The sequence below is a fragment of the Lithobates pipiens genome, unplaced genomic scaffold (assembly GCF_037356315.1).
Source record: "Lithobates pipiens isolate NorthernLeopardFrog02 unplaced genomic scaffold, aLitPip1_a1.2 Scaffold_41, whole genome shotgun sequence".
NCBI classification, from domain to species: Eukaryota; Metazoa; Chordata; class Amphibia; order Anura; family Ranidae; genus Lithobates; species Lithobates pipiens.
Genome location: NW_027507861.1, coordinates 4170042 through 4314220, shown reverse-complemented (window position 1 = coordinate 4314220; position 144179 = coordinate 4170042). Strand labels below are relative to the sequence as shown.

Sequence of the window (144179 nt, the reverse complement as noted above, 5' to 3'; positions counted from 1 at the left end):
AATTAAGTCCTTAGTGATCTGTTAATCGTGACATCACACCAGAAACACCCAAGAACAGTGATGAGTTCCAAAGAAAAGATCCTCCACCTCTAATCACTCTGCCGCTTACCAGATTCTGAGAACTCTTTTTAAGGAGATCTACAACAGCCTGCAATTTTTTTTCCCAGCCAGGGTGGTTCCCTTCTGAAACTCAAGAGGGTAATCCCCACTGCAAAATCCCAGGTGGTGGCGAAAGCTCAGGATATCCTAGGTAGTGTTCCTCCCCCATGTAAAAAAAAAAAATAGAAGAGCCTCCATAGTGTAACTCTCACACAAATAATTTATTTAAATAATTAAATTCCGCACTTACAGACTGTCAGTCAAAAAGGGCGCTTCTTTAAAATCAACAAGCCGGCCGGCTTCCAGGGACACAGACGTCATCTGTTACGAAACAAGTGTAGGGAGGAGCGACGTGCTGACGTCACCGCATACCTCGCTGGACCCGGAAGACACGGGCAGCGTTTAGGAGCCGGCCGGCTTGTTGATTTTATTTATGTTGTTGATATTATTTATGTACCAAGTTTAATTATTAATTCACTTAATTATTGGATTATGTCATTTTATTATATGCTTTGATGTATTCATTTATTAGATTTATTGGTATTTAGAGATGATTTTTTTTCAGCGCAGCTAATAGTTTTTTGGAATTGTTTTGGTGTGGGTATCTTACACATTTTTTTGGTTGCAGCAGTTTATTATCGCTTATGTAAATGCTTTTGAGGACAGCGCAGTATTACCCCTTTCTTTTTTAGGCTTTCCAAATATAACAACCGATGTGGCTAAAAGCCGCTCAGTGTTATACCGGAGGAGCAGGAGGGGACCTCACCCCCTCCCGCCGCTCTTACCGGGGCTCCCGTTCCATCCAGAGCCACCTTTCAACAAACCGCCACTTCTGGCGGCTACGGACAGACTGGATTGAAGCCGTAAGTGGCTTTGTTCCAGCCTCCTAATTTTAAACACGGAAGAGACGTCATGACTTCACTTCCCATATATTCGGCCGCCAATGGCGTCGGCCTAAAAAAAAAAAAAAAAATTAATATACAGTATTCAGAACTACCGAAAAGGGCAATCTGAATACTTTGAAGTGCAAATCAGGAATCAGGGGTATTTTAGACCCCCGATCCCTCCATAAAGAGGATCTGTCACCAAATATTACTGTCACAAGGGATGTTTACATTCCTTGTGAAAGCAATAAAAGTGATAAAAAAAATAAAAAAAATGTATTAATTAAAAAAATAAACGAGAATTTTTTTTTAATTTAAAGTGCCCCTGTCGCCACGAGCTCGCGCAGCAAAGAAAACACATAAGGAAGTCGCGTCCGCATATGTAAACAGTGTTCATATCATACATGTGAGGTATCGCCGCGATCGTTAGAGCGAGAGCAATAATTCTTGCACTAGAACTCCTCTGTAACTCTAACCTGGTAACCGGAAAAAAAAAATGACCAGTTACACTTACCGGTAACGGCTTTTCTAGGAAATCTTCCAGGACGGCACACCTGAGAGATGACTGGTCCACCTGACAGGAAACACAATCAACAACAAGTTTAAAAGTCCCCACCCCTCCCTCAGACCCTCAGTTATGGTAAAGAAAAGCCCACACCGGTGTCAGAGGGAACATTCTGTGAGGAATCAATATACCACACCAATAAAACAAGGGTAGGGAAGTAGGCCTGCCGTCCTGGAAGATTTCCTAGAAAAGCCGTTACCGGTAAGTGTAACTGGTCATTTTCTCCAGTCATCTTCCAGGACGGCACACCTGAGAGGATGAGCAAGAAGTTCAGGCCTACCTTTAGGGCGGGACAACCGCTTGTAGGACCTCCCTGCCAAATCCTGTGGGGACAACAGCTCCACTCTGTAGTGCCTCAGAAATGTCCTATGGCTCGTCCATGTTGCTGCTCTGCAGATCTGGTCGATTGAGGCGCCTGCCCTTTCTGCCCAGGAGGTCGCCAGGGATCTGGTTGAATGCGCCTTAAGGCGGGTTGGTACTGGTTTACCTGCCTGCCTATAAGCAATAGATATGGTTTGTCTAACCCATCTAGCCATCGTTGGTTTAGAGGCTTGTAGACCCTTTCTCTTCCCCGAGAAGGTGATCAATAAGTGACTGGATCTCCTAAAGTCTTTCACTCTTTCCAAATAGACTAGGAGACAACGCCTGACATCTAAGAAATTGAACCTTTCCTCTTCCTTATTCTTGGGATTCTGGCAAAAAGACTGGAGAATAATCTCCTGTGTTCTGTGAAATAGTGAAGCCACTTTTGGCAAATAAAGAGGATCCTGAGTGAGGATTACCCTATCCTCTAGGATGCGCAAAAACGGCTCTTTAATCGAAAGAGCCTGTATATCACCCACCCTTCTGGCCGTAGTGATAGCCAGAAGGAAGGCCAACTTAAATGATAAAAGTTTAACAGAAATTTGAGCCACCGGCTCAAAAGGCCCCTTTGTTAGGGCATCTAATACCAGGGACAGGTCCCATGGAGGGCAACTGACCGACCTAACTGGAACTACCCTTTCCCTGGCCAACAAAAATCTTTTTATTAGTGGTTCTTGTCCTAGCTTCCTGTCAAAAAATACGGACAGGGCTGCCACTTGGACTTTGAGGGTGCTGACTGCCAAACCCTGGTCCACCCCCTCTTGAAGAAAGTCTAGGATGGTAGGTATCATCTGGAGAATCCCCTCCTTAGACTGCAGCCAATAGGAGAAAACTTTCCAGACCTTTGCATAAATTTTTTTGGTGACACCTTTCCTAGTGAGGAGGAGAGTGTCTATCACTCTCTCCGAACAGCCCTTGTCTCGGAGTATTTCCCTCTCAATAGCCATGCTGTCAGAGAGAGACGTCCCGGGTCGGGGTGGAAGACTGGACCCTGAGAAAGCAGGTCTCGTTGCACCGGCAGATGCAGCGGGGGGAGCTACCGAGAGACTCTGAACGGTGGGAAACCAAACCCTCTTGGGCCACCAGGGTGCTATCAGTATCAGATCTGTCCCTGAGTAAGTTAACTTCTGTAGGACTCTGGGAAGGAGTAACAACGGGGGAAAGGCATAAGCCAGCCTGAAATCCCACCCCTGAACAATCCCACCCCCTATCCCTTCTGCTTCTTGATCCTTATAAAGGGAGAAAAATCTGCTGACCTTTGCATTCCTCCGGGAAGCAAATAAATCCATTTCTGGCTTGCCGAAATGTCTGCAAACCAGGAAGAAGATTTTTGCTCAATCCCCATTCCCCCTGAAGGATGGGCTGTCTGCTTAAGAAATCTGCCTGTAGATTGAGTGAGCCTTTTATATGAACCTCTGACAGTGAAAGGACCTTCCTTTCTGCTTCCCCAAGGATTTGCTGTGCTAACTTCCTCAGTTTGCCAGACCTTGTCCCTCCTTGGTGATTTAAGTATGCCACCGTGACCCGGTTGTCCGAGAGGACCTGAACCTCTCTGTCCTGCAGCTGCTGTTGGAAATAGTTTAGGGCTTTGCCTACTGCCAGGAGCTCCCTGAAATTGGAGGATTCCCTGGCTTGGCTGCGGTTCCAAGACCCTTGGGTATACTGGTCTACCAGATGAGCCCCCCAGCCCCAAGCGCTGGCGTCCGTGGTCAAGACTAATGGGTTTACCTGGGCCCAGGGGCGACCTTTCACCAAATTGTGTGGGTCGAGCCACCACTGCAGAGAGAGAGAGACTTCCTCTGTGATGGACACTCTCCTCTCTAATGTTTCCTTTTTCCCTCCCCATGAGGCAAGTAGGAAAGACTGAAGTCGTCGAGAATGAAGTTGTGCCCAGGTTACTGCCGGTATGCAGGCCGTCATGAGGCCCAGCAGTCTCATTATATATCTCAGAGAGGCTTCTCTTCTTTCGAGAAGGGTGACAACCGCATTCTGGACCTTCACTACCTTTTCCGCTGTTAAGAATACCTTCTGTGCCTGTGAATCTAACAGGTAGCCTAGGTATAGTTTGGACTGAGATGGTGTCAGTGAGGACTTCTCCCGGCTGACCATCCAGCCCAAGGTTTCCAGAACCTCTAACACGATGTCTCTGTCTATCACTGCTTGCTTCTGATCCACGCTGTAGATCAGCAAGTCGTCTAGGTAGGGTATTAACCTTATGCCCTGTAGGTGTAGATATGCTACGACCTCGGCCATCACTTTTGTGAATACCCTTGGGCTTGCCGCCAGCCCAAAGGGAAGAGCTCTGAACTGCCAGTGTTCTACTCTCTGCTGTATGTGGACTGCAAAACGTAGGTATCTCTGATGCTCGGGAGCAATGGGTACATGTAAATATGCGTCCTTCAGGTCCAGAGTGACCATAAAAACTCCTGCCTGAAGATGTTTTCTTACTGAGTAAATACTTTCCATCCTGAACCTCTTCTGAAGTAACAGTTTAGTGCTCTCAGATTTATTATTAAACGAAATCTGCCTGAGGGTTTTGGAACCACAAATACGTGTGAGTAAAAACCCTGGGCTAATTGGCTGGCTGGTACTGGAGCAATGACTCCTTGCTCTGCCAGCTCCTTTAAATTTTCCAGTAAACCCGCTGCCCTGGCTGGGTCCCTGGGAGGAAAGGTAATTAGAAATTTCTGTGGGGGAAGACTTTGGAATTCCAGTCTGTACCCTACTTCTAAGAGATTTAAAATATATGGACTCTGCGTAATCCTTTTCCAATGGGAAAGAAAGTTGCTGAGTCTTGCGCCCACTCTTATGGTGGCGTCATTTACCCTCTGAGAGGTTCCGGAACTGGAAAAAATAATTGTACTCTTATCCTTTCCTTTTCCAAGATTCCACCTCTTCCTTTGTTCAACTTTCCCCTTATGAGGAGTCTTTGAGTGGGGGCCTTGAAAAAATTTCTTACCCCTTTCCCTCTTGGGTTTTACCGGGAACTTCTTTCCCTTTTCAGTAGATCGGGACAAAACCTGATCCAAGCCTGACCCAAACAACAGGCAACCCTCAAAGGGAATGCCACACAAGCGGGATTTGGAAGTGAAATCTCCATCCCAGGTCTTTACCCATAGGGCCCTCCTGGCCGAGTTTAAGAGTGCTGCTGCCTTAGCTGTGGTCCTAAGTCTCCACCGCTGCATCTGCCACATACGCTACCGCTCGACTGATTACCTCCAGTGAGTCTAAAATATCTTTAGTCTCCTCACCCCGGGAGACGTGATCTATTAATTTGCCAAGCCAGGTGTCTGTATTTCTGGCTACACAGGCAGAAGCTAGGGCCGGCGCCATTGCTGCCGCATTCGCCTCCCAGGCCCTTTTTAGTAAGGTCTCAGATTTTCTATCCATCTGATCTTGGATATTTCCAGAATCTTCAAAGGATAAATCAGACCTCTTGGACACCTGTGCCAGGGCTGCATCCAAACGAGGAGTTTTAAAAAATCTTTCCTCCTCCTCACACTTAAAGGGACACCTTCTTTTCCAAGCTTTCAATTTGAGAAGCTTACGTTCAGGTTCCTTCCACTCTCTGAGGACTATCTCCTTCAGAGACTGGTGGATGGGAAAGGTTCTGGCCTGCAACCTTCCTAGGCCCCTATACACCCTGTCCTGTGCTGAAATTTGGGCAGAGGGGACCTGGATATCCTCCGAGGTGTAAATGGCCTTTAAAAAGACCCTCCATGTCCTCCCTTGAGAACAAAAAACCCCCAGGTTTTGCCTCCCCCTGGCTATCCTGGTCCGAATCCTCCCCAGAAGTAACTTCTGGGACCTGACCTTCCTCCACCTCAGACAATAGGGAGGCCTGGCCCTGGGAACTCTCCGTATAGGATGTGGAAAAATTGTGGGTGAGGAATCTCTCTCTCAGAAGGACTCTCATCCTGGCTCTTCACTAGAGTAGTTTGAAAAGATTGAAGGGTGGCTAACATTTCAGACTGTAAAGCCCGACATTCTTTCACGACCGGAGTGGTCTCCCTGCCTGCGAGTTTAAAGATACATCTATCGCAGAAAGGTTTGCTGTGGTCCTGTGCTAATTTAGCATTACAATAACCACAGCGTTTGGACTTTGAAGTAGCCTTTCCTTTAGACCTACAGGCTGACCCCTGGGCAGAGCCTTCAGTCCCTGGAAAATAGGAAATTTAACAATTAGCTACTCAAGTCTAAAAAGGCCAAGGGGAGTCTACCTCAGAGTACCCTGCCCCTCAAAACACAGCTGGATCACCCAACCACTGTGGTGACCTCAATGGCTGTCTGCTCAGACGGACCTTCCAGTTCCATGGCGATTTTAGCTGCCCTGCAGAATCGCTGGGTTAAGGTACAGTCCTGAGCATTCCCCTGTTTGCCTTTGAAAGTGCTGCAAGGTAAACTGCGTTTTCACAAACAGTAGCCGGGGTGCTTCACTGCAGCCTCTGCTGTTTGAATATTCCCGCCGGTCGGCGCCATCTTTAGGAGGTCCGTCGGCTGGAAGTGACGTAAGGCCTCTTCCGGACCTGCGCCGTGCAGTTGGAACGCACGCCAATGCGTCCAGACCTCCCAGCCTCCATCCGGAAATCCGATGGCCGGAAGTGATGCATCCGGACTTCCGGACCTGCGCCATAGAGCGTTCAGCACTGGAGGAATGCAGCTTACCACCAACGAACAGTAGCTCAAGGTAGGCACAACACAAATGGGGAGCAGCACGTTTAGGACAACTCCCCTGTCCCACGTAGCTGCAAACAGGGCTCCTAAAGGAGACCTTAAGCGAGGACTATCTCCCCCAGGTGTCTCTGGGGGTTGCAAGGGAGAAAGGCAGACCCTCCTCGCTGAGCCCCACAAAAAAAAGATCATCCTCTCTAGGAAAAAGCGAGGTCCCAGACCTCTCCATAAAAAAATAAAAGGAGAAACTTTGGTTTCGCTATCATCTGTGGGAAACACAATCAAGAACTGAGGGTCTGAGGGAGGGGTGGGGACTTTTAAACTTGTTGTTGATTGTGTTTCCTGTCAGGTGGACCAGTCATCTCTCAGGTGTGCCGTCCTGGAAGATGACTGGAGAAAAAAAATAAAAGCATCACCTATGGAGATTTTTTTTTTAGGTACCATAGTTTGTCATCATTCCACGAGTACGTGCAATTATAAAGCGTGACATGTTTGGTATCTATTTACTTACTCGGCGTAACATCTTTCACATTATACAAAAAAATGGTTTAATTTTTTAAAATTCCCTTTTCCCAAAAAGTTGCATTTAAAACACCGCTGCTCAAATACCATGCGACAAAATATTGTAACAATTGCCATTTTATTCTCTAGAGTCTCTGCTAAATATAATGTAATATGTATGAGAATAAATAAATATATATATATATATATATATATATATATATATATTTTTTTTTTTTTTTTTTATTGTTGTTTGGGGGTTCCAAGTAATTTTCTAGCAAAAAATACGGATTTTAACTTGTAAACACCAAATGCCAAAAATAGGCTTAGTCATGAAAGGGTTAACCTACACAGTTAAGGAGATATTTTACAAAGAAAGGGCACCGCTGTCTATGGCGCATGCGCGCCGGAGACAACGGTGCAGGCGCACTGGGCGCGCTGCAAGTGAAGGCAAACATGCCGTCACTTACGGCTCCCACAGGCATGCACGGGAGTGACGTCATCGCGGCTCCGGCCAGTAACAGCACCAGAGCCGCAATACACGGAAAAGAAGATGGATGCTCCGTGGAAGAGGGAACATTGCTGGCTCCTATGTCAGGTAAGTGACACATAAGGGGCTACCATGTGATGCATTGTAGTCCATTATGCTTTGCCTTTGCAGGGAAACAAAGTGGAAGTAAACCCATCAGGGTTTACTACCTCTTTAACAAATGGTTTCCCTTCCCACTAGCCTGGAAGGGCAGAATAACTGCATTCAAAATAACGATTCTCCCCAAAATAGTATATTAAGTTCTACCCATCACATGCCTCCACTTACTACAGAAACAAATATCTTCCTATAGCCCAGTGATGGCGAACCTTGGCACTCCAGATGTTTTGGAACTACATTTCCCATGATGCTCCATTACACTGCAGAGTGCATGAGCATCATGGGAAATGTAGTTCCAAAACATCTGGGGTGCCAAGGTTCGCCATCACTGCTATAGCCCATACCTCCACTTACTACAGAAACAAATATCTTCCTATATCTGGCACACCATTAAAACTCAAAATTCCGCGCTCTACCCTACACCTACCAAAGATCAGAGGTGGCTTAGGCCTTCCGCATCTCACAAAATATTACTATGCTGCTCAAATAGCTCAATTGCCCAAGTATCACTCCACCACCAAAATACCTCTTTGGGTGGCTCTGGAATCGGCTCGAATATGACCCCCTTTTTGTTGCCAACCTCCTCTGGCTTCATCCCTCTGACCGCCGCACAATACACAGCCCAGTTACGTGCCACTCACCCTCATTTTGGCATTGTCTTAAATCCAAACATTCTCTCCAATCTCACCATAACCCCATGCTCTCATCACTATGCAATCCCTCATTCTACTCTGCCTAGACATCACCGTTCTCGTTCCAAAAATGGTTCTCCACTAACCTCATGAGAACCTATAAATTCATAACACCCAATGACAAAGCCCTTCCTGGCCCTCAGGGAGTCTAATGATATTCCATCCTCTGAAGGTACCGAAAGATTTCAGATCAAACATTTTTTTTTTTACATACTTAATTCCCAAAGACTCTTCCACCCACTCCATGTACTTCATAGGAGAGGCCTAATCTCAACACTCTATACCCAACTGCTTAACACAGGATCCCCTCCCGCCCCTCCTACACCTCTAAATGGGAAAAAGACTAAATGGCGCGTACACATGACCGGACTTTTGGAGGGACTAGGTCCGACAGAGTTCTGACGGACTTTCTGAATGAACGGACTTGGCCACACACAATCACACCAAAGTCCGATGGATTCGAACGTGATGACGTACGACCGGACTAGAATAAGGAAGTTCATAGCCAGTAGCCAATAGCTGCCCTCACGTCGGTTTTTGTCCATCGGACTAGCATACACACGAGCGGATTTCTCGGTAGGAACTGGGTCCGGCAGAAAAATTTGAAACATGTTCCATTTCTAAAGTCTGTCAGATTTTTGCAAATCAAAAGTCCGCTGCAGCCCACACATGATCGAATGGTCCACCGGAATCGTTCCGTCGGACCTTTGATGTCGAAAAGTCCGCTCGTGTGTACGGGGCATTAGAAATTACATTAAACGGTGCAGATTGGAATCACGTTTGGACGGCCACAAAATCCTCCTCTTAAAATATTGTGGCACTAAAAAAGTCCTGACCCGTTGGTACTTGGTCTGAGCTAGGATTGCCAAATATGTCCATCAATACCCCTCCACTTGCCTGCTGTCCCGCTCAAGGGAACTTTCACCATATTTGGTGGTCATGCCTTATTGTGCAAACTTTCTAGTCCAACCTGTTCAACATGCTCTCCACCCTCTTCGATACAGCTATACAACCTGATCTATAGCTCTCTTAAAAATCTCAAACCACCAAACTTATCTCAGCGCCAATTTAAACGTCGCTTGCAGGTCACAACAGTGGCTGAACAAATCATCGCTAAATCGTGGAAAACTCCCAGTCTCTGTGTCTTTGCAGTCAAAAACAAGGGCATACAAGCAATGATCCATGCAAAAATTGTGGCTGTCATTTCCGACAGAGTTGTAAAATATGAAGCTCTATGATCTCTTTGGGTAAACCATTTCCTCCCACCCAATTTTGATGAATCTCTCTTGCTCCCATGAGAGGCATCCACTCTAACATATCTAATGACCATCATAACTAATACAATCTAGAAAACACCTGGGGTTCCACATCGCTCCTTACCCTCTCCCTTCTTCCCCATCCTACTCCCCACCACTATTTCCCTCCCCCCTCTTTGTCCTATTCTCTTTTCTGTACACCCTATCTTCCCTTTCTTTTGGGTAGTTAATACTCTACTAATCATTTCTATATGTAGAACCCTGATATTTAGGCAGGGTTGCTATTAAATTTAGTTACCAAGCGGTAGTTGCCTTGGCCGATTGTTAAAGGATCAATTGATTTTGCCACAATTATGGAATTGCTGCACTTCTCTCCTCTGCCGCTAGGTGCCCGGGTAATTGGTGGCACTAGATAAGACAAGAGCATTGTAAAGGACAGATTAGGAATGAATGGGATGTCTCAGCCAATGGGCAGGGATCTTCTTGGGTCCCTTGGCCTGCTGGGAGAGCCTTTTTATTTGGGTGGAGTCAGGTGATTGCTGTTCTGTGCCACCTGGACGGCTGTCTGGGTGGATGTGTGTTGTGCTGCCCCGGGCTGCTAGGCCAGAGCCTGAAGCCTATCCCAGGGACATCTGGCTCCTAGGTGGTCTGAGGGCTTATCTAGAAGCAAGAGAGCAGTGTAGGGTTGGGACTGCGGCTTGCAGTCCAACCAGAAGTGACGATTCTGCCGGATGGAGAACCTGTCATAGTTAGAGGTAGAGGGGATGGTGAAGAATTGGGAAACTTCAGCATTTGCCAAGCCAGGGACCCAGCCCGTGGAGGTGATGCTTGCGGAGTAGTGTTGGGTGCCAAGCCAGGGACCGAGCCAGCCAGCAGGGTGAGGCTTGAGGAGTATCTGAGTGCCAAGCTAGGAACCCAGCAGAGAAGCGGGGAGACCCTTCAGGAAGATACTGTGAGAGAAGTTTGGAAGAGCTCAGGGGTCCCAGTGGCAGTGATTCAGCAAGTCTAGTGAGAGAAATTGGGAGCTCAGTGGAGTGAAGATCTACAAAAGGAGATTGTAGAGGAAGTAAAGAAGTTTGTTACAACTTGTGTTAGAAACTGTTACAAGACCGTTGCCATAGAGACAGTCATCCTACACATACAGATGTGGTTTCTTGCTGGATGCCTTTCCCTGCATGGCCGTCTACCTATAGAAGTCTCAGAGTCTGCCAATTTACATTGCAACTGCTAAAGGGTGTTCTGGCCCCAACCCTCTCTCCCACAGTTCTGTTTAAGAGACCATAAATCTCTTTGCATTCAAGAATGGTCTGGTGCCAATCAATCTACCTTGCATTACATCCACCATGCCTCATAACCCACTCTACACGGAAGGATGTTGTCTGTCCCTAACTCTGGAGGTTCTCATTAGACCAAAGGGGGCCCGGGACTTCGCTACGTTTGGCGCCCAATGTGGGGCAAATGCGTTGTTCCTGCAGCAGTCACCCATAGAAACCAGCAACAGCTCCATCAGGATTTTGTCTGACTCCATGGGAAAGTGGCAAGTAACATCTCTTCTTCTTATAGACTGTGTTATTATGCATTCTGGCAACGTGGGGAAGAACCAACAAGTCTCATTGCTCATAGGAGAGTACCAGCCTGGTCTTTTGACACTTCCCACCAGTGCTGTGAGGGTTAAACCAGACTCCATTAGAGATTTGGCATGTTGCAGGAAGAGAAAGGCGGGCACTAAAGTTTCCAGAAAGTATCTGCACCAATCCATTGTCAGGGGGAGGAGACCCTGCTCTGCAGGGGAGGAGAAGGAAGTGATGCCATGTGTGCCTAGTTGCGGGTTGGAGAAAATTACACAATTTGAAAGTGCAATGAGGGATTGGGAGATGTATGCTCTGGGTGTTGGATTTGGTATGAGCGAGTCAAAAAGTGGTCTGACAGCGGCGTGCAGTATACACCTAAGGATAGTCTTGCCCTGTACACGACTGGAGGCTGAGAGGCCTTGGGACTGATTTACAGGAAGTGTTCCGGTCTGGTCACACATCTGAGGCCTTGGATTGTCTGCAGACATTGCAGGGGGGAACACCTGTTTTAAAGTAGTGTCACCAGCCCAACCTTCATGGATACTGCAAGCAGATTGGGATAAGAATCTCGCTATCCTGGCTGGGAGTGATATTAAGAGTCCGCCTTCCATCACCCGAGTTGTGCGAGAAGCTGCTCCTCCTGTCTCAGTGGCTGCTCCAGGACCCAGTACTCCAGTTGCCCCTCAAGGCCGTGGTCAGGCCCACCTACTCTCTCTGATGTCTGAGCCAGCGGAGAAGAAGATGCCGGAGTTGGGTAAGCCTGCAAGGGGTGAAAGCGGTGTACCAGTAGGGGAGGCGATACGGGGGAATAACCTGGTTGTGCCAATTTAAGCCAGCTCCACGCACAACTATCTCCTGGCTGAAGAGTGCTCCACCATAATCGATTCAGACATCCCTTCTGATCGGTTATCTGAACTGTTTTCAGATACTTTGTCTTGGACTGGAAGGTGGAGTAGAGTGAGGAGGAACAGTTGTGTGACTTGGAAGAGGATGAGATCCCTTCAGGGCCCAGTGCAAGTATAAAGATTGAATGGTCCACAAACACTGCATCAACCGTGCGTGTCAATAAGTCTTTTGAGGAGGACTGCTGGGAACGCTGGGTCCCTAAAGTCACTCCTGCCAAATCAACAGATATGACCAAGCCTGATTGTAAACCTGATGTTATAGCAGGATACCCGATTCAGCATGCTCCAGACGAACGGGTCCTATCTGGGTATGGAGGTCCAAAAACTCTGCTCAGGCTGTCTAAGGTACAGTGCATAATTATCAAAAAAGTAGATGAGGAATATGGATACCTGTATCCCTACTCCCTACTTACTCGCTCACCTAGAAGAGATCTTAGATAAGGAAATGCAATGGATAGATGAGGCTGTGCAAAGTTTCCTTCGGATCCCTTTGCAGGTGGACTTTTCAAAATTGTTGCCCAAGATAGCCGAAAAGGTATGCCTCAGTGCTGCACACATGGGGTTATGGCTGTAAAATCAACCTGGACAGTGCGATCATCCGCAGACCTAACAAGAAGGTTATTCAACGCTACATCACCACCGTAAATACCAGGAGAAGATTTGACATTGCCAGTTCCCAGATAATACCGGTAAATGCTATGGAACTATATCTGTTCACCAAATCTTGTGGATGCTGTGCTGGAAGCCACTTGCCTCTTGCACAGAAGTTGTTGTTAGGGCAGAACATTCCTGCTGGCTGTACTGCTGAGTTTGTGCTGGACTGAATTCTGCCGGCAGATACAGGGAGTGCCCACTTGAGTCGCGCTGGCCGGTACTGTGGAATTGCCAGTGTGGTTCCCTCTGAAAAGTGACCTGTGATGTTCTGCAGGTTGTTTCTTCAACTGATGAGGAGCTTTCCCTCAGTCATATGGACAGACTGAGACTACCATTGCAAGGGCACCTGTGTTCAGAAGTGCGGTCCCTTGCACCATGGCCTGGCTGCTCATTGCCTAAATCGCAGCTGTGACACCTGTCCCTGGAGTTATCCCTAAGAACAAGGGAAACTGCTTGGAAATGTCTTTCACCCAAGTGATAATATTGATGGATTCTGAAGATTCAAAAGACACGGTGTTAGCTAGCCAGATAGAATAGGCTATGGTAAGAAGGGGTTCTTATCGTGTACTACGAATAATGGACTATCCAGTGTTGGGTATTGACCACTAGGTGGTGTAAGAAGTGCCAGCCTGAGTGAGCTTTCATTTACACCAGGGGTGCCCAACCTTTTGAAGAGTGAGGGCCACTTAAGCAACTTGGTAACTGGTCGCGGGCCACAATACGTGGAGCGGACGGATCCGTGTCCACTCTGTAAATGCCAGAGCGGACACGGACACAGTCCACTCTACTCTGTGGGCCCTCACATCTGATCCAACCAGATGGAAGGGGACAGCTGGAGGTAGGTGGGTGCAAATAGACACAAGTCAGTTTATATCTGCCGCTCCATAGGAGGTGAATGGAGTGTCTGTGTGGGTTGAACTGATCATGCGAAAGGGGCCTAAGGCTGCTTTCACACTGATGTGAGGCAGTTTACCTGCACTGCGGGTACAGCACAGTGGACCTGTGGTTAGCTGCACTTATACTGCAGGTGTGGCGCACTTTCTGAAAGTACACCAAACCCCGCAGGTAATAACAGAGGTCTATGACTCCAACCCAAAGGTGCACCTGCGGATCAGTTTGAAAGCAGCCCAGTAACCACTGCAGAACAGATATGCCCATATATACACTTTTTAGTAATAAACGTAGCTTTAATAACAGTCTTCTATTCAGGTATCACCGGCTGTTGCTGTCCCAGGCACAGTGCATTTGGTATCACTTTGCTTGTAACAGGAGCTGGCGCTATACAGGAAGCATTGGCATAATGCGGCTCTGCTCCCTCCGCAACCACTTGCTTCGTTTACCGCTTCAGAACACTGATGCTCTGGGATGGCGGATCAACAACCCGCAATCTGGGCTTGAAAACCTACTATCCCAAAGCAGGAGGTTGCGGGCCACATCAGAGGGCTCCGCGGGCCACATGTGGCCCCCGAGCCACTGGTTGGGCACCTCCGATTTACACTGTGTTCATTTATAGGAAATGCTAAGAAAGTTTGTAGGATAATTGCGGAAGGGGTGGCATTCTCAGATGAGAATGGAGCCCACTTTCATTCATATGTTATGTCTTAGACATATTATAGGGTTTAATTACACTGCTATGTTCTTGGATGAGAACAATTAACAATTACTTAATCGCTCATGTATATATCGAGCCGGGCCCTCCTGTACCTTTTGTATTGTACTGTAATTGTGTTGTCCCCCCTATACATTGTAAAGCGCTGCGTAAACTGTTGGCGCTATATAAATCATTAATAATAATATTGCACTGTGTATCGTAGGGATAGGATGTATTTCTCTGCTGGTTGAGTTCTTGTTTAGGTGTTCTTGGCACCTATTGAGTCTTCCTTGGAAAAGGAGAGACAGTGAACTCAACGTGAACAGAAATACTAACCTTTTGTTTTGTGTATAGATACCGTGTTTCCCCGAAAGTAAGACAGTGTCTTACTTTCTTTTTATCCCCAAAAGCCCCACTATGTCTTACTTTCGGGGTATGTCTTATATTGGAAAAAAATTGTCGAATTTTTTGTTTTAACCATAAAATTAACATTTATTAACAACCTGAACAGTATTGTATTCACCACAAAAACAGTTTTATAAAAGGAAGTGCCAAGAATGTCTTGTTACAACATTGCATAACATGTAAAACAATGAAAAATGGTAAGAACGAACAGTGGAATACTGGAAGATAAAACAGATTTATGTGTGATACAGTACCACCTGCTGTATTTAATCCAGTGTGACACCTGCTGATACCCACTGGGTTACATACAGCAGATGATACCCCAGTATGCTAGTGTGTATGTTTTACTGATGTATGATTAATACTGTGTGCATTACCGTATGTTAAGCAGGAGGCGGCAGTGACAAGTGCAGGGGACGGCGCGGTGACGTATGGAGAGGGGGACGGCTCAGGCGTGGGTAGGAGGCGGCGCTCATTAAGATCAGAGGGAAATGGCAGACGCAGCGACGTATGGAGAGGGGGACGGTGCGGACGTGGGCAGGAGGCGGCGCGCAGCTAGATAAGAGGGAGGCGGCAATACCCCCGTGTTTCCCCGAAAGTAAGACATATGTCTTACTTTCGGGGTACGGCTTATATTAGCCGACCCCTCTGAAACTCCCGATACGTCTTACAATCGGGGGTGTCTTACTATCGGGGAAACAGGGTAGTTAGGATTTAGGCTACTGTTTGCACAAGTTTCCCTTACCTATCTTGGTGGTATGCTACACGTAAAATTGTATATAATGTTATGTTATGTTATTTATTTGCCCTTGTATGAACTACCACTGATTCATGTATACGTCATGCATGTTTATTATATGTGGCACGTCACATATATTGTTGTTTTTATCATTTCTTTGTTTCCCCACCCATCCCAGTTTTTTTCCAGGATATTGACTCTCAGGCTTGAGGGCTCAAATTATTTTTCTGCAAACTCCGAGACATAGTTTTCCTAGACAGGGGGAGGATATAGCACCCTGATGTTTAGGCTGGGTTGCTATTAAAGTTATTTGCCAGATGGTAATTGCCTTGGCCGATTGTTAGAGGATCAATTGATTTCACCCTAATTCTGGAATTGCTGCACCGCTCTCTTCTGCCACTAGGTGGCCGGGTACCTGATGGCACTAGATAAGACAAGGGAATTGCAAGGACAGATTAGGAATGAATGGGGCGTCTCAGCCAATGGGCAGGGATCTTCTTGAGTCTCTTGGCCTGCTGGAAAAGCCCATTTATTTGGGTAAGGTCAGGTGATTACTATTCTGTGCCACCTGGATGGCTGTCTAGGTGGACACGTTTTATGCTGCCCTGGGCTGCTAGGCCAGAGCCCGAAGCCTATCCCAGGGATATCTGGCTGCTAGGCTGTCTGAGCGCCTATCCAGAAAGAAGAGAGAAGTGTAGGGTTGAAACTGCAGCTTGAAGTCCAACCAAAATTGACGGTTCTGCCGGCCGGAGAACCTGACGTGGTCGGAGGTAGAGGGGAAGCTGTCACCACTAAGGGACCATGGACCTTATTACCAGGGACCACTGTGAGTAGCTGCAGCAAGTACCAGAGCAGCATTCTCACCAACCGGGGACAGTGAAGAATTGGGAAACTTCAGCAGGTGTCAAGCCAGGGACCCAACCAGTGGAGGTGATGCTTGCAGAGAAGCCTTGTGTGTCAAGTCAGGGACCGAGCCAGCCAGCGAGGTGACACTTGAGGAGTATCTGTGAGTGCCAAGCTAGGGACCCAGCAGGGAGGCAGGGGTGACTCTTCAGGAAGATACTGAGCGAGAAGGTTGGAAGAGCTCAGGGGATCCAGTGGCAGTGAATCAACAGTCTAGTGAGAGAGACTGGGAGTCCAGTTGAGGGAAGATCTACAGGAGGAGATTGTGGAGGAAGTAAAGACGTTTGTTACAATTTGTGTTAGAAAATGTTACAAGATTCTTGCCATAGGAGACAGCGATCCATGTGGTGTCTAGCTTGGTGCCTTTCCCTGCATGGCTGTCTACCTATAGAAGTCTCAGAGTCTGCCAATAAACATTGCAACTACTGAAAGGTGTCCTGGCCCTAACCCTCTCTCCCCCAGTTCTGTTTAAGAGACAATAAATCTCTTTGCATTCAAGAAGTGTCTGGCGCCCATCAATCTACCTTGCGTTACACCCACCATGTCCTGTGACCCACTCTACACAGAAGGATATCAGCTGTCCCCAACTCTGGAGGTTCTCATTAGACCGAAGTGGGCCTGGGACTCCGCTACATATATTTAAACCTGTTGCTGAGTCTAAGAAGAATGATCTGCAGATCTGACCTCGGGACCATGGAAGGAACAGTAATTGGAGGTGTACTGTAGATCTGCTTCATTGTCGGGTTCAACTCCATTACCAGCACCAAGTGATCTTCCATATACCAGCAAATACAAGTGTGACCCCCAAATCTCATCCAGTCACCTTACATGAGAACATGTCCCCCCATCCCCCATCCTGTGTCAGGGTGCAGGAGGAGGATCCAGTCTGCCGGTCTGTAGTAAGTATGGTGGAGAGGAGGGGGAGGGGTATTAGGAATGTCATGTATATCAGCTGTGCTGGATCATTAGTGGCCCTAGACCTGCAATCCGGACAGTCCAGTATACAGACCGAGGGGGGGGGGGATTTACTAAAGGGAAATAGGCCGTTCAAAGAAATTCCCCCCAGAGATTAGTGAATGTGGTGAAATGTCACTTTGTAATGAATATCCAATCACGTGCAAAGAAATAAACACATGGAATTTTACGTACACGTGATTGGATGATGGAAGTCAGCAGAGCCCCGCCTCCTTCACTGACCCCTTGTCTACCAATGTACATTCTTTAAACACTTCCCGACCGGCTCACGTATGTATACTATGGCAGCCCTGTGTGAATCGCAGTATAGGTACGTCGGCTCCTTTAAGAGCCTTAGCAGGCCCCCAGGGGACCCGACGGGAGGAGAGACAGACCTGCTGTTCCTAGTAATTAGTTGCTTTTTTTGTTTATAGTGCAAAAAAATAAAAACCGCAGGAGGGGATCAAATACCACCAAAAGATGTTACAATTTTGTGTACAGCGTCGCACGACCGCGCAATTGTCAGTTAAAGTGACGCAGTGCCATATCACAAAACATGGCCTGGTCATTAAGGCGGTAAAATCTTCCAGGGTTGAAGTGGTTAAAATTCTGGTATTCAAGAGGTTAATAGAGAAATTTGCTTTGTATTATCCTCAGCCAGTGATTGGCCGTCATGTAGAAATGATCGGGGCAGCTGGAGAACCGACCAATCACAATACAGGGAATGTGTATATCCACAGAAATCACCCAGCACGCTGGCAGATTTCAGGAGAACCACAAGTCCCCAGCCCAGACAGGAGTATCAGCTGTATAACAGCACACACACACTATTCTCCCACCACTGCCACACACATGACAAGGATGGAAGCCACGGGAACTAGAAAACCAGGAGAGGACCTTGTATGGTGGGGGAGGGAAGGAGAGGGAGATCATTGTGATAGACTTGGCACAGCCTGCAACACCTCTGACCACCACTAGAGGGAGACTCCACCAATATCTAGCTGGCTGACCACACACAGGCAGATACAAATCTTACATACAATCTGGTGCACTATGGGGGTTGGGGATCAGTCTAGTAATCAGCACACACTTCTGGGGTTCCTCAGACTCCCCTACAAGCTAGAATCCTTGTGTTACTCCCTCTTCCCACTATCCACGTACATCCCCACACCAGACACACACAACATGGGGGGGGGGGTGAACAGGGAAGTAGACAGGAAGTGGGAGAAGGGTGATGCCTGCGGTTATAAAAATGTTCACGGGGGTGTTGGGCATTAGCAATTAGTAGGAAAAATGGGGCAAGAACAGGGGGGGGGCTGACGTTCTCAATACAGAGACAGGAGGCACTGATGCTCATTGGTTGGACGGGGGCAGTTAAATGGGGAACTAAAAGTGTGAAAAGGGGTCAATAAAGGGCATTTAGGTGGGAAGGGAGCCAATAAGGGGGAAAGGGTGGACAGGAGAAAGTGAGGGACATGGTTGAATAAGGGGGCAGAGGGTAAACAAGGAGCTGGATAGGAAGGTAATAGTGTTCAGTGGGAGATGAATACCTGGCTCATGGTGTCCTGGTCTGGAGGTTGATGTAAAGCTCCTCTGATGAGTCTTCTATAGTTAGGGTCCTCTCGGATGGTCCCTCTTGGCTCCTCTGATGAGTCTTCTATGGTTGGGGTCCTCTCGGATGGTCCCTCTTGGCTCCTCTGATGAGTCTTCTATGGTTGGGGTCCTCTCGGATGGTCCCTCTTGGCTCCTCTGATGAGTCTTCTATGGTTGGGGTCCTCTCGGATGGTCCCTCTTGGCTCCTCTGATGAGTCTTCTATGGTTGGGGTCCTCTCGGATGGTCCCTCTTGGCTCCTCTGATGAGTCTTCTATGGTTGGGGTCCTCTCGGATGGTCCCTCTTGGCTCCTCTGATGAGTCTTCTGACTCTTTCCAGCACGGTGACTGGATATGAAGGGGGAAATCTCTCCCAACTCTTGGCTTCTCTTCCTCCTGCTCACAAGTGTCCACAATCAGGGGAAAGTTCTCCTTAACCACTTCAGCCCTGGAAGATTTGGCTGCTGAATAACCAGAGCACTTTTTGCAATTCGGCACTGCGTCACTTTAACAATTGCGCAGTTGTGAGACATTGTACCCAAAAAAATTGACGTCCTTTTTTTCCCCACAGAGATTTCTTTTGGTGGTATTTGATCACCTCTGCTTTTTTTTTTTTTTTGCGCTATAAAAAAAAAGAGCGACAATTGGTTTGCACAAAAGTTATAGCGTCTACAAAATAGGGGATAGATTTATGGCATTTGTATTTTTTTTTAGTAGTAATGGAGGCGATCTTCGATTTTTATCATGACTGTGACATTATGGCGGACACATCGGACACTTTTGACACATTTTTGGGACCATTGTCATTTATACAGCAATCAGTGCTATACAAATGCATTGATTACTGTAAAAGTGTCGCTGGCAGGGAAGGGGTTAACACTAGGGGGCGATCAAGGGGTTAACTGTGTTTCGTAGTGTGTATTCTAACTGAAGGGGGGAGGGGACTGTGTAGGGGAGATGACAGATGGCTGTCCATACTTGGTATGAACAGACAATCTGTCTCTTCTCCCCTCAGAGAACCGTAAACTGTATGTTTACACACACAGATCCCGGTTCTCGTTGTTTCACGAGTGATCGCGGGAGCCTGGCAGTCATCGTGCCCGGGGGCAAGCAGCGGGCCCCTAGTGGCCAAAACATGATGGCATTCATGCACCAGTACAACTGCAGAGGCTGGTCGGCAAATGGTTAAAGTGTCTTTCCACCTTGTGGGGGTCCTAGGCCTGCAATGTGCAGACTGTAGACATGAAGCTGATTCTGCTCTGACCTGTGTGAGGATCTTCTCTGTCTCTCCTCCGTGTCCCCGATGGAAGATGGGGGCTTCTTGTCCTGGCTGAGAGGTGTGAGGGACGTTCTTTGTCTGCACTACAGATCTGGGAAGACTCCAATCACATTGTGAGCCAGCTTCCTCACAGGGAGCCCCTCCCCCACAGACGCCCTGGGGCCATGCTGACTACAATCACAGTGCGGGGGAGGGGGTTTCACAAAGAGGACCCCTCCCTCCATTCTCTGGGATGACACTATAGAATCTCATTCCAGATTGGTCATATGAAGAAGGTTTGTTGGATGTTCTTCTGGTTAGTGGAGGGAAATCAATGTTGATTATTGAGTGCAGTGAGGAGAAGATTGGGAGGAGCAGGATGGGGAATTTTTCTATCATATTGCACACACCGGGGGATCACCTCATACACTTCAACTTCTACATGTGCTGGACGCCATGACACTCATTTCTTGGGGAAAACGTTCTCCCGGAGATCTTGGAGGAGATGAAAGGAATGTTGTACGACGCATGTGTGAGACGAGGCACATGACATCACACGCTCCATCTTCTGCATGCGCGGTATAACATACATTTTCATAATGGCCGTGTGGGGGAGGGACACAGGCTGCACAGAGGTGCAGAAATAGCTAATTTATATTTGCATCTGGGGAACAGTAACCCCCAAACACTGCCAGCAAAGACAGCAACCAAGTGTGTACATAGGATGCAGCTGAGATAAACCAGATGCTCTGGATGGTCAGTTGGAAACATGGTTCTATATTTAGGATGTATCCGGTCTATAAACCAGAGGCTCTGGATGGACAGTTGGATAAATGGTTCTATATTTAGGATGTATCTGGTCTATAAACCAGAGGCTCTGGATGGTCAGTTGGAAACATGGTTCTATATTTAGGACAGGAAGGATGGATCACTACTGCACATGGAAGACACCAAAGATGGATAGCTATGCCACATGGAAGACAGGAAGGATAGGTCACTACTGCACATTGAAGAGAGGAAGGATCGGGGGGCATGCGCAGATCTCCCGAAGATGGCTGCATAGTCACGGAGCTCCATCATGCTCCGGCCCTTCAGCGCTCCTAACAACCGGCGGCATTGCTCGATTCCTCTCAGTACAAGCACCAGAAGGTGGGAACAACCAGGGGGATCATCCCATGTCAGGGGGGGGGGGGGGGCAAATGGGACATGAAGCCTCAATTTAGCATGATCTCGGCGCCTGACCAGTTAATCCTTAACTCGGATTCTTAACTCATTTATACTCCCCAAGCTCAAGGATCACCACAGGGACAGATTAGAAGCACCGATATCTGCAGAAGAAATCGTACAGGTCATTAAAGATTTGAAAAGTCACTCGGCTTCTGGACCAGGTGGCTTTTTGACTCCCTATTATAAACACTTTGCCCCTACTTGGCCCACTTTTTTATTGAGCTTTGTAAAGGATCTCAATTGGATAAGACCTTAAACTCAGTCTTCATCTCGGTGATCCCCAAGCTGGGTAAAGTTCCTAAATCAGTTGCCAACTACTGCCCCATATCATTATTAAATATTGATTAGGGTTGAGCAAACACCTGGATGTTCGGGTTCAACAGGTTTGGAAAAAAGTTTGGGTTCCAGACCGAACTTGACCCGAACTTGACCCCGAACCCAAACCCCATTGAAGTCAATGGGGACCCGAACTTTTGAGGACTAAAATGGCTCTAAAAAAGTAATGGAAAGGGCTAGAGGGCTGCAAATGGCAACAAAATGTTGTTAAGAGCATGGCAAGTGCTCTGCAAACAAATGTGGATAGGGAAATAACTTAAAATAACATAAAAAAAAAAAAAAAAAAATATATATATATATATATATATACTGTATGCTGGAGGCCCCCTTCTCAGAAGAAGAGGTACAGGAAGTGATTAAGAACCTCAGAAACTCAACGGCACAATGCCACACATATGGTGGGAATGCCCCAGAATATGCCCTTTCTGGAAAAAAAATTATTCAATTTAATGGATAAGCTAGTGGGAAAATAAAATACTTTGAAATTAAAAAAAATATAAAATTATAATCTTGACCTAGAAGGACGAGGTCCATATGGAGTAGGAGGTTGAGGTGGCGGTGGATGTTGCGGTGTAGGTGGAAGCGGCAGTGGAGGAGAACGAGGTAGCCAACACTGGTTCAAAAATACAACAATGGCTGGGTAAGGCTGGTGATGTGTCAAATTCTGTCCCCCCGTCGGATAGTGTCCGCCCTGTACTGCGTTTGCCCAGTATGTAGGACAAGGGGATTTTGAAAATCTCCGAAGACGAACGGCACTGCGCTGTGAGTCCAGGTTCAAGCCACACCATCCAAGGTTCAAGCCGAGCGAAGCGAGGACGTGACCTACGTGTGGTGAGCAAAGCGAGCCTGTGAGGGGCCCTGTTACTATGTGCTACCGTATGTCCACTTGGATGGTGGGGCTTGAACCTGCACTCACGGGCCAGGTGCCGTTCATCTTCTGAGATTTTCGGAATCTCCTTGTCCTCAGGCCGGGTGTTTTTGCTATAGCAGAATACACCCAGAGTATGTAAACGTGTATCTTAGAGCTGCAGAAATGGTGAAAATGCTATGCAAAAAAAATGTTTTTGTCCTAAAATTTTTTTTTTAGAATAGCACAATAGAAGAAAAATATTTAAATTGTGCAACACACACCTCCACATATGCAGAAAACACTGTAAAGTTGTTGTGTTTTTTTGCACTAAATGGGTGTTTTTGCAATAGCAGAATACACCCAGAGTATGTACAGGGTGTATCTCCCAGTAACATATGCAGTGCTGGTGCATTGAGCTTGTAGATAAAAGTTCGATTTTCTCTGGCACTGGGCTCATGGCAGTGTAAAAAGATTGTGCACTGCAACCCAACCAGGTAAATCTGTATAGATCGCTGAGTTATTAGAATAGATTTCTGAATCTGGACTCCTAGATAATTGTCTCTCCCTCAAAGCACCAACAGGAACCTTGCCCTACACTGTCTATCTTTTCTCTCAGTGCCGTGTAAAATCGCTGACTAATTAGAATAGGTTTCAGAATCAGGACTCCTATCATGTAATTCTCTCCCTAACAGCAGCCGGGAACCTTTCCCTACACTGTCTAAAGCAGAGTGACGTTCTGTGCTGTGTTGTGTGCCTCTGGCTTAAATAGAGGCTGGGTCACATGCTGCACTGGCCAATCACAGCCATGCCATTAGTAGGCATGGCTGTGATGGCTTCTAAGGGCACACCAGTTAAACAAATGTTGATTGGCTGCTGCAAGGCTTTTTAAAATGCGCCATTACATTTCCGAACACCGGACCCGAACTCGAACATACAGTCAATTGTTTGGGTTCGGGACTCAAAAACCCAAAAGTTTGGTACCAACCCGAACTTTACAATTCGGGTTCGCTCAACACTAATAATGATCTTAAAATCTTAGCCAACATCCTAGCAGACCCTATCTCCTCTTTTATTAACCTTTATGTCCATCAAGACAAGGTCGGCTTTATTCCACGGAGACAAGGCCCAGATCAAATCAGAAGAGCAACTCACATAATGTCCGGTTGGAATGGCAACCCCCCCAAAACAGGCTTGCTACTCTCCCTGGACCTCCAGACGGCATTGGATTCTGTCTCCTGGTCCTTCTTGGTCACAATCCTACACCAATGGGGCTTTGGCCACTCCTTTATGAATGTGATAGGGGCCTTCTACTCCAGCCCTGAAGCTAAAATAAGACTACAGGGATACCACTCAGACTCATTTCCGATCTTCAAGGGGGCTAGGCAGAGATGCGCTTCATCTCCACAAATTTTTGCTATTTTCATCCAAACACTTGCTATAGCCATTAGGGATCACCTAGCTATACATGGGGTCAGGTGTGGGCCATAAACCCACAAATGCGCACTCTTTACAGATGACATTCTGTTCTTTATAACTTCACCACTAACCTCGCTCCCCAACATTTGCAAATTATTGGACAACTTTGGCGTGATCACAGGCCTTAAAGTGAACTATGGAAAATCAAAGGCGTTGAATATAAATCTTCCTGACCATTTGGTATCACGATTGCAGGACAAATTCCAATTCATATGGAGTGATACGGTCATTCCCTATTTGGGGGCCAATCTGGCAGCCTCAGTGGAGCGACTATATGCGGCCAACTTTCTCCCAATATACTGTAAATTGGAGGAAGACCTCACAAATTGTGACAAATTTGATATCTCCTGGTTGGGCAGGGTTACTTCGGTGAGCATTACTCTTTTACTGCACATCCTCTACCTCTTCCAGTCACTTCTCATTCCAATATTGAAAGATCACTTATGAAAATTTCAGTCGAAAATTGTTAAATAAATTTGGGGCACAAAAGGTCATAGAGTTGCCAGGAGAATCTTTATCAACCTAGGGACAAAAGGGGGACGAAGACTCCCAAAACTTCTTTGGTACTACCAAGCAGCACAACTGACCCAACTCTCTAGCATTTACTCTAAGTCGGCACACCCAGACTGGGTTCACATAGAAAGACAAGTGATCCCTCACCACACTCTAGACTACCTGATCTGGTGCCCTCCTAAAGTCAGACTTGCCGTTATGACATCCCACATGGGATTCCCTTAAGAATAACCCACACCTGATCTTTACTTGGCACCCACTATCTCATCTTTTCTGCAATCCTCTATCCCCCCCCCCCCCTCGGGTATGGACATAAGGGCCTTTAACTGGTGGCTCAAGAAGAGAATGTATAGGATCGGGCACTTTGTCAACTCTACTGGCCCTCTCACCTTCACTCACTGTGCTAGCAAACTTGAGGTGCCCACTTCAGAAAGGTACCGACTTCACCAAATCCTCAATTTTATTAGTAAACTATGGACCTCAAAACCCAACCCACGTTCTATTACAGATTATGAGCATTGGTGTGGACAGACCATGGAGCAGCGAGGGGGAATCTCAGTGATATATCAGTCATTGGCTAAAGTGGATTCTAAGCCCCTCTATATGCAGGGATGGGAGAGGGACCTGGACCAATCCTGGAGCTTAGTGGAATGGCACAGGGCCGCTAGCTCCTCATTTCCACTAGTGCCAAATTCAAGATCCTCAAGGGATCTTGAATATGGCACTAGTGGAAGTGAACCTGAAAGTTCTCATGCAATGGTATCTTGTCCCATTAAAACTATCTAAAATATATCCGACATCCTCCCCACTGTGTTTCTGAAATTGTGGACATATTGGTTCGATGATGCATGTATGGAGGGACTGTCCAAAACTAAGAGGTCTCTGGAACAAAATCTTCCACATGATTCAGAAAATTACAGGCCTGTCCATTCAGAAATCCCCCCATGTATCGCTACAGAATTTTCCGAATCTGGGAGCCCCCAAACTGCTGCAAAGCCTTATTATGTTTATATTTCTCAGGACCAAATTGACAATTGCTAGGGCCTGGAATCAACCTCACATTTCCTACACTTTGGTTAAAAGGAACATCTCCTGGATCATGACCCAGGAGAAAATGGTCAGTACCTTACTTGACACCACTTAAAAATATGAAGCCACCTGGGAACCATGGACTCAATATGTTCGACTGAAGCTCAGACCCTGCACCCATCCAAGCTCCTAATGAGGGGGCGAGACTCACTCTGTCACTTTGCTTTCCCTGCTTCTCTCTTCTTCCTTCTACCTTTCCACTTTATCCCTTTTTCACTAGGCCCCCCACTATGACATAGGGTTATTCTTATAAAGACTCATTGGTTGTTTTCCAGGTAATTTTTAATTTTATAGGGCACCTATATGCTCCGGTCAGCCCGGAGCCTTGTTAAGGGGCTTCTAAAGCTTAGCCACGATTTATCACTGTGGTAGATGTTTCCTCCCAGGGGACTATTCCTAATCCTAAAGGACGTGGCTCTTGTTTTTGACCCCTTTCCCGCCCTACAAATTTTGGGGTGCCATCCATCTATGCATAGTTCTAGTTTTACCTTATGCTACAGTTCCACTTTCTATCTCAGGGAATTAGTTGCATGGACTCTTCTGAGACAGTTTATATTTCTACCACCCGATACAATGCCTACTACAGGCCTTAGGGCCTTTGCTGGTTTGTCATGTTATACAGTTTTTCCATAAACCATTCGTTTGCACATAATAACCAGGGGTCTGGGTGGGACGCTCATCCACCCTCCGACACAGTTAGAACCCATTTGGGGTGTCGGGTGAGGGAGGTCATCTTCCCCCTCTAAACTCCTGGTCTTATTTCTGATTATTTCTGTCCGACATTAAATATGTGATGTCTAGTAAAGACTCTTCACTTCTCTATTGTACTTATATACATTATCTCACAAAAGTAAGTACACCCCTCACATTTTTTTTTCTATATTTTCATGTGACAACACTGAAGAAATTACACTTTGCTACAATGTAAAGTAGTGAGTGTACAGCTTGTATAACAGTGTAAATTTGTTGTCCCCTCAAAATAAATCAACACACAGCTATTAATGTTTAAACCGCTGGCAACAAAAGTCATTAGCCATTTTCCCTCCCCGGTGTCATGTGACTCATTAGTGTTACAAGGTCTCAGGTGTGAATGGGGAGCAGGTGTGTTAAATTTGGTGTTATCGCTCTCACTCTCTCATACTGGTCACTGGAAGTGCAGCATGGGACCTCATGGCAAAGAACTCTCAGGCCGCGTACACACGGGCGGACTGTCCGCCCAACTAGTTTCGTCAAACAGTTTGACAAACAGTCCGTTCAAAATTAGCATGAACGGACTTGACCACACACGACGAACGAACAGTCCGCTGAAAACTTGCGCGATGACGTGAACGGCACGTACGACGGGACGAGAAATTCGAAGTCCAATACACTGCAATGCAACCTTCGCCGTGTAAATTCTTTCTGAGCATGCGCGAGACTTAGTTTGTCGAACAAGCCTACACACGAGCGGACTGTCTGCTCAAACCAAGTTTCAGCGGACAGTCTTACGGAAATTCCGAAAAACTTTGTTCGTCAGACTGTCCGCTGAAACTGTCCGCTGAAGCCCACACACGAGCGGACTGTCCGCTGAAACACTGTTCAGCGGACAAAGTTGGGCGAACAGTCCGCCCGCGTGTACGCGGCCTCAGAGGATCTGAAAAAAAAAATGTTGCTCTATATAAAGATGGCCTAGGCTATAAGAAGATTGCCAAGACCCTGAAACGGAGCTGCAACATGGTGGGTCAAGACCATACAGCAGTTTAACAGGACAGGTTCCACTCAGAACAGGTCTCGCCATGGTCTACCAAAGAAGTTGAGGTCACGTGCTCAGCGTCATATCCAGAGGTTGTCTTTGGGAAATAGACGTATGAGTGCTGCCAACCTTGTGCAGAGGTTGTAGGGGTGGGGGGTCAGCCTGTCAGTGCTCAGACCATACGACGCACACTGCATCAAATTGGTCTGCATGGCTGTCACCCCAGAAGGAAGCCTCTTCTAAAGATGATGCACAGGAAAGCCCACAAACAGTTTGCTGAAGACAAGCAGACTAAGGAGATGGATTACTGGAACCATGTCCTGTGGTCTGATGAGACCAAGATAAACGTATTTGGTGTCAGATGGTGACAAGCGTGTGTGGGGGCAACCAGGTGAGGAGGACAAAGACAAGTGTGTCTTGTCTACAGTCAGGCATGGTGGTGGGGGTGTCATGGTCTGGGGCTGCATGAGTGCTGCCAGTACTGAGGGGCTACAGATCATTGAGGGGATCATGAATGCCAACATGTACTGTGACATACTGAAGTAGAGCATGAGCCCCTCCCTTCAGAGACTGGGCCGCAGGGCAGTATTCCAACATAACAACCCCAAACACACCTCCAAGATGACCACTGCCTTGCTAAAGAAGCTGAGGATAAAGGTGATGGACTGGCCAAGCATGTCTCCAGACCTAAACCCTATTGAGCATCTGTGGGGCATCCTCAAACAGAAGGTGGAGAAGCGCAAGGTCTCCAAAATCCACCAGCTCCGTGATGTCATCATGGGGGAGGGTAAGAGGACTCCAGTGGTGACCTGTGAAGCTCTGGTGACCTCCATGCCCAAGAGGGTTAAGGCAGTGCTGGAAAATAATGGTGGCCACACAAAATATTAACATTTTGCGCCCAATTTGGACATTTTCACTTAGGGGTGCACTGACTTTTGCTGCCAGCGGTTTAGACATTAATGGCTGTGTGTTGAGTTATTTTGAGGGGACAGGAAATTTACACTGTTATACAAGCTGTACACTCACTACTTTACATTGTAGACAAGTGTCATTTCTTCAGTGTTGTCACATGAAAAGAGAGAAGAAAATATTTACAAAAATGTGAGGGGTGTACTTACTTTTGTCAGATACTGTACATACCTCCGCTATGTAATAACTGTTATGCTGTAAGTCATAATGCAACGTTGTCGCTATCTTCTTTTTTTTGTATACTCAAATAAAATTTATTGAAACAGGAAGACAGGAGGGATGTATCACTACGGCACATGGAAGACGGGGAGGACAGATCTCTGATGCACATGGAAGACGGGGAGGACAGATCTCTGATGCACATGGAAGACGGGGAGGACAGATCTCTGATGCACATGGAAGACAGGAAGGATGGATCGCTGATGCACATGGAAGACAGGAAGGATGGATCGCTGATGCACATGGAAGACAGGAGGGATGTATCACTATGGCACATGGAAGACGGGGAGGACAGATCTCTGATGCACATGGAAGACAGGAAGGTTGTATAACTACTGGACATGGAAGGAAAAGAGAATTGGGAGAGTTCACTCACCTCAGACTCAGGCAGGCATTGTGTATACTGGATGCTCAGTACCCGCCTACACAACCCCTTCACAGCACAGCATTGGCTGCACGCTAGAGGTTGAGGGTGGGCACAGGTGGACATGGGGAGGAGGTGGAGGAGAACTAGCCTACCTCCTCCTCCCACCTTGTACTGGATGTAGAGCCGGTGGGGCGGGTGATGGAGCATTATCCTGGCCAGATGCAGCATGGAGCAGCGTGCACCGGACAGGGAGATTTGTGGAGTCAAGTACCGGAACATGTTCCGGTACTTGGCTCCACTACGGCACTCAGCCCGGATTCGCAGGACACCGGGATTTACTTGAAATTCCGGGACGGTCCCAGAGAATATGGGAAGGTTGGGAGGCATTTGTTTCATCTCACTAGTGAATGGGTGCTTCCAGCCTTCCCAGCCGAATCAGATCCTGATCTGCATGAGCTGGACATACCAAAAGTCCTCAGGTCTTATCTCCAGGCTACCTCTGAAATCAGACATTCCAACAGTTTTTTCATCCTACCTTCTGGAAGATTTAAGGGGAAGGAAGCCTCAGCCAGAACCATCTCAGCTTGGATAGTAAAGACTGTTCAGTGAGCATAAAGAGCGGCTGGGTCCCTCCCTTCTCTGGAGGTGGTGAGATCTCACTCTACCAGGGCAATGTCTTCCTCCTGGGCAGCATGTGCGGGAGTATCTAATGAGGCCATCTGCAGAGCGGATCACACATTCCTAAGACACTACAGGGTGGATCCAGCAGTTCTTACTACAGTAGAGTCTGGGAGAAAAACTACCCAAGCTTCTATGTCTATTGTTATATAAAGTCTAAGGCCGCGTACACACGTGGCGGACTGTCTGGCCAACTTAGTCCGTCAGACAATCCGATGGACAGTCCGTCAGACAATCCGATGGACAGTCCGTCATACTTTCGAATGAACGGGCTTGCCCACACACGGCACTTTTTGAGCGGACTAATACGGTGGACTAAGTCCGCCATACTATCCGCCCTACTTTTGAAATGAACGGACTCGCCCACACACGCGGAGGAAAGTCCGCTCATTTCGAGCGCGTCTCCAGGTAGGCGGGGGAGACGTCGCTGACCCCGCCGCCTGGTATGGACTTAAAGGGGAACTCCAACGCCGAAAAAAATCAGCGTGGGGGTTCCCCCCAAGTCCACAACAGACCCTTGTCCCAGCACGCTACCCGGCCGGCCAGGAAAGGGGGGCGAGCGCGCCCCCCTCCTGAGCCGTACCAGGCCGCGTGCCCTCAACATAGGGGGTGCCTTGGGGAAGGGGGGCCCGCACGGCCCCCCCCACCCCAAAGCACCTTGTCCCCATGTTGATGAGGACAAGGGCCTCTTCCCGACAACCCTGGCCGTTGGTTGTCGGGGTCTGCGGGCGGGGGGCTTATCGGAATCCGGGAGCCCCCTTTAATAAGGGGGCCCCCGGATACCGGCCCCCCACCCTATGTGAATGAGTATGGGGTACAATGTACCCCTACCCATTCACCTGTGAAAAAAAGTACAAAAAAAACACAACACAGGGTTAAAATATTTTATTGCACAGCTCCGGGGGTCTTCCGTCTTCGGGGGTCTTCCGTCTTCGGGGGTCTTCTCGCCGGACTCCTCCGCTATCTTCTTGTAGTTCTTTTGCTAGCGGAGGAGTCCGGCTTTCTTCCTCGCCGCCGGCCTCTTCTCCCGACTTCGGGGGTCTTGTCCCCCTCTTCGGTTCTTCTGCCGGGCCACCGCGCCTTCTTATACCTCTTTTACAGGCGGTGGCCCAGTCTTCTGTCGCCGCCGCCTTCCCTTCTTCTTCTTCTTCTTCTTCTTCTCCAGGAGATGTTGCCTCGACGCTCTCTCCGGCCGGAATGCCAGGGACGCGCTCCGCTGCCACTTATATAGGGACAATGGGGCGGTGTCACATGGCTTTATGTCAAATGGGTTGGTCACATGGATTGATGTCACATGGGGACTATGATATCGTAAGGGGGCGGGGTCACCATGTGACCAACCCATGTGACATAAAGCCATGTGACACCACCCCATTGTCCCTATATAAGTGGCAGCGGAGCGCTTCCCTGGCATTCTGGCCGGAGAGATCGTCGAGGCAACATCTCCTGGAGAAGAAGAAGAAGAAGAAGAAGAAGAACGGAAGGCGCCGACGGCGACAGCGGCGACAGAAGACCGGGCCACCGCCTCTAAAAGAGCTATAAGAAGGCGCGGTGGCCCGGCAGAAGAACCGAAGAGGGGGACAAGACCCCCGAAGTTGGGAGAAGAGGCCGGCCGCGAGGAAGAAAGCTGGACTCCTCCGCTAGCAAAAGAGCTACAAGAAGATAGCGGAGGAGTCCGGCGAGAAGACCCCCGAAGACGGAAGACCCCCGAAGACGGAAGACCCCCGGAGCTGTGCAATAAAATATTTTAACCCTGTGTTGTGTTTTTTTTTTACTTTTTTTCACAGGTGAATGGGTAGGGGTACATTGTACCCCATACTCATTCACATAGGGTGGGGGGCCGGTATCCGGGGGCCCCCTTATTAAAGGGGGCTCCCGGATTCCGATAAGCCCCCCGCCCGCAGACCCCGACAACCAACGGCCAGGGTTGTCGGGAAGAGGCCCTTGTCCTCATCAACATGGGGACAAGGTGCTTTGGGGTGGGGGGGGCCGCGCGGCCCCCCCTTCCGCAAGGCACCCCCCATGTTGAGGGCACGCGGCCTGGTACGGCTCAGGAGGGGGGGGGGGCGCTCGCTTGCCCCCCCTTTCCTGGCCGGCCGGGTAGCGTGCTCGGACAAGGGTCTGTTGTGGACTTGGGGGGGACCCCACGCCGATTTTTTTCGGCGTTGGGTTCCCCTTTAAGTCCATACCAGGCGGCGGGGCCAGCGACGTCTCCTTTGCGGGCCCCGCCTACCTGGATACCCGCTCGAAATGAGCGGACTTTTCTCCGGGCGGGAAAAGTCCGCTCATTTCAAAAGTACGGCGGACTGGCACACACACGGGCGGATTGTCCGCCGAAATGCGAGTACAGCGGACAGTATTTCCAACATTCCGAAATACTTAGTCCGCCAGACTGCATGCTGAAAAAGTCCGCTGAAGCCCACACACGAGCGGACTGTCCGCTGAAATGTGTTTAGGCGGACTAAGTAGGCCAGACAGTCCGCCCGTGTGTACGCGGCTTTAGTTTGCAGCATTAATCCCTCCCTCTCAGGCTCATTATTTATAACATGTGTGCTGCCATGTTGGTGTCAGGAAAATTGAATTAAATACTTCCCATCATTTTCCTTTCCTGCCTCCAATACATGGCAGCATAGGAACCCTCCTCTGATCTTTGTGCTTTGTACGGAGAACAAGCTCTTTTACTAGCGGAGGAGCCCGGCTTTCTTCTTCGTCACCACCCAGGGGTCTTCTTCCGACTTTGGGGCTCTTGTCCCCCTCTTCGGGGGTCTTGTCCCCCTCTTCGGTTCTTTTTGCTGGGCCTCCGCTTTCTTCCTTTAGCTCTTTTACTAGCGATGGCCCGGTCTTCTGTCGCCGTCGCATCTTCCTCCAACTTCGGGGGTCTTGTCCCCCTCTTCGGTTCTTCTTGCCGTGCCTCCGCTCCTTCTTCCAGCTCTTTTACTAGCAGTGACCCGGTCTTCTTTCACCACCATCACCGATGCCGCCACTGCCGCCTTCTCTTCTTCTTCCTTGAGATGTTGACTCAATGTTTTCTCTGGCCTCAATGACAGGGACGTGTTGTGCGGCGACTTATATAAGGACAATGGGCGGGGTCATCAGGTGATGTCCCCACCCCTTATGTTGTTACAGTCCCAGAGGATGCTGGGACTGTGACATCATAATGGGCGGGGACATCACCTGGTGACCCCAACTATTGTCCCTATATAAGTCGCCACGCAACACGTCCCTGTCATTGCGACCAGAGCATTGAGTCAACATCTCAAGGAATAAGAAGAGAAGAGAAGGCGGCAGAGATGGCAGCGACAGAAGACTGGGCCACCGCTAGTAAAAGAGCTGGAAGAAGGAGCGGAGGCCCGGTAAGAAGAACCGAAGAGGGGGACAATACCCCCGAAGAGGGGGACAAGACCCCCAAAGTCAGAAGAAGACCCCTGGGCGGTGACGAAGAAGAAAGCCGGGCTCCTCCGCTAGTAAAAGAGCTAGCAGAAGATAGCGGAGGAGTCCGGCGAGAAGACCCCCCAAAGACGGAAGAAGACCCCCGGAGCTGTGCAATAAATTATTTTAAACCCTTGTGTGGTGTTTTTTTTTTTTACATTTTTTTTCACCAGGTGAATGGGTAGGGGTACATTGTACCCCATACTCATTCACATAGGGTGTTGGGCCAGTATCTAGGGGCCCCCTTATTAAAGGGGGCTCCCAGATTCCGATAAGCCCCCCGTCCACAGACCCCCTACAACCAACGGCCAGGGTTGTCGGGAAGAGGCCCTTGTCCTCCTCAATATGGGGACAAGGAGCTTTGGGGCAGGGCCCCCCTTCCCCATAGCACCCCCTATGTTGAGGGCACGTGGCCTGGTACGGCTCAGGAGGGGGGGCGCTCGCTTGTCCCCACCCCCTTTCCTGACCGGCTGGGTTGCATGCTCGGATAAGGGTCTTATATGGACATTGGGGGGGACCCCCACGCCCTTTTTTCAGCGTAGGCATTCCCCTTTAAGTCCATACCAGGTTACGGGCCAGCGGCGTGTCAATTCGCGCCGCCAAAGGTGTCGACATTGACTTCCTTCGCTAGTCATAGCTACCTGGAGCCGCGTTCAAAATGAATGGACTTTCCTCCATGTGTGGGCAAGTCCGTTAATTTCAAAAGTATGGCGGACACCCGCCATAGTCCGCTGGAAAAGTCCGGTTGTGTGTGGGCAGGTCTGCTCATTCGGAAAGTCCGGCGGACGTCCGCTTCAAAGTCCGGCTGTTTGTCCGCCGGGCTAAGTCCGCCGGACAGTCTGATCGTTTGTACGTGGCATCAGTCAGACTTTTATCAATTAAAGCAGGTCCTGTGGGTGGATATCGGGGCGGAGCTATATCACATGTTTGTTGCCATGTATTGGCATCAGGAAAGGAAAATTACAGGAGGTATTTGATACAATTTTCCATTTTCCCTTCTCTCTCCTGTGGCTGTGAGCCGCTCATGTCATCCTCCATCTTCAATCCAGTCCTCGTCTATCTTCAGAGCGATCATTAACCCCTCAGGTGCTGAACATCTATGCAGATAATCCCCGCAGAGAAGGGTTTGGGTGTCGGCACTTCTGCAGAGGTATAAATGAAAATATTGTGCAGAATAAGAGCCAAGAACACTGTCATTGTCAACTAAAGTGTGTGTAGGTGGGGTCAGGTGCACAGTAATTGTCAATGGAAAGTTATGTAGGTGGGAGCCAGGTGCACTGTCATTGCCGATGGAAAGTTATGTAGATGAGAGCCAGGTGCACTGTCATTGCCGATGGAAAGTTATGTAGATGAGAGCCAGGTGCACTCTCATTGCCGATGCAAAGTCATGTAGGTGGGAGCCAGGTGCACTGTGATTGGAAAGTTGAGTCACTTGCTTTTTTAAAAGTTATTAAAGCCCCCCCAAATTTTTTTTTGGACAATTCCCCTCCCCAACCAATTCTATTCAGCCCATTACCCCCCCTCCTTACATTGTGACTCCGGCTATACTCCCCTTAGTCCCCAATACAGGTCCCTCACCTCCGGGTCCTGGTGGGGGAAGGCTGCTCATCCAGCTCTATGATTCCCTCTCCCCCTAAGATCACTGCTCCCCTGCTGCCCCCCTGTGATGACATCATCCTCTCCGGAGAGGACCCCCCTGCAGTCCATCCAATAGGAAGCATCCATGTCAGGCAGGCAGTGATGTGGACACCTGAAGAAAGACCCAAACCAGGAAGTACACAGAAGAGAAGACTTGGGGTTGGATGGTCACGTGATCACAGATACAGGGAAGTATGAAGGACTTTTATATTAGAGGAATATTGTTTTCACTAATATAATAGACAGAGTGGGAGGAGTTTATCCTGGGGGAGGGGATTTAAAAGTTTACTTTACTGGGAAGATTTTATTTTAAATAGTTAAAGAAGAAATTAATAATTCTAAAAAAATGTTTTACATTTCTCCAGGTGCGGCCGGACCAGAGTCTTGTAGAGGGGAGAATTGTCGTTTTATCTTTGGAGTTGATCCCTTTTTAATGCCAATATTCTGTTTGCTTTGTCAGCAGTAGCTTGGTATTGCTGAGCCCATCATCTACTAGGACCCCCAGGTCTTTTTGCATCCTAGATCCCCCCCAGAGGTTTTTCCCCCAGTCTATAGATTGCATTCAGATTTTTGCCACCCAAATGCATTATTTTACATTTTTCTACATTTACACTGATCAGATACAACAGTCTCACAACTGACATTCATTATCACATTATATTGACATCTGGAAGTGGGTGGGATATATTAGACATGTGAACATGTTGTCCATGAAGTTGATGTGTTGAATGCAGAAAAAATGTTTATCGCAGTTTTCTGTGTATGGGGGATGTGTAGTCTCAGGCCGGTCAGGGTGACCCATGCTTACTTGTGTCCACAGCCAAAAGTACCCAAAATGGGCTTGTGACGATCAGAACTGGACCACGGAGTAATGGAAGAAGGTTGTCATGTGGCCATCAGAATAGGACCACGGAGTAATGGAAGAAGGCTGTTTTGTGGTCATCAGAACTGGACCATGAAGTAATGGAAGAAGGTTGTCATGTGACCATCAGAACTGGACCATGGAGTAATAGAAGAAGGTTGTCATGTGACCATCAGAACTGGACCACGGAGTAATGGAAGAAGGTTGTCATGTGGCCATCAGAACTGGACCACGGAGTAATGGAAGAAGGTTGTCATGTGGCCATCAGAACTGGACCATGGAGTAATGGAAGAAGGTTGTTATGTGACCATCAGAACTGGACCATGGAGTAATGGAAGAAGGCTGTTTTGTGGTCATCAGAACTGGACCATGGAGAAATTGAAGAAGGTTGTCATGTGGCCATCAGAACTGGACCATGGAGTAATGGAAGAAGGTTGTCATGTGGCCATCAGAACGGTTTGAAGAACACAATGAGTTTAAGGTGTCTCCAAGATCTCAATCCAATTGAGCCTCTGTGGGATGTGCTGGAAAAACATGTCTGATCACGGAGGCCCCACCTCCTAACTTACAGGACTTAAAGTGGAACTTTAGTCAGAATATTAAGTCGTGCTAGATGGCCTTAGGCCGGTCCCTTCAGCAGGTATAGAGATGTAACACATTATAAATAAGTGTCTATACTGTGTACCATCCAGTAATATGTGGCCTCACCCCGCTCTGCACATGCTCAGATGCTCTCTAATTTTAGGCACTGATGAGTTTGCAGAGGCTGATCTGCTGACAAGGAAGCTGCTTGTTTGATCTGCAACTGCCATGGTGCTGCACATGTGATCAGTTATGACTCCAGTCATTTGATGGTTTGACAGTTTGGTTGAGGACACAAACAAATGTGACAGTTACCCATCTCAGCAATCCGGGACTGTAACTGTTTTCTGAAACCGTTAAATGGATGGGGGCTCTGGGCTTCAGTAAAATGTCTGTCTCTGGGAAGAAGAAACAGGAGCAATGCTGGAGGCAATGTACAGCACTCACTAATGTTGGAAGCGGAATTATTAATGTGTAATGTATGTTCTTTTCCAAAGGACTTTTTTTTTTATCAAGTTATTATGGGTAACGTTCCACTTTAAATGATCTGCTACTAACAGCTCGGTACCAGATACCACAGCACACCTTCAGAGGTCTACTGGAGTCCATGTCTCAATGGGTCAGGGCTGTTCTGGCAGCAAAAGGGAGACCTACTGAATATTAGGTGGGTAGATATAAAGTTATGGAGGAAGGTTATAATGTTAAGTTATGACTAATCACTTCCAAACCAGTGACAGTGTTATCAGACCAGTACAGCCAGTAACATTGTCACTGACCACCGCCACACCAGTAGAGTGTCACCAGAGATATTGCAGCCAGTAATAGTGATTCTGATTACCACCACACCAGCCCCAGTGTCACCAGACCAGTGCAGAAACCAGAAGTGTTCCTGATCACCACCACACAAGTCTCAGGCCGCGTACACACGCGGGGACTGTTCGCCCAACTTTGTCCGCTGAACAGTGTTTCGGCGGACAGTCCGCTCCTGTGTGGGCTTCAGCGGACAGTTTCAGCGAACAGTCTGCTGAACAAAGTTTTTCGGAATTTCCGAAAAACTGTCCGCTGAAACTTGGTTTCAGCGGACAGTCCCCTCGTGTGTAGGCTTGTTCGTCAAACTAAATTGCGCGCATGCTCAGAAAGGATTTCCACGCCGAAGGTTGCATTGCAGTGTATAGGACGTCGTATTTTACGTCCCGTCATATGTGCCGTTCACGTCATCGCGCAAGTTTCAGGGAACTGTTCGTTCGTCGTGTGTGGGCAAGTTCCTTCATGCTAAGTTTGAGCGGACTGTCCGCTGAAACTGTTTGACGAACAAAGTTGAGCGGACAGTCCCCGCGTGTGTACGTGGCCTCAGTATCACAAGACCAGTAAAAACCAGCAGCCATATTCCCAATGTTTGCCACACCAGTCCCAGTGTCACCAGACCAGTGCAGGGTTCCGATTGTCACCAGACCAGGGCAGGGTTCCAATTATCACCAGACCAGTGCAGGGTTCCTGATTGTCACCAGACCAGGGCAGGGTTCCCGATTGTCACCAGACCAGTGCAGCTGGCAACAATGTTCCAGATTGATTCTACACCGGGCCAGTGTCACCAGTCCAGCATAAGCCAGTGATTGTGTTCCTGATTGCTTCCACACAAGTGCCGGTGTCACCGGAGACAACTGGGTTTATTTACCAAAGGCAAATCCACTGTGCACTACACGTCGCTGTAGATCTGAGGGGGACATGCAAGGAAAATAATAAAACAGCATTTTTGCTTGCACGTGATTGGATGATAGAAATCAGCAGAGCTTCCCCTCATTTCAGATCTTCCCCTCAGATCTACGGAGACTTGTAGCGCACAGTGGATTTGCCTTTAGTAAAATCAACCCCAATGTATCTGTACTGAGCCTGGTCTGTTTATTTCCACCTATTCTGACCCATCTGCACATATTATGTTTCTGCTCAAAACCAGTCCCACCTCTTCCCGTGGCCACAAGTCCTCATGTCACAAGACTAATGCAGCAACCAACAGTGTTCCTGATCACCACCACACAAGTCCCAGTGTCACCAGACCAGTGTAACCCAGCAACAGGGTTCCTGATCACCACCACACCAGTCCCAGTGTCACCAGACCAGTGTAACCCAGCAACAGGGTTCCTGATCACCACCACACCAGTCCCAGTGTCACCAGACCAGTGTAACCCAGCAACAGGGTTCCTGATCACCACCACACCAGTCCCAGTGTCACCAGACCAGTGTAACCCAGCAACAGGGCTCCTGATCACCACCACACCAGTCCCAGTGTCACCAGACCAGTGTAACCCAGCAACAGGGCTCCTGATCACCACCACACCAGTCCCAGTGTCACCAGACCAGTGTAACCCAGCAACAGGGCTCCTGATCACCACCACACCAGTCCCAGTGTCACCAGACCAGTGTACACTAACAGCCATGTTCCTGATCTCTGGCAATACAATATCACCAGACCAGTGTAAGCCAGCAACAATGTTCCTGATCACTGATACACCAGTCCCAGTATCATTAGACCAATGTAAGCCAGCAACAATGTTCCTGATCACTGACACACCAGTTAAAAGTATTTTGTGGGAATTCCTCCTGTCCTGACCCTCCCCCAGACATGTGATAGGTAGTCAGGAAATTGGATGTGTAATTTATGCCCCTGGCAAGCCTGAAGGTGCTCTTTGGATTTTGGGACCAGACTGCAAAAAAATAAAAATGATAGAATATGTGGTATCCCCCATACTCAGGAAGAGCATCAGAGAATGTTTTAGAGTGCAAGTCTATGCATGACTATACTGAGTATGAGAAATATATTATTATTATTAAAATGTGTTAAACTAATATATCCCAAATTACATGACTATTATTATAGTATTCACCTCCTGTTAATATACTGAGAAGCCTCGTTTCACACTTTTATACATTCTACTTAACTATAAATCTATTGTATGACTCTTTTTATTGCATTATATTCAATAAAATATTTGAAAAGAGAAATATATTATTGAAAAAAAAGGAAGGAAACACGCTGGCAACCAATATATAAAGAAGCCGCTAGCAAAAAACAGTAAGACACACCGTGCAATCAAAATTATACAACACGTTTTGCAGCCCTATTGGAGATCGATTAAACAATAACAACTGTCCAAATATCGTCCAGACATAAATCCTGGTCATCTTAGGACTCCCAAATCAAATGCCACCATGTGTGAGAGAATAATAGTAATGAATTTTCAGATTCCAACTCGTGATCCACCACCATTCAAAATGGACTCTTACCAGAACCAATGGACCCTATTACAGAGTCACTAGCGCCTGATCCAGAAATTCCATCTGGAAGTGTAGGACCATTGAGAAATCTTTAAACCGTCCAAGGATGTCTCAGGTGGATAACGTATTGTAGGGTACGCCTTGCCGCAGTGCTTCTCTACCCAGATTCATTTCACATGTGTGGTCTGGCTGTTCTCACCTATGAGGTTTATTAGGTATTAGGTGAGCACATCCAGACCACACATGTGAAAAGAATCGGGGGAGAGAAGCACTGCGGCAAGGAGTACCCTACAATATGTTATCTACCTGAGACAGTTTAAAGATTTCTCAATGGTCCTACACTTCCAGATGGAATTCCTGGATCAGGTGCTAGTGACTCTGTTAAAAATCAGTAGCACCTGTTTTTATTCTACAGGTCATGTGCTATCAGAAAATATATGCTTTGGGGGGTCTTTTACAAATTCTGAAAGCTGTAAGAGAAAAAGAAAAACCTCCAGGATTTTTGAGAAATTTGGATATTTACAATTTTGAAAGATTTGCTATTTTTATGAGTATTTTTAGCAAAAATATTGTTTGATAAACATTTGTGAAAATATTGCAGGGTCTTAAAAATCAGTAGTACCTTTTTTTATTCTATAGTACATGTGCTTTCAGAAAATATATGGTTTGGGGGGTCTTTTACAAATTCTGAAAGCTGTAAGAGAAAAAGGAAAACCTCTGGATTTTTAGAGAAATTTGGATATTTACAGTTTTGCATACGTTTATTTTTCACCATTTTGCAAAAAGGGCAAAATTTAAAATTTACAAATATTTGTCATTTATTAACTCAACACAGGTTAAGCTTTTATATTTAGTAAGAATTTAGCAGGAATTTTGTAAAATGTGCTGTGTTTTTATGTGCTAATAATGATTTTAGTGTATTTTTAGCAAAAATATTGTTTGATAAACATTTGTGCAAATATTGCAGGGCCTTAAAAATCAGTAGCAACTTTTTTTTTTTAATTCTACAGGTCATGTGCTTTCAGAAAATATATGCTTTGGGGGGGTCTTTTACAAATTCTGAAAGCTGTAAGAGAAAAAAGAAAAACCTCCAGGATTTTTGAGAAATTTGGATATTTACAATTTTGTAAAATTTGCTATGTTTTTATGAGTATTTTTAGAAAAAATATTGTTTGATAAACATTTGTGAAAATATTGCAGGGTCTTAAAAATTAGTAGTACTTTTTTTTTGTTTGTTTGTTTCAAGATTTTTATTATCAATAAACAGAGTGATTACACAGTACGATGTAGTCATAAGATAGACAAATCATTTGTTAAACAATATGAGAACAGTAGTACTGGGACATAGTCCTTAAACAGTAAAGTCAAGTACAAAACAAGATCGCAAGGATCCGATCTTGGAGGAGAGTAATTGCCTGTTTAAACAGTCAGGAACCGAAGAGCCTGGAGTCCCCAGGGATGGAGAAATAGGATACTCTCAGGATTAAGGTCTGTGATTTACATGTGAGTACAGGTACTGCGAGGGCAGTGTTTTTCGGTTATAGAGAAATAAAATAGAAATAGCAGCTAGATTAGAGACTAGGAGTAGAGCAGAGGGGGAAAACAAGAGGAGAAAGAAATAAGGAAGAGAAGGGGGGAGTTGGTTGGCCGGTCCGTACGGACCCAGGCAGTCGCATTGTGGAAGGATCCCATCTGGAAGGGTGGTTCAGGGCTCTAATAAACTAGGATCTAAGTCAGGGGGTAAGAAGTATTTTATCCAGGGTTGCCATATTCTGTGAAACCGGGGCATGTGATCCAGAATAGTACTTTTTTTTTATTCTACAGGTCATGTGCTTTCAGAAAATATATGGTTTGGGGGGTCTTTTACAAATTCTGAAAGCTGTAAGAGAAAAAGGAAAACCTCCAGATTTTTAGAGAAATTTGGATATTTACAGTTTTGCATACGTTTATTTTTCATCATTTTGCAAAAAGGGCACAATTTAAAATTTACAAATATTTGTCATTTATTAACTCAACACAGGTTAAGCTTTTATATTTAGTAAGAATTTAGCAGCAATTTTGTAAAATGTGCTGTGTTTTTATGTGCTAATAATAATTTTAGTATATTTTTAGCAAAAATATTGTTTGATAAACATTTGTGCAAATATTGCAGGGCCTTAAAAATCAGTAGCAACTTTTTTTTTTTTTTATTCTACAGGTCATGTGCTTTCAGAAAATATATGGTTTGGGGGGTCTTTTACAAATTCTGAAAGCTGTAAGAGAAAAAAGAAAAACCTCCAGGATTTTTGTGAAATTTGAATATTTACAATTTTGTAAAATGTGCTATGTTTTTATCTGTATTTTTAGCAAATATAATGTTTAATAAACATTTGTGCAGATATTGCAGGGCCTTAAAAATCAGTATCAACTTTCTTTTTTATTCTACAGGTCATGTGCTTTCAGAAAATATATGGTTTGGGGGGTCTTTTACAAATTCTGAAAGCTGTAAGAGAAAAAAGAAAAACCTCCAGGATTTACAATTTTGTAAAATTTGCTATGTTTTTTCATGTGTATTTTTAGTGAAAATATTGTTTGATAAACATTTGTGCAAGTATTGCAGGGTCTTAAAAATCAGTAGCACCTTTTTTTTATTCTACAGTACATGTGCTTTCAGAAAATATATGGTTTGGGGGGGTCTTGGACCAATTCTGAAAGCTGTAATGCCCTGTACACACAACCGGACTTTACGGAAGACTAGGTCCGACGGTTTTCCCGATGGGCTTTTGGCAGACTTTCCAAATGAATGGACTTGGCCACACACAATCACGCCAAAGTCCGATGGATTCGGCCATGATGACGTACAACCGGGCTAGAATAAGGAAGTTCATAGCCAGTAGCTGATAGCTGCCCTAGTGTCGGTTTTCGTCCGTCGGACCAGCATACAGACAAACTGATTTTTCGACCGGACTCGAGTCCGTCGGAAAGATTTGAAACATGTTCTAAATCTAAAGTCCATCTGATTTTTTGACAGCAAACGTCCAATGAAGCCCCCACACACGATCGAATTGTCCGACGGATTCGTTCCGTCGGACGTTTGCTGTTGAAAAGTCCGGCCGTGTGTACACAGCATAAGAGAAAAAGAAAACCTCAAGATTTTAAGAGAAATTTGGATATTGACGTTTTTTCATACGTTTATTTTTCACCATTTTGCAAAAGGGCACAAATTAAAATTTACAAATATTTGTTTTTTACTGTTTTTATTTGTTATTAACTCAGTGCAAGTTAAGCTTTTATATTTATCAGGGATTTTGTAAAATTTGCTGTGCTTTTATCTGCTAATACTGATTAATTATGCTGCGTACACATGACCGGACTTTGACAGCAAAGGTCTGACGGAATGAATCCATCGGACAATTCATTTCACGTGTGTGGGCTCCAACAGACCTTTTCTGTCCAAAAATCCGACAGACTTTAGAAATAGAAAATGTTTAAAAATTTTCTGCCAGAGCTCCGCCGGACCCAGTTCCTATGGAGAAATCGGGTCGTCTATATGCTAGTCCGACAGACGAAAACCAACGCTAGGGCAGCTATTGACTACTGGCTACGAGCTTCCTTATTCTATATATATAAAATGTATCAAATATATAGTGTTTTTATTTTGTTTGGTTTTATGAAAAATTGCACACTTTCATTCCCAGCCAGGCTCTTAATGGGTTTTGCTGTACATTCTAATGCTGCAGCTGGTAGGTGGGCAGGCTATATAGTTGTCAGACTAATCATAAGTATATGAGTAAGGCCCTTGCGGGCTGAAACCTGTCAGTGTTGGCTCTATTTTGGAAAGGGTGTACTCCTTTGGATTGAATAAAGATTGATTTTATTAAAGTGGAGTTCCGCCAATAATTTTTTTTTTTTTTAAAGTCAGCAACTACAAATACTGCAGCTGCTGACTTTTAAAATATGGACACTTACCAATCCAGGGCACCCGCGATGGCGGCACCCGAAGCCAATCTGATGCTCGGGTCTTGGTTTGAGGCGCTGCCATCTTCGGTAAGGAAATCGGGAAGTGAACCCTTGAGGCATCAAAGCCTGTTTCCCTACTGTGCATGCGCGAGTCATGTTGCGTGATCCCACTGGTCCCTGCTGTCTTCTGGGACCTGTGTGTCTCCCAGAAGACAGTGGGGGGGAGGGGGCGGAGAAGGTGCTGGACATGGCATAGATATCCAGGATACTGCGGCTATCTATGTCCGGAAGTGAGAGCAAATACCTGGATTATACAGTTATCTGCTCTCCCCTCCCCCTGAAAGGTGCCAAATGTGACAACAGAGGGGGGGAGGATTCCGAAAAGTGTAACTTCCATTTTTGGGTGGAACTCTGCTTTAATACTCACCTGGTTGCCCATTTCATCTTACATTGGATGAAATATTCCTAGCCTCCGTGTGATTGGCTCTCCCATTGTTAGTGAGACTCCCCTTGTCATTGTCATTACTGGAATTTTAACCACTCCCGGACCGCCACACGCCAATGTACATCCCTACTTTGAGAACGGATATCGTTGTTACGGCAGCAGCTAGCTGCCATAACCCCCGGTATCCCTGTGTTCGGTACAAGATAAAAGTTCGCTGGCGGTCCGGTACAAGATAAAAGTAGTCTCTTGACTCGCTGCAAGATCGCTTTTATTGGCGTTTGGAGAGGGCCCCTACTCCCAAAGTGACCCGGTGCCCTTCGCCGCTTACCACAGCCACCGGCAGCGGTGGAGGCGATCGGATACTTCCCGTGGCTGTGCATGGAGACAAGTGAGGGGAAGATGACCCCCACCCGTCTCCATGACACTGCAGAGCAGAAGCAACGTCAAAACGTCACTTCTGCCCACAGCTCTTAAAGGGCCATTTTTTTTTATTATTTTTTTTTAAATGGCAATTTTTTTTTAATTGCATTTTAGTGTAAATATGAGATGTGAGGTCTTTTTGACCCCCAGAGCTCATATTTAAGAGGACATGTCATGCTTTTTTATATTACAAGGGATGTTTACACTCCTTGTAATAGGAATAAAAGTGACACAATATATATATATATTTTTTTTTAAACAGAGTAAAAATAAAAAGGTAAAATAAATAATATGTCCCCGCCGAGCTTGTGTGCAGAAGCGAACGCATACGTGAGTAGCGCCCGCATATGAAAATGGTTTTCAAACCACACATGTGAGGTATTGCCACGCTCGGTAGAGCGAGAGCAATAATTCTAGTCCCAGACCTCCTCTGTAACGCAAACCATGCAACCGGTAGGATTTTTTTAAATGTCGCCTATGGAGATTTTTAAGGGTAAAAGTTTGTCGCCATTCCACGAGCGGGCGCTATTTTGAAGTATGACATGATGGGTATCAATTTACTTGGTGTAACATTATCTTTCACAGTATAAAAAAAAAAATTGGGCTAACATTACTGTTGTCTTATTTTTTAATTAAAAAAAAGTGTCTTTTTTTTTTTTTTAAAGTGCGCTTGTAAGACCGCTGCGCACATACTGTGTGACAGAAAATATTGCAATGACCACCATTTTATTCTCTAGGCTGTTGAAAAAAATGTATAACGTTTGGGGGTTCTAAGTAATTTTCTAGCAAAAAAAATGTTTTTAACTTGTAAACAACACATCTAAAAAAAGAGGCCCAGTCTTAAAGTGGTTAAAGAAAACAAATTAAAAACAAATTAAATTTGTAACTCTGACTCCTCCCATTACCTGTCACTCCTGTCAGTAGATTTGGTACCCCCCGAAGTCGGAAGAAGACCCCCGAAGTCGGAAGAAGACCCCCAGACGGTGGTGGCGATGAAGTTGAAAGCCGGGCTCCTCCGATAGTAAAAGAGCTTGTAAAAGAGCAGAAGATAGTGGAGGAGCCTGGCGAGAAGACCCCCGAAGACAGAAGAAGACCCTCGGAGCTGACTAATAAAGTACTTTAAAAACCTGTGTTGTGTGTTTTTTATTTACACTTTTTTCTCCCAGGTGAATGGGTATTGTGTACATCGTACCCCATACTCATTCACATAGGGTGGGGGGCTGACTTATTAAAGGAGGCTCCCATATTCTGATAAGCCCCCCGCCCGCAGACCCTGACAACCAACGGCCAGGTTTGCTGGGAAGAGGCCCTTGTCCTCATCAACATGGGGACAAGGTGCTTAGGGGTGGGGACCGCAGGGCCCCCTTCCCCAAAGCACCCCCCCATGTTGAGGGCACACGGCCTGGTACGGCTCAGGTGGGGGGGGCACTCACTCATCCCCACCCTCTTTCCTGACCGGCCAGGTTGCGTGCTCGGATAAGGGTCTGGTATGGACTTTGGGGGGCCCCTACTCCGTTTTTTCTGACATAGGGGTTCCCCTTTAAATCCATACCAGGCGACGGAGGCAGCGGGGTGTCAATCTCGCCAATGGAGGTGGCGACATTGACTTCCTTCACTAGTTCCATCTACCTGGAGTCACGTTCAAAATTAACTGACTTTTCTCCGTGTGTGGGCAACTCCGTTCATTTCAAAAGTCCGGCGGACTAGCACACAGATGGACAGATTGTCTGCCTGACTGCCGAGTCCGACAGACAATTTTGAGTCAAGGCTTCTTTCTAAGTCCTCTGGACTTTTGGGAAGAAAAAGTCCGCCGGAGCCCACACACAGATGAATTGTCCGCCAGACCAAGTCCGCCGGATAGTGCGATTGTGTGTACACGGCATAAGACTTTCAGGGCTTGTTCACACCATACATGTATAAAAACTGATGGAAGATCCAAGCAGATTTCACTTGCACAGATACAAGTTGACATCAGTTTTCATGCGTGTTTCTGTGAATTTTTATGCATGTTGACATCCATTTTCATGAGCGTCTTTATATGTGCCCTGTTCACACCACAATGTTGATGTTGCGTCAGTTTTTCTTCCACGCAGAAAACTGCGTACATGTTGCAGATTCCTGCACTGAAAAGATCTGCACATTGTGGTGTGAAGAGGGCACATGGAGAACCATTGTTTTCTTTGAGACCTTGCAGAACGCGTTCAGAAAGACTGACAACTCTGCCCCACGGGGTGAGCGAGGCCCAAAGCAATTACAGCAACAGTTTTGTTTTTCTTTTAGAAAAAAAAATGGTTTAAACCATGTTACAAGTTTTTGAGTTAATTAATATTTTAAGTGATAAAAGTTTCTGAAAATATATGTAAGTTATATGTACGGTAATAAGTGATGGTCTCTGAAGGTCACAGAACAACAGAGAGTACAGAGAGGAGTGGTTTTGCTGAGTAGGTACTAGAGCTGCAACTAACGATTAATTTGTCTGTCGACTAATCTATCGATTATTTTTTCAATTAGTCAACAACTATCCGATTATTTTATTTTTTTTATTGTTTTTTTATGAATTTAGTGTTTTTTGTTTTTTTTTGATTAGCTAATTAATCCTTTGGATAACCTTGAGAGTATTGTATTGCAGAGTATTGTATTGTATTGGCTGGCAGAGTATTGTATTGTATTGTATTGTATTGTATTGCAGAGTATTGTATTGCAGAGTATTGTCTGGCAGAGTATTGTATTGCAGAGTATTGGCTGGCAGAGTATTGTATTGTCTGGCAGAGTATTGTATTGCAGAGTATTGGCTGGCAGAGTATTGTATTGGCTGGCAGAGTATTGTATTGCAGAGTATTGGCTGGCAGAGTATTGTATTGCAGAGTATTGTATTGCAGAGTATTGTATTGCAGAGTATGGGCTGGCAGAGTATTGGCTGGGTATGGAGGGGTGGCTGCTTCCATCCGACCTCTCCCCTCCACTGCACAGATCAGTACAGAGAGGGGAGAGAGAAACCAGCGTCATGTCATGACGCCGGTTTGTTTACAAGTGATCACTCCATCGGAGCGATCACATTGTAAATGCCTGGGTGTAGAAAGATGGCCGCCGCTTTGGAGCTAGGCTGAAGCCGCGGTCTCTCCTAAGGCTGAGACCGCGGAGCGCTCGGCAGATTGCGGCATGTGCCGATCCGAGCGGGGTGACCCGTTCGGATCACGGAACGGTGACGATCCGTTGCACCCCTAGGGATGGCGGCACGTAGGGGGAGAAGAGAGGGGGACGGCAGCACGGAGGGGGAGAAGAGAGGGGGACAGCAGCACGGAGGGGGAGAAGAGAGGGGGATGGCAGCACGGAGGACAGCGGGAGATACGGAGCACTGTGACGCATCGACGCCCTGCATGCACGTCAACATATTTTTGTAGTCGACGTAATCGATTACGTCGACTCGTCGTGGCAGCTCTAGTAGGTACTTCTATTTTTGAGTTACTATGTCAGGACAATGGGTGGAGTTATGTTACTTATCTTTAGACTGAACCATATTAGGTATATATGCAAATATGGGTGTTATTAGGATATGCTGACATAACATCAGGAAACAGTATAAGAATGGAGTAGGATTATGAGAGAGAGGGTAGATCGTGGGAAGAGAAGGAACTCTACACTTTGGAAAAAGTAACACCAGAAGTTCCACCTTAGAAGCCATCACCATGCCATATGTTACCAGATGTCAATCTTGTCTTTGCTTATCTTCCTGAACAATAAAACATCTATTGTTCAAGTATTGAACGAACAAAGGATTCTTCAATTTCTACTCCTGAAACTACGTTGCAAATGCGGCCTTGGATGAAGACATACATATCTCCGCTACACACCCTTTAGGAGAAGGGATACTGATTCACATATTACACAAAGACTTTGCTATTCATTAAGAAACGCCCCTGTGAGTATAGTAGAATACTAGAGTAGTATGTATTTTACTGGGAAGTGTAGTGTATGTAGAGTTTCTACTACCTACTCACTTTCTTTCAAACCATATGTATAAAAAGTGACAGTTTTCAGCAGTGTTATATGCTATGTCCCAACCCCTCCAACTACCAGTTTTGCTGAACAGCTTGCCTTAGATACAGTATATATATATTTATGTGGGAAAATAAGGGATCTACTGGAAAGTCATGCTATTTTCCAGGGGCAAGGTGTACTCTTTTCAGGAAAAGAGATCTGTCCACTCATTAAAAATAACCACAATACAGCCTCATACACACGATCAGACTTCAAACAAACTTTTCCATGGATTTCTTTCCAAAGGGCGTTGGCCGTGAACTTGTATTGCATACACACAGCAGGACTTTTTCAGTCAACTTGCACCAAATCACATGGTTAACGCTGTAAAGGTAGGTCCTTGCTCTGTTAGGTGCTCGATTTCCCTCTTCCTATCTTTCCTAGGCCGTGGTCTGGATGTACTTGGGAGTCCCATTCACCGGTGAGATAACCAAAACTCATACACGAGATGTATGTGAATAATGATTACAATTTAATGTTTTGAATACAACAGGTTATATGCTGAAACAGTTGGGGTGGCGCCCTGTGGAGTAGCCAATCAGGGATGCGCTCGTAGCTATACACCAAGCTTTTCCTAGTAACAGGTTTATTGACAGAACAAGCAAAATAAGCAGAAATTGTCTTCACGGCAAAGCACGTCATTAACCTTCACGAGATAAGAATAAGTCTACGATATTCAACAATATTCAACAATATTGTGCTAATAGTCTGTGGTCCAGACGTTCTAGGTCAGAGACAATATAAGATAGTTGCATATCTTGGCTTTCTCTGTACAAACTCTCGCGGCCAAGGGCATTCAAGGAAAACAGCATGTTTTCCAAATAGCAAGCATTTATGTCAAAAGTAGTTAGAATTCTAGCTTGGTCATACAAAGTTTTAAAATGGATGACAGTATAACAAAATGGAGACTTGTTAATCCTTATAATCCCTCCTGTGATCATAACTTTGGCACAAAGTTATCGATCATCCTCTATACCAGACATTCTTGGAAAAAGCCATAAGTGCTTTCTCTTCGTCATTGGGCTTGGTTGCTATTGTTAGATGGGAAACCTTGGAGGCTGCTATGCAGCAGCATTTGGCGATCACATAGAACATTACTATCAACAACACTATCATCACTAATACGAGAAATATTTTCTTAAAAAATCCCAGTATTGTTGGGGCTAAAGAAAACGTTTTATTGTCCTGGGGGGGTAGTTCGTTCCGTGCTACCATTACTCCTAAACCTTTGTTATTATTATTATTATTATTACTGGGCCTTGGAACTAATGCTCTTCTGTCTAGTGATCGGTTCTCAGTACCTTTTGGGCTTCTTGTAAACCCACATGACCCTGTCATGATACATGTCATCATGACTATAGAAAAAACCACAAAAGTCAATACTATCGACCAGAGCAAAATGGTGTGTGGTACATACTGATCTTCTAAGCCCCTGTCTCTTTCTTTTTGCAAAGACTTCAGTCCGAGCTGGTGGGAGGAGGAGGAAAGTCCAGGGAGATTCTGACAAACTGTTCCTGGAGGGTCTGTAGGTTCGTCTCTGGGGTCCCTTTGGTGGTGGCGTCCTCCTGTTGGTCTTGGGCAAGTGTCCTCTGGGGGTGTTCTGGAGTCGGTGGAGGTTCGGGGCATTTTTTTAGTCTGCTGGCATGGATCCACTGAGGGGTGTAGTCTGTGAGGACAGCAGTCCTGGAGACCTTCTCCACGTTCCATGGACCGGAGTAGATGGGCCCCACATGCTTCCGTTGGGCAAGCTGCTTGATCAACACTTTATCCCCCGGGATGAATGGGTGAGTAGGTTCTGTTGGAAGAGGAGAAAAGGTGACAGCAACTTGTTCATTATGTTCTTCTATTGTACTTACCAGATGTTTCACGTACTCTTCCTGTAAAGAATATATGTTAATGTCAGTCTGTGCATCTAATGCTTTTAGTTGTGTTTGTGCTGGGACACCCATTAGGATTTCAAATGGTGACAAACGTGTCCTAGAGTGGGGGGTGGTTCGGATTTGGAACAATATTCCTGGAAGGAAATCTATCCAGTTTTTTAACGTTCCTCCTGTGGCCTTTTTTAGTTTGTCCTTTATATTCCTGTTCATTCTTTCTACCACTCCTGCACTTTGGGGATGATAGGGAATGTGAAGTTTCCACTGTATTCCCAGGCACCTTGCCAGTTCTCGTGTCATATCTGAAGTAAAAGCCGGGCCCTGGTCTGACCAAATGGTGGCTGGTATGCCAAACCTACATACCCAATGATTAAGGAGAGCCCTTGCCGCTATTTTAGCTGTTTCCCCAGTGCAGGGGACCGCCTCCACCCATCCTGACCATTTGTCAACGATAACGCACAGGCATGTGATGCTTCCCTTTTGTTTGGGCATGTGGGTGAAGTCTATTTGTAGGTCCTGTAGTGGGCCTAGGGGTGGAGGCAACTGGCCGTGTATACCATGTCGCTTACCCTGCGTGTTGTTTTGAGCGCATGTGAGGCATGACTTTGTTAGGGTGTTTGCATGGTTCTTTAGATTAACTGTGCAGAAAGTTTTTTCATACAGCTGTTGCAAGGGTTGGGACCCTATATGTCCGGGACCATGCAGGTAGGAAAGGATGAGGGCCGAGCTGGCTTCAGGGATCCCAATGACCCCTCCATTTGTCCAAAGGCCTCTTTGGTCTTTGGACAATCCTTGCTGGACCCAGAAAAGGACATCAGCGTCTGTGGCCATGGATTGGATTTGGGCTGCAACTGAGGGGAAATCTGGCGCTGAAAAATCTTGTTGGAAAAATATCGTGGTAGGGGCGGGTGGATGTGTGGAGGAATTTGCCGCCGCTCGAGCGCATCTATCCGCAAGGGCGTTGCCTCGGGCAATGTAGCTACCAGTGGTGGTGTGAGCCTTGACTTTAATAATCGCCAAATGTTTGGGCAGTAATATAGCCTGGAGAAGGGCCAGGATATGCTCCTTGTTGGCTATAATTTTGTTGTCAGCCGTTCTAAACCCCCTGTTAGCCCAGATCACCCCGAAATCGTGAACCACGCCGAAGGCGTATCGACTATCAGTGTAAATATTGACATCCCTATTTGTGAACAGGATGCATGCTCTGGTGAGGGCTACCAGTTCCGCGACCTGTGCCGAGGAAGGCGGAAGTGGCTTAGCCTCCAGAACCAGATCTGGGAGTTGTACTACCGCGTATCCTGTCAGAAAAGTGGAATCCGAAGGGCGCGAGCAACTGCCGTCCACAAAAACTTCCTCTGCACCGGCCAGAGGTACGTCTGTTAAGTCCTTTCGTGGGGAGGTGACTTGGTCCAACACTTTTGTGCAGTCATGCATTTTGGATGGTTCACCATAATTCATGAGTTTGAGCAGAGAATGTAATAGCCTGAGGATGGGGGAGGTGTCAGAGGTGTGTTTGATGGTCAGATTGGAGGTGTTTAGAAGAATGATTTCATACCCGCTGGCTCTTTGGGTGGTCATATGTTGTGTATTGAGGTTTTGGATAAGGTGGGTGACTGAGTGGGTAGTGTATACAGTTAGGGGGTGTCCCAGAACTAACTTGTTGGCTTCTTGAATGGCCATGGCACATGCGGCCATGTTCTGGAGGCAAGCAGGCATGCCCTGGACCTGGAGTGGGAGTTTCTTTGAAAGGAAAGCCACCGGTCGGTAAGAATTACCGTGCTCTTGGGCAAGAACTGCTGCAAAGGCAGATCCATTAACTACACAATATAGATAAAAAGTTTTCCTGTAGTCCACTAGTCCTAAGGCCGGGGCGGAGGCAAGGGAGGAGAGGAGGGTGTTAAATGAGTGTAACATTTCCTCTGTCCATTCCACCACTTTTGGCGCAGTGGAGAGCGTGGCCCTCCTCAGAATGGAGTCATGAAATGAGCAGTCAGGGATCCATTGCCGGCAATAGACGATTGCTCCCAGGAAAGACAAGAGGGCGGCCTTGTCCCTGGGTGGCTGCAGAGCGTTAAGGGCTGCGGCACGGTGGGGGGAAACACTTCTCTCTCCCTTGTTGAGGATGCACCCCAAGTACTCTACAGTAGGAGTCACCCACTGTATCTTTTTCCGTGAGGCCAAGTGACCTGCCTTGGCTAGGTGATCCAGCAAGTTCTTTGAGTCTTCTTCACAAGCTTCTGGGGTGGGGCTGCAGAGAAGGAGGTCATCCACATATTGGATGAGTACCGACCCGGCGCTCGATTGCCAGGATTTGACTGTCTCATTCAATACCATAGAGAAGGCTGCCGGGCTGTCCACATAGCCCTGCGGTAGGCGGGTCCAGGTCAGTTGCCCCCTCCCCGCCCCCCCCCAAGAAAAAGCAAACATGGGCTGGGCCAGTGGATCCACAGGGATGCTAAAAAAAGCATTAGCTAAGTCAATTACTGTGTAGGCCACAGAGTTTGCCGGTATGCAAGAAAAAATAAAGGCAATGTCTGAGACCAGAGGGGGGAGAGGAACCACCATTTTGTTGACTGCCCTGAGGTCCTGTACCAAGCGCCATTCCCCGCTTGCCTTTCTCACTGGGTATATGGGGGTGTTCCATGAGCTGATGACGGGTGTCAGGATGCCCATGGCTACATACCTATTGATGAGGGGTGTAATCCCCTCAATTTTGTCAGAATGTAGTGCATATTGTTTTTGAAAAACAGGTACTGAGTCTGGGCGCATTTGGGGGGTGTAAGGGGTACATGGGATGAAACCTACACTCGCGTTATTCTCTGCCCAAATAGCATGGGTTTCCAGGGAGGCAGGTAAGAGTACAAAATACCCTTTTTTGGATTGTCTCTTTGGGCCTTGTAAGTCGCAGAGTGCGGAGCTGGCAGTTACTGCTCCCTGTGGATCAAATTTGATCACCACTCCCAGTTTGGACATTAAGTCCCTTCCCATCAGGGAGACTGGGCATTGGGGCAGGATGGCAAACCGTTGTTGGCAAAGTAGCACCCCCTCCGGGGTGGTTACTGATAAGGGTGGGGTGATAGGGTGGGTAACAGGAGTCCCATTAATACCTATGGAGCTTCCCTCAGAACATTGTGGCGTGTCAAAGGTCACATCATTGATGGAGCTAGAGGTGGCACCAGTGTCAATGAGAAAACAAATGCGTTTTCCATCTACACCCAGGATCACCTGGGGTAGGCTCCTCCAGGACACATTGTAACATACCAGGCTGAGGGAAGGGACATACTCCAGGCAGCCCTATGTCCTGCTTGAGGGTTGGGTGGCAGGCCATTGCATGGGAATAGGGGCTGGTGGGGGTGGTGGAACACGAAGGGCGGCATTGTTAGGTGGAGGGGGTCCTTGGGGTCCTTGATAGGGCTGGTGATATCTGGGGCCTGACACTGGTCCTTGGTAAGTGGGGGTACGTTGATGTTGTGGAGTTGAAGGAAAGGCGTTAGGGTAACGCCTTCGTCCATTTCCCTTCCCCCAAGGTCCCGTTTGGCCCCTACAGTAGGGACAATTGGACTTCCAATGTCCCATTTGACCACAGTTGAAACAACCCTGGTCTGGTGGTTGGCGGGCATATTCTGGTCTTCGAGTGGGGGCATATGGTTGGAGTGCCATTAAAGGGGTTGGGGGTTCAAATGTGTTATAAAATAACCCCCCTTTTTGTTCAAAAACCCCGGAAGTTTCCCTGGAGCGGGTGTCTGACATGAAATCCTCTGGGGGTTGGGTAGCCCATTTGGGGTTAATTAATTTTAGCAACTGTACTACTTTTGGCTCCCCTCCGGCCATTACAGTAGTGGTAAAAAGGGACCCATCCGCCCCATCTACCGCTTTCCAGAGGTTGTATACTCGGGTACAAAAATCATAGAATTTTTCCTTCGGGTAGTGGTTTCTCAGTAGCCAACTTGATTTTGACCTTACTCCTGGTGACCACCCCCATCTTAGAGAGTTTTTCCATGGCCCGATTGTCTTCGGGACTCAGGACTACAGCCTCTCCCTCAGTGGGATCACTGCTTTGGGAGGTTCCCGGGCTCTGGTCCGGGTCTCCCTCTGTTTCTCGTTTTGTTTGTTCTAGGGCGGCTCGGGCTTCCCTCAAAATTCTATGTCCCCGTTCTATTTTAGCTCTGGCTGCCTCTACTTCAAGGGCAAACCGTTCCTTCTCTTCCCTAAAGTCTTTTTGCTCAGGGGTCTCCCTCGCCCTCTCGTCAGCTTCCACTTGGTCCTGGTACTCCTGACCCTCCCTGTCTCTTTTGGCTTGGGATTCCCTGTCCCAGAGTTGTCTTTGGTGCGGGGTGGAGGCGTTGTACAGTGCAGCGGATATGGCAGCCATGTCTACCCCAAGGCTGGGGTAGATGGCCAAGGCCTGGGCAACCTCGCCCTCGTCAGTTTTGACAAGGACATAAGGAGGGGGTATTTCTGGGGCATTCAGGGGTGTAGTTATAGGGGCCGAGGGTATTGGTTTTCCTTCTGTGAGGGCATGATTTTTGGCATGCTTTTTTTTATAAATTTTTAGAGGGGCTTCCCATATCTTGCAAGATTTTTTCATGTAATCTACATCCCACTTCCCGGGGGGGTATGAGTGCTTATGTAACTGACAAATCTTTTTTACTACATGCCAATCTTCTGTGTTGCAGGGGCCCGCGGGACCTATATCATGGATCCCTAATTGCTGGCACCTTTCCCTAACCTGACTCCAAAATGGTTCTACATAGGGACCGGGCACTATAGTCTGCACATACTCATAGGGAGTAGGTTGTTCATAAGGGGTCCCGTCTTTGCCTACAATATTCCCCATTATGGGGGGGTGTTATGAGATGCTTGGTAAGGGGGCAGAGGTGATAGCAGCCAGTGGCACGAATCACCTGTTGTTGAACTTCTTCCAGGGAATGTAAAGCAAGGAGGTGGGATTCACTGACTGGGCTATGCAGGTTTATTCTGACTAGCGTGACAACGGGAGATGTTTCGTCCTGGGGGTACACGGGGCGTTCTCCTAGTCTAGTGGAATATCCCCCTGGGCGAGTGGCTATCAATATCAGGATATCAATTTGTTTAAGAAACAATAAACCAACAGTACAGTGAGGGCAAGGGTTAACAATTTCACAGCAATCTGGATCACAAGGTAAAGACATTGAAAGAACAGCAAAATACAAAAAAAACTATTGAAAGGCAAGTTTGAAATACTTACGTAACCTGGAAAGAAAAACATGAACAACTAAATCACATACAATCGTTTTACATGACCAGATAAAATGAAAAATATGAACAACTAAATCACATGCAATCGTTTTACATGACTAGATAAAATGTGCACTGTGTTTGATTTGATCAAATTACCCTTCGGGCGTCCCTTGAACATCCAACCTTATTTGGGGAGGGCGCAATCTATTGCTTCCCTTCCCTGTAATGTTCCTCTTTAATCTATTTTACTTAATAGTTTTAAGTCAGGCCAACCTAGCCGGACTCTCTTTTAATCTATTTTACTTAATAGTTTTAAGTCAGGCCAACCTAGCCGGACTCTCTTTTTTTAGGTACGAGCCCTCTACTTCTCCCGATGGGCCAGCCTAGCCCACCGCGGAGGCACAGCAGCAATACAGGTCCCGCACGTGACGGTCACCGCGGCAGTATGAGTGACACCAAAAGATCCTCACCAATAAGGTAAATAAATCAGTAGTCACTCACCTGCCAAATCGATGACCCCACTTCCTGGTACCAGCTGTAAAGGTAGGTCCTTGCTCTGTTAGGTGCTCGATTTCCCTCTTCCTATCTTTCCTAGGCCGTGGTCTGGATGTACTTGGGAGTCCCATTCACCGGTGAGATAACCAAAACTCATACAGGAGATGTATGTGAATAATGATTACAATTTAATGTTTTGAATACAACAGGTTATATGCTGAAACAGTTGGGGTGGCGCCCTGTGGAGTAGCCAATCAGGGATGCGCTCGTAGCTATACACCAAGCTTTTCCTAGTAACAGGTTTATTGACAGAACAAGCAAAATAAGCAGAAATTGTCTTCACGGCAAAGCACGTCATTAACCTTCACGAGATAAGAATAAGTCTACGATATTCAACAATATTCAACAATATTGTGCTAATAGTCTGTGGTCCAGACGTTCTAGGTCAGAGACAATATAAGATAGTTGCATATCTTGGCTTTCTCTGTATAAACTCTCGCGGCCAAGGGCATTCAAGGAAAACAGCATGTTTTCCAAATAGCAAGCATTTATGTCAAAAGTAGTTAGAATTCTAGCTTGGTCATACAAAGTTTTAAAATGGATGACAGTATAACAAAATGGAGACTTGTTAATCCTTATAAACGCCACCCTTTGGTCAACTTTTATATTGTTCTACTATACTATCACGTGGTTAACACCACCCTTTGGTCAACTTCTATATTGTTCTACTATACTATACTATACATCTACTATACTATTGTTATACTTCTAAACTGTTGGCGCTATATAAAACCTGTATAATAATAATATTGTTATCTGATCTTTTGCATTGGTTCTGAGCATGCATGTTTGTACTTTGGACTTAAGTCCAATGGTTTTCCGTACATATGATCGAACTTTGCTCCATCGGACTTTTGTTGCCGCCAAGTTTGTCTGTTTGCAGAGTAAACAGCTAATTTGCATGTTTGTTGTCAAAAAGTCCGATCGTGTGTATGGGCCTTTAGAGGAATTCCAGTCCCCCACAATAAGTCATAGGAAAATGGCCACACACTTTGCATTTTCTTTTTTAAGTCCGGACATGTTGCAGTTGTATTGTGTGATTAGTTTATGGGGAGGAGAAATAGCTTGACGGAGAAAACAAGACAATAAGGACAACCCCTGATGACCTGATGACATGCCTAGACATGTAGATGAACAAAATGGAACACAAGTAGTTAGCCGGGCCTAAGTGGCTCTGTCAAATGTATTGCAAAAAAACAACAGCAAACAGCAAGCATGGAAGAAGTAAACCGGCGTAGGGAGAGGCTTTCTCACCAAACAGTGACTCCTTATTGGTTGGGATACCAGCCAAAAATGTTCCTGGAGTGTTGTCATCAGTGAGGGAAGTTGCATTATAAAAGGGGAGGTGGGACATGTAATGGGAGGCATGGACCAGGTGGGCTACCTTTGAGCCCTCAATTTTGGCTGATGTAGCAATATATGCAGAACCTGGAAGGGTTTCTCTGAACAAGTTTGCAGAGGCTTGGCAGAATGCTGTTTGGCCACCACCCAGTCTCTGGTAGTGAAGCAGTTTGGTGACTGTATTAGCTCCATATGAATTTTTATTAGAACTTTAAATGAAGGAAGCATTTAGAAATCCATGTCAGTTAGAGAGTGCTGGTTGTGAGCGCACTTCCGCTGATGTCACACCCAGGTCCAATCGTTCCATGCTGGTTCTCCACAGTGTGGCTGTCCCTTCCTGGTTCCTCTTCCTGCAGTCTCCCTCTGCTGGACGGTTGAGACATTTTGGATCCTGCTGCAGATTGGACCATCTCTGGGATTATTACCGCTGGACTCCTTATAAATATTGATGAGTCCTTTTATACTTTCTAGCTAGTGTTTTTAATCATTTGGTTATTAAAGTATTGGTGTTTCTGAATTTAGACGTGCCTTCTGTTTGTTTATGTATGTTCAGGTAAAGCTCAGTAAACAAGCAAAAGATGAGAAACAAATTTCAGTTATTGGTGATGAATCTTCTGGTGTCTAATAAGATTTGACCTCCATGTAAAAGATTTGTCACATTCAGAACACTGATATGGCTTCTCTCCAGTGTGAGTCCACTGGTGGCTGATAAAATATGACCTTGATGCAAATGCTTTGTCACATTCAGAACACTGATATGGCTTCTCTCCAGTGTGAGTCATCTGGTGGTTGATAAAATGTGACCTTGATGCAAATGCTTTGTCACATTCAGAACATTGATATGGCTTCTCTCCAGTGTGAAACCTCTGATGCAAAACAAGCTGTCTTTTGATTTTAAAAGCTTTGTCACATTCAGAACATTCATATGGCTTCTCTCCAGTGTGAGTCCTCTGGTGGCTGATAAAATGTGACCTTGATGCAAATGCTTTGTCACATTCAGAACATTGATATGGCTTCTCTCCAGTGTGAAACCTCTGATGCAGAACAAGCTGTCTTTTGATTTTAAAAGCTTTGTCACATTCAGAACATTGATATGGCTTCTCTCCAGTGTGAGTCCTCTGGTGGCTGGTAAAATGTGACCTTGATGCAAATGCTTTGTCACATTCAGAACATTGAAATGGCTTCTCTCCAGTGTGAGTCCTCTGGTGGCTGATAAAATTTGACCTTGATGCAAATGCTTTGTCACATTCGGAACACTGATATGGCTTCTCTCCAGTGTGAAACCTCTGATGCAGAACAAGCTCTCTTTTGATTTTAAAAGCTTTGTCACATTCAGAACATTCATATGGCTTCTCTCCAGTGTGAGTCCTCTGATGCACAACAAGATCTCTTTTGGTTTTAAAGGCTTTGTCACACTCAGAATATTCATATGGCTTATGTTCAGTGTGAATCATCTGGTGGATAATAAGATATGACTTTGATGCAAAAGCTTTGTCACATTCAGAACACTGATATGGCTTCTCTCCAGTGTGAACCCTCTGATGCACAACACACTCTATTTTGGTTTTAAAAGCTTTGTCACACTCAGAACATTGATATGGCTTTTCTCCAGTGTGATCCATCTGGTGGATAATAAGATTTGACTTTGATGCAAATGCTTTGTCACATTCAGAGCATTGATACGGCTTCTCCCCAGTGTGAACCCTCTGATGCACAACACGCTCTTTTTTGGTTTTAAAAGCTTTGTCACACTCAGAACATTGATATGGCTTCTCTTCAGTGTGAATCATACGGTGGCTGATAAGGTGTGACTTTGATGCATACGTTGTGTCACATTTAGAACACTGATATGGCTTCTCTCCAGTGTGAAACCTTTGATGCAGAACAAGCTCGCTTTTGGTTTTAAAAGCTTTGTCACATTCAGAACATTCATATGGCTTCTCTCCAGTGTGAGTCCTCTGGTGGATGATAAGATTGGCCTTCACTGTAAAAGCTTTGTCACATTCAGAACACTGATATGGCTTCTCTCCAGTGTGAGTCTTCTGGTGGATAATAAGATATGACTTTGATGTAAAAGCTTTGTCACATTCAGAACACTGATATGGCTTCACTCCAGTGTGATCCATCTGGTGGATAATAAGATGTGACTTTGATGTAAAAGCTTTGTCACATTCAGAACACTGATATGGCTTCTCTCCAGTGTGATCCATCTGGTGGATAATAAGATATGACTTTGATGTAAATGCTTTGTCACATTCAGAACACTGATATGGCTTCTCTCCAGTGTGATCCATCTGGTGGATAATAAGATATGACTTTGATGTAAAAGCTTTGTCACATTCAGAACACTGATATGGCTTCTCTCCAGTGTGAGTCCTCTGGTGGGCGATAAGGTGTGACTTTGATGAAAATGCTTTTTCACATTCAGAACATTGAAATGGCTTCTCTCCAGTGTGAGTGCTCTGGTGTCTGGTAAGAAGCCTCTTCACTCTAAAAGCTTTGTCACACAAAGAACATTGATATGGCTTCTCTTCGGTGTGAGTCATCTGGTGTTTTATAAGTTTTACTTTCCATGGAAAAACTTTGCTGCATTCAGAGCATTGAAATGACTTCTCTCTTTTGTGGATTTGCTCGTGTTGATTAACATTTTTCTCTCCTGCAAAAGTTTTTTTGCAATAAGAACATGCAAATGGCCTCTTTACAGTGCCAACCATCCTGTATCTGATATGATCTGACATTATTCTAAAGGCTTTTGTCACTTCAAGAACACTGAAAATCTGGATGAATGTTGAAGAGGAGCCAAAACATTTATGACATTTCGAGTACTGATCTGGCTTTTCTCCTGTGTGAATCCTCCAGTAATCTCTAGTAAAAGCTTTTAGTCAGAACACCGATATGGCCCATCACCAAGGCGACTCAGCTGTGCTCATGAAGACCACCTTGACCAAAAACTTGGTTAATCACGCCACCTAAAAAGGAGATAGAAAACAATAGATAACATTAAAAGCCAGAAATCTATAAATATGGCTACACTGAAGCTTTTTCCCCTCTTTTCATTATTAAATATTAAATTGTATATTCATTAATCTTTTAAGAAATGTACATTTTTAAATATTTTCAGAGGGCATTATATAACTTCTACTATGTCTGTTGTCTGGTATAATGGACCGCTTATTACAATCTTCTGCAGGAGGATCTCATTTTTTGGTCCTATGAAGAATTTTGCTGCATTGAGTAAAATGTATGATACATCAGAGTCATGTTTTTTTCAGACCTGTGAATTGGTATTGTGGGTATTTGGTGAAGCTACTGTTTGTTTTTTTATGAGATAGGCTTCTTGCACTCAATGAGACGAGTTCCCCTCGGTGTGATTAGATGAATTCCTCGAAAAGGAAGGGGTAATAAGACTTTATATGAAACACAACACTAGGGTAGGATGAATCAATCAATAAGGCTCAGAAACGTTGCACTATCATTGTGTTGTGGACGCTATTTTTGTCGTTCCATGATGTGCTGGCAAATATCTTCACTGTGACTTGAACCAGTATCCAGCTGGTTGTTGCTACAGCACAAAAATCCGAGAGCGCATTCAGGAACGTGTGCGATGGGAATATGAAGTACTAAATAAGAAAGCTTGACGCGGACGAGGAACATACGTTTTTGCTCCCTCTCTTTCCTGTTCTAATTAATTACCACTGATAATGAATCTACTATCCATTATAGGTACTCCCAGTGCATAGCTGCTCCTGATGCGTGAGGACAATCCACGAAACGTGTCAAGCTTTCATATTTAATGCTATGTCGCAGTAAAATCAAATGAGGGTAGAAAAAACAAACTTAACACCACATCACTGAATATATAAAGAATGAAAAAATAGGACAGTGGGGTGGACAAACCCCGGGACTTTAAAGGTGTTGGAAACAAGGTAGATAGATATTCAAAAAATATCCATAAAAAAAAAAATATGTATTTAATTACAATGAGCTGCAAAGTAGAAAACACATATTAAAATTATCATCAAAATTTATACAAGACAAAACAGTTGATTGAGACAAAAGATACAAGTCAGAGTATACCACTCAACATGTTTCGCTCATCTGAGCTTCCTCAGGAGTTTAGGTATAGTGATGGACGAACTTCCGATGGAACGTTTTGCAAACGCGAACTGCAAACGCGGGCAAAAGTTTGCAGCGGACCCCATTGACTTTAATGGCAGTCGAAATCTTAAAAACCTCCAGGTCATATTTTCAGCCACAAAATACTTACTAGCTGTACACACATAGTCCCACAACATGGACACTGACATAACAAAAGTATTAAGTGAATCTGGGATCGACAACGCCAAGCATTCTTTTTTTATCTGTGAGATTTTGACAATTCAGGAGCACATGAATGCCATGGAGGAGAGGCAAGGTCAGGCCAGGCTATGAAGGGGGTGCAGGAGATGATCAGTGCCACAGTCAGGGCAGCACAGTCCTGTGCCAGTGTCCCAGTGTGCCAACCTGTGCTTGAGCCCCTCCCTCTGCCCGACCCTTACCCCCACCTTTGCAGGGCTCCACTGTTGTGATTCGGAGGTGCCAGTCCAGTGCTGATCCTCAGCCATGGTGCTGGCACTGCCTGCTGATTGGCTTCTCCGCTGCTATCTCCCTCACTGTCTGAAACAAGCACCGTGATAGAGAGCACTGACACCAGCACCGAGATAGAGAGCACTGACACCAGCACCGAGATAGAGAGCACTGACACCAGCACCGTGATAGAGAGCACTAACGCCAGCACCGTGATAGAGAGCACTGACCCCAGCACCGTGATAGAGAGCACTGAGACCACACCAGCACCGAGATAGAGAGCACTGACATCAGCACTGAGATAGAGAGCACTGACACCAGCACCGAGATAGAGAGCACTGACACCAGCACCGAGATAGAGAGCACCGACACCAGCACCAAGATAGAGAGCACCGACACCAGCACCGTGAGAGCACTGACACCAGCACCGTGAGCGAACTGACACCAGCACCATGATAGAGAGCACTGATTACACACCAGCACCAAGATAGAGAGCACTGACACCAGCACCGTGATAGAGAGCACTGACACCAGCACCGAGATAGAGAGCACTGACACCAGCACCGAGATAGAGAGCACTGACACCAGCACCGTGATAGAGAGCACTAACGCCAGCACCGTGATAGAGAGCACTGACCCCAGCACCGTGATAGAGAGCACTGAGACCACACCAGCACCGAGATAGAGAGCACTGACATCAGCACTGAGATAGAGAGCACTGACACCAGCACCGAGATAGAGAGCACTGACACCAGCACCGAGATAGAGAGCACCGACACCAGCACCAAGATAGAGAGCACCGACACCAGCACCGTGAGAGCACTGACACCAGCACCGTGAGCGAACTGACACCAGCACCATGATAGAGAGCACTGATTACACACCAGCACCAAGATAGAGAGCACTGACACCAGCACCGTGATAGAGAGCACTGACACCAGCACCGTGATAGAGAGCACTGACACCAGCACCATGATAGAGATCACTGACACCAGAACCGAGATAGAGAGCACTGACACCAGCACCGAGAGAGAGCACCTACACCAGCACCGAGATAGAGAGCACTGACACCAGCACCGAGATAGAGAGCACAGACACCAGCACTGATACCAGCAACTCACTGCGGGACCCAGAAATATGACACCGCTCAACCTCTTCAAACAGGAGGGTACGGGCATATAGTATGGTGTGCTTTTTTTGTACAAGGAAGTGAGCCAAAGGTAGAAAAAAGGTCTGTGTGTTAGATTATATAAATTGTTTATAGAGTTATGCATATACATGGTCTACTGGGCACATATGTTGAATTCCTCTGAGATTCATGCCTCATTCATTTTTATAAATGTGAGGTAGTCAACACTGTCGTGAGCTAGGCGAGTGCGCTTATCGGTCACTATCCCCCCTGCTGTGCTGAACGTCCTTTCGGACAGGACACTGGACGAGGGGCAAGCCAACAGTTCCATTGCAAATTGGGCAAGCTCTGGCCAGAGGTCAAGCCTGCCCACCCAGTAGTCCAGGGGTTCATCACTTCTCAGAGCGTCCACATCGGCCGTTAACCCGATGTAGTCGGACACCTGTCAGTCTAGGCGTTCCCTGATGCTGAATCCGGATGACACCTGTCGATGGGTCGGCTGAAAGAATGACCTCATATCAGAAGTCACCAACACATCTTCAAACCGCCCTCTTCTTGCAGGCGCTGTTGGATTGGTACCCGCAACTCTTTCTATGGGAGTGGGAATTGCTCCTCTGCCAGCGCACGCAAATGCAGAATGCAGCATTTCTCGAAGCAAGGCCTATAAGTACTCCATTCTGACAGCCCTCTGTGACGGTGGTAACATTTCCGCCATTTTGTGTTTGTACCGGGGTCTAAGTACGTTGCCACCCAGTACTGGTCCTTGACCTTTATGCTTTTTATATGGGGGTCCCTGTTAAAACACTGGAGCATGAAGGACTCATTTGAACTAAACTGGAAGCGGTGTGGTGGCCTGGCTCCTGCTCATCATCCAGGATAATGTCGTCCTCTTCGTTCTCCTCTCCCCATCCACGCACAACAACAGGGGTCCCAGAAAGGTTTAAAGCATGCTCTTCTTGCTCCTCCGCATCCTCTCCGTGCCCAACCTCCTCTGACTCCTCTTCAGACTCCTGTTGTTGACTTCTCTCAGATAGAGTAGCCCCCGGCAATTCATCCAGCATTGCGACTTCCTCATCTTCCTGCTCCTGCTCCTCCACAGCTTGATCAATGACATGACGCAATGCACGCTCCATAAAGAAGGCATAAGGTACGATGTCACTGATGGTGCCATGGCTGCGACTGACCAGTTTGGTGATCTCACCAAATGACTGCAGAAGTCTGCATGTGTTGCGCATGAGCAGCCACTGGCGCGGTGAAAAAGAACCAAGCTCCCCAGAACCTGTTCTGCTGCAGATTTCGTACAGTTAGTCGTTAACTGCCTGTTTCTGCTGGAGCAGCCTATCAAGCATATAGAAGGTTGAGTTCCATCACGTTGGGCAATCGCAAATAAGACGTCTGACCGGCAGATTGTGTCACCGCTGAATGTCAGCAAGGCGAGCCATGGCCGTGTAAGATCTTCTGAAATTGGCCGAGATTTGCCTTGCCTGCCGCAAGATGTCCTGGACCCCAGGTATTTGACAAGGAATCGCTGCATGACCAAGTGGCTCTTGGTTTCCAGGCACAACAGATGCAGCACAGCATGTCAACGTCTCACCTGGCATGTCGAATAGGTTCTGGGGAGCTTGGGTGGCGCAGCGGAAGAGGCGCTAACAGCGGAAAAGGAGTCAGCCGAGGAGGAGAGGGAGGAGGATGGAGTAGGAAGAGACGAAAAGCCAGGCCTGCATGCAATCCGTGGCGGTAAAACCAAATATACACGGGTGCCCCGGGTTACATGCTTGACGGCCATCAGAAGGTTCACCCAGTGGGCAGTAAAAGTTATATACCTTCCCTGCCCATGTTTGCTAGACCACGTGTCTGTGGTATCTTGGCACTGACACTGTGTGCCAGAGATACATTCACTTGCCGCTGAACATGGCCATATAGCTCTGGGATGCCCTTCTGTAAGAAATACATCCTTCCTGGGACCTTCCATTGTGGTGTTCCAATGGCCACAAATTTTCAAAAGGCCTCCAAGTCCACCAGTTTATAAGGCAGTAGTTGGCGGGCTATCAGTTCTGACAAGCCAGCCGTCAACCATTGGGCAAGAGGGTTATCAGGCGTCATCATTTTTTAACGCTCAAATATTTGGCCCACGGAAGCCTGCATTTTTCCAGAAAAACGTGAGGACAGCATGATGGAAGGTGGAGTGGAGGACAATTGTGAAGAGAGAGAAGGAGAAGTAGAAGACGAGGCTGGACGGTGAGAGCCTGGAGTGTGGCTTTGTGTGTTCCGTTGCTCCCACTGGGCTCGGTGATGGCAGCTCATGTGCCTTCTTAAGGCGGTCATCCCTAGGTGAGTGTTGGGCTTACCGCGACTAATGCGTTGACTGCAAAGATTGCAGATGGCAACACTATTGTCAGCAGCGGACACGTTAAAAAAAGCCCACACCGCGGAGCCATGTGTTGGCGTCCTGGGAGTGCCAGATGTGACCTTAAATGGTTGATGCCTCGCTCCTGATACATTAGCAGTCTGCTTTGTCCCTCCTGTGCAATGTAAGTTCCGCCTGCTTCTCCTCCCCATCTGCTGGTCCATATCTCCCTCTGAACTCCCCTCCTCTTCCTCTCTTGTGGGCACCCACGTGACATCACTAGACACGTCATCATCGATGTCACCTTCCCCACCGCTATAATTAGAGATCTCGGCGTAAGCAGCAACACCGGGGACCAACCTCCTCCTTGGGCTGATCTGGGTACTGTCGTCAGACTGCTGAGTAGCGGTTGTTGCTACCTCCTCTTCCTGATCCAATACCAAGAGTGGCTGCGCATCAGAAATGTCTTGTGATGGATCAGAAAATAATTCCTGTGACTCAAGCGGAGGGTTTATGGTGGTGGTGTTGGTGGTAGTGTCTTTGGGGGTGCACACAGCAGAGAGTGAAGAAGAGGGTGCAGGTCGAGAGGATGAGGAGGGTGCAGAAGAGTAAGGCTGAGTGAGCCACTCAACCAAGTCTGGTGCGTCCTTTGACATAATCGAACGCACCTTCTGCAATTTGCCACTTTGGCTCAAGCCTGTTGCTCCTGCCCTACCACCCCTGCGGAAGGGCCTGCCTCTTCCTCTGCCTGTCATTTTTTTTAAATGACCCTGTGACAAAGTCTCTAAAGAAGTGCAGTATGTATGTGGAAGAAGGTATGTAACACTTTGCTTCAATCGGTCATTTTGGGGCCACTGGTCTATCACACCAGTTATAATACATTTTTTTAATTGGGTTTGTCACTCTTTGTAGTATCGCTGCAGAACCGCTCATCAGTCACAATGCTGCACAGTGGAAATGCACTATACAATGCTTTCTATATGTGCAAATATTTTATACGTATATTACACCCCTATATACTGCACACCAAATAGTACACCTATACCAGTCCTTAAAAGGACCTTTGTGGACCTAATAGTAGCTAGCTAATCGCTAGTGAATTGCAGACTGTCCCTGCACCTAAAACCAAACTGTCCCTCCCTACACTGAGAAACGACAGCTGCAGAATCGGTTAGCAGCACAGCAGTGCACTATAATATGCTTTCTATATTTGAAAGAAAGTATATTGTACGTGTGCAACCCTATATACTGTACACCTATACCAGTCCTTAAAAGGATCTTTGTGGACCTAGTAGCTAGTGATTTGCAGACTGTCCCTGCTCCAAACACCAAGCTGTCCCTACACTGATAAAAGACAGCTGCAGAATCGGTCAGCACTCAGCAGCACAGCAGTGAGCAGTGCACCAGAATATACTTTCTATATTTGAAAGAAAGTATATTATATATGTACAACCAGGGGCAGATCCAGGGGGGGGGCAACGGGGCAATTGCCCCCTCCGAGAATAATGCCAGCTGATGACAGCATGGCCGGTTCCGCGGGTGCCAGCGCGGCCGGTTCTGCGGGTGCCAGCACGGCCGGTTCCGTGGCCGGTTCCGTGGGTGATTGCGCTGAGTGGACGGGTGAGGGGGGACAGCTGGGCGGCTTAGGAGGGCTGCTGGCCAATCAGGAAGCCAGCAGGCAGGGGAGCAGGGAGATGACATCATCTCTCACTGCCCTGCATCCCTCCAGTTCCGCCCTCACTGTGCGGGAAGCTGTGTGCAGAGAGATTACATCATCTCTCTGCTGCCTATTTTCACTCTGGACTCAACAAAAGAACACCTTAGCAGAAAAGTGACACAGTAGGTGACAATCCGCAATGTGTGGCAGGCTACGTGGCAATCTGCAATGTGTGGCAGGTGACGTGGCAAGTGACAATCCGCAATGTGTGGCAGGTGACGTGGCAAGTGACAATCCGCAATGTGTGGCAGGCTACGTGGCAATCCGCAATGTGTGGCAGACTACGTGGCAAGTGGCAATCCGCAATGTGTGGAAGGGGACTGGGCAAGTGACAATCCGCAATGTGTGGCAGGCTACGTGGCAAGTGACAATCCGCAATGTGTGGCAGGCTACGTGGCAAGTGACAATCCGCAATGTGTGGCAGGCTACGTGGCAAGTGACAATCCGCAATGTGTGGCAGGCTACGTGGCAATCCGCATCTGGTGGCAGGTGATGTGGCATATGACAATCCGCAATGTGTGGCAGGCGACGTGGCAAGTGGCAATCCGCAATGTGTGGAAGGTGATGTGGCAAGTGACAATCCGCAATGTGTGGCAGGCAACGTGGCAAGTGGCAATCCGCAATGTGTGGCAGGTGACGTGGCAAGTGACAATCCGCAATGTGTGGCAGGTGACGTGGCAAGTGACAATCCGCAATGTGTGGCAGGCTATGTGGCAAGTGGCAATCTGCAATGTGTGGCAGGCAACGTGGCAAGTGACAATCTGCAATGTGTGGCAGGTGACGTGGAAAGTGGCAATCCACAATGTGTGGCAGGTGATGTGGCAAGTAACAATCCGCATTTGGTGACAAGTGACGTGGCAAGTGACAATCCGCATTTGGTGGCAGGCGACATGGTAAATGACACCCTCAGGGCTCCCACTGATTCTGCATTATGGTGAGTTGAACCATTTAACTTTATATTACAATGTATTAATAGAAATAATGCGCTTCAATCATCCTGACACCATAACAGCCATGGTGCCGTAATGATTGAAGTGCCAATACCAGCCATTTCCCTGATAAATTGCCCCCAAAAAAACATATTTTATAGCAGTGCCCCTCCCGAGACTAGACTCTGGATCCGCCCCTGTGTACAACCCTATATGCTGTACACCTATACCAATCCTTAAAAGGACTTTTGTTTACCTAATAGTAATAGCTAGTGATTAAACTGACTGTCCCTGCTGCACACAGCGTCCTGTCCCTACACTGACAAAAGACAGAATGTAAAATGGCCGCCAGATCAGGTCTATTTATAAGGTAGGGGGAGTGTCCAATTGTCCATGTGCTGAAATGTCTCAATTGGCTGTCCTGTACCCCATGATGGATGTGTCATCATAGGTCAAAGTTATTCACAATGTAAATTCACAATGTATGGGACTCGAACGTTCGAAATAAAAAGTGCTAATTTTAACGGCTAATATGCAAGATACTGTCCTAAAAAGGATTTGGGGACCTGGCTCCTGCCCCAGGGGATATGGGTCAATGCCTAAAATGTTTTTAAAAATGGCCGTTTTGGCGGGAGCACTGATTTTAACCACTTTAGCCCCGGAGCAATTGTCAGCCTAAGGACCAGAGGTCTTTTTACAATTTCGCACTGCACTGCTTTAACTGGTAATTGCGCGGTCATGCAATGTTGTACCCAAACAAAATTTGCGTCCTTTTCTTCCCACAAATAGAGCTTTCTTTTGATGGTATTTGATTGCCTCTGCGATTTTTATTTTTTGCGATATAAAAGGAAAAAGACCGAAAATTTTGAGAAAAAAATATATTTTCTACTTTTTGTTATAAGAAAAATGGAATAAACTAAATTTTAGTCATACATTGAGGGCAAAATGTATTCAGCCACATAAAAAATGTCAATAAGCGTATATTTATTGGTTTGCGCAAAAGTTATAGCGTCTACAAACTAGAGTACATTTTCTGGAATTTACACAGCTTTTAATTTATGACTGCCTATCTCATTTCTTGAGGTGCTAAAATGGCAGGGCAGTACAAACCCCCCCAAATGACCCCATTTTGGAAAGAAGACACCCCAAGGAAATTGCTGAGGGGCATGTTGAGCCCATTGAATTTTTTTTTTTGTCCCAAGTGATTGAATAATGACACAAAAAAAAAAGTTTACAAAAAGTTGTCACTAAATGATATATTGCTCACACATGCCATAGTTATATGTGGAATTGCACCCAAAAATATATTCTGCTGCTTCTCCTGAGTACGGGGATACCACATATGTGGGACTTTTTGGGAGTCTAGCCGCGTACGGCACCCCGAAAACCAATCACTGCCTTCAGGATTTCTAAGGGTGCAAATTTTTGATTTCCCTCCTCACTACCTATCACAGTTTCGAAGGCCATAAAATGCCAAAATAACACAAAACCCCCCCAAATTACCCCATTTTGGAAAGTAGACACCCCAAGATATTTACTGAGAGGCATGTTGAGTCCATGAAATATTTTATATTTTGCCACAAGTTGCAGGAATATTACAATTTATTTTTATTTTTTTGCACAAAGTTGTCACTAAATGATATATTGCTCACACATGCTATGGGCATAAGTCAAATTACACCCCAAAATAAATTCTTCTGCTTCTCCCGAGTACGGGGATACCACATGTGGGGGACATTTGGGAGCCTAGCCACGTACGGGACCCCGAAAACCAAGCACTGCCTTCCGGATTTAAATATAAAACGCTACCAAAAAAAACTGTTAGCGATAGCAGGGATCAGGCCTGACTCTGCGATCGCTGCAGTTATGTGTTTAGTGTTTTGTAAGTGACAGTGATCGATCGATACTGCACTTGGGTGGGCTGGGCGGAGGGACAAACTGCAGGTGCCAGCAGGTATCTTGGCTGATCCCGCTAACAATGCGTTTTTTTGGAACCCTAAACTGCTGGGGACGCTAGTATAGATCTGATCAGATCAGATATTGATCTGTTCAGATACTATACCACTACGGGAGGTGTATGCTTTGCGTGTGGGTGTTAGCGGTACTGGCACTAGCCTAGCACTGCCTGGGGCGACGCAGACCCTGACCCTAAAACCTAATTGATATCACCCGCCGGGTGATCAGGGGGTTAAACCTTTATTGGGTAATAAATGGTGGGTGCCCTGATGCTATAAAAAGCAAACTAACTAACCAGAGTCACTCGTAACACTTATACGGTGATCAGTGGTGAAAGGGTTAACTAGGGGCAATCAGGGGGTTCAAATTTTTATTAGGTAGTATATGGGGGTCCCTGGCGCTATATAAAAACCTGACAGGGAACCTAAATAACTAACTGGCTAACCAGCGTCACCAGTGACACTTATACGGTGATCGCTGGTGAAAGGGTTAACTCTAGGGGCAATCAGGGGGTTAAAACCATTATTGGGTAGTATATGGGGGTACCTAGCGCTATAAAAACCTGGCGGTGAACCTAAAAAAATAACTAGCTACCTAGCGACACTAGTGACACTAATGCAGTGATCCGAAAAATGATCGCTTAGTGACACTGGCAAAAGGGGGTGAAAGGGTTAACTAGGGGCAATCAGGGGGATGATCGGGGGGGTGATCCGGGGGGGGTTTGTGTGCCTGTGTGTTAGTTAGTGTCAGTGTAGTGTTTGGTGCACTTACTTTTAGTCTTCTCCTCGTAGTCCGGTCTAAAAGACCGCCCCGAGGAGAATGACATCACTTCCTCCCTGCCTGTGTATACAATACACAGTGGGAGGAAGCTTCTCATTCGCCAGGAGCGATCGAGAGGGGATGGCCAGAAACCAATGGCCATCCCCTCATCCCGGATCGCTCCTGAAGCGAAATGGACCACCGCATCCAGCGGGAGGGGGTCCGATCGGACCCCCCACCCGCAGGAAGGCAAGCACGTACATGTACGTGCTTGTGCCTGTACATGCCATTGTGATGACGTACAATGTCATGCGGTGGTCGTTAAGTGGTTAATGACGATTAAAGTGAAAAAAAAAAGTGAAATATTCCTTTAAATATGGTGCCTGGGGGGTGTCTGTAGTATGCCTGTGAAGTGCCACGTGTTTCCCGTGTTTTGAAACAGTCCCTGCACAAAATGACATTTAACGGAAATAACACCATTTAAAACTGCTTTTGGTTTTAATGTTATATCTGGTTCCTGCTATATGGTTGAAAATCATTGAGAAAAATGGCATGGGTAGCCCTCCCTGCCCATTACCAGCCCCTTTGGGTCTTGTACGGATATTAAGGGGAACCCCGTACCCATATTAAAAAAAGGAAATGCGTGTGGCCCCCAGGCCCTATATACTCAGAACAGCAGTATACAGGCGGTGCAAACAAGACAGGGACTGTGTAGGTTTGTTGTGTTAAGTTGAATCTGTTTGTAATTTTCAACTGGTACATTTTTAAAGTGTAGCTCCAGTCAAAAAAACTATTTTTAAGCTTTTTGGAAAACATAGGGAAGGGTTATCACCCCTGTATAATTTGTTTTGTCGTCCGTCTTTTTTCATCTCACTTGCTGTTGTCTCCTTCCGTTTGCAGTAGGAGATGTTTGTAAGTTGGATGTTTGAAAGTAGGGGCCTGCCCTATATGCTCTGCAGAAATGGCGGAACAAGGTGTTGGGTTTGCCACAACATTGTAAGCCCTCAAAGTGACTCTTGGTGGGCGCTGGAGCGCCCTGCTGTTAATGATGATATGAAGAATTGTAATTACATGCTATTGTTGAGCAGTGGTAGAAAAATTGACCTTTGGTGGTTGTGATGCTGGTGCCACAACACTATAAGTCCTCACAGTTACTCTGGGTGGGCACAGGAACGGGCCTTCCTGTGAAATATTATATCAAGAATTGTAATTACATGTCCCTGTTAAACAGGGGCAGAAAAATTGGGCCTTAGGCACTGGTGCCGGTGCCACGACACTGCAACCTCTCCCATATACTCTAGTTTTAGTGCAGGAATGAGCCCTGCTGCAAAGCATTGCATCAAAAATTGTAATTAAATGTCCCTGTTAAACAGGGGCACAAAAATTGGGCTGATGGCATCACCTAGAACCAAAAATGTTCTTCTAACATATCAGCGGAGAAGGAAGAGGATAGACAATCAACATAACAGGACAGTCACTCAGCATCAGCATAGGCAGTCTTGAAGGGATGTGATATTTCAAAAAAAATTATTCGGTTACATCAGCTTCAGGTGCTTGGTAGCTGGTGGTGATCCAAGACTGATTCATCTTGATGAAGGTCAGTCGATCAACTGATTCAGTGGACAGGCGCACTCTGTGATCGGTAACAAAGCCACCAGCAGCACTGAAGGTGCGTTCCGAAAAAACGCTGGATGCAGGACAGGCCAGTAGCTCAATTGCATACTGTGCAAGCTCTGGCCAGTGATCCATCCTCAAGACCCAGTAAGCCAGAGGATTTTCGGTGGTAAAGGTGTCCAAGTCTGACCTTGCCCCTAGGTATTCCTGCACCATGTAAATCAGACGCTGGCGATGGTTGCTGGAACCGATCATACCTTGGGGCTGCGGACTAAAAAATTGCCTGAAAGCATCGGTCAGACGGCCACCTTCTCCTTCTGACCGATGCCTCAGCAACAAGTTGTCCAGGACCAGGAGTTTGTAACCTCCCAGTCTCTGGAAACGCATTGCACAGACCTTTCTGCAAGGCCTCCCGGAGATGTCTCATCCTCTGCTCCCTCTGCGATGGCAAGATAAGGTCGGCAACCTTACCCTTGTACCGTGGATCAAGGAGAGTGGCCAGCCAGTAATGGTCCCTCTCCTTGATCCGAAGAATACGAGGATCCTTCCGCAGGCTTTGCAGGATCAGGGAGGCCATGCAGCGTAGGTTAGCTGAGGAATTTGGTCCGGAGTCCTCTGGGTCACTAAGGACAACATGATGCGCAGCTACCTCCTCCCTGCCACGTACAAGTCCACGGGTTTCTTGGGACTGTAAATCATCCCTACAAGACTGCTGCTGCTGATGCTGAGTGCCAGCCTCCACCTCCATGCTGACACAATCATCATCCTCCTCCTCCTCATCCTCTTCCTATGTGATGGGTGGCAAAGCAGGAACACTGTCTGGATAAAGGGGGCCTTGAGATGCAAGGAAGTCCTCCTCTTCCTGCCTCTGTTCTGCCTCAAGTGCCCTGTCCATTATTCCATGCAGCGTATGCTCCAAGAGGTGGACAAGTGGTACAGTGTCACTGATGCATGCACTGTCACTGCTCACCATCCTTGTGGCCTCCTCAACCGGTGACAGGACAGTGCATGCATCCCTGATCATGCCCCACTGGCGTGGTGAGAAAAAAACGAGCTCCCCTGACCCTGTCCTGGTGCCGTAGTCGCACAGGTACTCATTGATGGCCCTCTGCTGCGTGTGCAGCCGCTGCAGCATGGCCAACGTTGAGTTCCACCTGGTGGGCATGTCACATATAAGGCGGTTCTTGGGCAGGTTCAACTCTTTTTGGAGCTAAGCCAGCCGAGCACAGGCATTAAATGATCAGCGGAAATGCACACAGACTTTCCTGGCCTGCTTCAGGACATCCTGTAAGCCTGGATACCTGCCCAAGAACCGCTGCACCACCGGGTTAAGGACGTGAGCCACACAGGGCACATGGGTCAGTTGTCCCTGTCGGAGGGCGGAGAGGAGGTTGGTGCCATTGTCGCAAACCACCATTCCTGGCTTAAGCTGGCATAGCGTAAACCACCTCTCGGCCTGCCCCTGCAGAGCTGACAAAACATCCGCCCCAGTGTGGCTCCTGTCCCCCAAACAAACCAGCGCAAGCACGGAATGGCATTGTTTTGCCTGCGTACTTGCATAGCCCCTGGAACGCCTACGGAGCACCGCTGGTTCTGAGGACAGAGCACTGGAAGAGGCCATGGAGGAAGAAGAAGAGGAGGGGGTGGAGGAGAGAGGTGTGCCACAACCAATAGTAGCATTTTGAAGGCGTGGTGGCGGAACAACCTCCAACACTACTGCACCTTGTCCTGCATCCTTCCCAGCTGCCAGAAGAGTGACCCAATGGGCCGTGAAAGACAGGTAACGTCCCTGTCCATGCCTACTGGACCATGAGTCAGCGGTAATATGCACCTTACCGCTGTTCAGCGAGGCAAGGACATTGCCTTCCACATGCCGGTAGAGAGCCGGAATCGCCTTCTGTGAGAAAAAGTGGCGTTTGGGGACCTGCCACTGAGGAACCGCACATTGTACAAACTCACGGAAGGGGGCCGAGTCTACCAACTGAAAAGGCAGCAGTTGAAGTGCTAGCAATTTAGCCAAGCTAGCATTCAACCGCTGGGCATGTGGATGGCTGGGAGTGAACTTTTCGGCGGTCCAGCAGCTGGGGCAGGGACATTTGCCTGCTATAATCGGACGTGGGTGTACTGCTAGCAGAGTGCCCAGAAGCACTTGGCTGTGACACACCTAATTCTACACCTTCATTCCTCTCAGAGCAGGTTTCAGAGAGGACTGAAGGTCTAGTGGGGTTGGAGATGCCAGCTGATGAGGAGCAAGCAGAGGTCCGCTTTGTTCTTTGGTGTGGGTCTTTGAGGTACGCTTGCCAACGAGCTGCATGGCAGGTCAATATATGTCTGGTCAAGCATGTGGTGCCCAAGCGGCTGATGTTTTGGCCACGCGAGATACGCTTGAGACATATGTTGCAAATAGCAGCGGTGCGATCTGATGCACTCGTCTCAAAAAAGGCCCACACCAAAGAACGTATAGAATATTGCGCAGAGGCAGCGCCCTGCACAGGCAGAGCTCTGCGGTGTGATTCAGTCGGTGTGCTGCCCCTAAGCTGGCCCCCGGGGGGCATCCTGCCTCGTTGGACATGTGCCTCCTCCTCTCTCCTACCAGGCACCCTCGTGGAGTCAGTGCCCTTATCATCCCCTCCCTCTTCATCGCTGGAGAAAACCTGGCAGTATGCTGCAGCTTGTGGAACATGACTGCCAGATTGCTGTCCTTCTTGAGCATCCCCTCTCTCTGCATTTACGCTACTGCCATCCTCTAGCTGAGTATCATCATCAGAGCCTACAAAACACTGGACATCCTCCTGGAGCATGTACCCAACACTGTGCTCAAAGAGTTCAAGAGACTCCTCAGGAGGACGTGGTGGGTCTAGGGAAGGAGTCACTGATGATGACATTGAGAGGAGGGAAGACGATGCGTTGGCAGCTGCTTTGCTAGTACCCTGAGTCTGGGTGAGAGAGGATGAGGAGGATGAAGAGGGCTTCATCATCCACTCTACCAAGTCGTTGGCATGTTGCGGCTCAACATGTCCAGCTGCCAAAAAGAAGGACAAGCCTGTCCCATGGCCACATGCTGATGACGACGATGCACCACGTCCACGACCAGCACTGTTGTCTCTAGACACAGAGCCTGCTTGCCCTCTTTTATCGGCTCGCGCCTGTCTGCCTCTCCTTGCTGGCCTTCCAGACATGGCAATGGCCTGAAGGGAGTTGGGAAAACCAGCAATTGGGTAGTGTATATTGTGCTGGAAGCACACACAACTTCCAATAACTCCTGCAGATGACAGATGGCTCAAATAGAGAAGAGCTATGTAGGTGGATATAGCGGTGTATACTGGGTTCAGAGCACGCAGACAGCACACACAATCTCCTACCGCTGACTGCAAGCTCTATTTAAAACGAGCAAGATAGTTAGCTATATAGGTGGATATAGCGGTGTATACTGGGTTCAGAGCACGCAGACAGCACGCACAATCTCCTAATGCCCCGTACACACGAGAGGGATTAAGTCTGACAGACCTCCAAAGGAGTTCCGCCGGAGTTCCGCCGGAGTTCCGACGGAGTTCTGGCGGACTTTTCGACCGAACGGACTTGACCACACACCATCACACCAAACTCCGACGGAGTCGAACGTGATGACGTACGACTGGATTCGACGTAGGAAGTTCCTAGACAGTAGCCAATAGCTGCCCTAGCGTCGGTTTTAGTCCGTCGGAGTAGCACACACACGAGCGGATTTTTCAAAGGGGACCGGGTCCGGCGGAGTTCCGTCGGGAAAATTTAAAGCATGCTTCATTTCTAAAGTCCGTCAGACTTTAGCTTAGCTAAAGTCCGTTGCAGCCCACACACGATCGGATAGTCCGCCGGACTCAGTCCGTCGGAGTTTGGATGTCGAAAAGTCCGCTCGTGTGTACGGGGCATAACGCTGACTGAAAGCTCTATTAAAAAAGAGAAATATAGCTAGCTATATAGGTGAATATAGCGGTGTATACTGTGGTCAGGGCACGCAGACAACAATCACTACAGAAGAGCAAGAACGAAAAATCGGCCAATAACGATCGGTGTATACTGTGTTGAAGGTACACAGAACACCCACTAACTCCTACAGATGCCAACACACTACACAAGGCCGCCGCGCTGGCAGCCTTATATAGTGTGGGGCGTGTACTACACAGCCTGAGCTATGATTGGCCACAGGCATCCTGCCTGTTTCCAATCATGGCTCTCCTCGCTGCCGGCGCTGTGATTGGCCAAGCATGCGGGGTCACAGTGCATGCTTGGCCAATCATGAGCCAGCAATGCACTGCGATGGCGCAGTGCATTGTGGGCCGTGAGCGCCACACGAATTTGGCGCGAACGGCCCATAACGTTCGAAATTCGCCGAACGGGCGAACAGCTGATGTTCGAGTCGAACGTATGTTCGACTCGAACACAAAGCTCATCCCTAATACACATATATCATTAATTGGTAGGATAACATATCAAAAGATATTACACATAAATGAGTATTAGTCCATACAGGATCTTACCCAAAGTTGCCGATTATTTTTGGATATAAATTTGATTGGAATGATCCTAAAAGGCGTCCAAAATGAATGGACATCAGTAAAGTTTTTGGCCCAGAAGCTCTGGTCTAAATGGCCACAGGAGGGCAGAGAATGTATGTATTCTCTATGGAGTGAGAAAATAAATAAATACATGTGAGTTGTGTTAAAACAACTGCCTCAGGGCAACTGCCTCAGGGCAACAAAATATATAACAATATTATTTATTGCACTTTTAATTGAGGGATAATTACCTATATGATGTTTAGCCAAAGAATTACTTTGATTCTGTTGTTAAAGGGATATTCCTCATGCAAAGTTTTGAATTGAAATTACTTGAAGTGAATTGCCAAAAAAGAATTCACTCCAAAGGTACAAAAATATCATAGAGGACTGATTACCTTGTAGCATCTGAAAGTTCTAATGGCCGATGGCTATGGAGACGTAAAGCCACTCTGATACAATGCCAGAGACAGACAGTGGTGGTGTGCATCCGCATTCATATAGTCCTCCCATCCTTGCGGCGTCTGACATCACCACCGGAATGCGGACGGATGATGAGGAAACCCATTGAAGCGGATCACTGAATCTGGAGTGGAGCCTCAGGAGTAACGCGTTCGGCATCACAACCCGATCGGCGCATGCGCCCAACGAGTAAATAAGCCGGAACGGACCGTGAGGCACGTCTGAGGCCCGGCTGCGTCATCTTGAGATCTGGAAACAAATCGCTGTGACACCACAGAGGTGTACACAACAATTTGACCAGCGAGATGTGACAGTCAAAACCGCGCCAATGGGGAATATATCCTCTAGGGCTCCCACCAGCTGAGCGGTTGATTATCTGCTCCGCTGCTGGGTGCCCCGGGCGTCCGGGTGGTCCAAACAAAAACAAAAGACCTAGAGCAAAGAGATTACTGAAAACTTAAAAATTGAGAATTAAGTAAAGTAAAGAAATCCGGTAGATTTTCCATTAAATGGCATACACTTGCGGCAGCAGGTCAACAGATCCTGGATGGACGCATATGACATACATTAATGACAAATACGTATGGCAGAAACTAGATAGAATACTAGATAAATGAGACAAGAATGAATAGGATAATGAAGAAAATGAAATAATAAATAAAATAAAATAAATGTAAAAAATATATATGAAAAGTTTTAGTTTATCTATATACAATTTGATAAGTTGAATTAGGAAACTCAAAGGAAGCATTTGAAGCTCATTGCATCATTGAGGCCGGGATACCTTAAAGCTGATAAATCATGTATCCACCTGGCCTCCCGTTGCAGGAGTCGTTTATCATTATCACCTCCCCTGATACCGGGTGAAATATGCTCTAGTGCAAAAAAAATGCATTTTCATGCTGTTGAAATTACGATTGATTCCTATGTGGCGACTAATAGGAGTTCCCCTTCGTTTCTTGTGTATCAGGGGAAACGTGGTCTCGAATTCCACAGAAAAAAAGGACTCTTGGTTTTACCAATGTAGAATGCATCGCATTCGCATTGCATAATGTATACAATGCCTACAGATTGGCATGTTACGGAAACCACCATTAGGTAGAATAATTGATCAAGCAACTAAAATAAATTTACAGAAATTACATTTGTGGCATGGTCTAGTGCTCTTTCTAGATTCATTTAAAGTTTCTATACATGGAGTGTAATGACTGCGTACAAGGCTGTCCCTGAGAGATCGGGATCGCCTGAAGGTGATTTCAGGATGCGATTTAAGGTGCTTAGCAACCTTTTCATCACCCATCAGAAGATACCAGTGTTTGTTGAGAATGTCCCTAACCTGCCTATGTTGACCCGAAAAAATGTGGTGATCAACCGAACACCAGGATTTGATTTTTTGGGGTTTAGGGTCATGTATAAGGGAGATTCTGTTTTGATTCTTTGCCTTGAGATAAGCTTTCTTTAGGCATTTATGGCTGTAGCCTCGCTGTTGCATCCGTAGACGCAGCAGCTTGGCCTCTTTTTCAAAATCTGAATCAGAGCTGCAGTTGCGTTTTAGTCGCAAGTATTGGCCATACGGCACACTTGCTACTAATGGTGCAGGGTGAGAGGTGGCAGCATGAAGTAGGGAATTCCCTGCAGAGGGTTTCCGATATAGCGTTGTTCCAACGCTGCCATCCTCATTAACCAAAATTTGCACATCTAGAAAGGTCACTTTCTGCTGGCTCAATTCAACAGTAAATTTGAGATTATATTTATTGATCTTTAGGCTATCAAGGAAAAGAAGGAGAGTTTCCTTGGTCCCCTGCCAAACAAAAAAAATAACGTAAATAAAGCGTCTCCAAATAGGAATCGACTCAAAAAAATGTGCGCGTTATTCCCTAAAAAAAAAATTGTGTTCCCACCCCCCCCCAGATACAGGTTGGCGTAAGAGGGGGCACACTTGGTCCCCATAGCCACCCCCTGTATCTGGAGGTTGTGGGAATCACCAAACAAAAAAAAATATTGTTGGAAAGAATGAACCTAATAGTTCCAAAACTAATTTGTTGTATTGCTCAGGCGCCTCACAACTCTCATTAACCACTTAAGCCCCGGACCCATTCGCAGCCAAAGGACCAGGCCCCTTTTTGCGATTCGGCACTGCGTCACTTTAACTGACAATTGCGCGGTCGTGTGACGTGGATCCTAAACAAAATTGGCGACCTTTTTTTCCCCATAAATAGAGCTTTCTTTTGGTGGTATTTGATCATCTCTGCGGTTTTTATTTTTTGCGCTATAAACAAAAATAGAGCGACAATTTTGAAAAAAAAAAACGCATTATTTTTTACTTTTTGTTATAATAAATATCCCCCAAAAATATATAAAAAAACATTTTTTTCCCTCAGTTTAGGCCGATACATATTCTTCTACATATTTTTGGTAAAAAAAAAAAAAATCGCAATAAGCGATTATTGATTTGTTTGCGCAAAAGTTATAGCGTTTACAAAATAGGGATAGTTTTATAGCATTTTTATTAATAATTTAATTAATAATTAATAATTTTCCTGTGTAATCACATGGAGCAGAGATCAGTGTCACTAGTTGCTGGCAGAACGGGGAGATGCTGTTTACAATGGCATTTCCTCGTTCAGGTGCCCCGTGAGATGATCGCGGGTATCCCCGCGGTGATCGAGTCCGTGGGACCCGCGACCAGACTCACGGGGGTCTGGACCGGTGGGTGAGCGCGCCGCCGGCAGTGCGTTCGCGATGGCAGAGCAGTAAATTTAAAGGGACGTACAGGTACGCCCATTTGCCTGGTTGTGCCATTCTTCCGACGTACATCGGCGTGCTCTGGTCGGGAACCGGTTAAAAACGAAATTTGGAAATTTATGTGGCTGAGATCTTAAAAACGAAGGAAAATAAATTTATCAGGGACAAGCTATCGTATGATAACAATCAGGCTTACAATTGAGCCCAGATCAATAACAAAAATAGAAAATGCATGAATATAACGCGCAAATTTAGAGAATCTGCAAATGAACCTACTGAATCTGATTCATCTGTTTCCTCTGGTTCATCATCACAGGTACAGGACTACACTAGAATTAACAAAATCCAGGGCTCTATGTATCTAAGAACCCTAAGGTTAACACATCAACGGGTACCACTAAACGCACTCTGAGCACCAAAGCACCCATGAATACTCGGGCAGGAACTGCCAAAACTTCATCCACTAGTACACCGGGTCACCATGAACCAGTTATTACTACTGGCTTGACTAACATTTCACCGCTATTTTCCAGTACACAGCTAAGCAATTCAAATCCTATCACTTCTTCACAATCGGATTTTCGCCCAGCACCAATCTTCACTCAGCCGGTGCTGGACTTAAAAAGAACAGGGAACATGGATTCTCAGAATCACAAACCACTGAAAACCAATTCGATCAATTTGTCCTCCTATTCTCTCTTAGCAGAGCAAATCTCGGTTTTGAGACTTGGCCTCACTTTAGGCCCCACGGAAATTGGTGGACCAATTTGAGTTTATCAAAGATTTAAACTTGTTTTCACGCAAAATTAACGTTTAAAATCTTATTTGACAAGCCTGAATCTTCAATTCAGACTCAAACTAGATAATCCCCTTTGGAAACAAATGACAATTGAGGACATAAAGACAATGGAGGAGCTGATGGAGCTATGGGAAGAGGGGCGTATAGAGGAGATAGACGTCTTGGAGGCAGCTAGTCTTCTCTTCCCCTACCTCCATCACTCCCTCCTCTACACCTGCCTATAATTTCTAAACCCAAGGAGTATAAACCTAAATAACGTATATTTCCCACCTTACAAGATAACCCAAATGTTTGGGTGTTCCCTAGACAGGTGACCAAGGAAATTACAAAGACCAAATGGAGAGATATGTTTCGATCTAATTTGACTCTCTCTCAAAGAGAGGCTTTGAAATCCCTACAGCAAAATAAAAACATAATTATCAAGCCCTCTGATAAAGGGGGCAACCTGGTAATTATGGGCATCCATCAATATGATAACATGGTTATGAATATTCTACTCAATCGGCATACCATATGGGAGGTTTGTCTGGCGGACTCTGGTCCGCCGGATAGTCTGATCGTGTGTATGCGGCATTAGTGTCAAAGTCATTATTGAAGAAGTTGCTTACTTTGACTGTATCCAGAGAATAGCCATTCAAAACTGGATGATCACTCAGGTTGGACAGTCCCTCTCTCACAAGACCTAGCAGCCAACAAGGTGCTTCCTCAGGAACAAGTCTCTGCCACAAACATTGTTGTAGAACACGTAGGAAACTAAACTTGTAGAACACTTGTGGAATACCTGGATCTTTCAGCCAGCTTGGCGATATCCACGAGACCGGATACTTTTGAGTACTCCAGCTCCTCCAGGCTCTTGCTAAGAAAACAACCCATACGTGGCCGTCTTCTGAAGAGTCCTCCCCTGGATAGCATGAAGTCACTGGGTCTCTCCCAAACCAGAGACGGCACCCAAACACCTCAGAATCCTCCTTTAGTTTCCCTGCCTCGGGCTAGCCAGCCCCGAGACAACAAGATTGGGTGGATCCGCACCCCAGGCAATAGCCGTCCTGGGGGCTGGTCAGGAGGACCAGGACCATGAAGTCAGCACATCCTTCTGGACCGGAACCCTGAACCACGTGACGTCCGCATCTTAAATACCCTCTCCCAGAAAGCACAGCGAGAGCGCCACTCCCACTGGGTGGGCTCCGAGAGAGAGTAAATTAAGCACCCAACCAGACCATAGTTCCATGCCTGCCAGAAGAGACAGTGCCCCCTGTGGCCAGGCTGAACATCTCATAGTCCAGTCAGACTGATGCTGAAGTCCAAATTTAGACAATTGTACCCAAACCAAACTGCAGTTCAGGTGTAACCTTAACTTTGAAAAACATATAGTGCGTGCTCTTCAGGAGCCGGCGCTACATATATAACAAACCTCTAATGCCCCGTACACACGAGCGGACTTTTCGACATCCAAACTCCGACGGACTGAGTCCGGCGGACTATCCGCTCGTGTGTGGGCTGCAACGGACTTTAGCTTCGCAAAAGTCTGACGGACTTTAGAAATGAAGCATGCTTCAAATTTTCCCGACGGAACTCCGCCGGACCCGGTCCCCTTCGAAAAATTCGCTCGTGTGTGTGCTACTCCGACGGACTAAAACCGACGCTAGGGCAGCTATTGGCTACTGTCTATGAACTTCCTACGTCGAATCCAGTCGTACGTCATCACGTTCGACTCCGTCGGAGTTTGGTGTGATGGTGTGTGGTCAAGTCCGTTCGGTCGAAAAGTCCGCCAGAACTCCGGCGGAACTCCGCTAGAACTCCGTCGGAAGTCTGTCAGACTTAATCCCTCTCGTGTGTACGGGGCATAAGGCGCTGTCTCTTTAATTAAAATATACCAATGCAAAATGTTATAAAGTAATAGAACAATATAGTGCTCAATATATATAGCAAATATACTCACATGAATATCACCCGCGGGACACGCTGTCTGACGTCATCACGCATTGTGCATGCGCACTGTGCTGCTATTCCCGATACGTGTCAGTGATACTCATGCGATGGGAGTATATTTTCTATATAATAAAGTGGAGATTTTATGCAGTATTACGCTATGTGGACTTAGCTTCCATTCTAATCTCCTGGTCCATTGAGCTGATGACATGGAAGTGTAGAGACACGGATCTTGCGCCAAATCCGCTGCAGAGACCATAAACCGGACCGCGCACTGAAGAAGAGGATACCGGGGGTTATGGTAGCTGCTGCCATAACAATGATATTCCTCTTCAAACAGCCGACGTATAACGACGGTCCGGAAGTGGTTAATATTACTTTATAACGTGTTCTGGTAGATCTGCTGGCTGATTGCAGAACGTGACGTAGCGAGAGATGTACCCCGGCACTACGCCCAGAGAAGAACTAACTATGAGATATATCTGTATATGGTAACCAGAGATGGGCCGAACACCCCCCTGTTCGGTTGGCAGCAGAACTCCTGAACAGGGAAAATGTTCTAACCCAAACAGCAAACAACATTGAAGTCTATGGGAGCCCAACAGAAAAAAAATCAAAAATGCCCATTTTGAAGGCTTATATGCAAATAATTGTCCATAAATACCCCATGGGGGTCCTGGTACTGCCCTGGGGGACATGTACCAATAAAATGTTTTTGCGGATTGGGCGGGGCTGATGACACAGGACCCCCCCCCCCCTCCATGGATACATTGTATATAAAGGAAGAAGATCTTCATCAACGGACACGTTTCTTCTAAACAATGAGAAGTCAAATTAAGGAGACCCCTCCCCCTCTCTGAGTTACAAGAAAATGGAGGACACTCCCTCCCCCTCTCTTAGCTACAAGAAAATGGATAGCAGCCCTCCCCCTCTCTTAGCTACAAGAAAATGGAGGACACCCCTGCCCCTCTCTGAGCCACAAGAAAATGGAGGACACCCCTCCCCCCCTCTGAGCTACAAGAAAATGGAGGACACCCCCTCCCCCTCTGTGAGCTACAAGAAAATGGAGGACACATCACCTCTCTGAGCTACAAGAAAATGAAGGACACCCCATCCCCTCTCTGAGCTACAAGACACGTTCTTCTAAACAATGACAAGTCATCATGTTATTACAGTAAGATTGAATCTCTGAGCCCCAAAAAAATGGGGGACACCTTGCCTCCTCTCTGAGCTTCAAGAAAATGGTGGACACTACCTCCCCCTCTCTGAACTACAAGAAAATGGAGGACACCCCCTCCCCCTCTCTGAGCTACAAGAAAATGGAGGACACATCTCCTCCACTCTGAGCTAAAAAAAATAAAGGACACTCTGTCTCCTCTCTGAACTACAAGACACGTTTCTTCTAAATGAGAAGTTATCGTGTCATTACAGGAAGATTGAATCTCTGAGCGTTCATAAACTCCTCTTTAAGGCCTCAAGTGATTTCATCTTCTTCTCCCTCTGTGGGGACGGGATGAGAATTTCCGCTTGTAACGTGGTCAAGGAGTGTTGCGAACCAATAGTGATCCTTCTCCTTGATGCCACAAATTCTTGGGTTCCTTTGCAGGCTTTGAAGAATGAGGGAGCCCATGCACAGCAAGTTTGCAGAGGTATGAGAAGCAGACTCCTCGGGGGCCATTGAGGATTATAGTATTTGGAACTGCCTCCTCCCAGCCACGTACTACTTCCAAGGGTCCTGGGTAAGGATGAGCCAAACACCCCCGGTTCGGTTTGCACCAGAACCTGCGAACAGACCTAAACTTCGTGTGAACTTTAGAACTCTATTAAGTCTATGGGACTCAAACGTTCAAACTCTAAAGTGCTAATTTTAAAGGCTTATATGCAAGTTACTGTCCTAAAAAGTGTTTGGGGACCCGGGTCCTGCCCCAGGGGACATGGATCAATGCAAAAAAAAGTTTTAAAAACGCCAGTTTTTTCGGGAGCAATGATTTTAATAGTGATTAAAGTGAAACAATAAAAGTGTAATATTCCTTTAAATTTCGTACCTGGGGGGTGTCTATAGTATGCCTGTGAAGGGGCGCATGTTTCCCATGCTTAGAACTGTCCCTGCACAAAGTGTAATTTCTGCAGGAAAAAAAGTCATTTAAAATCACTCGTGGCTATAATGAATTGTCGGCTCCCCGTAATACAGAGAACAGTCATTGATAAAAAAAAATGACGTGGGGTTCCACCAAAATATCTATAACAGACCCTTCAGGATGGAACAGAAACCTGCGTTACATCATAGGGGGTGGGGTCACCCACACATCATTGGGGAAGCCAGGCTTTCCCACATGTGTCAGAGGGGGACGGGGTCAGGTGACGGGTGACGGGTGGCCCCGCCCTCCTTATATAAGAAATGTCAGGCTGCTGGGATCCCCGCAGTGTCTCCGCCAGTGGAGACAGAAGATGGATGGATTCACTGCACTGGACTGGAGGGAGAGATCACCCGTCGCTGGATCAGATCAGCCATCGCTGGACCCCGAAGAGATGATCATCCGTCGCTGGATAGCAAGAGTGGATTACCACCGCTGGAATCTTTTTATATTTATTTTTTATTTTTAATAAAGGAATTTTTCAATGGTGTGTTTGTCTTTGTTAACATTCTGTTACACTTTTGTACAGCCTTACCATTTCAAATGGGGGGCGGAATCTGGGTGTCCCCTTGTTAAAGGGGGCTTCCAGATTCTGATAAGCCCCCCACGCGCAGACCCCCACAACCACCAGCCAGGGTTGTGGGGATGAGGCCCTTGTCCTCATCAACATGGGGACATGGTGCTTTGAGGGGTCACAGACCCCCAAAGCATCCTCCCAATGTTGAGGGCATGTGGCCTGGTACGGTTCAGGAGGGGGGCGCTCTCTCGTCCCCCCCTCTTTTCCTGCGGCCTGCCAGGTCACGTGCTCGGATAAAGGGTCTGGTATGGATTTTCAGGGGGAACTCCACGCCTTTTTTTAAAAAAATTGGCATGGAGTTCCCCTTAAAATCCATACCAGACCTGAAGGGCCTAGTAATTGAATTTGGGGGAACCCCACACATTTTTTTTTTTTATCAATGACTTTCATTAACTGTTCTACGGAAGCTGACAATTCATTTAGCCTCGAGTGATTTTTAAATGACTTTTTTTCCTGCAGAAATGACACTTTGTGCAGGGACAGTTCTAAACACAGGAAACATGCGCCCCTTCACAGGCATACTATAGACACCCCCCAGGTACGAAATTTAAAGGAATATTATACTTTTATTGTTTCACTTTAAGCATTATTAAAATCACTGCTCCCGAAAAAACGTACGTTTTTAAAACTTTTTTTTGCATTGATCCATGTCCCCTGGGGCAGGACCCGGGTCCCCAAACACCTTTTATGACAATAATTTGCATATTAGCCTTTAAAATTAGCACTTTAGATTTCTCCCATAGACTTGTACAGGGTGTTCCGCGGCTTTTCAAATTTGCCGCGAACACCCCAAATTGTTCACTGTTCTCCGAACAGACAATGTTCGAGTCGAACATGAGTTTGAGTCGAACTCGAAGCTCATCCCTAGTCCTGGGGAGGGAAAACCATCTCTTAAGGTTTAACATATGTCTTTCTTTGCTTCAATGCCTCCAAAACAGAAAAATCTGAATCCTCCTCCTCCTCCTCCTGCGTGTTCTGGGCTGTCTGCATAAAGTGGCCCTTGAGAGGAAAGGAAGACCTCCTCTTTGTCCCACTGCTCTGCCTTTCTGAATTTCAGCCAACCGAGCACTGGCTGTGTATGACCACCTGAAATAGCTACAGACTCTTCTGGCCTGCTTTAGTAGAGCTCCCAAGCCTGGGTACTTATTTAGGAAATGCTGGACCACAAAATTGGAGGACAGGTGCCAGGCATGGCTCATGTGTCAACTTTCCCTGTCTCAGGGCGGACGGGAGGTTTGTGCCGTTATCGCACACAACCATTCCTGGCTCCAGCTGGCATGGCGTGAACCACCTCTGGGCCTGTCTCTGCAGAGCTGCAAGAATCTCTGCTCCGGTGTTGTTCCTGTCCCCTAGACACGTGCATACTAACACACACACCTCCTTCCTGCCCAGGCCAATTTTTAGCTTTCACTGCTATTGTACTTTTCAATGACAATTACTCAGTCCTTCTACACTGTACCCAAATACAATTTTTAGCATTTTTTTTTTACACAGATAGAGCTTTATTTTGGTGGTATTTAATCACCACTGGGGTTTTTATTTATTATTTTGCTAAAAAAAACACCCTAAAAATTTGGAAGAAAAATATTTTTTTTCATAGTTTGTGATAAAATTTTGCAAACAGGATTTTTTTTTTCCTTCATTGATGAGCACCGATAGGCAGCACTGATACGTGGCACTGGTGGACACTGATCAGAAGGTACTGATGAGGCGGCACTCGTGGGCACTGATCAGGAGCTACTGATGAGACAGCACTAATCAAGAGCTACTGATGAGGCGGCACTCGTGGGCACTGATCAGGAGCTACTGATGAGACAGCACTGACCAGGAGCTACTGATGAGACAGCACTGATCAGGAGCTACTGGTGAGGCGGCACTGGTGGGCAATGATCAGGAGCTACTGATGAGACAGCACTGATCAGGAGCTACTGATGAGGTGGCACTGGTGGGCACTGATCAGGAGCTACTGATGAGACAGCACTGATCAGGAGCTACTGGTGAGGCGGCACTGGTGGGCACTGATCAGGAGCTACTGATGAGACAGCACTAATCAGGAGCTACTGATGAGGTGGCACTGGTGGGCACTGATCAGGAGCTACTGATGAGACAGCACTGATCCGGAGCTACTGATGAGGCGGCACTGCTGGGCACTGATCAGGAGCTACTGATGAGGTGGCACTGGTGGGCACTAATCAGGAGGTAATGATGAGGCGGCACTGGTGGGCACTGATCAGGAGGTACTGATGAGGTGGCACTGGTGGGCACTGAGCAGGAGGTACTGATAGGTGGCACTGGTGGGCACTGAGCAGGAGGTACTGATAGGTGGCACTGGTGGGCACTGAGCAGGAGGTACTGATAGGTGGCACTGGTGGCCCATCCTTAGCAGTACTGATGGGCTCCGACAGTGCTCTGTGCCCTGATTGGGCAAAGCTTTCATTGCTTCAGCCAATCAGAGCTTCCAATGCATTGTGTGCTGGTGCAGTGCATTGTGGTGATTCAGCGGGCCGAACAAACCGTTAAATGCCCTGATAATTCGGTTGTTCAATGTACATGCGAACAGCCAATGTTCAGCCTGAACTCATGCCTAGACCAAACCGTTTGCCCAACTCTACAGCACAAAGTATGGTAGAGTTAAGTGGTAAAGTGGTGCATTATAGACCTACCTGGTTGTGGCGCATGAGTCGCTCTCACAGCCAAGAGGCCGGAAAATGCTTAATGAATTGGGTGCAATACACTCACATGAGGGATTAACACCAGAAAAGTGCAGCAGCAGCTTTATCCAATCCCCCCCACCCCCATTGTGTTCAGAGGGGAAATCATCACTCCACTGCCGGCTGCACATCACCAATATCCCCCATCCCCCATCCTCCCAGAGACATTTCCCACCACTGGACACACCCCTGACCAACACCCCAATCAAGAAGAGTCCTCCACCTTCTTCTACATTTTACAGGGAAGGCTGACTCCCCAAGATAAGGAAAAGCTTCTCCTAGGACAGCGCCCTCTCCAGATAACACCCTCCATGGGGGGGAGGGGCATCTTCACACACACCGGGGGGGACACAGACAAGACTCACCTCCACCCTATAATATACAGTGTATACAGGCCATGCTGGGACTTGTAGCCCCCCCGTGTCCAATATACAATGTATAAACAGCCATGAAGGGGGCTGTCCAGACACAAACCCTCTACAGACAAGAAGGGGTATGGGTGGAACTCGTATCCTCCCTCAGAGCAATCCAAGGCTCTGCAACAAGAGGGCGGAATATTCTGAGAGGGATTACACTATACAATTTTCTTGTTCAACTTTCCTTTAGATTTACCAAAACCATTTAATACGAGGTCAAACCTAAACCCTTTCAATTTGTATGTAATCAGGTAGGCCATTGCAATACATAGTTGAAGGCAAATCTAAATGAAATTGAATGAAAATCTAAATTAAATTGAAATCTAAATGAATTGAAAAGTGTATAATGTATGGCCAGCCTTACAAGTGTGCTTGTCACTCAAAGTCCATACATGACTTTATGGATTTAGTGAATGAATGTTTGACATAAGAGGTTCCGAGCTTTGTGGAGTTATGACGTCTACATGTCACTTATACTAACACCTCTTATGGGATCTATAGGGACACTCAGTCACATAGCTTGACACCAGTGCTGACACACTAAAACACATGAGACATGGAAGACTCTACATATACTCTGTGACAGACAACCTCATATCTGGATTCTTCTCACTCACGCTAGGAAGACAGAGCAGACGTGCCGTCAGAAGATCCGTCACAAGCTGTCCACAAGCTCCGGCCTCTCCAGCCACAGCCACAGCTCTCCCCGGGACCTCCAGCAGCCTGAACCAGCAATTATAGTGCACCCCCTGGGCACGAGGGTCTAGGAACGTGCTCCCCCCAGCCACCTCACAGCACACAGTCTGACACTGCCGCCTGTCCGCTAGCCGCTCCAGGCAGGCGTTCAGGAAACACCACGGCTCCGGCCTAGCCCAGATCATTCACTGTTCATCACCTGCTATCAGCTCGCCCCTTCATCACAACCATTTGCCATGGCAGGCCTGGGCACCCAAGCCAACCGGACCCACCCGCATCGGCGAACGACCCCACATCAGGACCAGGAGCCGAGACTAGGATAGCCCGTGGCTCCGGTCTAGCCCGGCAGCGATCTTGGTCCACCCAGCCCCTCCAGGTACTGCAACTCAACTTCACCAGGACCTGGAGTCAGCCCCCGGACCTCCCCAGCAGGTCATCAGGGTGGGCAACACCCCCAGCCACCATTGGTCGCCTCCAATGCTCTAGCTAGCTAGACAAGGTAGACCGTTGGCTGGGGCTGAGCCCCAGCCCACGTGAGCCCACCTCCCAGCTTACCCTACCTCCCTCCTCCCAGCAGGCTGAAGGGTCTTTCCAGACCCAGAACACTGCTGCCTGTAGCAACCGGACCGCACCCCAGACGTGCCAAGTGACACAGCAAGCCAGGACCACCACAACAGGACCACCTCACAGCTAACCAGGACCACCACAATCAGGTAAGCTCGTGGGACCCCCTCTTAACCCCCCTCCCCCCCAGCGGTTGATCCAGGGTCTTGCGGTCCGACCGCCTCCGGGGGTCAGCAAGGAATTTTTTTCCCCACTGGTGCTATTGGCTGGCACAGCTAGGGTTTTTTTTGCCTTCCTCTGGATCAAACGGGAGGGCAGTAGGTCAGCAGCCCCCCCCCCCCTTCCACCACCCCTCCAGAATTATTTCACACCCTCTTTAGCACAACCATTCAGCTTCACCAGCAGTATTCTTCTAGTCTAGGATCTTCGCTTCAAGCAAAAGGTAGCTGGAACAGCTAGCAATTCACGACCCTAATATAAAAACTCCTTCCGCATAGGTGACCCAAGATCAACTTGCGTGCTTACAAATAGCCTTAACACGGCGGCAAGGCTGATAAAAACCCTGATCAGGATCATCATCTTAGTCCCCCTAGTACTATCAACTTCATCCTCGCGCCATGTGCAACTTCAAATACTCAGCAGATGTTCTCCACAGACTAAGGAATACCACCTCAACATTGCCACCTTCCGTACAAAAAAATCCTACAAAAAGAACAACTACTAAAGACCGGCCGACAATCAACCATCAAACACAGGAAGATATCTACCCAACCACAACAATTAGCATGTGCTTTGATTAACACCATGTCTACAGTCAAACACAGACTGGAAGTACACGACTTCATTACCGAAAACAACATAGATTGCCTCTTCAACACTGAAAGTTGGCTAACTCCTGACTGCAACACCATCCTCACTGAATTGGTGCCGAAGAACTACAGGATCCTAACCGAGCATCGGAAAGGAAAAAAAGGAGGAGGCCTAGCAGTGATCTTTAAATCTCAACTGGTGCTCACCAAACCAACTTTACAGAACCCAGTGCCTTTTATGGAGACACTGACGCTAAATCTTCAATCAACACCCCATGACACCACTCACATTCTACTATGCTATAGACTGCCTGGACCAAAGACTAATCTTCTTACACCCCTCACGCAATTCATTGCAATACACACCTTGAAATCCAAAAACGTACTGGCACTCAGGGATTTTAACCTCTGGGCAAACAATCCCCAAGACCCTATCGTGGCCGCCTGCATCAACCAACTGGAAGAACTGGGTCTCCACTGATAAAGGCTCCCACACATGGGTCAGGACACACATGGGTCAGGACACACCCTGGACCTCATCTTCAAACAAAATATTGACATTGACATACTCGACAACATGACATTACCGTGGACGGACCACCACGCCATCAAATTCAAAATCTCCTCCAATACCGCCCACGAAAAACGGAAACCTGCAACAACAACGCATTGGACCAGATCGCAGAAGAAACTACACTCCGAAACCTTCAAAACCATTTTATCCCAGGAAATAACGCTGAATTTAAGCCATTCATCGGTGCAAACACTCAGCTCCCTGAACAAGGTATTACTACAAGCAGCAGACTCAGTAGCTCCAAAACGCAGGACACTCATCGGGAGAAAAAACTCGGGAATGTTTTAATGGCTCCCTCTCTCTACTAAAGCAAGAACGCAGAAGAACTGAAAGAACATGGAGAAGAAATCCTACAGAGGAAAACCAATCTATCACAAAGCAATCTTCAAAGCTAAAAAGGATCATTTCTCAAATACGATCTCAATGGCCTTAAACCGCCCTCTGGAACTTTTTAAAATAGTCACTCAATCGATGAACCTGGTATGCTTAGAGCCCCCAGCAAACGAAACCCAAGATTTCTGCAATGAGTTGTCAGATTTTTTCATCGACAAAATCGAAACCATCAGGAAAACAATTCATCAGAAAAAAACAACCAACCTCAGTCAACAAAAGCAAAAAGAAGATATCTACACCAACATCCTACAACCACCAAAGTTTTCTCTGACCTCAATTACCACGGACACCACTAAAAACATCAAAAAACTACGAGACAGTACATCACCAATTGACATCATTCCCACAAAACTCCTGAAAGAATGTTCCGACATTGTGGCTCCCACTATAACGCACCTCATAAACCAATCGTTTAAATAAGGGATTGTTCCGGGCTCCCTCAAACAAGGCATCGTCAAACCCCTGCTAAAGAAACCCAACCTCGACCCTCAGGACCCAAACAACCGTAGGCCGATAACAAGCCTCAACACCATATCCAATATCATGGAGAAAGCGGTAGTACAACAGATACAACACTGCCTCGATACACACAAACTCCTGGACCCTCTACAATCAGGCTTCCACCCGGGCCATGGAACAGAAACAGCAATCCTAGAGATATGGGACGACGCCCTCGAAGCAGCAGATGCCGGAGAATCATGTCTCCTGGTACTGTTGGACCTCAGTGCAGCGTTTGATACAGTGGACCACAATACTCTACTCATCCGCCTCACAGAAGTAGCAGGAGTCACAGGCTGAGATCTTCAATGGTTCGCGTCCTTCCCAGGAAATCATTCACAGACAGTGAAACTAGGAGAATTCACCTCTGAAACCAGGGCAGTCACTTGCGGAGTCCTTCAAGGATCGCCCTTGTCGCCAGTCCTCTTCAACACAATACATCCTCCCACTCCTCAAAATCATCAGATTATCAGACCTCTGCTTCCACTCGTACGCCGACAACATGCAACTTTACTTCTGTATCACCGGACAAAGAGACCCTCATCAACAACTATAAAAATGCCTCACTTTGATAGAAGACTGAATGACCACCAACTCCCTCAAACTCAACGAATCAAAAACAGAGCTTCTTATCCTACATGCAAACCAAAATTCCCGAACCAAGACCCCCTGGACACCACCCACCATCTTTGGGCAGACCATCTCCCTAAAGACCAAGGCCAAGAGTCTCCGGGTCACTTTTGACTCACAAATGTCAATGGATGCTCAAATAGGAGCAGTAGTCAGTGGTTCTCACCATCTCCTCCGCCTGCTACTCAGACTCATCCCTTTCATCCCAAAGAAGGAAAAAACAGTGGTAGTTGGAATAGTCATTAATTCACGACTTGACTACGCAAACTCCCTTTACGTAGGATTACCCCAATATTATTATTATCATCTATTTATATAGCGCCAACAGTTTACGCAGCACTTTACAATGTATAGGGGGGACAACACAATTACAGTACAATACAAAATGTACAGGAGGGCCCGGCTCGTAGAGCTTACATTCTAAGGGGAGGGGGTGGTGGTACAAAAGGTAATAGCTGCAGAGAATGATTTGATGGGGGTGGCTCGGGGACAGTTAGGTGGGTGTGGGATAGGCATCCCTGAATAAATGAGTTTTCAGGGAACTCTTAAAGGTGGACAGGGTAGGGGCTGAGCGGACAGACTGGGGCAGGAAATTTCAGAGGATGGGAGAGGCTCTGGAGAAGTCTTGAAGGTGAGCATGGGAGGAGGTAACAAGGGAGCTAGAAAGCAGGAGGTCCTCAGAGGAGCGGAGGGGACGATTTGAGCGATATCTGCAGATGAGGTTGGTGATGTAGATGGGAGCGAGGTTGTGGATGGCCTTGTATGTTATGGTTAGCATTTTGAATTTTACACGGTGTGGTAGGGGAAGCCAGAGAAAGGAATTGGCAGAGAGGGGCAGCAGTCACAGAACGATTAGTGAGGTGTATTAGTCTTGCAGCAGCATTCATAATAGACTGAAGGGGGGATAGCCTGCTTAAGGGTTGGCCATTATGGAGAGAGTGGCAGTAGTCAAGGCGGGAAATAATCAAGGAGTGAATTAGTTGCTTTGTGGTGTCATTAGCCAGGAAGGGTCAAATTCTGGAGATGTTGCGGAGGTGAAGGTGGCAGGATTTAGCCAGTGATTGGATGTGGGGGCTGAAGGAGAGGTCAGAGTCAAGGATTACACCCAGGACCCTGGCATGTGTGGAGGGACCAATGGTTGTGTTGTTGATATTAATGGTGAAGTCACAGGGGGGGGATCGTGAAGGAGGATATATAACAAGCTCAGTTTTAGAAAGATTGAGTTTGAGGAAGTGGTGTGACATCCATACTGAGCGGATCCATCCATAATGGGCAGCACAGTGGTGTAGTGGTTAGCACTCTCACCTAGCAGTAAGAAGGGTCGCTGGTTCGAATCCCAACCACAACTCTACCTGCCTGGAGTTTGCATGTTCCCCCTGTGCCTGCGTGGGTTTCCCCTGGGTACTCCGGTTTTCTCCCACAAACCAAAGACATGCAGGTAGGTTAATTGGCTTCTGTCCAAAATTGGCCCTAGTATATGAATGGGGACCTTGGATTGTGGGCTCCTTGAGGGTAGGGACCAATGTGAGTGTGTAATGTACAGGGATAGGGACAATTGTAGACACTCAGGTTGAACTGGATGGACTGGTGTCTTTATTCAACCTTACTAACTATGAAACTATGATATGTCATACAGTAAGTTGGAGATCTGTGAGGAGATTGAGGGGGTGAGTTGAGGAGTGGAGAGATAGATCTGGGTGTCGTCGGCATAGAAGTGGTATTGGAAACCATGGGAGTTTATCAACTGGCCCAGGGAAGAGGTATAGAGAGAGAATAGGAGGGGCCCAAGGACAGAACCTTGGGGTACCCCAACAGAAAGAGGAAGGAGAGCAGAGGAGATGGAGATGTAAGCGACACTGAAAGTGCAGTGAGATAGGTAGGAGGAAAACCAGGATAAGGCAGAATCACGGAGGCCAAGGGAGCATAATTTGCTTAGGAGGAGCAGGTGGTCAGCTGTGTCAAAGGCAGCAGAGAGGTCTAAAAGTATGAGTATGGAGTAATGGCCATTGGTTTTAGCAGTTAGTAGGTCATTGGTGAGTTTTAGTAGGGCAGGTTCAGTAGAATGTTGTGGGTGGAAGCCAGACTGTAGGGGGTCCAGAAGGTTGTTGTCCATGAGGTAGTGACTCATTTGGTCATGGACAAGCCGTTCGATGAGCTTGGAGGCAAACGAGAGCAGGGAGATGGGTCTTAAGTTGTTCAAACAGGTGGGGTCTAGTGAGGGTTTTTTTGACTATGGGGGTAACCAGTGCATGTTTGAACGGGGAAGGAAAGGTGCCGGAGGAGAGGGGGAGGTTGAAGATGTGGGTTAGGGAGTTAAGGATAGAGTGGGAGGGTGGTCGTAATTGTGAGGGGACGGGGTCCAGGGAGCAGGTAGTGAGGTGGGCCATGGAGAGGAGTTTATCAATTTCATCTGTGGTAACTGGGCAAAAAGAGGAGAGTATTGAGCGTGGTGTTGAACCTGATGTGTTGGGTAGGGGAGGAAGTTGAATGCTGGATATCACCTTGCGAATTGTGTCAATTTTGCTATTGAAATGGTTGGCAATCTGTTGAGCGGTAAGCAAGTTGGTGGGTGGGGGCAGTGGTAGGTGAAGTAAGGAATTAAGGGTAGAAAAGAGTTGACGAGGTTTGGATGAGAGGGTTTTGATGAGAGTGTTGTAATAGGTTTGTTTAGCAGTTGTATTTGAGAAGGGCAGATTTGTAGAGGGTAAAGTCTTGCAGGGACTTAGATTTACGCCACGCTCGCTCAAGAGCACGGCTCTTAAGACTTCTGGTGTCGTCTGTTTGCCAGGGTTGTGGAGGACAGGGCCTTGTTCTGCGTGTAGAAAGAGGAGCGAGTACGTCTAGGGAGGATGACAGCGTGGTGTTGTAGATGGAAGTGGTTAGGTCTGGGCAGGACAGGGGTGCGATTTTGTCATAAAGGCCAATATCAACTTGCGTGCTTACAACTTATCCAAAACACGGCGGCCAGGCTGATAACAGGAAAAAACCCTGTGAATCCATCTCTCCTTCGATGAGGAGCTTACATTGGCTAACCGTAAAGAATCGGATCACATTCAAGACCCTCTGCCTTACCCACAAATGCATGCATGGAGACGCTCCTTAATACCTACTCGAGAAAACAAATCAAAGGGGGAAACTGAGATTCTCTGTCCAAGGACCACGGCTATGGAACGCTCTACCGACCAACATCCGCTTGGAAGAAAACCACCAGGTCTTCAGGAAAAAACTCAAGACCTTCCTCTTCTAGAACCTGGACAACAAAGCTCATCACAGCGCCTTGAGGCGATTCAGTTCGTGTTGTGCGCTATACAAATTATTTCATTCATTCCTTCATATGAGACATAGAAGACTATGGAGATGTGAGGACACATAAGACATGGAAGACTATGGAGATGTGAGGACACATGAGACATGGAAGACTATGGAGATGTGAGGACACATGAGACATGGAAGACTATGGAGATGTGAGGACACATGAGACATGGAAGACTATGAAGATGGGAGGACACATGAGACATGGAAGACTATGGAGATGTGAGGACACATGAGACATGGAAGACTATGGAGATGTGAGGACACATGAGACATGGAAGACTATGGAGATGTGAGGACACATGAGACATGACAGACTATGGAGATGTGAGGACACATGAGACATGGCAGACTATGGAGATGTGAGGACACATGAGATATGGAAGACTATGGAGATGTGAGGACACATGAGACATGGAAGACTATGGAGATGTGAGGACACATGAGACATGGCAGACTATGGAGATGTGAGGACACATGAGATATGGAAGACTATGGAGATGTGAGGACACATGAGACATGGAAGACTATGGAGATACGAGGACACATGAGACATGGAAGACTATGGAGATACGAGGACACATGAGACATGGAAGACTATGGAGATACGAGGACACATGAGCCATGGAAGACTATGGAGATACGAGGACACATGAGCCATGGAAGACTATGGAGATACGAGGACACATGAGACATGGAAGACTATGGAGATATGAGGACACATGAGACATGGAAGACTATGGAGATACGAGGACACATGAGACATGGAAGACTATGGAGATACGAGGACACATGAGACATGGAAGACTATGGAGATGTGAGGACACATGAGACATGGAAGACTATGGAGATGTGAGGACACATGAGCCATGGAAGACTATGGAGATGTGAGGACACATGAGACATGGAAGACTATGGAGATGTGAGGACACATGAGACATGGAAGACTATGGAGATACGAGGACACATGAGACATGGAAGACTATGGAGATACGAGGACACATGAGACATAGAAGACTATGGAGATATGAGGACACATGAGACATGGAAGACTATGGAGATACGAGGACACATGAGACATGGAAGACTATGGAGATATGAGGACACATGAGACATGGAAGACTATGGAGATATGAGGACACATGAGACATGGAAGACTATGGAGATATGAGGACACATGAGACATGGAAGACTATGGAGATACGAGGACACATGAGACATGGAAGACTATGGAGATATGAGGACACATGAGACATGGAAGACTATGGAGATATGAGGACACATGAGACATGGAAGACTATGGAGATATGAGGACACATGAGACATGGAAGACTATGGAGATACGAGGACACATGAGACATGGAAGACTATGGAGATATGAGGACACATGAGACATGGAAGACTATGGAGATATGAGGACACGAGACATGGAAGACTATGGAGATATGAGGACACATGAGACACGGAAGACTATGGAGATACGAGGACACATGAGACATGGAAGACTATGGAGATATGAGGACACATGAGACATGGACGACTATGGAGATACGAGGACACATGAGACATGGACGACTATGGAGACACGAGGACACATGAGACATGGAAGACTATGGAGATATGAGGACACATGGGACATGGAAGACTATGGAGATACGAGGACACATGAGACATGGAAGACTATGGAGATATGAGGACACATGAGACATGGAAGACTATGGAGATACAAGGACACATGAGACATGGAAGACTATGGAGATGTGAGGACACATGAGACATGGAAGACTATGGAGATATGAGGACACATGAGACATGGAAGACTAAGGAGATATGAGGACACATGAGACATGGAAGACTATGGAGATACGAGGACACATGAGACATGGAAGACTATGGAGATACGAGGACACATGAGACATGGAAGACTATGGAGATATGAGGACACATGAGACATGGAAGACTATGGAGATATGAGGACACATGAGACATGGAAGACTATGGAGATGTGAGGACACATGAGACATGGAAGACTATGGAGATAGGAAAACAAAATATTACAGCGCACACAATACATTTACCTCCTGCAAGGCTTATTCGGAAAGTCAGTTGGGAAGACCGTTGGACCTAGTCTGCCGGAAAGTCCGGTGGTGGGCACGCGGCAGATTTCAATGCTGCATGGTGCTTGGTATTTTGGCATGTTGGTATTTTCCGCAGGTTTGGTTGGAGTGGGAAGGGGCTCCATATCAGGGCTTTATCATATTGGAGATAAGTCCCTCTCTTCGCCGGTCTCCATGTGCTCCTCTAGTGACCATTATTGAGTCTATGGCTTTCATATACACGTTGATCGTTATTACTTTTATTGGTTGTGTTGGAACGTGTCTAATGTGTGAAGCCAGTTTCTTCAGTGAACAGTTTATGTGGTTAATCTATAACTTGTGTGAGACTCGATCTCTGTTACTTCAGCTGGTGGAGTGATGGAGAGCGAAGGTGACGGTGAATATCCAGTACAGGGTGATAATACCACGTCCTCCTTTATCATTGGGCCTCACAGGAACATTACTACACGGTTGTGCCGGGGGAGGGGGGGGGGAGGTCGGGGCATTTTCTGGGGTTGATAGGCGGAGTGCAGGCCCAATGCTCCTTAGGGGGGTCAGTGCTACACTTATATTTGGGGTTCCCTCCACTGAACGTTTAGACTTTTTACATTGTTTCTATGATGACAATAAAGTCACACTTTGGTGGAAGTCACCCCGACCATCCAACCATCGAACGAATCCCCGCAAACACCTAAAGATACTGAAGTATGAATTGTATCTTCCGATATCGGACACTTACCTGGGGGCAGTTTTATTTGGGGTTCCTGGAAAGTGACATCTTTGGGTTCAGAGAGGAAATCATCCCTCCACTGCCGGCAGCACATCACCGAAAGACCCCCCTCCCCCTCCGTCCTCCCACCACTGGATACACCCCCCAACCAACACACCAATCAAGGCCCTCCACCTTCTTCTACATTTCACAGGGAAATCCGACCCCCGAGATAAGGAAAAGCTTCTCCTACGACAGATAACACCCTCCATGGGGGAGGGGCGCCTTCATACACACCGGGGGGGGGGGGGGGGGACACAGACATGACTCACTACACTCTATAATATACAATGTATACAGGACATGCTGGGACTTGTAGTCCTCCTGTGTATAATATACAATGTATACGGGACATGCTAGGACTTGTAGTCCTCTTGTGTATAATATACAATGTATACGGGACATGCTAGGACTTGTAGTCCTCCTGTGTATAATATACAATGTATACGGGACATGCTAGGACTTGTAGTCCTCCTGTGTATAATATACAATGTATGCAGGACATGCTGGGACTTGTAGTCCTCCTGTGTATAATTTGCAATGTATATGGGACATGCTAGGACTTGTAGTCCTCTAGTGCATAATATACAATGTATATGGGAGATGCTGGGACTTGTAGTCCTCCTGTGTATAATTTGCAATGTATATGGGACATGCTAGGACTTGTAGTCCTCTGGTGAATAATCTACAATGTATACGGGACATGCTGGGACTTATAGTCCTCCTGTGTATAATATACAATGTGTACAGGACATGCTAGGACTTGTAGTCCTCCTGTGTATAATATACAATGTATACAGGACATGCTGGGACTTGTAGTCCTCCTGTGTATAATATACAATGTATACGGGATATGCTGGGACTTGTAGTCCTCCTGTGTATAATATACAATGTATACAGGACATGCTTGGACTTGTAGTCCTCCTGTGTATAATATACAATGTATATGGGATATGCTGGGACTTGTAGTCCTCCTGTGTATAATATACAATGTATACAGGACATGCTTGGACTTGTAGTCCTCCTGTGTATAATATACAATGTATACAGGACATGCTAGGACTTGTAGTCCTCCGGTGTATAATATACAATGTATACAGGACATTCTGGGACTTGTAGTCCTCCGGTGTATAATATACAATGTATACAGGACATTCTGGGACTTGTAGTCCTCCGGTGTATAATATACAATGTATACAGGACATTCTGGGACTTGTAGTCCTCCGGTGTATAATATACAATGTATACGGGACATGCTGGGACTTGTAGTCCTCCTGTGTATAATTTGCAATGTATATGGGACATGCTAGGACTTGTAGTCTTCCTGTGTATAATATACAATGTATACGGGGCATGCTGGGACTTGTAGTCCTCCTTTGTATAATATAGAATGTATACAGGACATGCTAGGACTTGTAGTCTTCCGGTGTATAATATACAATGTATACGGGATAGGCTAGGACTTGTAGTCCTCTGGTGTATAATATACAATGTATACAGGACATGCTGTGACTTGTAGTCCTCCTGTGTATAATATACAATGTATACAGGACATGCTAGGACTTGTAGTCTTCCTGTGTATAATATACAATGTATATGGGGCATGCTGGGACTTGTAGTCCTCCGGTGTATAATATACAATGTATACAGGACATGCTGTGACTTGTAGTCCTCCTGTGTATAATATACAATGTATACAGGACATGCTAGGACTTGTAGTCTTCCTGTGTATAATATACAATGTATATGGGGCATGCTGGGACTTGTAGTCCTCCGGTGTATAATATACAATGTATACGGGATATGCGAGGACTTGTAGTCCTCTGGTGTATAATATACAATGTATACAGGACATGCTAGGACTTGTAGTCCTCCGGTGTATAATATACAATGTATACGGGGCATGCTGGGACTTGTAGTCCTCCGGTGTATAATATACAATGTATACAGGACATGCTAGGACTTGTAGTCCTCCGGTGTATAATATACAATGTATACGGGGCATGCTGGGACTTGTAGTCCTCCTGTGTATAATATACAATGTATACGGGATATGCTGGGACTTGTAGTCCTCCAGTGTATAATATACAGTGTGTACAGGACATGCTGGGACTTGTAGTCCTCTGGTGTATAATATACAATGTATAATGGATATGCTAGGACTTGTAGTCCTCCTGTGTATAATATACAATGTATACAGGACATGCTGGGACTTGTAGTCCTCCGGGGGATAATATACAATGTATAATGGATATGCTAGGACTTGTAGTCCTCCTGTGTATAATATACAATGTATACAGGACATGCTGGGACTTGTAGTCCTCCGGGGGATAATATACAATGTATACAGGACATGCTGGGACTTGTAGTCTTCCTGTGTATAATATACAATGTATACGGGACATGCTAGGACTTGTAGTCCTCTGGTGTATAATATACAATGTATACGGGATATGCTGGGACTTGTAGTCCTCCAGTGTATAATATACAATGTATACGGGACATGCTGGGACTTGTAGTCCTCCTGTGTATAATATACAATGTATACGGGATATGCTGGGACTTGTAGTCCTCCAGTGTATAATATACAATGTATACGGGACATGCTGGGACTTGTAGTCCTCCAGTGTATAATATACAATGTGTACAGGACATGCTGGGACTTGTAGTCCTCTGGTGTATAATATACAATGTATACGGGACATGCTGGGACTTGTAGTCCTCCTGTGTATAATATACAATGTATGCAGGACATGCTGGGACTTGTAGTCCTCCTTTGTATAATATACAATGTATACGGGGCATGCTGGGACTTGTAGTAATCCTGTGTATAATTTGCAATGTATACGGCATATGCGAGGACTTGTAGTCCTCCTGTGTATAATATACAATGTGTACAGGACATGCTTGGACTTGTAGTCCTCCTGTGTATAATATACAATGTATACAGGACATGCTGGGACTTGTAGTCCTCCTGTGTATAATATACAATGTATACAGGACATGCTGGGACTTGTAGTCCTCCTGTGTATAATATACAATGTGTACAGGACATGCTGGGACTTGTAGTCCTCCAGTGTATAATATACAATGTATACAGGACATGCTAGGACTTGTAGTCTTCCGGTGTATAATATACAATGTATACGGGGCATGCTGGGACTTGTAGTCCTCCTGTGTATAATATACAATGTGTACAGGACATGCTAGGACTTGTAGTCCTCCTGTGTATAATATACAATGTATACAGGACATGCTGGGACTTGTAGTCCTCCTGTGTATAATATACAATGTGTACAGGACATGCTGGGACTTGTAGTCCTCCTGTGTATAATATACAATGTGTACAGGACATGCTAGGACTTGTAGTCCTCCTGTGTATAATATACAATGTATACAGGACATGCTGGGACTTGTAGTCCTCCTGTGTATAATATACAATGTGTACAGGACATGCTGGGACTTGTAGTCCTCCAGTGTATAATATACAATGTATACAGGACATGCTAGGACTTGTAGTCCTCCTGTGTATAATATACAATGTATACAGGACATGCTGGGACTTGTAGTCCTCCAGTGTATAATATACAATGTATACAGGACATGCTGGGACTTGTAGTCCTCCAGTGTATAATATACAATGTATACGGGGCATGCTGGGACTTGTAGTCCTCCTGTGTATAATTTGCAATGTATATGGGACATGCTGGGACTTGTAGTCCTCTGGTGTATAATATACAATGTATACGGGATATGCTAGGACTTGTAGTCCTCCTGTGTATAATATACAGTGTGTACAGGACATGCTAGGACTTGTAGTCTTCCGGTGTATAATATACAATGTATACGGCATATGCTGGGACTTGTAGTCCTCCTGTGTATAATATACAATGTGTACAGGACATGCTGGGACTTGTAGTCCTCCAGTGTATAATATACAATGTATACAGGACATGCTAGGACTTGTAGTCTTCCGGTGTATAATATACAATGTATACGGGGCATGCTGGGACTTGTAGTCCTCCTGTGTATAATATACAATGTGTACAGGACATGCTAGGACTTGTAGTCCTCCTGTGTATAATATACAATGTATACAGGACATGCTGGGACTTGTAGTCCTCCTGTGTATAATATACAATGTGTACAGGACATGCTGGGACTTGTAGTCCTCCTGTGTATAATATACAATGTGTACAGGACATGCTAGGACTTGTAGTCCTCCTGTGTATAATATACAATGTATACAGGACATGCTGGGACTTGTAGTCCTCCTGTGTATAATATACAATGTGTACAGGACATGCTGGGACTTGTAGTCCTCCTGTGTATAATATACAATGTGTACAGGACATGCTAGGACTTGTAGTCCTCCTGTGTATAATATACAATGTATACAGGACATGCTGGGACTTGTAGTCCTCCAGTGTATAATATACAATGTATACAGGACATGCTAGGACTTGTAGTCTTCCGGTGTATAATATACAATGTATACGGGGCATGCTGGGACTTGTAGTCCTCCTGTGTATAATATACAATGTGTACAGGACATGCTGGGACTTGTAGTCCTCCAGTGTATAATATACAATGTATACAGGACATGCTAGGACTTGTAGTCTTCCGGTGTATAATATACAATGTATACGGGGCATGCTGGGACTTGTAGTCCTCCTGTGTATAATTTGCAATGTATATGGGATATGCTAGGACTTGTAGTCCTCCTGTGTATAATATACAGTGTGTACAGGACATGCTAGGACTTGTAGTCCTCCTGTGTATAATATACAATGTATACGGGGCATGCTGGGACTTGTAGTCCTCCTGTGTATAGTTTGCAATGTATATGGGACATGCTAGGACTTGTAGTCCTCTGGTGTATAATATACAATGTATACGGGATATGCTAGGACTTGTAGTCCTCTGGTGTATAATATACAATGTATACGGGATATGCTAGGACTTGTAGTCCTCCTGTGTATAATATACAGTGTGTACAGGACATGCTAGGACTTGTAGTCCTCTGGTGTATAATATACAATGTATACGGGATATGCTGGGACTTGTAGTCCTCTGGTGTATAATATACAATGTATACAGGACATGCTGGGACTTGTAGTCCTCCTGTGTCTAATATACAATGTATACGGGGCATGCTGGGACTTGTAGTCCTCTGGTGTATAATATACAATGTATACGGGATAGGCTAGGACTTGTAGTCCTCCTTTGTATAATATACAATGTATACGGGGCATGCTGGGACTTGTAGTCATCCTGTGTATAATTTGCAATGTATATGGGATATGCTAGAGCTTGTAGTCCTCCGGTGTATAATATACAATGTATACAGGACATGCTGGGACTTGTAGTCCTCCTGTGTATAATATACAATGTGTACATGACATGCTAGGACTTGTAGTCCTCCTGTGTATAATATACAATGTATACGGGATATGCTAGGACTTGTAGTCCTCTAGTGTATAATATAGAATGTATACAGGACATGCTGGGACTTGTAGTCCTCCTGTGTATAATATACAATGTATACGGGATATGCTAGGACTTGTAGTCCTCTAGTGTATAATATAGAATGTATACAGGACATGCTAGGACTTGTAGTCCTCCGCTGTATAATATACAATATATACAGGACATGCTGGGACTTGTAGTCCTCTGGTGTATAATATACAATGTATACGGGACATGCTGGGACTTGTAGTCCTCCTGTGTATAATATACAGTGTGTACAGGACATGCTAGGACTTGTAGTCATCCTGTGTCTAATATACAATGTATACGGGGCATGCTGGGACTTGTAGTCCTCCTGTGTATAATATACAATGTATGCAGGACATGCTGGGACTTGTAGTCCTCCTGTGTATAATATACAATGTATACGGGATATGCTGGGACTTGTAGTCCTCCTGTGTATAATATACAATGTATACGGGATATGCTGGGACTTGTAGTCCTCCTGTGTATAATTTGCATTGTATACGGGATATGCTAGGACTTGTAGTCCTCTGTTGTATAATATACATTGTATACGGGACATTCTGGAACTTGTAGTCCACCTGTGTATGATATATAATGTATACAGGACACGATGGGACTTGTAGTCCACCTGTATATAATATACAATGTATACGGGACATTGTGGGACTTGTAGTCTTCTGGTGTATAATATACAATGTATATGGGACATGCTGGGAGTTGTAGTCCTCCTGTGTATAATATACAATGTATACAGGGCATGCTGGGACTCTTCTAACTTCAGTTTGTTCAATTACCCACTTGCCTACCAGCCACTTTCACCCCCTTCCTGCCCAGACCAGTTTTCATCTATCAGCGCTGTCACACTTCGAATGACAATTACTCAATAGAGACTACAAGCTTTGGTGCTAATCACTGGAAATTGATCACACTGGATGTACTGACGGACAATCTCATTTCTTGAGACCCTGACAAGCCAGGACAGTATAAATACCCCCCAAATGACCCCTTTTTCTGAAAGTAGACAGTCCAAGGTATTTAGTAAGAGGCCTGGTAATCTTAATTGTAATCTCACCGCACCTTCAGTGTCACTTAGAACTCCACTTCCTCCTCTCCAACATCTTTTACCATTGGGGTCCTTTGACCTCTACTATTCTCAATCTACACGTCCTCCTTGGCCTCCCATGGCTTCCACTACCATTTATATGCCGATGACACCCAAATCTATCTCTCTGCCCCTCAGCTCACCCCATCAGTCTCCTCACACATCACTGATCTACTAACAGACACATCAGCCTGGATGTCAAACCTCTTCATCAAACTCAATCTATTGAAAACTGAGCTCTTACGATTCCCCCCCCCCCCCATGTGCCCCTTCCCTGACTTCTCTGTCAAGATCAATGGCACATCTATCAGTCCGTCCCCACATGCCAGGGTGCCAGGGGTAACCTTAGTGTCTGAACTGTCCTTTCAGGCCGTCATCCAATCCCTGTCCAAATCATGCCGCCTCCACAATGTCTCTAAAATATGTCCCTTTTTAACTAATGACACCACCAAACTTCTTTTTCACTCCCTGGTTATCTCTCACCTCGATTACTGCAACTCCCTCCTCATTGGACTAACTTTACATAGACTCCTCCCCCGTCCATAATGAATGCCGCTGCAAGACTCATCCGCCTTACCAACCATTCAGTGTCCTCCACCCTCTCTGCCAATCCCTCCACTGGCTTCCACTCACCCAACAAATAAAATCCAAAGTACTCACAATAATTTACAAAGCCATCCACAATAGTAAAGGATGAACTTCCCAAGGCACTTTTCGTGAACGCGATCCGCGAACGTGCCCAAATGTTCAAAAACCGCAAGGTTCACGGCGGACCGCATTGACTTTAATGGCATGTGAACCTTAAAAACCTCCAGGTCATATTTTCAGCCACAAACTACTTACTAGCTGTGCACACATAGTCCCACAACATGGACACTGATATAACAAAAATTAAGTGAATCTGGGATCGACAACGACAATCATTCTTTTTTTATCTGTGAAATTTTGACAATTCAGGAGCGCATGAAGGCCATGGAGGAGAGGCAAGGTCAGGGCAAACTATGAAGGGGGTGCAGGAGATGATCAGTGCCACAGTCAGGGCAGCGCAGTCCTGTGCCAGTGTCCCAGTGTGCCAACCTGTTCTTGAGCCCCTCCCTCTGCCCGGCCCTTACCCCCACCTATGCAGGGCTCCACTGCAGTGGTCCAGAGGTGCCAGTCCAGTACTGATCCTAAACCATGTTACTGGCACTTGATGATTGGCTTCTCCGCTGCTATCTCCCTCACTGTCTGAAACCAGCACCGCAATAGAGAATGAGCACTGACACCAGCACCTTGATAGAGAGCACGGACACCAGCACCGTGACAGAGAGCACTGACACCAGCACCAAGACATAGAGCATTGACACCAGCACCGAGATAGAGAGCACTGACAGCAGCACTGATACCAGCAACTCGCTGCAGGTAGAGAGCACTGACACCACACCAGCACCGTGATAGAGAGCACTGACACCACACCAGCACCGTGATAGAGAGCACTGACACCACACCAGCACTGTGATAGTGAGCACTGACACCAGCGCCCTGATAGAGAGCACTGACACCAGCACCGTGATAGAGAGCACTGACACCACACCAGCACAAAGATAGAGAGCACCTACAGCAGCACTGATACCAACAACTAGCTGCGGGACCCAAAAATATGACACCGCTCAACCTCTTCAAACAGGAGGGTACGAGCATATAGTACGGTGTACTTTTTTTGTACAAGGAAGTGAGCCAAAGGTAGAAAAAAGGTCTGTGTGCTAGATTAAATAAATTGTTTATAGAGTTATGCATATACATGGTCTACTGGTCACATGTGTTGAATTCCGCCGAGATCCATGCCTCATTCATTTTTATAAATGTGAGGTAGTCAACACTGTTGTGAGCAAGGCGAGTACGCTTATCGGTCACGATCCCCCTTGCTGCGCTAAACATCCTTTCGGACAGGACACTGGACGAGGGGCAAGCCAACAGTTCCATTGAAAAATGGGCAAGCTCTGGCCAGAGGTCAAGCCTGCCCACCCAGTAGTCCAGGGGTTCATCACTCCTCAGAGCGTCCACATCGGCCGTTAACCCGATGTAGTCATACATCTGTCAGTCTAGGCATTCCCAGATGCTGGATCCGGATATCACCTGTCGATGGGCCAGCTAAAAGAATGATCTCATATCAGAAGTCACCAACACATCTTCAAAACGGCCTCTTCTTGCAGACGCTGTTGGATTGGTACCCGCAACTCTCTCTGGGAGTGGGAATTCCTCCTCCGCCAGCGCACGCAAAAGCAGAATGCAGCATTTCTCTAAGCAAGGCATGGAAGTGCTCCATTCTGAGGGCCCTCTGTGATGGTGGTAACATTTCCGCCATTTTGTGTTTATACCGGGGGTCTAAGTACGTTGCCACCCAGTACTGGTCCTTGATCTTTATGCTTTTTATACAGGGGTCCCTGTTAAAACACTGGAGCATGAAGGCCCTTCATTTGCACTAAACTGGAAGCAGTGTGGTGGCCTGGCTCCTGCTCATCATCCAGGATAATGTCATCCTCCTCTCCCCATCCACGGACAACAGGGGTCTCAGAAAGGTTTAAAGCATGCTCTTCTTGCTCCTCCTCATCCGTCCTGGCACCATGCTCATCTGACTCCTCTTGTTGGCTTGTCTCAGATAGAGTAGCCCCCCCTGGGAATTCATCCAGCATTGCGACTTCCTCATCTTCCTGCTCCTGCTCCTCCATGGCTTGATCAATGACACAACTCAATGCACGCTCCATAAAGAAGGCATAAGGTACGATGTCACTGATGGCGCCATGGCTGCGACTGACCAGTTTGGTGATCTCCTCAAATGGCCGCGGAAGTCTGCATGCGTCACGCATGAGCAGCCACTGGTACGGTGAAAAAAAACCCCAGCTTCCCAGAACCTGTTCTGCCACAGAGTTCGTACAGGTAGTCGTTAACTGCACATTTCTGCTGGAGCAGCTTATCAAGCATGTAGAAGGTTGAGTTCCATCACGTCGGGCAATCGCAAATAAGACGTCTGACCGGCAGATTGTGTCGCCGCTGAATGTCAGCAAGACGAGCCATGGCAGTGTAAGATCTTCTGAAATGGACCGAGATTTTCCTTGCCTGCTGCAAGATGTCCTGGACCCCAGGGTATTTGACAACGAATCGCTGCACGACCAAGTTTAAGACGTGTGCCATGCATGGCACGTGCGTGATTTTGCCCTGTTTCAATGCGCTAAGCAGATTGGCACCATTGTCACACACCACTTTACCAACTGTCAAATTGAGCGGTGTTAGCCACTGATCTGCCGGTGAACGCAAAGCTGAAAGGAGTGCCGGGCCAGTGTGGCTCTTGGCTTCCAGGCACAACAGACGCAGCACGGCATGGCAACTTCTCACCTGGCATGTCAAATAGGTTCTGGGGAACTTGGGAGGCGCAGCGGAAGAGACGCTAGCAGCGGAAAAGGCTGGAGTCAGTCGAGGAGGAGAGGGAGGAGGATGGAGTAGGAGGAGGAGGAGAAGAAGAGTCAGGCCTGCATGCATTCCATGGGGGTAAAATAAAATCTACACGGGTGCCACAGGTTACATGCTTGACGGCCGTCAGAAGATTCACCCAGTGGGCAGTAAAAGTTATATACCTTCCCTGCCCGTGTTTGCTAGACCACGTGTCTGTGGTCAGATGCATCTTGGCACCGACACTGTGTGCCAGAGATACATTCACTTGCCGCTGAACATGGCCATATAGCTCTGGGATGCCCTTCTCTGGGAAACACTTCCTTCCTGGGACTTTCCATTGTGGTGTTCCAATGGCCACAAATTTGCGAAAGGCCTCCGAGTCCACCAGTTTATATGGCAGTCGTTGGCGGGCTATGAGTTCTGACAAGCCAGCCGTCAACCGTTGGGCAAGAGGGTTATCCAGCGTCATCATTTTTTTACGCTCGAACATTAGGCCCACGGAAGCCTGCCTTTTTGCAGAAAAACGTGAGCTTGGCGTGATGGAAGGTGGAGTGGAGGACAATTCTGAGTAGAGAGGAGAAGGAGAAGTAGAAGAGGCTGGACGGTGAGAGCCTGGAGTGTGGCTTTGGGTGTTCTGTTGCTCCCACTGGGCTCGGTGATGTTAGCTCATGTGCCTTCTTAAGGAGGTCGTCCCTAGGTGAGTGTTGGGCTTACCGCGACTTATGCGTTGACTGCAAAGGCTGCATATGGCAACACACTGAACTCCCCTCCTCTTCTTATCTTGTGGGCACCCACGTGACATCACTAGACACGTCATCATCGACTTCACCTTCCCCAGTAGAGATCTTGGAGTAGGCAGCAACACCGGGGACCAACCTCCTCCTTGGGCTGATCTGGGTACTGTCGTCAGACTGCTGAGTGGCAGTTGTTGCTACCTCCTCTTCCTGATCCAATTCCAAGAATGGCTGCGCATCGGCAATGTCTTATGATGGATCGGAAAATAATTCCTGTGACTCAAGCGGAGGGTATATGGTGGTGGTGGTGGTAGTGTCTTTGGGGGTGGTAGTGTCTTTGGGGGTGCACACAGCAGAGAGTGAAGAAGAGGGTGCAGATCGAGAGGATGAGGAGGGTGCAGAAGAGTAAGGCTGAGCGAGCCACTCATCCAAGTCTGGTGCGTCCTTTGACGTAATTAAACGCACCTTCTGCAATTTGTCACTTTGGCTCAAGCCTGTTGCTCCTGCCCTACCCCTACCACCCCTGCGGAAGGGCCTGCCTCTTCCTCTGCCGGTCATTTTTTAAATGACCCTGTGACAAAAGTCTCTAGAGAAGTGCAGTATATGTTGAAGAAGGTATATAACACCCTGCTTCAATCTGTCGTTTTGGGGGCCACTGGTCTATCACACCAGTTATAATACTTTTTTCTAATTGCATTTGTCACTCTTTGTAGTATCGCTGCAGAACCGCTCAGCAGTCACAATGCTGCACAGTGGAAATGCACTATACTATGCTTTCTATATGTGCAAGTATTTTGATTTTAATAATGTTTATTGAAGATTTTCATCAGAACAGTAAAGATAAACATTCCTCAAAACATACAAGCTAAATCCACCCGTACATAAGTACAGCCAAGCTAGACATACATGGATCTAGACCAGAATATAACAAAACCAATCTATAAAGCCAACAGGAAGTACATTGACATAACATTGGTATTATCTTGAACCCATAACAGCAAGTTTAGCCCCCAAAGGGGAGTATGTCTAGTCAAAGCACACGAGCCTCAGGTCCCCTGGCGCCCCAAACGGGATCAATCTGCAGACCAGGGGCTAGGCCCGTTCGCCAAGACCAGGACACTCCCGTCCCATCCCTACAAAGTTCAATTACCTGAGATGCCTAAAGGATTTTTGGGCCAATAGCCAGCCCAGAACATGGCTGCTGTCTTTCTTAGAACCCCATGTGGGGCACATCCCATTACACCAAGGGAGGTGAAGAAGAAGGGAAGAGAGAAAACGTGTGAAAAAAGAAAGGGGGGAAAGGAGAAAGAGAGACAATGTAATAAGCTTAATCAAGTGTTACCTGCCCCAGAAGACAAAGTACCAGGCTGCACTCCTGGAATAAGAGAAATATTACACAATGTCGCCCAAGGTTCCCAGGTCAACCGGAATCTCTCCGTTTTGTCGTTCCACTTGGCCACTACTTGTTCTTGTACCATAATCCATGTTACCTTAGATCTAAACATCTTATAGGAAACCGTGTGTTTCTTCCAGGCCTTAGCTATCGTGATTTTAGCCCCAAGAAAAACAAAAAACGCCAGTTGCTGTAAATGTTTGGATAGAGCCGGGACGGAATGATTTAGTAAGGCTAAACTGGGGTGTGGTAGTAAGGCAGTCCCTGTAATAGAACTAACCGTACAAAACACTTTCCGCCAAAAGGAGCGGATGCGTGGACAGGACCACCAGACATGAAACATATCTCCTCCCAGACCACAACCTCTGAAGCACACTGGCGAGGAACCCGGAAAAATTTTTGCCAGCCTGGAAGGAACATAGTACCATCTAAATAAGACTTTGATACCTGCCTCAATTAGCGAAACATTAAGGATACCTTTGTGAGCTCTCGTCGAGGCCCCAAACCACTGTTTCGATTCCCATGAGCATCCCAAATCAGCTTCCCATGGCCGAGCATAAGGGGGCTTGTTGTCCGTCCCCATAAGAGCCGTGTAGATCAGGGAGATGCCCCCCTCTGGTCCGTAGCCTGCGCACACCATTGCTCATATTGCGTTATAAAAGGAGGAAGTGGTTTAGAAGTTCAAATGGAATTCAAATAGTGTGAGATTTGTGTAAATCTGAAGATTTCCGAATCGGGCATATCTAGTTTCTTTTTGCAGTGTGTTAAAGAAAGAGGGCCGGTAGGGGGAAAAAAATGTCCAATTCAGGGGCGTGGCCGGAAGTCGAGGTCGTCGGATGTGTCTGGGGAGAGCTCCGCCGAGGCCTAGCTCAATCTTACCCCATCCTCGTCCTCCGCATCCCTGTTCTGCCCGCCGACCTCTCCATCCCACCAGTGGGACATCGGAGCTCCGGAGCCGTTATTTTTGTTGGATCCGCCGCTGTTTTCGCTCTGCGGCGGCGGGCGGCGAGACAGGCCGGACGCCGCCATCTTGCGGCCTACGTCGCTACCTGGAGCCTCCGGACCGAACATCCTGGGTCCCCCCTCAGCCGGGACTGCAGCGGTTGCCCACCGCGGACCCCTCGGGACAGCCTCTCCTGCGCCAGACCACCGCTGATCACCGCTCGGATGCCTGAAGGGACTCCCAGACCCCAGCTTGACAGGTGAGCTCCGGCGGCCATCTTGCTACACCCGAGGCCTCCAGCAGCGTGCCTGCCCTCTCCTGTGGCCGGATTATTGCCCCTGTCAGCACAGGCATTGCCCCTGCCTCAGTCTGATGTGCCAACCCTCCTGAGTGTCTGCCTGCATTCTCCGGTCACATCCTCCTGTACTGCACCTATCCCTGGCCTGCTCAGCGGCCATCTTGGTCCACCCATCGCCTTTGCCAGCTGCCTGTGGCCTGCACCTGCTTGCTACTCACCCTGGTTTCTTGCCTTACCTTGTTCCTTCTCCCCTTGTTTAACCCAGTGGGGCAGTGGTGTCTGGATCTCCCCCGCCTGGCTGTTGGGAACTGCTGCGGCCTGCACTCCTGCTCCATCCCCCCTCCCCCCCACGGTTGGTTTGGGCCTTCTGAACGGCAGCATACTATCTTGGGGTCTCATCTTGGGTCCCACTTGTTTGACAGCCATGTGATCATCCCATGTAGGCCTTAGCCGCCTTCCAATGCTCCCGTGCTGCTCACAGTCGCAACTTTTATATGGGAAACACCGCATGTAACTGAATATACGCCTAGTCCCAACGCCTCATGGTGAAATACGGGCCGAAACACCTTCCTCAGTCTACGCCCCCAGATTTGCGGCCCTCACAGACACAGACTCTGGATCGATTTTTAGGCAGGCCGGCCTCCCCAGCCCCTTCTCCAGGTTCTTTCACGTACGCACAAGTGGCATCCCAAGCACCTGCGCACGACAGTCCACATTCCTTGTCACACAGCCACTCAGACGCAATGTCCGCCCCGGTCACAGTTGATGTACTTGACGACAAACTGCGAGCTCTCCTACAAGACTTGACGAGTAATGTTTCTAAGGAAATGGGTAAGCTGGCCCATGAACTGTGGGGAGAGCTTGCCCAGATTGGGGAACGGACTGATGTCCTGGAAACCAAATTTGATGACCTGATACAATATGTCCACGTTTTGGAAGAAGACAACGCCGGTCTGAAACAATCAGTCTCTCAGCTCTAATCCCAACAGGAAGATTTGGAGCATAGAGAACGTCGCCAAAACCTTCGGATCAGAGGCGTCCCGGAGGCTATTAGTGAGGGGGAGATCAAACCATACCTACTCAGCCTCTTTAACGTTGTTGCCCCTAAAGTCCCGGACATAGACTGGAGAATGGATAGGGCCCACAGATCCCTGGCCCCAAAACCGCCTGCCGGAGCCAATCCTAGAGACATTATCGTACGCTTTCATTACTACGATAGCAAGGAGGCTTTGACCATGGCCACCCGGAACAAATCCCGTTTGGAATTTAAAGGAGCCAAGATACAAATTTTTAGTGACTTATCCCCTATTACTCTTGCCAAACGTCGCAGATTTCGCCCCGTGACTGCCCATCTACAAAACCATCAGTTTCCATATCGTTGGGGGTTTCCTTTCCGCCTTTCTGCTACTAAAGATGGGATTCAATACTCTATGAGAGATCTTCAGGAGAGTGAAGCTTTCATACGTAACCTGGGCCTACCACCGCTTCCAGACGAAGACCCCATGCCGCTCCCGACGACGCCCAGACCCTCCTCCATTCCTGCTCGGATCTGGACCCCTGCACGCCAGAAGCCGCAGAAATCCTTTTCTACTCCTCAACGTAACCTGCATCCTAGACTCCCTCCCTGATGGAAGCTTCCATGTGTTATGTTTGGCTGATCTTGGCCTCGGCCCCTATCTCACCATGTTTCCTCTTTAACAAGGGATATTTGCAACTTTAGTTACAGGTTCTATTTTCCACTGCCCCTGTTCTTTTTTGGTTGTTGGGACTACAGTGTTTTGCTCTTATTTCCTGTAATTTTTGCGGGAAGGTGGCGGGGTCTCTCCAGATGAGCTGGAACCCCTGATGTGCCTTCTTTGGTTCCATGGCTACGGCTGTGGACTCCTGGGTGGTTTTTACCCCCCAGGCCTTTTTTCTATTAGTAATGTTTTTTTTTCTATTTTCTAGGCCTATTTTTTGGCCTTTTTTTCATCTTTTGTTCAATTTGGATGCACTCTACTACAATTTACAATCACATTGTTGTTATTATATGTCTTCATTTGCCTTTTACTTCTAGGACACGCCACGAGTCCCGATTTCTTCATGGTTGGTATGGTTATGTCCGTTTTTTATGTGTATATTACGGGTATCTTAAGCTTTCTCTGATTTCTATACGATGGCTTTGAGGGTACTTACTTACAATGTTAAGGGCCTGAACTCAATCCATAAGCGCTGGTTGGCTTTGAAGGAGTTCAAGTCCTCCAACGCGGATGTGGTCCTAGTCCAGGAGACTCACTTTCGCCCGGGGGATCTCTTAAATTTGCGGCCAAACATTTTCCGGTCTCTTTTATGGCCTCCGACCCCTCTGGTAAAGCAGGGGTGGCAATACTGATTAGAAAGACATGCCCGCTACGGGTTAAGTCCTCATTTATTGATCCTCAGGGCAGATACATTCTCTTGGACTGTGACTACTTATCTCGTTCTCTTACTATAATCAATGTTTATGCTCCCAACTCGGGCCAGATTCACTTCCTCACTGAGGTCTTGGACAGCATGGGCACCTATGCCCAGCCATTCATGATCCTTGGCGGGGACTTTAATATGGCCATGTCTGCTAGGAAGGATAGGCAGACCCTGTTTTCAGACAATCCCTCTTTAAAAACGGAACGTCAATCTGTTGCGTTTCGCAAGCTCATTAGGTCTCATAACTTTTTAGACACCTGGAGAATTAAACACCCTACACATCGGCAATTCTCCTTTTACTCTCCCCCACACAAGATGTACTCTAGATTGGACTACATCTTTGTTTCAGCGCCTCTCCTAACGTCGGTAGTGGCCTCGGAGTTAAATCCCATAACGTGGTCTGATCACGCATCGGTACAGCTCGACCTCGTCCTCGCTCTCTCTACACCTAAGACCTGCCACTGGAGATTCAACAAGTTCCTCCTCCGCGATCCGGTTACCGAAACTCATCTATCCCACGGGTTAGCCAAATTTTTTCAGCTTAATGAAGGGTCGGTGTGGGACGTGTCCACCCTTTGGGAGGCCCACAAGGCTGTTTTTAGAGGATTATGTATCTCGGCTGGCTCTCGCCTTAAGCGGGACTCGGCAGCGCAGAGACTGGACCTCCTCTCGCAATTGCAAAGAGCTGAAGCTCTGCTTGTGTCCTCCCCATCGGTGCTGCGTCTTCGCACAGTGACCTCTCTCCGCGAACGGTTAAAGTGCTTAGATATGCACAAGTGTTCTAAGGCTCTGCTTTGGACTAAACAGAGGTTCTATGAATTTGCCAACAAGCCTCATAGGATGTTGGTGAACAAGCTTAAGCCCCGTCCATTTCACTCCTATCCTGACCTCCTGCTGCAGCCGGACGGCACTTCGACTTACTGCCCCTTGACGATGTCTAAAGTGTTTGGCACTTTTTACAAAAAAATATATAACTGCCTAGCTTCTGACCCCAATCATGAGTTCTCCCAAGGTAGCTTTGATGTTTTCTGCGCTTCCTTGAAATTACCAGTGTTGTCTTCCCCACAAGTAGACACCTTAAATGCCCCCGTTACATCGGAGGAGCTGGCTGCGGTTGTAAAAGACCTTCCGTCCCATAAATCCCCGGGTCCTGATGGGCTTCCTTATGTTTATTATAAAACTTTTCTCCCGACACTGAGCCCCCATCTGCTTAATCTTTTTACCTCCCTGCAAAGGGGCAATATTCCGCATTCTCAGTTTCTCCACGCACATATCACAGTTATCCCGAAACCGGGTAAATCCCCTACACTGCCAGATAATTACAGACCCATAGCCTTGCTCAACTCCGACTATAAAATCTTCACCAAAATTTTAGCTAATAGGCTTTCCTTATTGATTCCTGCTCTGGTTCATAATGACCAGGTGGGATTTGTACTGGGCAGACGGGCTGGGGATAACACCAGGCGTACCATTGACCTCATAGATCTACTCGATAAAATGTCTCGCCCGGCTATTGTTTTGAGTCTAGACGCACAAAAAGCCTTCGACAGGCTGGGATGGCCCTACATGTTTGCAATGCTTAAGCGCTTTGGCCTTTCTGGTTCTTTCCTATCGGTCCTGCAAGCCCTATACTCGTCTCCCACGTCCCAAGTCCAACTGGCATCTTACAGATCCCCGCTATTCACACATAGCAATGGTACCAGACAGGGATGCCCCCTATCCCCCTTGCTGTTTATATTATGCTTAGAACCCTTGGCTGCAGCTATACGGGCGGATTCAGACATAAGGGGAGTCTCCCTCAGACTGAAAGAATACAAACTGTCTCTTTTTGCGGACGACATTCTCCTCACACTGACGAAACCCCTAACCTCCCTTCCCAAAGTTCACGCTCTTTTAGATTCCTTCGGTAGGCTCTCGGGTTATAAGGTAAATGCGTCTAAAACCGAAGCGCTCCCTATTCATATCCCCCCCGCACTTCAAGCTTCCTTGGAATCCACGTACCCCTACCGATGGTGCCCCGTTTCTCTCAAATATCTTGGCATTAACCTGACCGCCAAGTACGGCTCCCTCTATGAAGCTAACTATATATCCTTAATAGCGGAAAGCATAGTCTACTCAGAAGTTGGTCGTCCTGCCCCCTATCTCTCCTGGGTAGGATTAATGTATTGAAAATGGCCATACTCCCTAAGTTTTTATATCTTTTTGAAACATTACCAGTTACTATCTCCATGCCTCAGCTTAGGAATATTCAGCGAGCCTTTGCTAAATTTATATGGGGGAATAAGAGGCATCGGATTGCCCAAACAGTGGTTTTTGCTCCACGATCTCATGGAGGACTGGGAGCCCCCGATATCGTGAAGTATTACTATGCGTCGCACCTTGTGGCGGCTGTCTCCTGGTCATCATATTTTGCTACCAGTAGATGGTCAGAGCTAGAAATGAGTGTGGTCACCCCGGTCCATCCCTGCTCCATGCTATGGTCTGATCTGACCTCCTCTATGGCTCAGCTTAGGTGTATATGCCTGGGACCGATGCTTTTTACTCTCTCCGTATGGAAACAGTGTCACAAACGGTTCTCTCTCTCTTCTCCATGCTCACCCCTGCTGAATGTCATTTTTAATCCGGATATGCCTGACAGCCTCTCGGTGAAGAATATGTTTCCTTGGTATAGGTCTGGCGTCTTTCAACTCCGCCATCTGGTGCATCCTGTATCTCGCAAATTCCTATCCTTTCCTGAGCTTCAGGACAAATATGGCATTCCTGATCGACTCTCTTTCTCTTACATTCAATTCAAACATTATTTCCACTCTAGATCTTCTGACCTGACTCTGGCCAATCCTAACACTTTTGAAACTTTGTGCTAACAAGGCCCGTGCCAGAAAGGACTTATATCCTCTATTTATAGTGCCCTCCACAATTCAATCTCACCCACCATAGACACACATCTCTACATGAGAAGATGGGCTACAATTTTACCATCCCCCTTAACCATCTCCCAATGGCAGGACATCTGGACCTCTACTTCTAGAGTCTCCAGATGTGTGGAGCAGAGAGAGACGGCCTACAAGATACTAATGTTCTGGTACAAAACCCCTGAAATGTTACATAAATATGATCATTCCGTATCTAAGTTGTGTTGGAGATGCCAACGAGATGAGGGCACCCATTACCATATTTTCTGGAGCTGCCCTTTGATTGTGCCTTTTTGGTCCATGGTCCAATCCCTACTACAATCTGTTTTGGAGGTGGATATCCCATTAGACCCTAAACACTACTTGTTAGGCCTGCCTGTCGCGGCGTTATCTAAACACGCCAAGAAATTGACAGCCTATATTCTTTTAGCTGCTAAGAGAACGATTCCCACTCTTTGGTTGTCCACCTCCCCTCCGTCCCAATCGCAGCTAATCTCTGCTATTGCATATATACGCAGAATGGAACATATGACTGCGTTGGTGCAAGATACTCTACCCAAGTTTTCTAAAATATGGGACAAGTGGGACATTTCCACGGTTAACCCTGAGACTATACCTTAACTCTTTTGACTATTTACTCTAGGGAATGGTTTTCTCAGGTTTGGCCTTGGGATTTATACTCCACAACCCCTCCCACACTGATATATATATTCTTTGGTTTTTCTATGTATCTTTACTGGTGGACTCGTGGTGTGTCCTTTTTCTTTTTACTTTTTGATGTGCTGTATTGAAATGTTCACAGTCTATTTCCCGCCTGAGGCGGTTTTCTTTGATGATGTTACATTATCAATCTTGACTATCTGTATCAATGTGTACGAATTCACCTGTTGTACGAAAATCTTTTTTCTTCAATAAAAATACATTTAAAAAAAAAAAAAAAAATGTCCAATTCTGTATAGCCCCTTATCCGTCCATCATTTAAAGGCTTCTATATTTTCCCCCGGGGGAAAATCCCCATTATGAAAAATGTGTGTTAGCGGTTTCAGTGGGGAGATCAACGAGTCCCGTTTGAATAGGTTGGAGCTCAGTGCCATGGAATGCGAAAGGGTGGGAGCCAGAATCGCAGGTCTGCGTTTGGGGTTGCAACCCATCAGGAAATCTATTGTGTGGTGGGGAATAGATTGCCGTTCCATCAATAACCAGTCCGGTTTTACAGAACCAGAGAAAGCCATTGATATCTGGGCCAGTTGTGCCGCTTGATAATAACCCCACAAATTGGGAAGACCCAACCCCCCTTGAGATTTCAATCGGTAGAGTGTGGCTGAGGAGCACCTATAACCTTTCTTCCCCCTGACAAACCTCACGATGTCCGTTTGTATTTTGTTCAGGAATGTTTTGGGGACCGAAATTGGGAGTGAACGGAACAAGTATAATAATCGTGGTAGAAGTGTCATTTTCACCGCATTAATCCTACCCAGCCAGGAGATGCCACAACCGGACCAACGAACTAAATCCGCTCTACATTTTTGCGCCATGTAAGGATAGTTAGCTTGGAATAATGTGTGTATATCTGAAGTGAGTTTGATTCCTAAGTATGGAAGCTGGGATTGCGCCCATGAGATGGTAAAATTATTCGAAAGTTGTGATAGCTTATCTGTGGAGAGCGTAACATTCAGAGCTAAAGATTTCTCCATATTGACCCGAAGTCCCGAAATCTTACTAAAATCCAATAAAGTCCGGTTAATTATGGGCATGGAGGTCAGGAGCGAAGTGACAAAAAGAAGGAGGTCGTCCGCATAAAGGGCGCATTTATGTTCGCAGGACCCGCACATGACCCCCCTAATGTCGGGGTTAGAACGTAAGGCAATGGCTAAAGTTTCTGTGGCTATGGCAAAAAGAAGCGGAGACAGTGGGCACCCCTGTCTTGTCCCCCTACCAATACCGAACGTGTTAGAATATCTGCCCAACAGACGCACCTGAGCCGAAGGATTAGAATAAAGTGCCGATATGAGATTAAGAAAGTATTTTCCGCACCCCCATCTCACCAGAATATCCGTAAGGTATGACCAATCAATAGAGTCAAAGGCCTTATGAAGGTCAATGGACAGCAGAAACCCCTGTTGCGGGGAACCCCCGTCCCATTGTGCCTTTAGGAGTGAAATAATATCAACTGTGCGCCTAATCTGGTCTGGTCCTTGTCTCCCAGGGATGAACCCCACCTGATCTTTGTGTATATACCGAGAGATAAAGCACGAAAGTCTGTTCGCCAATATTTTCGTCATTATCTTAATGTCATTATTGATAAGCGATATAGGCCTAAAATTGCCCACCTCGCTGGCATCTTTACCGGGTTTTGGAATCACCGAGATAAATGCTGAGTTCATGTCCGGAAGCATGGCGGTACCATCCTTGAGAGAGTTAAACATTTTCACCAGATAAGGGACCAGAGAAGGGCCAAACTTCTTATAATAACCATTGGAGAATCCGTCCGGAAAGCGTTTTGATAGTGTCAAGGACTTCTGCTTGAGTGAACGGATCCTCCATAAGATCCCTGTGTTCCTCTGAGAGCGTGGGCAATGGGAGAGCATTCAGGAGCATCTCTCGAGCACCCTTGGAGGGAATAGGCCCCTGTTTGTACAAGTCCGAGTAAAACCTCAAAAAAGTGTCCATGACTTTAACAGGATTCTGAGAGAGGTCCCCTGAGTGAACCCTGATTTTAGGAAAAGACTGAGAGCGTGGCTTGGGGGTCAGTTTTACTGCTAAACGTGAGCCCACCCTGTCTTTTTGTGCATAGAATTTAGCCCCCGTCCAAGTGAGATGTTGAGCAGCCGCTGTAGTTAAAGACATATTCAGTCGGGCCTTGACCTCATCTAGTTTGGCTAATGAATCTGCCGTAGGGCGCTGTTTGTGTGCTTTAGCTATTGAACGGAACTCCTCCGTGAGTTTGAGAGTGTCAGCCCGGTGTTGTGCTTTGAGATTAGAAGACAACTGTATCAATTTGCCTCTCATTACAGTTTTATGTGCAGCCCACAAAGTAACCGGTGTTACCTCCCCGGTATCATTCAGCTCAAAGTATTCTCGAATAGCAGCCTCCAAAGCTATGTGCAGGATCGCTCAAAATGGATTCCCGGAGACGCCAACATGGACGGCTCCCGTAACCCATAGGTCTCCTGGATACTACAACCACCATGGAGTGATCCGACAAGGACGAGTCCAAGATCTTTGCATGTACTAACAAAGCGACCGTCTGGGGTTTCGTAAAAATGTGATCTATTCTGGCATAGGTGTGGTGTGGCGCCGAAAAATGTGTATAATCCTTTGCCCGAGGATTCATCTCTCGCCAGGAGTCAATCAGACCTCCTGAGTGGAGCATGCGGGCAATGCTAACGCTCTGTTTCGACGGATGCTTGGGTTTTGACCCACCAGATCCCGATTTATCCAGAGAAAAGTCAAATGCTACATTCGAGTCACCTCCAATAAACACCGTGCCCTGAAGGCGGTTCTGTAGCTTCCTCAGCATGGATGCAAAGAAGGAGCTTTGGCCCTTGTTGGGTGCATAATAGGAAACAAAAGTGTAGCATTCCCCATCTATGTGTCCCGAAACCAGAATATATCGGCCCTGGGGGTCCTGAACAATCTCAGGTTGAGAGAGGTTTATATGTTTGGAGAAACACACTGCCACACCTCTAGTCTTGTTCTCCGCGGAAGCTAAAAAGAACTGAGGATAGTGCTGATGTAAAAATGTGGGTTTGAAAGAGGAAGGGAAGTGTGTCTCCTGTAGTAAGAGAATATCCGCGTGTATGGAGCGGTAATGCTCTAGTAGCTTCCTACGTTTGAGTGGGGAGTTAAGGCCTTGAGTGTTGTGTGAGACAAGTTTAAGGGTGGGCGCTTTAGCAGGTGTGTCAGACATGGACCAGAGGGGGGAGACCTACGCAATTGATCAAGAACTCACCACTCCCATGAGGAGGGCCACACTGTTGTCGAATCCAGAGCCACCAATAGTTCCCATAAACGTCCAGGAGTGCAGGCTGGATGTCGTAGCTAGAGTCGCGTTGTCTGCAATATACATGTGGAAAAAGAAGAAGGAAAGAGATGAACAAGTAGAGGGACAAACAATCATAGGGAGAAAGGATAGCAGCATGAGGAGAACCATGTTGCAATACCATTGTGTTGTCAGATAAATACATACAGGGGACCCCCGTCCCCCTCCACCCCCCTGAGTGGTCGGAACCCCTCCAACCAACTCTCATCCGTGAATGGACGGGGTAACCCTAGACAAGGTTACCCCGTAAGTGGCTCAGAAGCTTAGAAAGTGCCTCTGAACCAGGGGGAGCGCACTAAATCCACCACCGCCCCGCCACCTTTAACTATAGAAACTGTTGAGCCGCCACGGGCTCATATCAAAATGCTAACAAAGCGCCCATCATGAACTGTAACAGGGGAACAGCAATCCTATACCTATGGCAAAGGGAATAACCCCCATATCTTGCTCTAGTCCCACCATCCCCCCCCCCCCAAATAGGGATGGTGGAGGAATGGCCATACCCTTATCAAACCATTACCTAGAACCCGTATAAGACTTTTGCAAACAAAATTTGAAAATAAGCAGATCCCTTAAAGCATCCCCTGCGGCCGCAGATGGGAGACTTAATATTAACCCCGACAAGACAATCACATGTCAGGCCCTTCCGATGTGAGAAAAGTCCGCTGTACCGACTGCTCGAGTCCTGAATAGCAAGGTCTGAGACCTTAACCTGAATATAAAAAAGGTTAACCTGGACCAAGGTCAAAATACAAAAAAACAAAAAACCCCCCTAAAAAGATATGTGGCAAAAAGAAAACAAAAAACAAGACAAAATAGGGGGGGGGGGGAAGGCCCTAATACACATTTCAAAATATGGGAGGACTTCCCACCCGTTACCCTCTATAAAGAGGAGGGGACCAAGAGAGCCCCGAAGGACCCCTGTGTCCCGTGCCACAATCAGGGGATCCCCAAAAAAGAGAAAGTTCATCCCCATAAGGGGAAACTGGAATAGTCTCAAGGTGGCAGATTTTCTTTTGATCGTTTGGAGCTTTGTGTCAACCAGATCTGCTGCAGCGGGCTCGCTGGGGATGGTCTCTTGGTTGACGCTGGGGTACCCCTGTTGGAGTGTTCCGTTGTGGGTTCCAATTGTAGCAGACCTAGTCGAGTCAAAAGTTTTTCGCCTTCCTGGAACGAGGAGAATCCAAAGCTTTTGTTCTTGTAAGAAAAATTCAGCCTCAAAGGAAACGACCATCTGTAAGCGATTTCCTTGTCCAACAAAACTTGTAGCAAGGGTTTAAACGATCGTCTCTTCTGTATAGTGTATGGGGAGAGGTCAGCAAATAGTTGGATCTTGTGACCCTGAAACGAGAGATTTTCCGCATATCTGGATTTTCGCATGACCTCCTCCTTCACTGAGTAATAGTGTGGTTTGACGATAATGTCCCTGGGTAAACCGTCAGAACGGGGGGCCTGGAGAGCCCTATGTGCTCTATCCAATTCCAAATGGCGATCCGGGATGTCTGGGATCAAATTCTTTATGAGAGATCTCACTACCTTGTGTACCTCTTTTTCAGATTCTGGGATCCCCCGTACCCTGAAATTGTATCTTCTCGACCTGTTTTCGAGGTCATCGATTTTTGCAAACGCGGTCTCTAGTTGGTCCTGAACCTCTTCCAATCTAGCCGAATTCTGATTGATCCGGGATACTGCCTGGTCAGTTTTCCATTCCACAGTGTCCAGTCTCAGACCTATTTGCTGCAGATCTGCATGTATAGAGGTAGTGATCTGATTTGCCTGAATAGCTAGGCTTTTGGAAAGCATGTGTGAGAAAGCAGTCATCATGGAAGGAAAGTCTGTGGGGGAGGGAAATCTTCCTGTGCCTCACTGACTGTCAGCAGCAGGCCTGTCTGTGGATCCCTCATAGGTGTAGAGGGATATCCTGCACTCAATCCACCCAGCAGAGACTCAGTGGAAGAGGGAGAATTAACTGATTGTAAAGGGGCACAGTCTGTACCTTGAAAAGGCAGCCGCTCTTGGTCCTGGTCAGCTATGGATGCTTCCTGGGACGCTGTGACTGGGAGGCCTCGTGTAGCCGCCGCCATCTTGGCATAACTGACAGGGCCATTTTCGGCTTTCATACGGCCGGACAAATCCTTTCTGGCGCTCGGGGACGCCATCCGCGGGATCCCTGAGTGTTCCCCCACTCTAATCCGCTGTCCGGTACAATGTTAGTGCACTCTGGAAGCTCTGGTGGTTAATGCAGGGCTGCGGTGGAGCGGAGCTCTAGATGCCGGCGGCCATCTTGGGAGGCTCCGCGCATGCGCTCCTATGTGCAAGTATTTTATATGTGTATTACACCACTATATACTGCACACCAAATAGTACACCTATACCAGTCCTTAAAAGGACCTTTGTGGACCTAATAGTAGCTAGCTAGTGAATTGCAGACTGTCCCTGCTCCAAAAACCAAACTGTCCCTACACTGAGAAACGACAGCTGCAGAATCGGTCAGCACTGCAGTGCACTATAATATGCTTTCTATATTTGAAAGAAAGTATATTATAAGTGTATTACAACCCTATATACTGTACACCTATACCAGTCCTTAAAAGGACTTTTGTGGACCTAATAGTAATAGCTGGTGATTAGACTGACTGTCCCTGCTGCACACAGCTTCCTTTCCCTACACTGACAAAAGACAGAATGTAAAATGGCCGCCAGATCAGGTCTATTTAAAAGGTAGGGGGTATGTCCATGTGGTGCAATGTCTCAATTGGCTGTCCTGTACCCCATGATGGATGTGTCATGGGTCAAATTTCTTCACAATGTAAACGAATATGGCCGCCGCGAACAGCGCCAGAAGTCCGCCATTTTGGCGAATCGCGAACGAGCAAAGTTCACAACAACCCGACCGCCGGGCGAACCGCAAGGCCATCTCTAATGACATATACTAAATTTGGGGAGCAATAAATCTAAATAGGACCAGCTGACGCTGTCAACTCAGGTACAATATTTAAAGGAATATTTCACTTTTAATTTTTCACTTTAAGCATCATTAAAATCAGTGCTCCCGAAAAAAAACGTTCCTTTCCATTGATACATGTCCCCAAACCCTTTTTAGGACAATAACTTGCCTATTAGCCTTTAAAATTCACACTTTTTATTTCTCACATTCGAGTCCCATAGACTTTAACGGTGTTTGAATGTTTGCGCTAACTTTCGGTCCGTTTGCATGTTCTAGATGCGAACCGAACTGGTGGGGGGTGGGTGGTGTTTGGCCTATCCCTAGTATCTAAATTTCCTATCAAATGTACCAGTTGCCGACCACCTGAAGTACATATACTGCAGGTGGGTGACAGCTACAAACTAAGTGACCCTGTTTCACTTAGCACATGTGTACTGGTGTGCCCGCCTGGCATGTGCATTGCACCACTACAGTGACCGCTGTTTCCACAAGACGCAACATATTTCAGCTGCCAGTAACCATTCACTTTATCACTGTGTCAAAAAAAGCTGTTATGAATGAATTCCATTGCTAACAGCTGTAAATCCTGTAGTGATGCTGCGATTGTCCTACAGCTATCACATGGTACCTGGGCCAGTCACAGCACCCTGTACCATGTGATAGCTGTGAGACAATCACAGCACACAATAGTTATGAACATAACACATTTTTAACAGTGCAAAACATTGTTGTTACAGTGATCACTGTAACAGCAAACCAAAGTGTCAAAAATGTAAATCCTCTATCAACCCCCCCAAGAGTAGTACAGTTCCACTGAACTAATCTGATGAAAGAATGTGAAAAAAATGTTTACAATTAAAAAAAAAAAATGTAATATATTTTTTTAACATACGGTCACCAGTCAGTGTTCCTAATCCCTGCCACATCAGTGATATGATGGCGCTATATGTACTGCACTGGTGACAAAAAAAAAAAAAAAAATACTATTTAATTTCTTAAATTTTCCCCAAAAATGATGATGAAAAATTACAACTTTAAAAAAACTTGCCATGCTTCTTATTTAATACCTCAGACTGTGTACTTTCCAATAAGGGTTAATTTAGGGGGTATTTATACTGTCCTGGTATTTTGTGGCCCCAAGAAATTAGGCCATTTGGGATGAGCCGAACGACCCCCCCCCCCCCCCCTCCGTTCGGTTCAGAACAGGCATAAAAATGTGTGCAAACACCGCTAAAGTCTACGGGACTCGAATGTGAAAAGTCAAAAGTGTTAATTTTAAAGGCTTATATGCAAGTTATTGCCATAAAATGTGTTTGGGGGGGCGTGTCCGGAAGCCGATCCGAATGGCAGCTTAGCCGCCTAGCTCTCCCGCCAGCCATCGCATCCTAGCACCTACGGGGACCATCCGCCGCCATCCGATGGGTAGATCCGGGGCTACCCGCTCCTCAACCACCAGGGGATCCTCCGCCGCCCCTCCGGGCCCCGCAACGGACCTCCGTACTTTTTTTGCCCACAGAGCTCCCGGACAGCGGCCTTCCCAAGATGGCGCTGGCCGCGGCCTCCGCGTCCTCCCGAGCATCATCTCCGGCCCACAGCCAGCCGCACAGCCACCAATCCGGCCACACAGGGGACCGATCACCCCAGGAGATGACCACGACCCGTGATGCCTTCGGTGCGGCGAGTGAGCCCCGGCCGCACAGCGGGCTGCCCAGCTAGGCCTGAGGCCTCCCGTGCCGCCCCCCCTCCACCAGAGCACCGGGACACTCTCCCTTCACTGCCAGGCCCGCAGCCTGTGCGGGGAGACCGGCATCCACCTTGCCTGGAGCACCACCCCCCTCTCCACGCAGCCTTAGACTGGGCAACAGACCGAGGGGATCTCAGTGGGGAGGATCTAAGCAGGGAGGCAATGGGACTGGACCCGGATAGTTCACGGGGGGATTCCCCTCCTCCACCTGATACGCAGTGCACTGAAGCACTCCCCAGGCTGCTCCGGGCGACGTAGGACCCCTTTCTCCCAGCCACATCCTTGAGATCACCCTCCTCCCTGGACAGTGTGGACTTTCCTGCCCTGCCCCCCCCTGGGGAGCCGATGTTTTGGTCATACTGGGGGCCGGGGGGGTGGGAAGACCCCACCAGGATCTTGGCGTCCGTCACCACCGCCTAAGGCCCAAAAACTGAACCCATCGTGGGCCTCCAGCCCCTTGCAACCCCGGGGTGGACCCCCGACCTCCTCTGCGCACTCGGTGGCCCATACAAGACTGTCTTCGCAGGTGGAGGGGGGTCGGAGCCGACTATCCCCTCCGGCCCCCACAGCCACACGGCGGGATTGTGGGACTTACCCAATGGGCCTGATTCCCCCACATATGTTGACGGGCCTGAGGGTCTTGGTCCTCTGCCATCCCGCTTACACCCAGCCCGGGGCAATCCTGGGGAACCATGTCCCCCACCTCTCCACCCACAGTGGCAACAATACTTGCAAGCGATACCCACTAAAGAGGACTTTAAGCAATTGATCGAAGATGTTAAATCCACATGCAGATCGGAAATACAAATGCTCCACTCCAGCCTTAAACACCTGGTGGAACAGGTGGAAATGGGCGAGGAGGAGATTCAGGAGACCAAGATAGCGATCCACAGGACCCAAATTCAAGGGGCCGATCATCGAATGTTATTGAGAGACATGCAACGCCACGTGGAGGATTTGGATAATAGGGGGCGCAGGCATAACATCAGGGTGCGAGGGATCCCGGAGGCAGATGGCCCGGAGGATGTACAGATTATTCTGCAGGAAGTGTTTAACAACCTCCTAGGGGAACCCACCACCAAGTTTATCGGAATGGACCGAGCCCACAGGGCTCTGCGCCCCAAGAATACTAACTCCGCCCCCAGAGACATTATCTGTAGAATTAACTCATTCCACCTTAAAGAGGACATCATGCGGCAGGCCCGCCTGGCCCGGATGGTGACCTTTCGAGACACTCCAGTACAACTTTTCCCGGACCTCTCCTGGATTACGTTACAAAAACACAGACTCCTTCAGCCGCTTCTTCGCACCCTGCAGGAGGCCAACATTCCCTATCGCTGGGGTTTCCCGTTCAGTCTCACAGCCAAGCATCAAGGCAAGTCGGCCTCTCTGCGCTACCCAGAAGATCTACACAACTTCTGCGAGGAGTTGGGAGTCCGTCCGCCCCAGCTGCCAGACTGGGACCTCGTGGCTACCCCGCCTGCACTCCCCACACTGTGGCAGAAGGTCCCTCCTCGGCAACGACCCAGAAAGCGGGAGGCGCCCAAAAAGTCGACCCCGACCAGGACATGGCTGATGCATCCAGCCTTGCTATTTTGTCCCTTTCCTTTCTTACTTGTTGCTCCCCTCCGCCCTTGAGGCCATAGGGAGAAATTTTAATTTTCCTCTTGAAATAGCCGGTGGACTGGCACCTGGACGCTACGCTGCTACTGGTCCCCATTGATTCCCCTCCCCCCCCCCTGGTGCCTTCGCATTGACTTCCTGCTGTTAAGCTGGCATATGGGAGACCCAAGAGAGTGGGTTCTTTTCCGTTCTCACACCACCCCATTCTCCCCGGGTATGCTGGCGGTGTACCCGGGGCCTTAGGTTCTTCATTTTGTTTACTGTTGGAAATTTTTTTTTTCCTTTTTGGTTCTCCTTAACCCAAGCTCACTTGTTCCTTTTGCAATCCCGAATGTGGAGAACTGGACTCCCATGTGGCTGTCCGATCCGACCCTCGGGCTCGGGGTCTGGCGGCCCCCTGGGAATCTGTGTAGACCTGAGTGATTTGCCCACTCATGGTCCAGTTATGTTGTGCATTTTGCTGTGTTACAAATGTGTGCTCGATATTTGTTTTCTTACTTGCTGCTCTAACCTTTTTCTTTTTTCTCTTCCTACCCTCCCCCCCTCTTCCTCCTCCCTCTGTCACCACGTTCCAGTCTGTAGGTTCTGGGGACGTAGCTATTGGATCCTCCCACCAGGGCATGCACCCTCCTGGCTCCTGGCGGTCATCACTGGACGTCGCTGTTGGGTAAGACATCATCTACTTCCCCTCCCCCCATGACTTGACTGATGGCTAAGATTTTATCCCTGAATGTCCATGGCCTCAATTCCAACAGGAAACGGCATCTGGCACTAAGGGAATTTAGGCAGTCGGTAGCTGACATTATCCTCGTCCAGGAGACGCATTTCGATAAGGGGGGTTCCTTGGCCTTCGCCTCCAGATACTTCCCACTAGCTTATTTATCCTCGGGGTCTCATAAGAGAGCGGGGGTGGCTATCCTGATTCGACACAGAGCTCCATTTACGTACCTTGATCACTACAGCGATCCCCGGGGGGGTTTCCTGATACTTAAGGGTACGTGGCAGTCTCAACCGATAACACTATGCGCCCTATATGCCCCGAATGTCCATCAGCACACTTTTGTCTCCAGAGTCCTGTCACGCTTATTTAAAACTGACCACAATTATCTGGTGGTGAGCGGAGATTTTAATCTGGCTCACTCGAATGCTGCAGACCGCCTGGCGGCGACACCCCGGCCGCCTTCGGCCGAAGCCCTCAGGGATTCAAAGCTCTTTCGTCAAATTACCCGACGTTATGCACTCTTCGACGCCTGGAGGGCTCTCCATCCGGTGGACCGGCAGTACACGTACTACTCGGCCCCCCACCGGATGCACTCTCGCATCGACAATTTTTTTATTAACAATGCTACATTGAGAGTGGCCAGTAGTGCCCTCATCCTACCGATTTCATGGTCGGACCACGCTCCGATCCTACTAACCCTGGACCTGGGTTCCCCGGTGGTCAGGCCCTACAATTGGAAAATGAACACCTTCCTCCTACAACACCTTCCCTCCCAATCAGAACTAGTTTCGACCCTGACCCACTACTTTACCGAAAACGCCACTCCGGATGTTACTCTACCCACCCTATGGGAAGCCCACAAAGCGCCGCACATGAGTAGACTCTTCAATGCCTTCTTACAGACCACCCCCGTCCCCCCGGATATGCAATGTTCCTTCCTGAGCCTGATCCCCAAGCCAGATAAGGACCCTATCCTGTGTGCCAACTATAGGCCCATAGCGCTCCTGAATACAGATTTGAAATTTTTTACTAAATTACTGTCGCTGCGACTTAATATGGTCCTCCCCTCCTTTATCCACAAAGATCAAGTGGGTTTTGTCCCTCTCCACCAGGCCAGAGACAACACCAGGAAGGTGATAGACTTGGTCGACGTGGCGAGCAGGGAGGGCTTGCCGTCCTTGTTTTTGAGTCTGGATGCAGAAAAAACCTTTGACAGACTGGGGTGGCCCTTCATGTTCGCCACGCTGACCCACATAGGGATAGGGGGACCGTTCTTGCGGGCCATACGACACCTTTATTCCAACCCGTCCTCTCAAGTCAAAACCCCCTTCGCCACCTCTTCAACCTTCTCTGTCTCCAACGGCACGCGCCAGGGATGTCCCTTGTCACCATTGCTATTTGCTCTCTGTGTAGGACCCCTGGCGGCGTCCATTAGACAGAACCAGGCGATCAGGGGCATACCGGTTAAAGATAAGGAATTTAAGATCTCGCTGTTTGCAGATGACATTATTCTAACCCTTACCCAGCCCAGGATCTCCCTGCCCAACTTACACATGGAACTGGACTGCTACAGCGCCCTATCAGGATACAAAATCAATGCCTCGAAGTCGGAGGCCCTTCCAGTTAATATCCCGACCCTGGAGGTAGATCACCTACGATCCACCTTCCCTTATAATTGGAAGTCCACAACCCTAAGGTACCTGTGGGTAAACATCACCCCAACCTTCACCTCCCTGTATCAGGCGAATTTCCCCCCAGTGTATGGAACTATTAGGCAGCTACTCTCGCAATGGCGGAAGCACCACATTTCCCTCTTCGGTAGGATAGCCTCGGTGAAAATGACAATTCTCCCGAAGCTCCTTTACCTCTTCCAGACCCTCCCTGTCCCCATACCTTATTCACACTTGAAAAGATTACAAGCAGATCTGCTTAAATATACATGGAACTACAAGCGCCACAGAATACCTCGCTCAGTAATGACAGCTTCACGCTCAGATGGGGGTCTGGCGTTCCCTGACCTCGTTAAGTATTATCAGGTGGCTCAGCTCCGTGCGGTTGCCTCCTGTTTTACCCAGAGATCGTATAACCAATGGACAGAGATCGAAAAGCTTTGGCTGGCTCCGATCCATCCCAACAGTATGCTCTGGAGTGCGGCGACATTGATCCCCCAGGCCCGCCTATTGGGAACTATGTCCCAGCTGCAATGTCTCTGGCGTAAGCTCTCTAAGCGGTATGACCTCTCCTCGGATAAGTCGCTCCTGACATCTTTTATATGCAATCCCAAGGTGCCGGATAGCTTAACCCACCCCATGTCAGACCCCTGGTCTTCTCGGAACCTTTTCCACCTGGGGACCCTGGTGGACCCAAGATCACGGAGATTGCTGCCCTACGCCGATCTCCAGTCCAAATTCGACCACCCTCGTCAGGGATTTTACAGTTACTTGCAAATACGGCACTTTGCCCAGACCATATCCTCCGACCTACGCTTCTCTCCGCCATCCTCATTTGAAAACGTAATTTTAGCGGGTACGGCCCAAAGGGGAATGATCTCGGATATCTATAAAATAATTAACGCACTCCCTGTGGCCTCTCAAGGCAAACATGCCTACATGCTCAAATGGGAAGAAGCGCTGGGTGAAGAAATCAAGGAGGAACAGTGGCGGGTGATATGGTCGCAGGCCTCCAAACGTTCTGTATGCGCGCTTTACAGAGAGAATGCGTATAAAATAATTTTTTTGGAATATGACCCCGGACGTTCTCCACGCCATCTACCCCTCTACATCTGACAGATGTTGGCGATGCCTAGAGCACAAGGGCACCCTCTTCCACATTTTTTGGCAATGCCCCCGTATAGTCCCTTTTTGGACAGAGGTTCAGCGACTTTTGACTGGCATACTAGACCAACAGGTGGCCCTGACCCCCAAAACCTTTTTGCTGGGTATTCCTTTTCCTAAACTGATGAAATCCCAAAAGAAACTATCTCGACACATCCTGACGGCCGTGCGATGTCTTGTGGCCCTCCATTGGAAGCAGACACAGCCCCCTATCCCTGGTGCTCTTCACGCTAGGATCAGGAATGTGGAGCTAATGGAAAAGATGACCGCCAGGATACAGGACCGGTTGGAAGCGCATGATGTGGTGTGGGGTCCCTGGAATCTCTGGGAAAGTCGCCCATGATCGGGCGCATGGAACACTTGAGGTGACTATCAATCCTTACCTTTTCCCCCCTACCCCCCTCTAGTCCCCTCTTTTCTCTCTCCTGGCTTCTCCCTCTCTTTTCTCTGGTTTCCTTTTTCCCTTTCTTTCTTTTCTCTTCTTGTTTTTTATTCTCTCTCCTGAGAGTAATTTGTTAAAGGTTCACACGTGCAGATAGTACCATAAGATGATACCTCCTACTTCCGCATGGGCTCTTACGATGGTAGTAGAGACCTGAGGATATATAGGCTGAATATCAGTGAGGGCCCTAATGACCGCGATTGAGCCCCCTCGGACTGGTCCGTACCTACTCCAGGGGGTCATACTCAATGGGTCGATATGCATGGACTAATTGCCACTTTTCTTTTTTGTGTTACTCTAAATGCTGCAGTATACAGTATGACGTATATCGCATTGTATTAAAAGAATAAAGAAAAAAGTTATTTGAAAAAAGAAAAAGAAAAGTGTTTGGGGACCCGAGTTCTGCCCCCAGGGGACTTGTATGAATGCATTTTTTTTTAAAAACAGCCATTTTTTCAGGAGCAGTGAATTTAATAATGCTTAAAGTGAAACAATAAAAATTAAAAATGTCATGTCTGGGGGTCCCCTTAGTCTGCCAGTAAAAGTAGTGCATCTTTCCCGTGTTTATAACAATACCACAGCAAAATTACATTTCTAAAAGAAAAAAAATGTAATTCAAAACTGCTCTCAGCTGTAATGTATTATTAGGTCCCGGCAATATAGATAGAAATCATTGAAAAAAGTGGAAACATTTCAATATATTTTTTTTTTTAAATGGTGTGGGGGTCCCCCTCCTCAAAATCCATACCAGATTTTATGTCACGTGACATCAGAGGGGACGGGGGTCACCCGTTTACTCCACCCTCATCTATATAACAGCTGTGATCGTGAAAAGGCTGCAGTCAGCGGGAGCCTTCCACCGAGGCGCTGTGATTGAAGATGAATGGACATCGCTGGACACTTTTTTCAATATTTATTTTAATAAAGGAATTATCCAAAACTGTTTACTGTCATTTTTATTTTTTTGACACTTTTTTGGTGAATTGGTATGGGTACAATGTACTTGATACCCATACACATAGGGGTGGTTGGGATCTGGGAGTCCTTGTTAAAGGGGGCTTCCAGATTCTGATAAGCCCCCCGCCTTCAGACCCAACCACAAGGAAAGGGTTGTGGGGATGAGGCCCTTGTCCCCATCAACATGGGGACAAGGTGATTTGGGGGGGACCTCAAAGCACCCTCCCCATTTTAAAGGCATATGGCGCTCTCTCACCCCCCCCCCCCCCTTTTCCTGCGGCCTGCCAGATTGCCTGCTCAGATAAGGGTCTGGTATGGATTTTAGGGGGGACCCCCACAACATTTTTTTTTAATTTGGCACAGGGTTCCCCTTAATATGCATACCAGACCTGAATGGCCGGGTGATGGACTGAGGGGGGTACTCTAGCCATTTTTTTAAAATGATTTTTATGTATATTGCCAGGATCCGACAATACATTACTGCGGCAAGCAGTTCTAAATTACATTTTTTCCTTTAGAAATTTAATTTTGCAGCTCAGCTCTCAGTCATTACATTATGTACGGCCGCTATGTAAGCAGCCTTACATAGTGTGGGGAGTGGACTCAGCCCTTGGCCAAAGGCACCCTGCCTTTGGCCAATCATCGCTCTCACAGCAGAGCACGCTGTAATTGGCCAAAGCATGCAGGTTAGGTGCATCTGACTGCGATCTTGCAGTGCATTGATGGTCTTGCCGTTCATTATGGGGTGTTCCACAGGCGCTCAAATTTCCAGCGAAAGCCCCGTAATGTTTTAAATTTGGCGAACGAGCAAAGACCTGATGTTCGAGTCCAACGTCTTCCCTATAGGCCATCAGAAATCAGGATTGATCAATTTTCCAATATACAGTATATACATCATTGTAGACGCAACAACTTTCACACAAACCAATCAATATGCATTTATTGTTAATTTTTTTTAACTATGACATGTAGCAGAATACATTTTGGCAAAAATTTAAGAAGACTTTTTTGTTATTGGATGTGTTTTATAGCTGGAAGTAGAAAATAGTGGGTTTTTTTTTCAAAATTTTCTGTTTTTTTCATTTATATAATAAAAAAAATAAGAAGCACTGTGCCAAATGGCAAAAAGAAAATGGCCTGGTCATAAAGGATGTAAAACCTTCTGGAGCTAAAGTAGTTAAAGCCCTATCAGTCCCGAAAATCTGATGATTCGTACATTTGGGTAGTCTAGAAATGCTAAAAAAATGTAATGTGCAGAACTGAGACATTGCTAAAAATTAAACGCTCTGTGACTCGAGGGGTTTAGGGAGAGAAAAGCCCCCCGGGACTAAAAATCAATAACGACAGATTGGGCAAAATCAATAATGACATACGTGGTGCATAGTTACACTTAACATCACGCAATGTTCCCAGGGTCAAAAAGTGTTCACAAATAAAGTCTACCAAAAAAAAAAAAAAAAGAAGGAGGGAAGAAGGATCTGCTACCCATTTAATAACTTCTTCCAGAGTTTCCTCACTGCAGCTGAAGCTTATGAGTCCTCTGGTGTTTGATTAGCATGGAATTAACCATAAAGGCTTTGTCACATTCAGAACACTGATATGGCTTCTCACCAGTGTGGACCCTCTGGTGTGTGATAAGGCTTGACTTCTGTGTAAAAGCTTTATCACATTCAGAACATTGATATAGTTTCTCTCCAGTGTGAGTCACCTGGTGTTTGATAAGGCCTGACGTCTGTGTAAAAGCTTTGTCACATTCAGAACACTGATATGGCTTCTCTCCGGTGTGAATTTTCTGATGTCTGTTAAGCCCTTTCTTGTCTGTATAAGCTTTGTCACATTCAGAACACTCATAGGGCTTCTCTCCAGTGTGAACCATCTGGTGCCCGATAAGGTCTCTCTTCTCTGTGAAAGCTTTTTTACATTCAGAACACTCATACCGCTTCTTTCCCGTGTGAATCGTCTGGTGACTGATGAGGTGTGACTTTGTTTTAACATATTTGCCACATTCAGAACACTGATATGGCTTCTCTCCAGTGTGAATCCTCTGGTGTATGATAAGCTCTTTCTTTGTTGTAAAAGCTTTGCCACATTCAGAACACTGATGTGGCTTCTCTCCAGTGTGAATCTTCTGGTGTGTGATAAGATTTGACTTAGATGCAAATGCTTTGTCACATTCAGAACACTGATGTGGCTTCTCTCCAGTGTGAATCTTCTGGTGTGTGATAAGATTTGACTTAGATGCAAATGCTTTGTCACATTCAGAACACTGATGTGGCTTCTCTCCAGTGTGAATCTTCTGGTGTGTGATAAGATTTGACTTAGATGCAAATGCTTTGTCACATTCAGAACACTGATATGGCTTCTCTTCAGTGTGAACCATCTGGTGTGTGATAAGATTTGACTTAAATGTAAAAGCTTTGTCACATTCAGAACACTGGTAGGGCTTCACTCCAGTGTGAATCCTCTTGTGTGCGATAAGATTACTCTGGTATGTAAAAGTTTTATCACATTCAGAACACTGAAAAGATTTCTGTCCATTGTGACCACTCTGGTGTATGATAAGCGCTTTCTTGGTTGAAAATGTTTTTTCACATTGAGAACATTGATACGGCTTCTCTCCAGTGTGAACTTTCTGGTGTGTCATACATTTTGCCTCCATTGTAAAACCTTTTTTTATATTCCAAACAAGAAATATCTTCTGAAATGACTCCTCTTATGTATCTATGGGTTGCACTTTACTGTTAAGCCGTTGTCACTTCCAGAACACTGAAATGACTTCTCTCCTGTTGTCCTCTGAGGCTGGATCAATGTTGAAGAGAATTCAAAATGCTTACATTTAGAACACTGATATGGCTTGAATCCTGGTTTAATCCTCCAGTGAATTGCAAAAAAAAAAAACTGTCACTTAAGGCACTCATATGGCTCATTTCTCATCTGACTTAGTCATATTTTTTTTTTAAGACAAACATGACCAAAAACTTGTTTCATCAATCCACCTATACAAAAAAATAAAATAAAATAAAAAGGTCAGAATTCTTTATAAATGATTAAATAAAGTTGCTTTTTGAGGCACAGAGAGAGAGAAGCACAGAGACACAGAGAGAGAAGCACAGAGAGAGAGAGACACAGAGAGTGCCTCCGGGACAGGAAACACGTCAACCCAATCAAATAAAAGGTATGGTCCTCCAGGCCCTCCTCAGTTTTACTCCAAGAACCGCCGGAAGGCTCTGAAAGACATAACACACTAACAATCACGTTAGTAACATCCTCACCCCTTAGTCCAACTTAAACAACTTTGGGTGGGAAACCAGGCTGTCCTGAATGACTGCTAGAAAAAGAGAGTTACCGGTAAGTCTAACTCCGGTTTTCTCATATCGTCTTCCAGGACAGCCTCTGAGATGATAAGCAAGGAGCTCATCTTATCAGGGCGGGACCACTGCCTGGAGGACCTTTCATCCAAAAGTCTGCTCTTTATCAGACCATAAATCCAGACAGTAATGTCTTGCAAACGTAGAGTAGCTGGACCACGTTGCTGCCTTGCAGATCTCCTCCGGAGAGGGACCAGCCCTCTCTGCCCATGACGCAGAAACTGCCCTGGTAGAGTGTGCCTTAACTAAGGGAGCCTGCTTCCCCTCTAATTCATAGGCTTTAATTATCACCATTCGTATCCACCTGGCGATAGACGACTTGGACGCCTTGCAGCCCTTGCGGGCGCCCGAAAAATTAACAAAAAGTGAGTCTGACTTCCTGAAGACCCTAGTGGCTTCTAAAAAAATTAATAGACTTCTTCTGACATCTAACAAACTTAAAGATCTCGCCTCATCTCCGCCTGAGGCTGAGAAAAATGTTGGTAAAATAATATCCTGTGTCCTATGAAAAGTGCACATAACCTTAGGGAGAAAACTAGGGTCAGACTTAAGCACTACCCTGTCCTCTAAAATTAACAAAAATGGCTCTCTGACCGAGAGCGCCTGCAGATCACTGACCCTTCTAGCTGACGTGATCGTTATAAAAAAAAACTGTTTTTAGTACCACCCACTTAAGTGACGCTTTCTCCAAGGGTTCAAATGGATCCCGGGTCAAAGCCCTAAGGACCAAGGACAAATCCCAAGTAGGACAAGTCTTCATCTTCACAGTCCTGGATCTAGCCAGAGCTTTGAAGAAGTTTCTGATGAAAGGATTCTGCTGGAGAGAGGACTGAAGAAAAACACTTAAGGCCGCCACCTGTACCTTTAGGGTGCTGATAGAGAGGCCCAGCTCTACCCCCGCTTGCAGAAAATCTAGGACTGCCGGGACCCCGGGACGTCCAATCCCCTGTTCTCGCAAACAGGAATTAAACATTTTCCCTACCTTGCCGTAAATCGCTCTAGTTACTGGTTTACGGCATTCTAACAAGGTCTTAACCACTCTCTCTCAAAAACCCTGTGATCTTAAGATCTGTTCCTCAGATCCCAGGCCGCAAGCTTGAGTGTCTCTATCTGAGGATGCAGAATAGGCCCCTGGAAAAGCAAATCCTCCCTGACTGGTAGTAATATCGGAGGATGAACCGCCAACTTCTTTATGCTGGCAAACCAGAGTCTCCTTGGCCAAAAAGGAGCCACTAAAATGAGGTCCGTAGCTTCCAATCGGAACTTCTGCAGAACCTCCGCCACCATCCTTACAGGAAGGAAGGCATAACACAGGCCGAACTGCCATGGATTGGTAAGGGCGTCTATCCCCCTGGCCCGATCCTGTGGGTGAACCGAAAAATATTGTGTCACCTTCTCCTCGAACACTTCCCTGTTGAGAGACCACTCGTCCTCTTCTGCCGACTGAGAAAATCGGCCAGCAAATTCTGAGTTCCCTTCAGATGAATGGCTGATATAGAGCACAAGTTCTTCTTGGCCCAGCAGAAGATTCCGTCTGCAATAGCCTGCAGCGCGGGGCTTCTGGTTCCCCCTTGCTTGTTCAGATAAGCTACTGCTGCCACATTGTCTGACCGAACCTGCAGATCCCTGCCCTGTAACTGGGACTGGAAGGTTTCTATAGCCTTCCAAACTGCCAGAAGCTCTTTCTGGTTTGAGGACCGACCTGCCTCTACATTCGACCAGGTTCCCTAGGCTAAGATTCCCTCTAGGTGGGCACCCCAACCCAGCGCACTGACACCGGTCGTGACCACCCCCGTAGCTTGTGGGAACCAGGGAAGACCCTTGTCCAGGTTGACCTGGGCCCGCCACCACCACAGAGACCTCCTGACAGCAGAAGATAGGGGCATAACCTGGTCCAGGCTCTGCTCCCTACCATCCCAATAACGGAGCATAAGTCTTTGCAAAGGGCGCTGATGATGTCTTGCCCAGGCCACCGCTGGAAAGCATGATGTCATCAATCCCAGGACTCTCAACCTCCCTGATCTGGGCTTCCCGACCTGATTGAAGCTGGGCTACTGCCTGCACTAGCTTGTTGATCTTCTCCGCAGGAAGAAACACCCTCATCTGCAACGAAGAGATCCTGTATCCTAAATACAGGACTTCCTGTAAGGGGGTCAACTGGGATTTTTCCTGGTTTATGAGCCACCCCAGTGAGCGCAGGAAACCCAAGGCCTCCTGCACGTCCTTCTGCAGCTGTTGGGCCGACTGAGCTATAAACAGTAGATCGTCCAGAGAAGGAATCACCATTATAGCCCTGAGCCTTAACGGGGCCAGCGCCTCTGCCAGTACCTTTGTAAAGATCCTCAGTGAGGCCGAGAGCCCAAAAGGGAGAGCTCGAAACTGGAGGTGTACCACTCCCGTGTCTATCCTCACAGCCAACCTGAGAAACCTCTGGGACTCCGGATGAATCTGGATATGCAAATATGCATCTCTGAGATCCACGGTGGCCATGTGACAACCCTGAAACAGAAACTTGGTTACCGAGAAGATTGACTCCATATGGAACCGCTTGTATTTTATGAACCTGTTCAGGGGGCGGAGATTCAGTATCAGCCTGAATTTCCCCGAAGGTTTCTTTACCACGAACATGTGGGAGTAAACCCCCAAGCCTCGCTCCTCCGGAGGCACCTGCACCAGTACTTCTTGGTCTACCAGATCTCCCAGAAGAAGACCCAGAGCCTTTGCCTTCTCTTGGTCCCTTGGTAACCTGGTTACCTGAAAATTCGGAAGGGGAACTGAACCAAACTCCAATCTGTAGCCGTTCCTTATTACATCTCGTATGAACTGACTTTCCGTTGAAGTATCCCATTGTGGAAGGAACTTCCCCAGTCTTCCTCCCACCGGGACACAGGAGTCACTGGGTTTTAGGGGAGGGTTGAGGAGGATTGAATAAGATTCCTCCTCTGCTCCTTCCCTTGTGACCCAACCAATGTTTTTTGGGGCGAACCTCCCTTTCCTGCAGGTTCTGCTGCCTAGAGCTTCGAAAAAAGCGCCTTCCTTCAGCTTTCTTTTTCATCTCTGGGAAAGCTTTCTTCCTAACCTGCGTGCGCTCTAACGCCTCTTGCAGGCCGGGGCCGAACAAGTGGTCCCCTGAAAAAGGTAATCCACACAGCTTCAATTTCGAAGCTGCGTCGCCTGCCCAGGTTTTAAGCTAAATGACCCTTCTGGCAGCATTCACTAATGCGGCAGATCTAGCAGCTGTTGCCTGGAAGTGCCCGCTGAAATATGCGATTGTAACTGTGTAAGCCAACACTCTAAGTTTCTGGCCACACAGGTAGCTGCTAGGGCTGGTTTAAGCCCAATGGAAGAGGCATCCCAAGCCCTCTTAAGCAGCACGTCTCCCCTCTTATCCATGGGATCCCTGAGAGAACCCATATCATCAAAGGCCAAATCTGTCTTTTTAGAGACTTTAGCCAAGGGAGCATCAAGTTTGGGAACTTTGTTCCAGGAATGCACCGCATCTGTCTCAAAAGGGAACCTCCTTTTAAGGCCACCTGAAAAAACTGCCTCTTTTCCGGTTGTTCCCACTCCAGCAGAATCGCCTCAATTAGCGATTTATAGACGGGGAATACCATGTCTTTCAGTACACTCGACCCCTGATACATCATGTTGTGTTTTGAAAGCTGGACCTGTTCTTCCCTGATCTCCAAAGTGTCATATATTACCTTAACCACTTGCTTACTGGGCACTTAAACCCCCCTCAGTCCCAGACCAATTTTCAGCTTTCAGCGCTGATGCACTTTGAGTGACAATTACGCGGTCATACAACACTGTACCCAAATGAAATTTTTATCATTTTTTTCCCACAAATAGAGCTTTCTTTTGGTGGTATTTAGTTACAGCTCGGAGTTTTATTTTTTGCTAAACAAACAAAAACAGATGCAAAAAAAAAAAAATCATGTTTTAATAGTTTGTTATAACATTTTGCAAACGGGTCATTTTTCTCCTTCATTGAAGTGCGCTGATTAGGCGGCACTGATAGGCTGCATTGGTGGGCACTGATGGGCTGCATTGGTGGGCACTGATGGGCTGCATTGGTGGGCACTGATGGGCTGCATTGGTGGGCACTGATGGGCTGCACTGGTGGGCACTGATAGGCATAGTTAAGGCGGCACTAATAGGCACAGATAAGGCGGCACCGATGGGCACAGATAAGGCGGCACTGATAGGCAAAGATGGGCACAGATAAGATGGCACGGATGGGTGGCACGGATAAGTGGCACGGATGGGTGGCACGGATGGGCACTGATAGGTACCACAGATAGATGGGACTGATGGGCACTGATAGGTGGCACTGATAGGTGGCTCTGATAGGTGGCACTGCTGGGCACTGATGGGCGGCACTGCTGGGCACTGATGGGCGGCACTGCTGGGCACTGATGGGCGGCACTGGGGTGCAGCACCTTTGAGGCAGATTTTGGGTGGCACTGTGGGTGGCACTGCGGGTGGCACTGCGGGTGGCACTGTGGGCACTGCTGGGTGGCACTGTGGGCACTGCTGGGTGGCACTGTGGGCACTATGGGCACTGCTGGGTGGCACTGACAGGGGGGCACTTACTTTATTTCAGGATGGCACTGCGGGTGGCAGGTGGGCACTGGCAGGGGGCAGGTGTCCGCTGGATATGCTGGCCGTGATCGGGACTGATGTCCCGAACACGGCCGCCGGCGATCGGCTTTTTTTTTTTCTCCTCGCGCTGTCAGCGCGAGGAGGAATACTAGCCGATTACCGGCTCCGTTTTATCACATGATCAGCTGTCATTGGCTGACAGCTGATCACGTGATAAGGGGTCGGGATCGACCCCTTACACGGATCGGTGATCAGGCGAGTCTCACGGACTCGCCGATCACAGAGCGCGCCGCGCGCGCCCCTCAGGGGGCACGCAGGCCGCTCGTAACCGGGACGACGTCAATAGACGTCGTCCCGGAAATGTAGGTCCGCGCTAATGCCGTCATTTGGCAATAGCGCGGATCTGAAGTGGTTAAGGAGGTCACCCACATCGTCCAAAGACAGCTTGTATCTGGATGATCTAATGGACTCTTCCTCCCCCTCTGACTCAGAAGTAGACTCTGTCCTAGAGGAGGCTAACGACCTTGGTACTCTCTCCTTATCTACCTCCTCCTCCTCCTGACTTGGTTCAGACAAGGAGGGCATACTCACGGCCCTGGGTAAAGAGACAGAAGGACCCTGCATCCTATCCATCATGCTCTTGAATGACTGGAAAGTGGATGCCATTTCATCCTTCATGGATGTCAAAACTTTGTGGCAAGCTGCCACCGAGTCCTCTTTCACCAGGCTACTGACACAATCCGGGCAAAGCGGCTTCTCCCAACCGGTGCCCCACACACGGCACATTTCCTTCTGGGCAAAGGTATCTGGGCTCTGTCCTGTTTGACCTAAAAACAAAGAAAAACAGGTTCCCATTAAAATACCACCCCTGACCACACCACTGTGCTTCTAGGGTCTGCCTAGGAAGTTCCCCCCTCACCAGCAGGTTCCCCACCCCGGGAGGGTACTAAGGTCAGAGTGACCCCTCCACCCCCCAGTGTAAGTCCTGGTCTGCCCTCACCGAGCTTACCTGAGAGGTGCTGGAGCCTGTCGAACCGGAGTCCACCTGTACAACTGCGCCCTCCATGGTTCCAGTGTCTTACTCAGACTCCCTGAGCCTTCACACCGCTCCAGACAGCCCTGTAGCCACACCACTGCGCCCAAAGGACTGGAACAGGTAGCGTGGCGCCCCCTGATGACGCAAATCTGGCGGAAGTGCGTCTCTCCCACGGACGCCGGAACGCAAAAACTCCGCCCACTCACGCCGTGCGTTCCTTACGAACGCACCGCTTACAGTACCCAAACGCCAGCCAGTGGATCCGAACATCTCTCGCCCGCCATCCGACCAACAAGGTACGAGCGGTTAGCGCGATAGAGGGGGAGATTGCCGCCCATCGTGGGCCGGTTCTCTCCGAACGTTTATAATGGCAGCGGGGACTGATAGCTACCCTCTCCTACCTCCAAACGGACCAAGGGGTGCTATGGGCCAGATCCACCAGGTGCTCCCCCAAGGACAACCCCTGAGAAGAAGGAGCTCCCCTACTAGTTCCGACGTGCTCCTTCCCATCCGGCAGGAAACAAAAACTGAGGAGGGCCTGGAGGACCACATCTTTTATTTGATTGGGTTGACGTGTTTCCTGTCCCGGAGGGAGAAGCCCTATATCTCAGAGGCTGTCCTGGAAGACGATATGAGAAAAAGAGAATTTTAATTTGGGTACAGTGTTGTATGACTGCGCAATTGTCATTCAAAGTGCGACAGCGCTGAAAACTGAAAATCGGCCTGGGCTGGAAGGGGGTGAAAATGCCTGGTATTGAAGTGCTTAAAAGGACTGTCTCCAGCTAGCCTCTCAGTTCATTCATATTACCTTTGGCCCAGTGCTGGGACAAGGTAATCCAATGCCTGGGGCGAAAAAAAGGAAAACTGCTCCCCGCCTATCTTCCCCACCAATCCCTGTTGGGTAAAGAAGGGGGCAGGGTAATATATCAGCATGCACCAAAACATTTGTAATATTTGTGGCATGCACTTGCATAGTACCAATATTTTTATTTATTTTTTTACATCGGGCGACTGCAGACTTTAGCCCACTAGCAGCTGAATACAGATCACAGGGGTGCAGAATTAAGTGCACTCTGGTGACCTACAGGGGTCCTTTCACATGGGTATGCCATTCAGTAGTGATGGACGAACTTCCGACGGGACGTTTCGCGAACGCGAAACGCGAACGGACACAAACGTTCGCGAAAACGACCGTTCGCCGCGGGCTCCATTGACTTCAATGGGAGGCGAATTTCGCAAACCTTTAGGTCGAATTTGCGGCCACGGGGTAATTATTAGGGGGTAGCACGTAGTCCCACCACCTGGACAATAGCATAATACATGTATGAGGTGAATTTGGGATCGATAACTACAAGCATTTTTTTTTTATTTGGGAAATTGTTCTGACAATTCAGGACTATGGAGCTAATGAAGGCAATGGAGGAGAGGGAAGGTCAGGGACCAGGGTAGGCAAACAAGAGGGTGCAGGAGATACAGAGCACTGACAGCAGCACCGTAATACAGAGCACTGACATCAGCACCGTGACATACAGCGCTGACAGCAGCTCCGTGACATACAGCGCTGACAGCAGCTCCGTGACATACAGCGCTGACAGCAGCTCCGTGACATACAGCGCTGACAGCAGCTCCGTGACATACAGCGCTGACAGCAGCTCCGTGACATACAGCGCTGACAGCAGCACCGTGACATACAGCGCTGACAGCAGCTCCGTGACATACAGCGCTGACAGCAGCTCCGTGACATACAGCGCTGACAGCAGCTCCGTGACATACAGCACTGACAGCAGCTCCGTGACATACAGCGCTGACAGCAGCTCCGTGACATACAGCGCTGACAGCAGCACCGTGACATACAGCGCTGACAGCAGCTCCGTGACATACAGCGCTGACAGCAGCTCCGTGACATACAGCGCTGACAGCAGCTCCGTGACATACAGCGCTGACAGCAGCTCCGTGACATACAGCGCTGACAGCAGCTCCGTGACATACAGCGCTGACAGCAGCTCCGTGACATACAGCGCTGACAGCAGCTCCGTGACATACAGCGCTGACAGCAGCTCCGTGACATACAGCGCTGACAGCAGCTCCGTGACATACAGCGCTGACAGCAGCTCCGTG

The 144179-nt window shown here is 47.2% G+C and overlaps 2 protein-coding genes across 3 annotated transcripts in view; both read right to left on the bottom strand.

Annotated features, from left to right (window-relative positions):
* The window catches only part of LOC143956818 (uncharacterized), a 22937-nt gene extending 3909 nt beyond the window's left edge, over positions 1–19028 (bottom strand). The window contains exon 1 of the mRNA XM_077466993.1: positions 18953–19028. The gene's annotated coding sequence lies outside the window, so the exon portion shown is untranslated. The remainder of the gene's footprint in view (positions 1–18952) is intronic.
* A 37064-nt stretch (positions 19029–56092) lies between these two features.
* Positions 56093–135711, bottom strand: LOC143956794 (uncharacterized). 2 transcript variants are annotated; one of them, XM_077466969.1, is made up of 3 exons: positions 134582–135711; positions 111207–111213; positions 56093–60022 (listed from the first exon to the last, which is right to left on the bottom strand). In XM_077466969.1, the coding sequence occupies exons 1-3, from the start codon at positions 135709–135711 to the stop codon at positions 57923–57925; spliced, it is 3237 nt and encodes a 1078-aa protein (XP_077323095.1). In that variant the 3' UTR covers positions 56093–57922. The 2 variants fall into 2 exon arrangements, with proteins under 2 accessions (XP_077323095.1, XP_077323094.1); XM_077466968.1 differs by lacking the exons at positions 111207–111213; positions 134582–135711 and adding an exon at positions 98964–99051 and having other exon boundaries at positions 56093–60295.
* Positions 135712–144179: the final 8468 nt, after the last annotated feature.

What these genes read in the sequence shown, in the direction of transcription:
- LOC143956794 (XM_077466969.1), bottom strand. Translation starts at nt 135,711, where the DNA reads ATGGAGGCAAAATGTATGACACACCAGAAAGTTCACACTGGAGAGAAG.